We start from the raw sequence: 144,179 nt of genomic DNA, 5'->3' as shown, positions 1-144,179 counted from the left end.
TAGGAAGTTGGTTGGAGCAGGCCTTATAGGCAGGCATCAAGGAAGAAATGGTAAAGAAGCCTGTGTGCCAATAGGCTTGTCCTGGTCCATGTAGTGTCTTTTTAAAATGAATATGAGATCCTGAGGTAAGAGATTAGAAGGCAACAAGAAAACAAATAATTAAATGGCTCCACCTCAAAAAGGAATAGCAATTTGTGGATGAAGAGAGTGCAGAGAAGAAATCAGGGGAGAAACAGAAGATGGCAAGTCAGTAGGATAGAGTGAGATGTGAAAATACAGTCTGAGGTTATCTGAACTGTTCATCCTCAGGGTCCTCAGACTTGCAGTAAAAGGCCGTGTAAATGGAGTCTCATTGTTGTGGTTTTGTTTTTTCCTCCAGAGTCCATATCTTCTATATATACACAAATGTCTTATTGTGGAATAGTTTCAGAACAGAACAAGACAGTTGTAAAAACAGTACAGTTTCCATATGTTACATACCCAGTGTTCTCTGTTACTAACATCTTACATTAGTATGGTATCTTCCATACAATTAATGGACAATTATTGATAGAGTATTATTAACAAAGTCCATATACTCTTAATATTTCCTTAGTTTTTAGTCTCATGTCTTTTCTCTGTTTCAGGATCCCAACCAGGATCCTACATTACACTGAGTTGTCATGTCTCCTTAGGTTCCTGTAGGCTGTGACAGTTTTTCAGACTTTCCACCTTTTTTATAACACTGACAGCTTTGTGGAGTACTGGTCAAGTATTGTGTGGAATGTACCTCAATTGGAATTTATCTGATGTCTTTCTCATAATTGAATTGGCAGCGGTTCTCAACCTGTGGGTCGTGACCATCGGAAAACACATATAGCATATCAGATATTTACATTACGATTCATAACAGTAGCAAAATTACAGTTATGAAGTAGCAACGAAAATAATTTTATGATTGGGGGTCACCACAACATGAGGAGCTGTATTAAAGGGTTGCAGCATTAGGAAGGTCGAGAACCACTGAGATAATGGATTTTAGGGAGGAAGACCACAGATATAATTCTCATCATATTATATCTCATCCTGTATATTTCCTGCCCAAGTTCTAGAATTTGTCATTTCTCCAAGTAGTCTTGGTTCCTTTATTGAAGAATTGTATTAAAAACAAAGATCTGGGCATTAGGTGTGTTCATTTCTGCTTGGAGTGACCTTGCTTTTAGGTTCTCTCAGCTGACAGAGCAAGAAAATACATGTATGTACACTAACCAAGGTATCTATAAATATGTATAACCATATCTATATGTATCCATCTGTATTAAGGTAAACATGAGTTTGTATTAAAGTTTCCAACTCTAATTCATTACAATATGGATCATTCTAGCCTGCTCTATGGTAATCTGTAACCCCCTACTCCAACAGCGAAAAACTGACTCTCACCACCCATCATCCATTTACTTAGTTTTTCAATTCCAGTACATGTATACTGGTTTTAAATTGTTAACCCATGCCGCCATGGAAGACAACATGATCAATTAGTATGTACATTTGTTTTTGTTTTTCCTTTTACAGAATTCACTCATTTCTAAAATTCCTTCAGTCAGCAACTTATTTTTCAACTCTTTAGTGAGATGGTTTCATACATTTCTAGTATAACCAAGTTCTTTTGTCATGGTCTGCATTCCATCCTGGAATGTCCTGACCACCTAAAAGATGTTTTATAACTTGTACATTAAGGTTCACCTTATTTGCTATCACCTTCTATGAGTTTTGACAAACTTATGGTGATGTGTAGCTCCCATCACAGTAGCATACAAAAAAGTTTCAGCATCTTAAAATTATCCTGTGCTTCTCCTAATTAATTCTCGCCCCCTCCCCCCGCCCCCCCCGCCCAAAACCACTGGCAACCACTGATATTTCTACTGTGTCTATAGTTCTGTCTTTTTCAAAATGGTATTATACATTATGTAGTCTTTTCAGAATTACTTCTTTTACTTAGCAATATGCATTTAAGATTCATTTTTTCTTTGCATGGATCAACAGCTTGTTCCTCTTTATTGCTGAATAGTATTTCATTGTATGGAAGTATAGCAGTTAGTTTATCCATTTACCCATTGAAGGACATCTTGGTTGCTTCCGATTTTTGTGTGATTATGAATATACATTTATGTACAGAGGTTTTGTGGACATAGTTTTAAATGAATTGAGTAGATACCTAGGAGCATGGTTTGCTGTTTTTATGGCAAGTTTATGTTTAGCTTTGTAAGAAACTATCAAACTGTTTTCCAATGTGTCTGTGTCATTTTGCTTTGAGACTTCCTATTGCTCTACATCCTTGCCAGCAACTGATATTGTCAGTTTTTTAGATTTTAGCCATTATAATAGGTATGTAGTGGTATTTTATTGTTATTTTCATTTGCATTTTCATTATAACAGATAATGTTGAAAATCATATTATGTTTATTTGCCATCTGCAGATCTTCGGTAGTCCACGATTCTTTTAAACATAGTCTTTCATTAGAAAGAATGGTTGGCTGGATTTGATGTTTTTTAGTTATAGTCATATTTTCACCCTAATTTATCCTAATTGGTATTTTTAGAAAGCTCCAACTCTCTGTCTGGCCTTTAGTTATAATGTATTGGATAACTTCTAATGGCCAAATCTCTTTCTTTAACTGTAAATTTGCCTTAGTTTAAATCTCAGATGGCAATATTTTTCCAAATTCTTAAAGTGAGAAGGAGGCAACTTCATTGTTGTCTCATAAAAGTTCTACACTCAGTATTTTTCTTTGCTCTTTCTTTAAAAATACTAGTGTACTTACCTATAGTCATACTTAAATAGTTTAGAGCTGTTTTTCCAACAAAATCGGTGTGTTTTTTTATTATCCTAATATTTTCTTTTAAGCTTTTGTTTTGTGCAGTGTTTTGCAAACTTTGGTGTGTATCAGAATCTTAGAGAGCCAAAAAAGGTACTCAGTGGTGGAGGCTCATTCAATTAGGATAGGGCCTGGACCTTAGTATTTTTATCAAGATCCCCGGGTATTTTTTATAACAACCAAAGTCTGAGGACCATTTCTTTGGTGTTTGGAGGTGAGGGCCAATCTAACACTGAATAGGAAATACACAATCAACCTACCTATACACTGATAATAGCTTCAGAGGCCAATGTTATCTTGCTACATTCCCAACCTAAAATTTCACTGGGTTTGCATGTAAGATTTTTGTCTAAGGTTAAATTAAACATCCATAGAATATTTTTACAGTACAAGATACTATAAAAATCTGGCTTATTCTGCAGAGTTCACCAAAGAAACATTTTAAAGCTGTCTAGACACTTCATACCTGTTTAAATTAAATCTGTTAAAAGATGTGTCCCAGAATTTGCATTTTAAGAAGTACACTATAACATACAGGGTAGACAATCCATATATCTTTTTATATTGCTAGTTCACTACTCTTCTTTTCAATAAAAATTAAATGGCGGTTATTTTTTTATTTTTTTTTTACAACAAAGCATTAACCTAAATTGAGAAGGCCAGATTTAACAATACAGTATTTTATAATCAGAAAGCAACTATTTCTCAGATATTTTTTTCTTTAAGAATTCAAATCTTCATGTTCTTTGTGTCCTTCTAAGCTATGGCTAATATTCAATATAACTTAAGAGGGCACAGTTCCATTCGGAAGAAAAACTTCATCACATCAAAACATTATTTGCATATTCGTAAGATTCCACCTTCAGGCAGACACATGCCCTCTTTTTCTTGCAAACTAATACATCAACAGAAATATACAAATAAGCATTAAGAAAAATGTGAATGAGGGTATTAAATGAAAATATGTTCACTCACCAGCATACAGTGTAATATCAGGTGGAGAGTATGCTTGCTTGATTGATTAGAAAGTAAATTTTAAAGAGAAATAATTGTGCTCATTATTCATGTAAATATTTAATCATCATTATTACTAACTAGAGGCCCGGTGCACAAAATTCGTGCATGGGAGTGTGTGTCCCTCAGCCCAGCCTGCACCCTCTCCAATCCAGGACTGCTGGCACCCAACCACTTGCCTGCCTGCCTGCCTGATTGCCCCTAATTGCTTCTGCCTGACAGCCTGATCACCCCTAACCACTCCCCTGCCAGCCTGATCGACACCTAACTGCTCCCCTGCCAGCCTGATCAATGCCTAACTGCCCTCCCCTGCAGGCCTGGTCACCCCTAACTGCCCTCCCCTGCAGGCCTGGTCACCCCCAACTGCTCTGCCCTGCAGGCCTGGTCGCCCCCAACTTCCCTCCCTTGCCAGCCTGATCACCCCTAACTGCCCTCCCCTGATGGCCTGATTGCCCTTAACTGCCCTCCCCTGCCGGCCTAGGACCCCTAACTGCCCTCCCCTGCAGGTCTTGTCCCTCCCAACTGCCCTTCCCTGCAGGGCTGGTCCCCCTCCAATTGCCCTCACCTGCAGGCTTGGTCGCCCACAACTGCCCTCCCCTGCTGGCCATCTTGTGTCTTGGAGTGATGGTCAATTTGCATATTACCTCTTTATTATATAGGATAATTGCTAATACTGATGAGAGTACTTCTGAGAAATTGTTTGAATTTGCTAGAAAATATACCAACATGACTTTTTTGAAAATATATATTTAAATTTTACCTGAGGTGCTGTTTTTTTTTAAATCAAAATAACACACAAGGCATGGTTGAAAGCACTTTGCTTTTCAAAGATATCTCCAAATTCAATTGTAATCCAGAAATGAGTATTTTCTCACGAAAATATCAACTGTTTGAGCTTCCTTTGTGAGAAATGAGATTATGCTATTCATTTTACCAGTAATGGTTACCTTTTTTTTTTTTTTTTTTTTTTTTTTTTAAATATATTTTATTGATTTTTTACAGAGAGGAAAGGAGAGAGATAGAGAGTTAGAAACATCGATGAGAGAGAAACATCGATCAGCTGCCTCCTGCACACCTCCTACTGGGGATGTGCCCGCAACCCAGGTACATGCCCTTGACCGGAATCGAACCTGGGACCTTTCAGTCCGCAGGCCGACGCTCTATCCACTGAGCCAAACCGGTTTCGGCAGTAATGGTTACCTTTATGAGATATTATATTTCCTTAAATTTTTGCTGTGAGGATAATTTTATGATCACTACCAGCAAATATAAATTTGTTATCGCTTTAAGAAATTTAAATTACTCCTCTTTATCTTATCTTATTTTTAACATATTTGGATGTATCTAAACTTTGTCCTTAGTAAATCCATATCAGACCATTTCAGTCTTTCCTCCAAGTTAAAAGGAATCTTACACCTTCCACTTAATACTAATCCTAAAAAATAAGACATATGTGAAAACAACTAAATTCTTAAATAGCTGTGATTTGTTCATCACTGAAAATGTCTAAATACTTCTTGACTCCAGTGAAACACTAACTCTTACAGGGGGGCATAAGCACAGCATTTTGAACATCTGGAAGACACAAATCCTATTAGTGATTTCTAAATCACTTTTCTTCCCCTTTGCTATTTTTAGAGGGAGAGGAAGGGAGAGGGACAGAGAAATAGAAACGTTGATGAGAGAGAAACATCACTGATGGGCTGCCTCTTGCCCCCTACTGGGGATCGAGCCTGCAACCCAGGCATGTGCTCTGCCAGGGAACAGAACTGTGACCTCCTGGTTCATGGGTCGATTCTCCACCGCTGAGCCACACCAGCTGGGCTCTAAGTCACCTTTTTAAAACACTTTTTGTGTATAACACATAATTATTATTTTACTGCTTAGGAACAAAAGAAGTCCCCACCACAGATAAACAAAAAGTTGACTTACAGATGTCCTTCATCACCCGCCCCCACTTTATTCACCTTCACCCAGTTCCAGCTCTCTCTCTGCCTCTGACCATCACCACACTGTTGTCTGTGTCCATTGGCTATGCATATATTCTTTGGCTAATCTCTTCACCTTATTTCATCCAGTCTGCCCCCACCTTCCCTCTGACCTCTGTCAGTCTGTTCCATGTATCCATTCCTCTGGTTCTAATTTGTTCATCAGTTTAAAGGCAGTTGTCACCAGGTTGATAACTCGCTCCCTAGCCTCAGAGCACAAATACTGAGTTTATTCTTTACCCAGGTTCCTTATGAAGCAGTGCAGTGGTTTTAAAATTCCATTTCTGACCCATAAAATCTTTGGTGATCCTGTTCCTGCATCCTGCACAAGCTACTTCCCCCATTCATGTGCAGCGGGTACTAGTATTATTCACATCGATGAACTAGATATATTGAAAAGGACTTTAAATTTTCTTCAGTACAAATCTAGAACAGTTCTCTCAAGTTTAAGTTCTCGTATTCATGCTAAGACTTTGATATAACAATATGCAGGCCAAAAGTGAGAAAGTAAACTACATTTAATTAAATTCATATTGTTATTCTCAAATACTGATTCTAAAGGACTTAAATGTACCTGAACTGTAAATTTTTTAAAAAATAAACTACTCAAAAGATATATGAAGAAGAAGATATCCAAAGGTCTCTCGTATTTCAAAAGAAATAAAGTCTTCTAATGAGAGTTATTATTGAAAGTGTGTTAGTGTTTAGTTATTAAACCAAGTCATCACACACCACAGGTCTTTCCTGGACATCCTGCATTTCTCAGAAAGAATCTACTTTTTGTTCAACAAGTTTATTCTTAATCCACAAAAGCAAAATGGCTTCAGCAATGATAAGTAAACCCTTGGACAGCAACACAGATACTTCCCGTGTAACAGTGTTAAATATCCTACAAAGCTATGTCAATACAGGGTTAAAATGTACTTTATTCCTAACATTAAGGAATACTCCTTCATTCCTGTCATTAAGTTTGTTTCTCAATGAAACTTCCAAAAATACAATCTAATAAGGGATGTGATCGAGCTCTATCTCTTCTGATACTTCCTAAATGTAATGATTAGTCAAAAATAAAGATTTCTCAGGAAAGAATGAAGTAAGAGTACATCTAAAATGTTTGTAAATAATCTTTTATTATTTTTCTTTTGGCTTGGAATATTCAAAAGAATATAGCGGTTATATTTAGTTGGAATACTTTTTGATTAAGTGGAAGAATATCATTATCCTGGGGTATAAATAGCTCTAGCTCAGAGCAAACAAAGGCTTCTGGGTGCTATGTAGTGCAGAGCCAATACAGTTATAAATTTCACTTCTAACCAAAGACATCAGGGTTAACAAAATTGTTTAATTTGCTTAGGCAGGATGAACTTTGTGCCTCTGCAAATTATTTCATGAGCTTTATGTTGGATAATGCTCTAGAGACATACTTTTTTTCTCCATTTATACCCAAGAAGGAGTTAGCTTCTAGTTTACTTCAAGTACATAATATATGTGAAAAAGTGCTTGCAAATTAGAGGAATTATTGTAACACAAGTCTGCCTTAAGACATACAGGCTCTCAAGTTAAACAGGAATTACATTCTTTAGCTAACAGATTTATGAAATGTAATGAAATTTTGCTAGTGGGTAGTAAGAATAGACTGCATAGTCTATTTCGATGGAGAATCAGAAAAAGTAAGTAGGAGACAATGTTAAAAAAAGAACAATGAAGTAGAAGTCAGACAACCTCTATGACCTTGAGTACTTGACTTTTCTAAACCTTAGTTTCTTTACCTATAAAGTAATAATTCTAGGCCGTATTATTACAGGATCAAATTATATAATAGGTATAAATGTGTTATCTGCCTTTCGAATTGCTATATTAGTTTAAAATGTTATTATACAAGAGGCAGGGGGCTATCCTACTAAGGCATGCAAAGTAAGATGAAAGGAATATTCTGTGATCTCTAGCATAAGTTCTGTTGATGAACAAAGTCCTTGCTAAACCCAGGTAAATGTTCTGTGAACTGTCTTAAGGAAGGTGTGTAGAACAAAGTTTCTCAACTAAGGTACACAGGAGAATCACTGGATTCTGATAAAAATAGCCAGGATCCTGTCCAGCCTGTATATTTAAAATAACAAAGTTCACAAGTGATTTTTCAGGAGCACCCTTGTTTAAGAATCACTGATTTGGAGCATATGTCAGCAAACTTTTTCTGTAAAAGCCAGATAGCAAATATCTTGGCGTTTGCAGGCACATAAGTTATCTGTCCTATCTTCTTTGTTGTTTTTTTTTTACAACTCTTCAAAAATGTAAAGAATATTTTTAACTTCCCAGCCACACAAAACCACACCAGGGGTGGAATGAGACTAGAGAATGAAAGAGCTCACATCACAGTGTGTAAATTAGTACATGATACATATACTATATGGATGCTCATCTTTTTTATTACTGTGAAATCCTCAACTATAAAGCTTTTTCGTATTTATTATTGTACTAGAGGCCTGATGCATGAAATTCATGCATAGGCCGGGGTGGAGGGAGGCCCTCAGCCCGGGCCTGCACCCTCTCGCAATCCAGGACCTCTTGCTCCTAACCACCCGCCTGCTTGCTTCTAACCGCCCACCTGCTCGCTCCTTACTGCTTGGCTTGCCACTCCTTAGCACTGCTGCAGAGGCAGGAGAGGCTCCCGCCACGCCACTGCACTCGCCAGCCGTGAGCCCAGCTTCTGGCTGAGTGATGCTCCTGCTGTGGGAGCGCACTGACCACCATGGGGCAGCTCCTGCATTGAGTGTCTGCCCCCTGGTGGTCAGTGTGCATCATAGCAACTGGCCGTTCTGGTCATTCCGCAGTAATGGTCACTGGGTTTTTATATATATAGATTCCTGAAACCCAGCACATTTCCTGGCATATCACAGTCACTCAGTAATTGCTAGATGGATGAATTGAAGAGAGAAGATCTCTTAAGAAAGACGAATATTAGAAACTATAGCATTTGTAAAATCTAGCCAATGATAAGAGATGTGATAGTGTCCCAGTTAATTTTATCAGTACAGACAGTAATAAAAAACATACATACCAAAATCCCCCAAAGCTCTACTGGCTTAATATTACTATTTGTTGATATTGATTATGTTAAGCAGATACTAGCAAATAATTCATTTTATTTGTTGTTTGGGAGAAACATAGTTTTAATTTTGTGGTACTTTTTAAAAAAAGGAGACTCATTTCTTGGGTCCAATACTTAAGGAAATTTCTGTGGAGACCATGTTGGGTGGGAATGAGAATAGTGTACTCCTGAAACATTTGCTCTCTAGCATGAGTGATGTACTTAAGGCTCTGGCTTAGTACTGATATACTTAGTTAAGTCTCTAAGTGTGACTAGTCACATGAATACATTGCTTAATTCTGAGCTAGTGAAACTGTGAATATGAACATGGTGGTAAAGTATGACATATTATAGTGGGTTCATAGTCATCTAATTGGCTTCAAATAGGTCTTTTAAAAAATTATTTTTTCCCAGCTTTATTGAGGTATAATTGACAAATTAAAACTACATACATTTACAGAGTAAAACATGGTGTTTTATGTAAAAATTATGAAATGATTACCACAATCAAGCTAATTCACAAAGCCATCACTTTACATAGTTACTGTGTGTGTGTGTGTGTGTGTGTGTGTGGTAAGAACATTAAATATTTCAGTAAATTTCAAGCATAAAGTATAGTTTTTTAACTATAGTCATCATGCTGTACATTAAATCTCCAGAAGTTATTCCCCTGCATTGTTTCACTAACATCTCCCTGTTTCCCCCACCCCTCAGCCCCTGGCAACCATCATTCTACTCTCTGCTTCTTGAGTTCGACTTTTTTAGATTCCACATAGATCTATGATATCATGCAGTATTTGTCTTTCTGTGTCTGGCTTATTTTGCCTATATAATGTCCTCTAGGTTCTTCCATACCATCACAAATGACAGGATTTCATTATTTTTTAAGGCTGAATAATATTCCATTGCATGTATATACAACACTTTCTTTGAATAATGCTACAATGAACCTGGGAGAGCAGATACCTCTTCCTGATACTGATTTCATTTCCGTTGGCTATATACCCAGAAGTGGGATTTCTGGATCAGATAGTAATTCTATTTTTAATTTTGAGGAAACTTTATACTATTTCCATTATGTCTGTACTACTTTACATTCCCACCAACAGCGTACTAGGGTTCCCTTTTCTTCACAGCCTTGCCAACATTTGTTGTTCTTTTTTCTTTTTTTTTGTCTTTTTGCTAGTTGCCATTTTAATGAGTGTCAGGTGATATTTCATCATGGTTTTGATTTGCATTTTCCTGAAGATTAGCAATTTATCATATACCTGTTAGCCTTTTGTATGTTTTATTTTTTTTATTTTTTTTTATTTTTCGCTAAAAGTATTACAAAGGGTATTACATAAGTGTCCTTTCTCCCCCCCACCCTTGTATGTTTTCTTTTAAGAAAGGCCTATTCAGGTTCTTTGTCCATTTTTTTAATCAGGTTACTAGTTTTCTTGCTATTGAGTTGTTTGAGTTCCTTATATATTTTGGACATTAACCCCTTATCAGATGTATGATTTGCAAATATTTTCTCCCATTCTGTAGGTTGTCTTTTCACTCTGTTGATTGCTTCCTTTGTTGTGCAGAAGTTTTTTAACCATTTGTCTATTTTTATTTTTATTTAGTTGCCTGTGCTTTTCGGGTCTTATCCAAAAAAATCATTGCCCAGAAAATAGGTCTGTTTTATGTAGTTATGTCTTCTGGCCTTCTGGTTCTAAAGGTCTGATATCTTACTTTAGATCAATTGAGTGTCTACCTTCTTGATCTGATTTCTCCTTTGACTGCCTTCTCAACTGAGGTATACTGTCTTCCTCAGTAAACCTCTTTAGTAGTTTTATGGCTCACATAACTAGATTTCCCTTTACTCCATCTCACAGAACAACATTTATCTGGGCATATGACTACCACTCTTTAATTCAAGTGAACGTTTCTTTCTGAATTGCTGCAGTAGCCTTCAAACAATCTACTTCCAAGATCAGCTACACCAATCCCTCTCCCCTAATCCCTGTCTCAAATGTGCCCTTAATTTGCTTAATAGTATCAATTTAGCTATTGATAATGATGAACATTACCTGAGCCCTCTGCTCCAGGAAAAGGCTTACGGCCAAAACTATTCAGTCTTCCTCTTCTTAGATAAGACTCATTGATGCCCTCCATGTTTACCTATGAGAAGGCCAGACACTGACCCTTCCTATCTTTGTCTCATAAATGATTAGCTAAACTGTTTGTCCCCAGTGACCAATCTGAACAAAACGCCTGACTTGACCAAACTTTCGTCAGGCTTCTCTCCTTCCCCAGACACCTGAACTTTGCTCCACCCTTGGGCTTTGGAGCAGAACAGTTCCTCCTTAACAGCCTCTCCAGATGATTAGCTGACCCCAAGAAAAGACCTTTCCTCATCAACTGTCTGATCATGCCACCTGCTCATCCCACCCCACCCCCATACCTTATTCCGTATAGCCCTTTTCTCCCTCCCTATAAAAAGAAAATATCTTTTGCATGACCTTTCAGATGTTTGCAGATCTGGTTTGAGCTTTCTCCCTTTTGAAGCAGTCCCCTTCCTCTGATTCAAGTAACACTTTTGAATAAAGTCTTTACTCCAACAAGCTTTTGTACCCCAATGTTGAGTTAGACACTTCCCAAGGAAATTCCATAATGTCATGTGCTTACCCTAATCAGAGCAGTATCCACACGAGGGACCGTTCTTCACTAGAATGTGAGCTTCTCAAAAGCAGTCTCTGTGTCCTGTTTACCTTGCAGCCCGGGCCCCTTGTAGAGTTTTAAGACTTTTACAGGTGCAATTAAGACTTAAGTACTTAATTACTGAATAAAATCAACAAGCAGCTTTCCCCATCCTGTGAAGGTGGAACACTGGTCTGAGAACCTGTTTCTGACCAGTCACTTCCATGGATAAATAAGCTGAGGGTGAGGGAGGAAAAGTCACATTGGAGATTCTTCTTCTACTTCTGCATAAGAGTAACATTCACACCCAGAAGGGCGATTTATATTAGACAAAGGTTTGCCACGCTCCACTGTCCATTATAAAACTATGTGGGAAAGCAATTTTGATTATTGTTGTAGAGGCCATCAGTTCTAGAAAAATATCCCAGAAGAAAATGGGCTTTTTTATTCCTTCTGGCTCAAAATAGTGACTTATATACTTCTGGAGATGGAAGGAATACCAGCTTCAATTTATCAAACACATAAAATGTTAACTGTGCCATTTTATTGAAACTTTATGACATACATTACCAAGATATGATTGATATTACACCAGAAATGCTGCTTCCTCATTCCCCACTCCAGTCAAGAGATCCAACCTAGCCTCAAGGACTCCCGCTGAAAGCCTCCAGGTAGATAATAAAGGAAGCTGGTTCCTGCGTTCAGAAATAGTCCCTGATGTTCAGAAATAGTCCCTGACCTGAGTCAAAATGTCTTTATAATGCCACATTTTGTTTTGTTTCCTTGCTTTTCTCAAGGGTGCTCTATTGTTGTTGATTAGATTCCTTGCTTAAGTTCCTGATCCATTATTTATCTTAATAGATCCCTGACTTTCTAATATGGAAACCAATTGCCTGGGAACCTGTCTGATCTACTTCAGTGCTTCGTGGCAACTTAATCTATCTCCATTCCCATTTTCTGGGCCCTGAGATACTGCCCAACAATTTCTAATCCATCCATGTACTTCCAATCCATCGCTAATCCTAAACCTGATGATGGTTTTGCTCCAGCTCATATTGGCATACCACAGTTACTCTGCTTCTCCTTGCTAAAGAAGGCCTCTCCATGCTCACTATAGCTCTCTAGTGGCTATTTGTCTTGCACTTTTGCATGTTGCTGCCCAAATTTCTAGGAATGTGCCATGTAGTTCAGAAATGAAACGTCTGGAAAACATCTACATGCTTTAATTAATTTTAAATCAAATCAAAGTAATAAATGTACCTAGTTTAAAAAGTCATTGGAGAGTCCAGTAGGGAAGAGAGAAAGGGATAGTTACTCTACAAGGGAGAAAGATGACAATTACTACCTCACCCAGATGATCAAGTTCAACATTTTAAATCACACACATAGATTAAAAGTAAATTATAGGAAGTAGATATGCCATGAAAAGAGTAACTAGAAGACAGCTGGAATGGCTAAATTAATGTCATTTAAATACTATTCCTAGCTGGGCCAGGAAGGAAACCATGATTCCTTTTACTGTTAACTTCTATTTGTATAGAACTAATATTTTTTCTTTTCTTATTTGCTTAATTTTTTATATATTTATCAATGATTGCACCAAAACTTCTCACAAGTTGTCTAAATCTTTTCTCAAAAATGTTCAAATGGATCAACCATTCTATCAATTTAATTTTTCTAATGGAGTTTCTTACAGATCCTTCTGCCATGCTCCAATATACATAGGTTATCTTATATGCCTTCGTTTTTCATCCTGAGATCTCCCTTCAGGAACATCATGGTTATTACTTTCATCTCTCTGTTGAATTGGAAAAACTGTTTTTGGTTTGCCAGATCTTTTTTGGTTTGTTCCCTCATTTTCGTAGAACTCAGTCTTCAGTCACTTCTCAAAAGAAGGAAACAAGCAACTTGCCTGCCTGAAATTTACTTATTATTTCCTGAAACCCGATTAAAACATGGCTTAAGATGGAATGTTAGTTTGGAAGTCATTTCCCTTCAGAAATTTTGAAGGTATGCTTCTACTGACCTTGAACTTCCTCTGTTCCAATGAGAAGTATGGAATAATTTTATTTTGCTGTGTGACCTATTCTTTTCTTTCTAGAACACCATATCCAGTGTACTAAAATTTCAAAATGATATGTGTTAGCATGAGTCTATTTTATCTATTTTCTGGGGCATGTTGTGGGCTCTTTTTTCCTCACTTTCCTAAGGACATAAGGTAAAAATTTAACTTATATAAAAAATCTGGTGAGCAATGCAAGGCACAGAGGAATAAAATACAGTTAGCAAAAATGAAGGGGCTGCTAACCACTGATCTAGAGACATCATCGCTCAGGTAATTCTTGTTTAACTCACGAAAGTGATGTTTAAAACAAATGAATGAATTGTGTATTTTAACAGGCATTCTACCCCAATTATAGTGACTAAAGCAAAAAAAAGGGGGGGGTGGAAGACTGGCATAATGAAGTTTTTATGCATAAGATTGTTAGTTCTGGGTGATTTTAAGAAAAGGTTTCCTCTCATTAAAATATAGCACACATTCTAGATATAATCAATTGTTCTAATGTGAGTCTTTCAGACTCAAAATGCATTTTATTTTTCTCATCGACAAATCGTCACTTTCACCTCAAACACATAAACATATTTTTGTGAGGTATAAATCCTTTGTAAAATCATGTTAAACCTAAAATGAATTGGAATTACGTTTAAGGAAATGTGTTTTGTTATCAAAATCTTATTGGTTGATTTTTTTTCTTTTCTTTTTATTTTTCTTTTCTGAAACTGAAATCAAAGCATTCATCCTAAGATATACTACCAGAAATGCATAAAATATGGTGATTTTTTAGAAGATACACTGTAAAACAGTAAAAATAAAAATATTATGGAACATGGAAGGGGATATGTTAACTTAAAAATGTGGCAAATAGTTTCATTGGATATTTTATTTGTTGAATCTTTCTCATTAAATCTTGCAAAAGAAAGATTAACAAATTATAAGTAGGCAGTAAAATATTTAATGTCAGCTTTTCCAAAGGTTTCTCCTTTCCAATAATTTAAAAAAGAAGTTTTCTTCTTTCCTTCTTATCTTATCTTTCAAGATGAAACCTTGTAGACACACCTACAATAGTCCTACCTTATCCACAGGATATATTAAAAGACCCCCAGTCGATGCTTAATATCACAGATAGTACCAAACCCTATATACACTATGTTTTTCTTATACATACATACCTATAATAAGATTAAATTAGGTACAGTAAGATTAACAATGATAATCAAATAGAACAGTTTTAACAACATACTATAATAAAAGTTATGTGAATGTAGTCTCTCTCTCTCTCTCTCTCTCTCTCAACCGATTTGAAAACTTAAGTGACTAACAGGAGGGGAGCAAATACAGCATGGTAAAAGCATGATTCATGTCCCCAGAAGTACAGAGAAGGAACTCACAAGATTTCATTGTGCTACTCAGAATGGCATACAATTGAAAACTTATGAATTGTTTATTTCTGGAATTTTCCATTTAATATTTTTGGAGTGAGGTTGGACTGCAGCTAACTGAAACTGCAGAAAGCAAAATGGAAGATAATGGGGGACTACTGTGTAGTTAACTATCCTATTCTCAAGTTATTTTATTGTTAGGGGAGAAAATGTTAATTCTTAGAAGCAATAAATCTCAACAGTGTATTGAACTTTACCAGAGGGAAAACACTTCTAAAGATATGGTTCATTAGATCTGTGATGTCAATCATGGAACTTAGATAGACATTTATCTAGAAATTAGATTAAGTGATGCAATGCAAACAAACAAAAAAACTTTAAAGTGAGAAATTTAACATGTCCATGATTGACTTTCATTATCTTTATGTTCCTAGTGAAATCAAAAGCTAACAAATGCTGAATGAACCTTGTAAACTCAATTTTTAAAATAATATACTCTTTGAAAAATAATTTTTGGTGGCAAGATTTAAGATGATCATATTTCTAGATTCTCAAAAGATATTCTTTTAACTTAAATTCTTTATTGTTTAAAGTATTACATGACTCTCCTTTTTCCCCCATTGACCTCTCCCCAGCCGCTCCCAACCCCCAGAACATGCCCTCACCCTCCTACTGTCTGTGTCCATTGGTTATGTTCATATGCATGCATACAAGTCCTTTGGTTGATGTCTTACCCCTTCACCTCCCACCTTCCCTCATAGGTTGGACAGTCTGTTTGATGCTTCTATGTCCCTGGTTCTATTTTTGTTCATCAGTTTATATTGTTCATTATATTCCACAAATGAGTGAGATCATGTGATATTTATCTTTCTCCGACTGGCTTATTTCACTTAGCATAATGCTCTCCAGGTCCATCCATGCTGTTGCAAATGGTAAGAATTCCTTCTTTTTTTTACAGCTGCGTATTATTCCATTTAGCTATTGTAAATTGTGCTGCTATGAACATAGGGTGCACATATCCTATCTGATTGGTGTTTTGGGTTTCTTGGGATATATTCCTAGAAGTGGGATTACTGGGTCAAATGGAAGTTCCATTTTTAATTTTTTGAGGAAACTCCATACTGTTTTACACAGTGGCTGCATCAGTTTGCATTCCCACCAGCAGTGCACAAGGGTTCCTTTTTCTCCACATCCTTGCCAGCACTTGTTGTTTGTTGATTTGTTGATGATAGCCATTCTGACAGGTGTGAGATGGTATCTCATTGTTGTTTTGATTTGCATCTCTCGGATGATTAGTGACTTTGGGCATGTTTGCATATGTCTCTTGGCCTTCCTTATGTCCTCTTTCAAAAAGTGTCTATTTAGGCCCTTGCCCATTTTTTTTTTTTTTATTGCTTAAAGCATTACAAAGGGTATTACATATGTGTCCTTTTTTTCCCCCCGCCCTTGACAATACCCCGGCTTCCCCTACCCCCCAGTGTCTTATGTCCATTGGTTATGCTCATATGCATGCATACAAGCCCTTCAGTTGATCTCTTAACCCCCTCCCTCCTGCCCCCCAACCCTCCCCGGCCTTCCCGCTGCAGTTTGACAATCTGTGTGAGGCAGCTCTGCCTCTGTATCTATTATTGTTCAAAAGTTTATAATGGTCTCTATTATCCATGAATGAGTGAGATCATGTGTTATTTTTCCTTCATTGACTGGCTTATTTCACTTAGCATAATGCTCTCCAGCTCCATCCATGCCGTTGCAAATGGTAAGAGTTCCTTCTTTCTTACAGCAACTTGCCCATTTTTTGATTGGATTATTTATCTTCCTTTTGTTAAGTTGTATGAGTTCCCTATAAATTTTGAAGATTAAACACTTATCAGTGATAACAGTGGCAAATATGTTCTCCCATGCAGTGGGCTTTCTCGTTATTTTGTTGATGGTTTCTTTTGCTGTGCAGAAGCTTTTTATTTTGATGTAGTCTCATTTGTTTATTTTCTCCTTGGTTTCCATTGTCCTAGGAGCTGTATCGGTAAAGACATTGCTATGACATATGTCTGCTATTTTGCTGCCTATGGATTCTTCTATGATTTTTATGGTTTCCAGTCTTACATTTAAATCCTTCATCCATTTTGAGTTTATTTTTGTGTATGGTGTAAGTTGGTGATCTAGTTTTATTTTTTTGCATGTATCTGTCCAATTTTCCCAACACCATTTATTGAAGAGACTGTCTTGACTCCATTGTATGCTCTTGCCTCCTTTGTCAAATATTAATTGAGCATAATGGCTTGGGTCGATTCTGGGTTCTCTGTTCTGTTCAAAAGATATTCTTGAACCCTCTCTTATTCAACCACTTAAAACTGTTAATTTGTTAATTGCATAATAAGGTTACTTGGGTCATATAGAAAGGTTTGCCCAGCCTGTGTGGCTTTATGGTTGAGCATTGACCCATGGACCAAGAGGTCACAGTTCGATTCTTGGTCAGGGCACATGCCCAGGTTTCAGACTCAATCCCCGGTAGGGGGGCGTGCAGCATGCAGCCGATAGATGATTCTCTCTTATCATTGATACTTCTATCTCTTTCTCCCTCTCCCTTTCTCTCTGAAATTAATAACAAATAAAATAAAAAATAATAAGATTTAAGAGAAAGGTGAAAAAAGGAAATTAAGTGGTAACTGCTGCAGAAATTTGGGAAGAAAAAAACAAAATTTGTCAAATATTTGGGAACTGCATTTTAACACTGACCAACTCAAGGAACAGATATGAGACTGGAAGTCCACATGAAAAATATTTATTTGCCAGAATCACTACTGGTAGCAATGTGCGGTTTTGAATTGTGAGAGCGCTTGCCTCATAATATTCAATGTAGATCATTTATTCTCACATATAAAAGTAAAAAAAAAAGTCAAGTTGTCCTGATCTTTTAAATTCAGCATTTTAATCCTGAATTTCCACCAAAAGGTACATGTTGTTCTGAGCAGGATAATCCTAAAACTTAAGAATTTTATTCTATCTAAAAGGAGAGCTCTGGCATTTTTCTTCCTACTTAACCCCCCTTCCGCCAACAGTATACCAATAGTCTGCCTTGACCTGCTGGATGATGAATTGTATGGAACCCAAATGAATTCCATGACACTTTTTTCATGTTAACTTCTAACTTACAGAATCACACTATCATATCAGAGGATTATACCACCAGATATCAAATGTTCACCTGAATAACTCTATTGCAAAGATTGTATTAAAGTATATAGTGGTTTGAATGGCCACATATCCTCAAAGGCCATACCTTGTGAATATAAATTAGTTAAAAAATAAATCTTCAAAGTGCTACCAGTGGTGATCTTTTAAAACTATTTCGAAGCACAAAATTCCTCCAGGTAGTATTGACAATGAAAGTTGCTCTCAACATGGCTATTTCCAAAGTGGTCCATGAAACTTCTTCCCTTCACCAGTGCAGAGCAGAGAGCAGAAGGAGATACTCAAACTTACGGATTCCCACATGGTAGTTTTCCAAACTCTTTGCAGTCTATTTAAGGAGAATAGATGAGTGGCATATGTGCTAAGGCCATATATAACAGACTCATTTCTTCTGCCTTCACAAATAAATGAAATTCATTTTTATATGTAATTCTTTAGTCTGAATCTTTTGCCCCTCAAAATTGTATATATTGCTCTATTTTTTTCTAGTTCATTATGAGATGTTTATTCTGTTTATTATAAGATGTCTAAGGTCCAACTTTTACTCTTGGATAAGAAATCTGTTTTTTTCCATGACATCTCTAGAATCTTTCCTTTCACTTAGAAATCCCTAAAGATATAGGAATATATTTAATAGTAGTATCTTTCAGAGTTATGTCTTTTTATTAATTTTGCTACATACAAGATCTATGTATATCAGTCTTTCTTCAGACCAGAAATTTCCTTCTGTTTGGTCTTTCACTTTATTTTCATTTATTTTTTCTTTCATTTGTTGGCTCTCTCTGTTCTCTGCCTTCTCTTTTTATAATGTTCTCTTTCATAATTTCATTTATTTTTATTTTTTCTATTATAACAGAGTTACCCTAGTGTATCTTACTTATCAAAAAAAGTTTTTCGTCCAGCTGGTATGGCTCAGTGGTTGAGTGTTGACCTATGAAGCAGAAGGTCACAATTCAATTCCCTGTCAGGGCACAAATATACAGAATGTTGGATTGCCCAGGTTGCAGGCTTGATCCCTATGGGGGGGGCATGCAGGAGACATCCAATTGATGACTCTCTCATCATGGATGTTTTTACCTCTCCCTCTCCCTTCCTCTCTGAAATCAATAAAAATATTTTGTATTTCTGTAATTTATTACTTATAACAGTGTTTACAATGCTGCAAAATATTTTTGTTTCATTCTTATCTTTACTTATGTAACTCAGTTCACCTAGTTCCTAGGTAACTCCCTTTTTACCTTAGTCTGTTGTTTCATCTTTTAGTTCCTGATTCATAAAATCTAAATTTCCCTGGATTTGGGGGAATACAGGGAAAAGCTTTTTAAAATGTCCTGTGGTAAATGTTCTTTAAAACTGTGCTGTTCATTTATATCATCAAAGTGATGTTTGAACTTGACACTTCAGAATACTTTCAGAGGCCACATATTGGTTGTGTCTCCCCTACCCCCTACATTTATGAGTTAGAAAAAAAATCTACCTAATCCAGTCTTCTTTTCATTTTCTATCTACTGTTCTTTGATCCATTCATTGCTTTAGATATAAAATGGAGGGCTGGTTTGTGTGAATTGTTTTTGTCTGGCATTCTGTATATTTATATTTAAAGTTTCTTCACTAGTGTGAATCTGCTGGTTAAAAAAAAAAAAAAAAAAAGAAAACCCTGATTTTGCTGCCTGAGTATATTAGTATGACAAACATGGCTTATGCTTGAGTAATAGGAGGCAATTATGAGTTATTCTTGTGACATAGACCTTCCAGATTTATATCTTTTACATATCCAGATATAAACCAACACCCACTTTAAACATCCCAGCCTTCCCACCTCTTCTTTTGGGGTTCATGTTGAGTTAAATAAAGAGATGAAATTTCAAGGATGGTGCAGGGAGAACTGGAGAATGAGGAGTTTGCAATAGTGATGTCCTCCCAGAAAGCATCCTCTCGGCCCCGGGGTGAGGTGGTTGACATGAGAGCCGCATCTTTACAACAGGAAAACACACCATTGGTGGATGGATGTAAATACCCGACTATTTCACACAGAGCCTGACTACAGCATCCTGCACCCTAGTTCTAAGAAATGAAATGTCCTCCTGATGTCTGACATATCCTCGATGAAGACTCCTGGCTTCCATGCTTGAAACATCACATCTCTTTATTTGTATTTTAAAGGTAAGGTAGAGATAGGCTAGAAAAATTACTTGGAAATGCTTTAGAGAGTAACATTATTTAATTAGTAATATTCATATATTATTTAATATTCATTTATTACCTGATTTTTGAATTGTTGCAAAAGACATAGATCTGTCTGTACTAAATATCAGCCCATATATAACACCAAAGCACAAACTGTGAAAAAGAATTGCTAAACCGGGCTGCATTATAATTAAAGTTTTTGCTCTGCAGCAGACACTGTCTAGAAAATAGAAAGACAAGTCACAGACTGGAGAAAATATTTGCAGAAGACATATCTGGTAAAGGACTATTATCCCAAAATTTTTAAAAAAACACACTCTTAAGAAAACAAAGAATCTGGCTAATAATTAGGCCAGTGATGGCAAACCTATGACACGCATGTCAGAGGTGACAGGCGAACTCATTTTTTTGGTTGATTTTTCTTTTTTAAATGGCATTTAAATATATAAAATAAATATCAAAAATATAAGTCTTTGTTTTACTATGGTTGCAAATATCAAAAAATTTCTATATGTGACACGGCACCAGAGTTAAGCTAGGGTTTTTCAAAATGCTGACAAGCCAAGCTCAAAAGGTTCGCCATCACTGAATTAGGCCAAAGACCTTAACAGACACTTCACCAAAGAAAATATACAGATAGCAAATAAGCATGGGAAAATATGTTCCACATGATATATCAACAGGGAAATGCAAATTAAGACGACAGGTTATATATTACATGATCTTATTTATGTAACATTCTTGAAATGACAAAATTATAAAAATAGGAAACAGATTAGCGGTTGCTAGAGTTCAAGGAGAGGGTAGGGGTGGGTGGGAAGTTGCTATGGCTATAAAAGGGCAAAGAGAGGGTTCTTTATAATGATGGAAATGTTCTGCATCTTGACCGTACCATTGCCAATATTCTTATTATGATATTATATTATACTGACCTGCATTTACTAGTACCATGTTACCACTGGGGGAAACGGAGGGGTAAAGGGTACACTAGGTCACTGTATTATTACTTACAACTGCATGTGAATCTACAATTACATCAAAGCAAAGGTTTTATTTTAAAATATTATATTTTTTTAAAAAGAATATTCAAACACTTACCAAGAAACCACAAAAGTGATGAAATGAAAAGATTATGTGACAGAATGGAGAGAGAACAATAGAAGATGGAGAGAGAAGTGAACTTTCCAAAAATAAAGAAATGCTAGTGGGCAGTATTCGTGCTTACATTTATGTAACGTACAGTGAAGTACTTGCTCAGGGGAAATGAGCTGACTCAGACCCACCAGTTGTGACCTACTAAAAGTTTTTGTTCAGAGGGAAGGAATAGAACGTGAATCTCAAATTGATAAGCACTTTTTCTCTAAGGGAGGGTGAACTTGCCTCAATAAACGACCTTTAGCACAAGACCCCATCTCAACCTTCTAGGATTTAACTTAACTGCAATGCCATCCAATTTGCTCAGAGGTAATTTATTTTGCAGTTCTAAACACATAAACTGAAAATTGCTGTGAGTTTGAAATCCTGCTTCTCTCACCTCTTATTGGCTGATACTAAACACCAATAATGAAGCAGAACTTTCTGCAATTATTCTTATAGCTTAATGGACAAATCCATGGCTTTCTCTCCTCTGACCTCTGCTGTTGCCTCTCTACATTTTATTTCATGCCCATCTGCCATTAAATTGCTATAGTCCTAATATAATAATTGTAATATGATAATGATGGCTAATCCTTATTGAGTACTTGCTGATGACAGACACATGCCAGGCACTATTTAAACACTTTACATTTGTCAAACTCATAGAATCTAACAACCCTATGGGTTAGATTTTGATATTACCACCATTCTACAGGCAAACTACAGAGAGGTCAATGAATTCATCCCAGGTGACACCTGTACTACAAATAGTGATGCCAGCAAACAAATCCAAGTGATTTTAACTCTGGAGATCATACTTTTAACCACTGTGCTTTATTGCCTCCCATGAAATTGTACTATACCGTGAAGTATAAGGAAGTCCTCTAAAATGTGATACAAAAACTGTGCAGCTGGGTGGTTTGAGGTCCAGCTAATTACAGGTGGGCGGAAGTGATACACATCACTTCCGGGGATGACCCCTAAAACCGTCCCACTGTGATCTTCCATTCGCTTTCCCCGTCCTTTGGATGAACAGGCAAGACTTCAAGGGCCTTGAAGAGGGCAAAGCCACAAGATAGGAGCCTGAATCCCTGCATTGCTGCTGAGAGAAGAGCTCCCTCAGCAGAAACGTCCTTATTGGACTCTCGCTTGAGTGAGAAATAAACTTTTATTGTTTTATGCCATTTAAATTTGGCATTGTTAATTGTTGGCCAATGTTGAATAAATACAAGATGTTATTGGTAGTATTGCTATCTGAGTTCTCTTATCTTTAGCTCTTTTTCTTTTTCTCATATCAAACAAAGCCCTTAATTCCCCAAGATTTTGTTCTCACCCACCTGCTCAGCAATTGTGTGCTCCAGTGCTTAGTTCCAGATGAAAAAGTCCCAAGTTTCTCTCTTCTCCCATTCCTCTGTCTTGGGCTAAATTTCAGTCCCCTCTGTCTGGATGCTCTCCTCCTAGCCCCTCAGACTAGTCTTGGTCAAAACCTACCTTTTCTAACTCACCTATTTTGATCCTGCCATTACTGCGTCTGTGCACCCAGACTGGGAACAAAATCTGGAATTTATATTTGACTTTCCCTGTCCTCTGTCTCTTTCCTCCCAGTTCAATCAATAATCTTAATATTCTCCAACTACCACTTTACCTTTCCATTTCCATGTGTAGTGCTACCGTTCTTTTCTGGATTGCACAGCCTCTCCTGAACTTTATGATGTCCTCCTAACTGAAATTTGGATTCAGATCTGCTTCACTCCAGTCTCTTTTCCTCATAACCAAAGCTTTAATCAAATCATGCTGAAGTCACCAATGACTATTAACTGCTGTAATAATTTTAAATGTTGTAATTTAATATTCAATGTCATCAAAACAATAATGAAAATAATGTTTCGTTTTATTTCATTCTCCTTTACCCAGTATATACCTTATGCAGTACAACTTTGAATCTCACAGGCCAGGGCCTTTTCATCTCCATGCCAAAATCTTGCTGTTTCCATGTGCACTTCTTGGTTTACCAAATAGTGCCCTTCTGTCAAATTCTATCTCAAATGCCACTTCACCCATGAAGCCTTTTTAGGAAGTACTTTTTTATTATGAAAAAAAAAATAAACGGACCAAACAATGTAATAAACCCCTACATACCCATTAAACAGCTTCAATAATTATCAGTTCATGTCCAGTCTTGTTTCATTTGTACCCCTACCCACTATCCAACTTTTTATCAGGTTCCAAGCTAAACATAATTACCTTCTCCTCTATGTTTTTCTTGCAGCACTAATGTTGCTATGAGCATCTTATAATCACTGGTATACATTTTATAGTCTCTACTAGATTTAAAGTCCCTTGAAGGTAAGGTCTATATGTTGCTGCCCTTGAGCACCTATCCAGCACAACCCAGTGTCCTGAATCTAACAGGGAAAACAAAAGTGTTTAATTTGAATGGAAATATCTAATGCTATTTTAAAAGGAGTTCTATTCCTTAAAGTTAATAGTCATATCTTTTGAAAAAACTATACTAAGCCAACATGTGCATTTTTATTTTTAAATTTTCTGGGAAGGAGATCCATGTGCTTTTGTAGTAATCCAATGCCCTGTTTGGATTATCTCAATAATCACTCAATTCTATGCTGAGCCTTAGCTCAGGGTGACATTGGGTAAATCATGTGGAATTTGCATAGTGAATATATTCTCTTTGCCTATTTTCTTATTAGCAAATTGCATTTTTCCATTCTAGCTCACTAGAGAATTATGAGATTAAATAGGGTAGTCACCTATTGATTGTACAAGTCATAAACCATTCAGAATTTCTTTTTTGCCCTTTCTAGACCTGTTGTCCAATTGTGTGTTTTTATTATTCACTAGCTCTCCCTTCAAAGGATGATGCAAAGAGAGAAAGCAGACATTAAGCTTAAACTATTTAGCAGTAAAAATTTGGCAGGGTGAAAAAATTACACCCATTAATTAAAATGAAGATCATCTGCCATTCATTAATATGAATGATAAAGAATCATCTGTGAAGCATTTTGAATTCTTTAGGGTCTTTAGTTTGTTTGCTTTTGTGTATTTAAGTGTGTGTATTTTTATCAGTGGATATCCTTAATTTCTTCAATTTTGCTATTTCATTGATTCATGAATTTCATTATACCTTAGCAGGACATATAGAATTGAAACATGAACTTCACAAAATCATTCACTATGTTTCCATCATAATTTCTAATGTTGAAAATGAAATTGTGGGTTGTATTTAGTTTCTATTAAGCTTACACATACTTTGGAGTAAAATACTAAGCCCAAAATTAAACCAAAAATGGGATTATATAAAGGATATGCAAAAGGCTGTATCTGAACAACTGTCATTATGCAAGGTTGATGATGTGAGGAAACAAGTCATGTAAGTAACAAGTAAGCCTAGGGAATTACCCAGCAATGTCATTTCAGAATAGTTCTGTAGTTTTCTACTTATGGTACGGTTATACTAGAGGCCCAGTGCACGAATTCATGCACCAGTGGGGTCCCTTGGTCTGGCCTGTGGGATTGGGCCCAAACTGGCTCTCCAACATCCCCTGAGGGGTCCAGGATTTCGAGAAGGCACAGGCCAGGCCAAGGGACCCCATGGGTGTACAATCTGGGCCAAGGAGAGATGCTTGAGGTTGGCCAGCCAGAGAGGTACTGCAAGAGGGCTCAGGGTGTGTCCAGCCCATCTCGCTCAGTCCTGATTGGCCGGACCCCAGCAGCAAGCTAATCTACCCATTGGAGTGTCTGCCCCCCTGATGGTCAGTGCATGTCATAGCAAGCAGTTGAGCAGCCTTAGCATATCATTAGCATATTACACTTTGATTGGTTGAATGGATGAACAGATGACTGGACAGTTAGCATATTAGGCTTTTATTATATAGGATTGGAGTGGGGGAGTGAAAATAGTTATTTACTTTAGTGGTATTGACTGATTTGGAGATATGCAAAAATCTAAGGACACATCTTACAAAGCCAGGCTAGTTTATCATTGATGAAGGATTATAGAGGACTGGAAAATCATTAGCCCAGCCTTCTTTACTTAGGTTGGGCAATGCCTTAAAACTATGCAGAGAAGCCTCAGGACTATACTGAGACATATCAGGAGTTCCCCTCTCTCTCCCCACATAATGAAATGTTGTATATGGTTGCTTATTTTCTATTTATTTTTGGTAAAGAATTATAAATTTACTAGAGGCACGGTGCACAAAATTCGTGCATGGGGGAGGTGGAGGAAAGTCCCTCAGCCTAACCGTGCACCCTCTCCAATCCGGGACCCCTTGAGGGATGTCCAACTGCTGGTTTAGGCAATCCAGGACCACTGGCTCCTAACCACTCATCTGCCTGCCTGCCCAATGCCCCTAACTGCTTCCCTGCCTGCCTGATCACCCCTAACCACCTCTGCCTGCCTGCCTGGTCGCCCCTAATGGCCTCCCATGCCAGCCTGGTTGCCCCCAAGTACATATGGCTGGGGTCCCTCAACCCAGCCTGTGCCCTCTTGCAGTCCAGGAGCCCTTGGGGGATGTGATCAAGCCAGCAGTCAGACATCCTTAGCTCTGCTACGAAGGCGGTAGAGGCTCCTGCCAGTGCTGCTGCGCTTGCCAGCTGTGAGCCCAGCTCAGGGCTTCTGGCTGAGTGGCACTCCCCCTGTGGGAGCGCACTGACCACGAGGGGGCAGCTCCTGCATTGAGTATCTGCCCCCCGGTGATCAGTGTGTATCATAGCAACTGGTTGTTCCACTGTTTGGTCGATTTGCTTATTAGCCTTTTATTATATAGGATTAGAGTCTCTAAAACCAGATGGGTTGAGCCCCAAAATGGTACCAGCTGTTTGTTTGTTTGTTTGTTTGTTTAATTTGTATTTATTGATTTGAGAGAGAGAAACATCAACTGACTGTCTCCCGTACACACTCTGAGTGGGGACTGAACCTGAACACAAAACCTAGGTATGTACCCTGACCCAGAATCTAACCCACAACTGTTTGGTAGACAAGATGGTGCTCCAACAAACTGAGCCACTAGGCCAGAGCAATGTAGTACATTTTAATTTAATATTTACAACAACTATGCAAACAATTCGACCTACTTGTTTTCTGTTTACTTCTATTCTTGAAAGATTTCTAATGTAGTTTTAGTGACCAATTTTCTAGACATTCTTTGCAGCTTATCAGCTTGCAAAACACATAAAATAAAAATTCACAATTAAATTAAGAAACTGACAACTCTGCAATCATAGTAGAGTTAACATCCTTCTCCAAGAAATTGATAGAAAACTTAGAAAACATCAGTGAAGATATAGATCTGAACACAGCCAATTGCCTTGACGTAACTGACATTTATAGAATGCTATACTAGTACATGACAACTGCAGGAATATCCATTATTTTCATGTACACATGTTATGCTCACCAATATAGATCATATGCTGAGCCTTAAAACAAATCTTAATAAATTTTATAAGACTGCAGTCTTGCAAAGTATGTTCTCTTATTGCAATAAAATTAAAAATCATTAAGATATGTTTTTCAAAGACTCAAATATTTGAGATTAACATTGCATGCTCAATTAACCTAGTAAGTAAAAAATAAATTATGATGGAAATTAGAAAATATTTCAAGCTGATTGATAATGAAAATATAACATATCAAAAGTTATGGGATATAGCTAACTTTTTTCTCCAACAGAGCTTGGAGGAAAAGTTACAGTTCTAAACATATATGTTAGAAAATAAGTTATAAAAAATAGTAATTTAAGTTTCTGAGTTAAGAAGCTAGACAAAGAAAAGCAAAGTAATTCAAAATAAGTGGAAAAGAGGAAACAATTAAAAATAAGACCAGAAAGCAATGAAATGTAAAACAAAAAACAAAATGAATTTAGTACGATTATGGCTAGAAAAATCTTAATGACCAAGATATTTAAGAAAATTAAGTTGCTCTCACATTCTAAGCATGACAGGGGAATGACCCTTCCATTTTGTCTATCACTTTCATTCTATCTCATCATATAGTAATGTATTTTCTTTCTTCTATTATGGATGCCCAGAGCAGCAAATGAAAAAAAAAAATGTTTCTCCACTTCTTTTTTCTCTTTCTCCTTATAGTCATCACACATTGAAATCACTGTTTTCTATTCTTAGAGAGATTTCCCTCTAGCATCTCTTCAACTATAGTCTGTGCTCTTCCAACCTTTTCTCTCCACAGCACTCCTACAGTCAAATCAGAGCTTTTAGGAGTTAGTGTTACCTCCTGGTCTGTGTTTTCAAAACTCACTTTTAGGAAAAGAAATTGATAGAGAATTTATAACCTCCCCCTCCCCCCTCCCCCCCAAACATACACGCAGGAACTGCTATAAGAAATAATCTCTTAAAATGCAAACAAATTAATTTCTAATGGTGGAGTTTTAAGGTCTGCAAACAGGTAGAGGAATTAAGATGGGATTTTTTAAGCTAGTAACCTTCCCTCTAACCTTTTCTCTGCTCCTTACAACTATAACACATGATCTCTTTCCCAGGAAAGCTAGTTCTGTTTTCAACAGACTACAAAGTGTAGCTATCTGAGCTGCCCTTAGTCCCATGTAACTTTGATCTCTTTTCTTTCAGAGGTTTATCCTTCTCAAAAAGCCAGAAGGAACTGGCAAAGAGTTGAAAAGAGCTGTGTGGTATGTTTTGTTTTGTTTTTTCTCCCAGACTGAAACAACCTAAGTTGCAAGGACTGGGTGATTTCAGTTTCTCTGGAAAGTACAAAGTGTTGTTTTTCGTGGTTGGAAGTAAACAAAGAACAGTATGCATCATTGGCAATACTTATCGATAGCAATCCTTTCCTATTGCCCAAATTAATGTCATCTTATAGACCTGTCTGTGAGAGGACCTGAAATATAAAAAAAATGGCAGCTCCACAATTTCTCTAAAAAGCAATAGCAGCTAAACAAGGTCCAACCATTGCTGCCTTTGCACTGAGCACACAGAATGTTTCCACTGTCTAGTAAAGAGACATCATTTCAAAGGCTTATAACATGGTGTCCAAAAGTCACAAACCTGCAGCTTTAACTGCAGTTAAAGTCAGTTTAAAGTCGGCACCTCACCTGGCTTGCGGAGCTCAGTGGTTGACCATTTAAACAAGGAGATCACAGTTCGAGGTACATGCCTAGGTTTCACGTTTGATCCCCAGTAGGGGGCGTGCAGGAGGCAGCCAATCAATGATTCTCATCACTGATGTTTCTCTCTCTATGGCATTCTTCAGGAAGGAAAATGTATCATATAAAAACATTCCACATTATTGATTGCAAGACAACTCATAGCTAAAAATTGAAAAGTCAGTGAAAACAAAAAGTGAATAAAGATATACAGTTTCTTGCTTTCCAGAACCTTGAAGATAAATATATTTTGGTGTATTGTTCTATAAATTTTATCATGTATAATAGATTTATGTAGTGATCAAAATTAGGATATAGAATTATTCCATCACTTCAAAGTAATTCTTTTATGCTACCTTACAGTTATACCCTCCCCAAACTCTAACACCTGGCACCATTAAAATTTTGCCATTTTAAAGATATTATATATGTGAAGTCATACCATATGTAACCTTTTAAGATTGACTTTTCAATCAGCATAATGGTTTTGAGATCCATGAAAGTTGCTGTGTGTATCAAGTGTGTTCCTTTTTATTTTTGAGTAGTATTTCATGCTATGGATGTACCACAGTTCATTCATTCACCCATTGGAAGATATCTGGGTAGTTTCAAGTTTTTAGCTACCACAAATAAAGCTGATATGAACATTTAGGTTCAGATTTTTGTATGAATGCATGTTTTTATTTCTCTAGAGTAAATATCCAGAAATTGTATTACTGATTCTATGGTAAGGTTATACTTAACTTTATATATATAAAAAAAAATCCGCCAAAGATTTTAGAGTGAGGTACCAGTTTTTATTTCCATCAGCAAAGTATGAGAGACATAGTTGGTCTGCATCTTGTCAGTACTTGGTATCATCAGTATTTTTTTTAGCCATTCTAATAGGTATATAGTGGAATCTCATTGTGGTGTTAATTTGCATTTTCCTAATAGTCCATGATGTTGAACTACAATGATGTCTTATAGTTAGTGTTTTGCATTTTCACAAATACTTTTTAAGCATCTCAATTAATTCTCTTAAGTATAGTGAGATGCATTTCAATTGATAAAAGGCCGATATTATGTAAATCTGACAAAGACAGTGAAATGTAATTACACTACCACAGAATCAAAACAATTTAAAACTCAAAAGGAATATGGTGACAATTTAGTCAAACTTTGCCATTTTACAGAGAGCTGAGTCCCAGAGAGGCAAAATAACTTCTCACACAGCTGGAATCATACCAAAGAGCACACTTCTCATGCTCGGACCTCGTCTACAGTGTCCAATCGAGTAGGCAACAATTTATGCTTGAATCCTTCAAAGTGACTGGGAATTCACTCACTTTTTGCTCAGTTCTATTAGGTAAGTGTTTCTTGACAGTGAACTGAAATGGCCTAAAAACAAGTAAACAAGTCTGTGTTTTGACATTGAACTGAAAGGCTTACAATAAGTCCTACCAATGGGTCTAGTTTCATGCTCTGAGACTCTCCTGAGGAAGTGTGGCCCTTTTCCCACATGACAGTACTTCAGATGTTTGAAGACGGCCATCGCGCTCTCAGAAACATACACCAGGCTGAACAGTCACATTTTCCTCCAACCCTTCCTTCCTGGAGCCTCTAAAGCCCAACACAGACATTTACACAGAGTCGATGTTCCATTCATTTGTGACACCTCAATGAGTGAACAAACTTAAAAATCTGTATTAGTTTGTTGAACTCTGCTGACATGGTTAGAATCCCATATTTATGATTCTAAATATGACGATCTAGATTTGAGCCCATACTGTGGTTCTACACTAAAAACCTCTGCAGAGGCAGCCTGCCTGTCATCCAGGAGTCAGTCTATCATCCAGCCCCCTTTCCTTCCCCACCTTGTAAGTATATGACGAAAAATGTCAATGCCTGTTGGGTACAGATCAATTTTGTCTACTACATTTCAGTTACTTTTTTTAAAAAAATTCCCCCTTCCCTGAGCAAATGCATACTAGACCAATAGGAGAAAATATCACTGAGTCAAAAAGCAAATCATTGCAGGTTGTGGATTTCCACTTCTCACCCTGATTCACCCTGAAGACCGACACTTGCCCACGTTTGGTGTTTTAGCACCTATTCTCTTTCCCATCATTCCTTAAAGAGGAGGACGATTGTTCTCAGGCCTCATTTGTACTCCCCACCTCCCACCCCCAAAGCCTTCCATTTAAGCCACTCCCATCAGATGATATCATTTAAATTGGAACTGTTAGGTTTCTTAGAATTTCTTCTCCTACTTTGAAAGAGTATTGCTTCTTGCCAGTGTTTATACTACTCTTTTGAGTTGCTATTAAGTTGCTATTTATTGAGTCACTACTGTGAGCCAGGCTCCCTGTTTTGAATGTGTCACTTCCATTAATCAGAACAATCCTCTGAGAAAGATACAGTTATTTCCATTTTACAGATGAGAAGAAGGAGACCCAGGGTAATATAACTACTAAGTGCTGAAAAACAGAATTAAACCCAGGCCTGCCTGATCCCACAAAAACACATAGTTCTTTCCACTATGTCAAGTCACATACGTTTCCTTTCTAGAGAATGAAGCAATATAATATTTAGGGAGCTCAGCTTTCTGTCAGCTCTAACCTTACACTAGAAACTGCAAGAGGGCTTTTCCCTTCCTTGGTCATCATCCAACTCTGAACAGAATTTTAAAAAGCCCGTTCTTTGTCCTGCCTTAGCATTTATTTATTTATTTTTTGCAAGTCTCACCTCATTTGGGGGCTTCAGATTTCTTGACACTATCCTTTAGGGCCCATGTTACCTTCTTATAATTATCCTTGGTATGTGGTTGTTTTCTCCCAAGGTTTCTGTCACTTCCAATTAACCAAGCAATTCCTCCTTGTTGGTCAGAATTAGGTTCCCCAGTTGCTCTGCTGGGACATCAAATCATGAGAAAGGCAAATAAAAAACTTGTCAGATATTTTTCCTTTAGCCCAATGAAACTTTTAAAAGGTGTTCAGCTATTTGAATTTTTTTTTATTGTTGCATTGCTACAGGTATTGACAAATAGTATACTGCAATGCACTGTGGTATCAATAATGAATTCTTTTATGAACAATTGCATGTGCAATGTAAATGTTTGGAACCAAATAAAACACTCTAAATCAGCTTCCCATTATCTATATGCATACCTCTTCATTCTTACACATTCCTGTTTCTCATCCCCCACTCAAATACACCACATGGACAAATATTTACTTCTAATAAACTGATTTATTTGTATACCTCACTTTGAGTGTAATTCCAAAACAGAAAGTGGGAGGAGTAGGGGTGGAGAATATAACCTCTCTGAAGTAAAATATATGTCAGAAAGTCTAGTATTAAGGTCATAAAACAAAGGGTTGTAAATTTTAATTTTTGCTAACTTCGGAGTGAAATTTAATATTTCTTTCGGTTGTGAACAAAAGTAATAGACCACAGTGTTGTTAGAAGTACTGCTTTCTTTTTCACCAATAAAAATCACAGCTATTTTCCAGCCACATTACTATATTGTAGAAATCTCGTGATACAATTGATGTTTACCACTTAAAAACTATATATATTATTAGATCCTCCGATATATTTTATTTGATACATAAAAATAAAGAAGCATACGTGTAACAATTTAAAAAAGGAGCATATGTATAGCACACTTTTGTAGAATACCTTGATTACTGTATTTTAGTATAATTGGTATCATTTATAATCTTATGCATATTTCATGCATTTAAAACATGATAATAAAAAAGGGCTTTCTAGGCTTTATCAGACTGCCAAGGGGATCCATGCCATAAAAAAAGATTAAGAATGTCTATTATGTACTTTGGAATTATGGTTAAGGACATGTAGACTGGTGTCACATTGCTTGAGTTCAAATTTTACTCCGTCACTTGCAGTATGACTTTGGCTAAATTACGGATACTTTTTTGTGCCTCAGAGTCTTCATGTGTAAAATGGAGATATACTTATCTAAAAATCTTGCTGTGAAGATGAAGTAATATTTGTAAAGGGCTTAACACAGTGCCAGACGCATAGTATATTATCTATCTCCACATCCACCCAGATGAGGATTTCATTCAAATCCTATTTACATTTATCCTGTATACACAGTAGATTTATTTTTTTACTGTGTTGTCACTAAAAAGTTTTAAATCATATTATTAAATATTGGCTAGTTTCAAGTTAATATTTGGAAAATGCCTGTGTGATATAAGGAAGAACTGGACAATGAAGATCCATATGCCTTCTATCCAGATTAAAGAGGGGGACAGTTACTTTAAAAAAGGATAAACATAAAACTTATTATCCAAACCGGGACACTTTTGGGAGTGAAAGAATGCAATTACTATACCAGGAAACTAGGCAAACTGGGATTGTTCCAGCTAAAACAACGTGTCTAATTATGCTACTTTACGTTCCTTGTGTGCTTCTTCCTCATTCCATTCCCTTCCTTCTGCAGCTAGAGAAAATCACTAGTTTGATTCTGTGATTATCATTCCTTTGCTTTAATTTATAGATTTGCTTATGTCCCCACCCTTAAGCAGGATATTTTTTATGTTCACAGCAGGTTCTTTGTAGAAGTGGAATCCTACTGCAATATCCTTTTGTTAATTGCTTTGTTGCTTATCATCCTTACATTCATCCATGTCCATAGACTTGCAGTTTTTTCCCCACTGTTGTATTTGTTAGAAAGCAATAGGAAGTTAATAAAGTTTTTGATACTTAAAAGTGACATGGTAACATAACAAAAACCTACAATGTAAGAGTGGCTTTGGAAATGGCAGAGGACGGAAGGTGGAAGGATGTGGAGGAAAGTGGTAGAGAGTTTGAGAGCCTTAAAGAAATTGCAGACGCATGGTAACATTGAAGAGGCTGCAGATGAGGTCTTAACGGATTAGAATAATCTTACTGGAAAATGAAGGGGCATAAAGTGTAGCAAATTTGTCACCTGCAATTATGTGCAAAGTAGAAAATATGCTTAACGAACTGGGTTATCTACCTTAGGAGATTTCCAGCCAGAATGTTAAAGATGTTTTCTTATTTCTTATAGTAAGACATAAGGAGAGATAAGTTAAAGGATGGCCAAAAGGAGCCAGAACTTGTGATATTGGAAGATTCCCGGACTCTCCAGGTGACAGATATAAAATTAGGAAATGGGTCAGAGCAAAGAACAAATCCAGGGCACTATCAGGAAAATATGAAGCTGAGGGTGTCATTGTAAAGCCCTTTAGGACCTAAAAAGATCTAATTCGGTAACTCAGCTATTTTCATTTAGACATAAAGGGTGTGCCTCACCATCTTAATCAAATTACAGGACTTCTAAGAAGTTTAAGGGTGTGGTGCATGACAAGACCAAGGTAGAAAAGGGTTTATAGGGAAGACATTTATGAGTGTTGCTTTAATGATGTGAACTGAAATAAAATTCACAGGAGACCCACAAAGTTTATAAGAGAATTCTATTAGCAGAACATACTTTTTAAGAGACTTTTAAAACAAAATTATATTTAGCAGGCTGTTGGCCAGCCCGGACTGGAAAGGACAGAGAACCAAATGAAAACAGGCTTTGGACATCCATGCTGCTACAGGCAGAGAACTACACAGCTGAAAGCATGGAGAAGCAAGGACGATTCAGTGGGTGGATCCAAGAGACTGGAAAGCAGAGTTAGGAGCCTTGGAGAATCACTCTTAGGCAAATACTGCATGTCTTTAGTTTATAGGTCCTCTTCTTAAGAGGAATTCTATTCAAGGAGCTGCACCTAAGGAAGTACACCTGAAAAGCTTCATCCATATCTGGACTCAATTTCAATTACTAGACTTTTAGCTAATGTTGTAGTGGGATGACTGTTTTGGAGAACTTTGGGAGAGAGTAAGTGTGTTTTGCATATGAGAAGAATATGAATCTTTGAAGGCCAAATTGTAGTAGCCAGCCTCCTGGTATTTGTGCTTTGCTGTTCCCTGCCACACTGTATCAGGGATCACCTGTGGGACTAATAGGATACAGAAGTAATGATATATCAGTTTGAGTGATTTTGACTTCTCTCTCTTGGATCACTTGCTCTGGGGAAAGCCAGGTGCCAAGTTGTAAAGAAACCAGGGAAGTCCTGTGAGTGACTCATCTTGGAACTGGATCTTTTATCACTTTCATTAGACTGCAACCCAGCCAACAGCTTGACTGCAAACTCATAAGACCCTGGGCCAGAACACCTAGCTGAGCCACTCGTGGATTCCTGACTCTCAGAAACTGTGAGGTAAATATTTTTAGTGTTAATGTATTATACAGCAATAGTTAACTAATATAAGTTCACACATTACTTTATGCCTTCTAAGTAAACCTCTTTTTAAAAAATATATTTTAATTGATTTCAGAGAGGAAGGGAGAGGGGGAGAGAGAAAGAAAGATCAATAATGAGAATCATTGATTGGCTGCCTCCTGCACGGCCCTCCCCTCCCCCCCACTCCACTGCCCCCCCCCTCCACCCCACCCCGACACACACACTGGGGATTGAGCCCTGATCAAAATCAAACCTTGGCTCTCAGGTTTATAGGTAGATGCTCAACCACTGAGCCACGTCAGTCAGGTTTAATTAAGTAAGCCTCTTTTAATCTACAATTTTCTCTGTCTTCTTTCCTGCAACCTATTGGTTGAAGTTAACTTGTCCCATGATTTTCTATAGATTGAATTTTACTGATTGTTTAGCCATACTGTTTAACATGTTCTCTATATTTCCTAGTATCGGGTTCAATTTTTTTGGCAAGATTTTTAAATAGGAGATGGTATGTTTTTTCATTAAAAGGCATATAGTTTCGGGGAGGTGGGGGGGTTAGAGAGCAACCAAAGGACTTGCATGCATGAATATTAGCATAACCAATGGACCCAGACACTGGGGCGATGGGGGCTTGCGGGGGTGAGGGTGGGGGGAGTCAATTGGGGAAAAAGGAGACATGTGTAAAACTTTAGACAAAAAAAAAGGCATATACTTTCCTTGTTTGTCATGTTAATGTAAAATGAATAAATCCATTTATTCTCTTTGAATCTCAAAATGGCATTGTATAATTTGTGTAAATTGCAGGAGTTATTACATCAATTAATCAGATAGATGGTATAGTCCTAGATAAAACTATGGTAATATGTAAAACAGGGAAGGTTTAGAGCAGTGGTTCTCAAACTTCCTAATGCCGCGACCCTTTAATACAGTTCCTCATGTTGTGGTGACCCCCAACCATAAAATTATTTTTGTGGCTACTTCATAACTGTAATTTTGCTACTGTTATGAATCATAATGTAAATATCTGATATGCAGGATGTATTTTCATTGTTACAAATTGAACATAATTAAAGCATAGTGATTAATCACAAAAACAATATGTAATTATATATGTGTTTTTCCGATGGTCTTAGGCGACCCCTGTGAAAGGGTCGTTTGACCCCCAAAGGGGTCTCGACCCACATGTTGAGAACCGCTGGTTTAGAGGAAGGCTATGCTACTGAATTATTAAAGGATTACAATATGCTTCTGAAGAACATGTTAGCTTGTCCCAAATTAGGAATATGAGAGTAATAGAGATGTATGTTACGAGGCATAAATTTTTTTTAAAAAAGCTCCTTTAACCATTCTTAAATAAAAGAAAAATTTAAAAAATTGCCCCCTTATAAAATGGTAATTCCAGAAGTGGTAATTGATATATTTTGGTTACTTCCTTTTTTACACTTTATTCCACGCTTAGGATTATTTTTCACATCAAAGCAATCATACTGGTCACAATTTTGCATCCTACTCTTTTAATTTAGAAAATAAACATTTCCATTAGAAAGACTAGTCTACTGGCTTTTTTAAAAAAAAACACACACACACAAAAACTATAGTATATTTCACTAGATATAAATAATAGAATTTGGCCAATCTCTAATTGTTCTTAAATTCTTACCTAATTATTGCTACAACTCACATTTTTGTCCATAGTATTTATTTAAATGGTATTTTTAAGGGGGAGAGATGGACAATATAACAATAAGTTTCCTAATTATGTCTAATTAGGAAAATATACATGGCAGGGGGATTACAAAAGTGCTGTATAAGAAAGCATATAATAATCATATATATTAAGAAGAAGTAGTGGAATTTCTTAGAAGGAGGGGCTCATCAGAAAAACATTTTGCCAAGATTATGGAGCAAGACTTGGGAAAGTGATGTCTTAATGGTTGAAAATGTTCAGGTAAGTGTGGGTGTTCAGGTCGGTCTGGGTGTTGGAGGAGGTAACTTTCTGTTGACGTTCTTAAGAAGTATTTGAGGATAGTTCTCACTCAGGAAGCCCTCATCTCAAAGGCATAATAGTAAGCAAACAAGACTTTTATAAAAGATTGGACTCCTAACGCCCCTGCCCCAATCTACCAAATTTCTTTTTAATCTCAATCATCCACATCTTTTTCCCCTTTCATAATTCTCCTTTCTTTATATCTTTGTCAAAGATTCTCATCTACTTTAAGTAGTGGAAATAGGTTAAACCCTCCTACAAGGCACGTAACCCATACAAAACATTATGGTCTGTAGAATATATTTTTTCTTTTTTTAAATATATTTTATTGATTCTTTACAGAGAGGAAGGGAGAGGGATAGAGAGCCAGAAACACCGATGAGAGAGAAACATCGATCAGCTGCCTCCCGCACAGCACCCACTGGAGATGTGCCCGCAACCAAGGCACATGCCCCCGACCAGAATCGAACCTGGGATCCTTCAGTCCACAGGCCGACGCTTCGTCCACTGAGCCAAACTGGTCAGGGCTGTAGAATATTTTTTAAAACTGGGAAATGCTATCTTAGAACATACAATGTATGCATCCTAATCTTTAAAAAATAGAAATAAGAGCATTAAAGACTATTAACCAAGGGTTATCAACTTGCCATACACCAAGTCAGAAACATAAAAACCCCTAATCTATTAAAAATAATAAGAAAATAACAAATAATGACTGTGATTGATATACTCTAGCAGGAATGGATCCCATCCTGATAATAATTCCAATCTTACTGTCTCATAGGACATGCTTTGTGAACCTCAATGAGGCTGCCAGGTTTAGGACAGTTGTAAGAACCAGTGTCGGAAATGAAAGAGTAAGGCCTCACAAAATGTGTCATCACTGACCGTCTGATAGCCATTTTCCTTCTGCACCTTTTCTTCCTCAAGGATAGCAGCTGCTTCTCACACTCACAGGAGGGGACCCCAATTTGTCTACCACACTCACCATGCGCAGATGCCCTGGGGCTTGCCTATTTACAACTTTGCCCCTCCACAGCATGGCGGGACTCTCAGGGGAGTTCTGGATTTCTCCACAGCAAGAAGTTTCACAAACAATTTTTGCAGCTCCCTGCCCCCAACTGTTTCCAAGGTTAGTACTTAAGATTCCTGACTGTTATGCTATTTCTCCACTCACAGAACATAACCCTAACCAGTGGTCGGCAAACTGCGGCTCGCGAGCCACATGCGGCTCTTTGGCCCCTTGAGTGTGGCTCTTCCTAAGCCTTAGGAGTACCCTAATTAAGTTAATAACAATGTACCTACCTACATAGTTTAAGTTTAAAAAATTTGGCTCTCAAAAGAAATTTCAATCGTTGTACTGTTGATATTTGGCTCCGTTGACTAATGAGTTTGCCGACCACTGCCCTAACCCAACCCCTACACTCATCGGTAGCCCCCTTTCTAGTATAAAGCAACATCCTGTGCATGCGTCTTTTGGATGGCTCAGATCTCTGACTCCCAGGGTCTTTCCACCATTTACTTAAAGCTTGGGTATCATGCTTTCCAAGCAGTTTGATGAGGGTGAAATACAACATCTATAGCCACCTCTGCCTGCCCAACCTCCTTAACTTCTGCAGCTTCCTGGTCTCCCTCAATCCCAGCTGTGTGACAAAACTAGGCCTTCTGTAGATGACACGGCAGGTAGTGGTGACTTAAGCGAAGATCTCCAAGTTGTGAGATTAAACTTCCGGAAGGAAGGTCCTCGGTATATCCGTTTCCAGCCTGCCTCCAATGCTGTCTCATTAGAGCCAAAGGAAAAGACGGGGAGAGTTGATGGGTACAGATTTGGGGGAGAGAAAAAACACACACACAAAATTAAGAGGAATATAGGAGTTTTTACTTCCTTTGAACTGATGATATATATTTAAACTAAAAGGAAACCGTTCATATTGTAACATATGAAACTGGCAGAATGCTCTTCCTGGTTTCTCTGCTGTGGGTAGATTTCTCTGGCTTCAGCTGGTACCTCTGGAGAGTGAGGCAGCTTCTCAGCTCGGATTCCACCGCCCTGAGGAAAGGCAGAGCTGGAGGACCACGCCTGCAGGGAGCGAAGGGGAGAGACACAGGTCTCCTACGATCCGTAAAGTCTGCAAAAAGAGCCAGCGCCAGCCGAAAACCTGAAGGTCAAAAGAGAAAGGCGTGGCTGCGCGGAGGCGATGGCGGCGTGGGCTCAGCCCGAGCACCGCCCCAGGTTCCATCCCTCACTCCTCCGCCGGGTCTGGGGTCGCCTCCCACCCCTTTCACCAACCTGCGCCTCCATCCCCTCCCAGAGGATGCGCTCCTGCCCAAACCACCCGACCCACCTCGGATCCTCGCAGCGCCACAATGGGGAGCCGCCCGCCCACCCACCTACCTGCTCTGCGCCTGCGCCTCCGCCGCCGCCCCGCCCTCTCCCCCCCCCCCCGCCCCCCCGCGCTCTCAAGGTCAGCCCCGCCCCCGCCTCTACCCTAGCGCCTCGGAAGAGGCTGTGGAGGACGTCTTGCGTTTCCTCACCTCTGCGTGGCGTGGGGTCGACGCCGCTCAGGGGAGGGGCGGGACTTCCTGTCCCGCGCGGGCAGAACTTCCGGAAGAGCCGGAAGACCCTCTGCCTCGTAGAGTCGAGAGGTTCCCGGCTGCAGGAGAGGGAGGCGAGGTCCTGGACGGTCGGGGGGACTTCAGGGCCGGTCCCTGAGCTTGGCGTCATGGTGAGTCCTTCTGGGAGGGGAGGGCCCGGAGGTCAGTCCTGGGAAGGGAGCCGGTCGAGTGCCCCGCGGAGGATGGAGCGGGCGGGAGCCATGGGATGAACCGCCGGGCAGGACCCACCTCCCTTGCGGCGCCGGAGCGCCCGGGCCCCCGAGAAAACCCCTTCTGCCCTGCCTCGCCGCGAGTTCTGTCGCGGAGTACGGAGCCGCAGCCCGAGTGGTCGTGGCCCATTCACAGTGTACGGCGCGTGGTCCCAGAGTTGACCTTGCCTGGCTGGTCACCTCCGCCTCTCCTTAGCTGCAGGGCCGTGGCCAGCACTTCACATCTTAGAAATGCCTTGAGCATCGTGTCAGGCGGACACTAGGGATCCCCATGTAGAGGATGAGCGCCTGTCACTTAAAGAAACGGCAAGGTCAGCTCTTACCTTTCCCACGCAGCCCTTTTGGAATTGGAAAACGTGCCAAATAAAAAAAAAAAAATCCGGACTTAGTAAGGAAAGACTGAACTCGAAAGGAATATTGCAAGGGTGTGGGGGAAGGGCCTATTACAGTAGGGAGAATGCCTTGACCATAGGTCTGCAGGAGTTTCAAAAGTTAGGCAAAAGGGGGTTTTCTTTTATAGAGGGGAGGAAACAAGTGAAAAAAACCGGGTGTGCAGAAGTGAGATGAAAGGGTATATGGCCTGATAGTAGATCAGAGATTGTTTTACCCTCAAACCAGCCTACCTGTAAAGGAGTTATGGGGTTGTATACTGTTTCAGTTTGAGGGTGGGCCAAAGTTCAGGGAACTGAGGGAAGGATCTTAACCAGAATTTGGGTAACATTTTATTCCAATTGATCTACAGGGGCAAGCAGTTCAGCTAGTCATTTATGAAGCAAAGAATGTGAATTTGCAGGTTTATGTCTGGCCCTGTCATATGTAAACAAGGGGGTCTTCTGTGAGCTTTACCCAAGTCATTTGGGGACTAGTGGTTCTTTGCAGTAAGTCATTTCCAGAATACAAAGGGGTGGGGTGGGGGTGGGTCAATGTCTTAACCTTCGCTGTTTTCCAAGATCACAGGGGTCCAGTAAAATTCAGCATTGTCAGTTTCTTGACTATATAAAAGATTTCAAATCCTCCTCTGGAAGGGATTCTTTCTTGGAATTTAGTTTCAGTTTGCCATGCCTAAATATTGACATTGTTCAGCTATTGTGTATGATGATTGACTTTTGAATGACTTTTAGAGACTTAACTGAATGTGAAACAAAAGACACTCCAAATAATGTGGTTCCTAGCACACTCTACTATGCTATGACTAGTAACTTCTGACTTTTTTGGGCAGTGTGTGTGTGTTAACCTCAATGAATAATACAGTATTATTTTTTTCTTTAGTATCAATGAAATTAGTGAAAGGGAACAGTCGAACTGGAAGGAGCCAAAGATAATAATTACTCCCCCACCACCACCACCAATTTTACAGAAGGAAGAATCTGAGGTTTAGAAATAGACAACGATTTACCTAAACTAACAGTAGTTGGCATAGTCTGTATTAAAATTCAGATCATTTCTTAAATTTAAGCTCTTTTTGACTCCTTGGTCTTAAAAGTTAATATAGAGTGTAATGAAATCCTTGAATTCATAATAATCACAGAGAAGCTGAACGTGAACTTATTCTCAGTATTCTGTGATGCTAAAAACGGTAGCTTTGTTTTAAGCCAAGGTAAACAAACTCATGCTGTTTCTCAAAATGTAACTTAAGAGAATGTCACCTGGAGAATGTCACCAGCAGCCAGGTAGGTGACTTTCTCCATTCAGGTATTGCTTATATTTCTAAAGTAAGGTACTTAACTCCACTGAAGCTTTCCCAGATATGAAGTTGATAATGTCTGTATGTGTCCTTGTGGTCAGTGCTTGGAATCCTTCATAAGAAAGGATTTAGCCACTGAAGGAAGTTGACAAGGGTTGAATTTATTTAGGATTCAGCTTGGTTGAATTGAAAACTTTTGCAGTGATTGAAATGATATGAAAACGATGCGGTACTTGAATTCAGAAGACCCAGATTCTGCCCATCATTAGTTATATGAATTTGGCAAAATTACCCAACTTAGATAAGAGTTCCATTTTCCTCTTAGATAAGAGAAATGGGTCTTGATAGGAATTAGAACACCTAACTCAATTTATGATTCTTTGACTTCACTCAGGACTTTTTCAGAATAAGTACATGTTTTTTTATTAAATAAGGCTTATTTTATTAAATAAGTATTCCCTCTGCTTCTATCCTCTGATTTTCACGTTTTCCCCCCATGTTGATTTCCCAAGTTTGATTTTTTAAATCATTTTTTAAAAATATATCAGGTAGGTAATACTTGGAATGTTTGTTCGTATGTTTGACAACTATTTTAAATGCTACTCCAAATAGAAAATAAGGCCTTGGGACACCTTGATTTTATTTTTGTTTTAATAGATATAAACTCATTCTCTTCTCTTATTCTCTGATTTATTATGTAGATCAAAATTCAATAAATGCCTGTGCATGTAATAAGCTCCTTTTGTGAGCAGATGACAATAGGATTATATTACAGACAAAAAATTTTTTTGTTTTATGTTGAGAAAATGGATTGTCTGTAGACAGTTTACTAAAGGAATAAAACTATATGTTTTATTGTTTTTGTAACTTACAAACCAACTTTAATCAAATAGACCTTTTCACCATTTAGCCTGGTTTGTGGGAGAAAAGTAGATTAGAACTAACTCCTGGAATTGCAGGTATCTCATGGCTTGTTTTATCTATACAGCATCCTGTGATAACTTTTACTGCTGGAATCCGGCTATGGTCTGTTGGGGTAAAATGGTTGTAAACCTCTGCCTTAAAGTTTAAGCGAAAGTTTTCCTTTTGGGAGGTGATGAGGGTGTTGGAAAGAGAATGTGGTAAATATTATAAGGGAAATACATGTAATGTGCTCAAAGAGTACAGAGGAAAGAATTCAATTCTAACTGTGGAGAGGGGGCAGTGGTAGTCGGTGACTTCAGCTGCATTTTAAAAAGTGGGTTAGGGCACTAGTTCTCAAATTTGAGTTTGTTTAGGATTCACCTATGATGCTTGATAAAAATGCTTATCTAGATCCTGTTATTGGAGGGTGGAGTTTTAGATTCTTATTTTTTTTTTAAATATATTTTATTGATTTTTCCACAGAGAGGAAGGGAGAGAGACAGAGAGCCAGAAACATTGATGAGAGAGAAACATCGATCAGCTGCCTCCTGCACATCCCCCACTGGGAATGTGCCCGCAACCCAGGTACATGCCCTTGACCGTAATCGAACCCGGGACCCTCCAGTCCGCAGGCCGACACTCCATCCACTGAGCCAAACCGGCTTCGGCTAGATTCTTATTTTTAATGAGTTTTATAGTTAAGCCTGAAACTGGTGGTCCTTAAACCACACTTTGAGAGAACTGTACTGTAGACATTAGAGACTTTGATGAAGGTATTAGAGGTTTTTGTGCTTAGTGGTAATCAGACATGTTCATTTGTTGATGTGGTAGATTATTTCAATTGAATTTTGAATGTTGAACTAGCCTCACATACCTGGAATAAATCCCACTTAGTTGTGGTGTATATATTTTTTACATGTTGTTGGATTTGATTTCCTAATATTTTGTTTAGGATTTTTTGCATTTATATTTATGAGAGATGTTGGTCTGTAGTTTTGTTTGTTTTTTTCCTTATTATGTCTTTGTCTAGTTTTGGTATTAGGGTAATGCTGACCTCATAGAATTGGTTAGGAAGTATTCCCTCTGCTTCTATCCTCTGAAAGAGAGTATAGAGAATTGGTATAATTTCTTCCTTAAATGTTCGGTAGAATTCACCAGTGAACCCTTTGGAATCAAATTGATTATTGATTCAATTTGTTTAATAGATAAGAGACCTATTCAGATTGTTTACTTCTTGTGTCATTATTGGCAAATTGTATCTTTCAAGGAATTGGTCCATTTTACCTAGGTTATAAAATTTGTGGGCATAGAGTTATTCCTTTATGAGCCTTTTCATGTCCATGGGCTCTCTGATGTCTCCTTTCATTTCTGATATTAGTAATTTGTGTCTTTCCCTTTTATCTTAGTTACTCTGGCTGTAGGCTTATTGGTTTTATTGATCTTTTTGAAAAACTAGGTTTTGGTTTCATTAATTTTTCTCTATAGGTGTCCTGTTTTCAGTTTCATTGAATTTTGCTCTAATTCATATTACATATTTCTTTTCTTCTGCTTACTTTGGATTTAATTTGCTCTTTTACTAATTCCCTAATGTGGAACCTTAGGTGATTGATTCTAAATGTTTTCTAATATGTGCATTCAATGTTATAAATTTCCCTCTGAGCACTGCTTTTGCTGCATCCCATAAATTTTAAAACTTTTTTTAAAAAATTGTTTTTATTGATTTGAGAGAGAGGAAGGGACAGAGAGAGAAACATCGATCTGCTGCCTCCTGCAAGCCTCCTATTGGGGACCTATTAGGTGTAGCGATTAATAATGGCAGATTTTGTAATCAAAGAAAACATGATAATTTCAAGAGAAACATCAAAAGTGCTTTATTCAAAGTAATGTCTATCGCTAGCTACACATTTCCGCCATCTTTCAGGTAATTTGTGGATACCGTCCCAATAGAACTTTTCTTATTTTGAGGCAAACCATTCACAGACCCCAATTTTCCACTTCTTCGTACGTTTTGAAGTGCTGCTCAGAAAGTGCATGTGCCATCGATCAGAACAAGTGGTAATCTGAAGGAGCAGGGTCTGGTGAATACGGCGGGTGGATTAATACTTCCCAGGCAAGATCTTTTAATGTGTCTTTATCTGGTTTTGAAGTGTGTGATGGTGCATTACCATAAAGCAAAATTACTTTGCCGTGTGTCTTCTGGCACATTCTGGTAGTTTCACAATCAAAGCGTGGTTCAAATTGATTATTTGTTGTCGGTAGTGATCAGTATTAACGGTTTCACCTGGCTTTAGAAGCTCATAAAACACCACACCTTCCTGATCCCACCAAATGCAGAGCATTGTCTTCTTTCTGAAGGGATTTGGCCTTTCGGATGATGTTGATGGTTGACCTGGATCAACTCATGATTTTGTGCATTTGGGATTCTCAAAACAAATCCACTTTTCATAGCCAGTCACAATTCTGCTGGAAGCCGGTCCATCCTTGCTGCTTGACACAGTCGCTGCAGGGAAGAAACGTCTGCACAGCATATGTTTCAAGGGACCTGGCGTATATGGCATACTCTTCTTAATATGTTTGCTCACCTTCTTGGCGCTATGTGTTTTAACCAAGGTCACCTCTCCGAGAAAAGTTGTTTCCCCAGATAGGGATTTTTCCCTGAAGTTAGGGAGGGAATAAAACCCCTTAACTAAATGCCAGGCGGGGAGCAGTCACCCTTTAGCTACATAATCTTTACTCCCTGGAATGGAGATAAGAAACAACGCCCTAACCTTTGGAATAGAAATTGACAGGATTAAAATCAACTGGTATAAATACAGATGTAACAAGACAATAAAACACAGAACTTGGCTGGAGAACCTGGCTCGGCTGCTGATCAACTGAACGCTGTCTCCCTGTCATTCCTTCTTTGCTGACTCCATCGACACCTTTGGGGACCCCTGGACCTGCTGGGGTTGGACCCCAACTTTCTTTCATGCCATTGAAGCAACATTTTACTGATGACTTTTCAGTTTTCCATTTGTCTTTCGTTCAGTTGATGTGAGACCCATTTTCCTTCCTATAAAATCTTTCCCATTGCTTGTCAACGATTGGAAATTGTTTGCTGAGCAATTTTTAATCTTTCTGCAAGTTGTTTTTGAGTTTGACATGCAACTTCATCCAATAATGCTTGTAATTGTTGGTCTTCAAATTTTTCGGTTGACCTGGATGCTCTTTGTCTTTCACATCAAAATCATCACTTTTAAAGCATTTAAACCAGTGTTCACAACTATCTTGAGATGGGGCATATTCACCATAAGCTTCCCAAAGTATAAGATAACTTTTTCTTCAAAATAAAATAATGAATTAAAACTTCCCGCAAATGCTCTTTTTTTGGGCACGAAATTCGACATTATTAAGTGTAAAAATAACTATGATGTTAACACCTTCAGCAAATTTGACATATGAAGTTTTGAAGCTTACTGTCAATACAACAAAATAGCATACATATCAAATTGCATATATATCAACATATGTGTAATTCCATCTATCGAAAAAAACCCACATTTTTAACTGGTACCCCTAGTAGCCTGCAAACCAGTCATGTGCCCTGACCAGGAATCGAACTGACCATCTCCTGGTGACTGGAACAATGTGCAACCAACTGACCCACACTGGTTTTTTTTTTGTTGTTTTGTTCAATATACTTTTAATTTCTCTTGAGATTCCTCTTTGAACCATGGGTTATTTAGAAACATTTGATCTCCACATATTTTGAGATTTCCAGTTATCTTTCTGTTATTGATTTATACTTTAGTTCTATTGTAATCTGAGAACAGACATTCTATGATTTCTTTGAAGTTTGTTAAGGTGTGATTTATGGCCTAGAACAGTGATGGCGAACCTATGACACGCGTGTCAGAGGTGACATGTGAACTCAATTTTTTTGGTTGATTTTTCTTTGTTAAATGGCATTTAAATATATAAAATAAATATCAAAAATATGTGTTTGTTTTACTATGGTTGCAGATATCAAAAAAATTCTATGTGACACGGCACCAGAGTTAAGTTAGGGTTTTTCTTTTTCTTTTTTTTTTTTTTTAATATATTTTATTGATTTTTTTTACAGAGCGGAAGGGAGAGAGATAGAGAGTCAGAAACATCGATGAGAGAGAAACATCGATCAGCTGCCTCCTGCACATCCCCCACTGGGGATGTGCCCGCAACCCAGGTACATGCCCTTGACCGGAATCGAACCCGGGACCTTTCAGTCCCCAGGCCGACGCTCTATCCACTGAGTCAAACCGGTTTCGGCAAGTTAGGGTTTTTCAAAATGCTGACATGCCGAGCTCAAAAGGTTCGCCATCACTGGCCTAGAATGTAGTCTATTTTGGTTAATGGACATGTGTAGCTTGAAGGATGGATTTTGGTCAGGTTTTATCAGTTAATCACATAGTGGCTGAGGTTCAGATTTCTTCTCGATTTTCTAGCTTTTCCTCTGACTTCTCTCCTTTACTACTTTCCAAAAGAGGCTTAGTTCAAATAATAGTAGAGACAGTTCTCTTGGTTAGTTTTTGGTTGATGTAGGTTAATTCCTAAGATCCAGTTTATACTTTGGTTTTTGGTCCACTTTATAAATAATTTGGTTCTTTTATTTGCTCTGAGATAAAAGCTCAAAGCAAAATTAATTGATTTTAGAAAAATCAGAAGATATTCTAAAGTGTTCATTTCCAAGAGAATTTATTATTTTTTTTACTGTTGTGCCATGGTTTTGTCCATGTTACAAAATCAAGAATGAACAAAACTTGCTCCAAAGGAACTTTGAAGAAATAAATTTGTCTCTAAATTGCCAGTTCTGGAAATAAACATTCTCTTGCTTTAAATTGCAATGGTTGTCCCTTTTGTTTCAGCAAACATTTAAAACTCATACTTTTATCTAAAAAGTATTTCTTCAATTATTCATTATTTGTTAAATGCCATCTGTATGTCAGGCATTGTTTGTTTTTTAATTTTTTTAAAAATTTTTAAATAAAGCTAGTCTTTTTGCGGGCGAGGTATTGTTTTTGACAACAGAAATATAACTGTTTATAAAACAGTTCTTTTATGGGGCTATGCTTTATTGGGACAATCTCATGGTAATCACATGAGACATAATATGTTAGTCATGGTTAATGCAACAGAGAGATAAAGCACAGTCATTTAAATAGGGCATTTCGAGAAAGCCTCAAGAATAAGGTGATATTGGAACAAATGTGAAAAAGTGTATATATATGTGTGTGTGTGTATATATATGTATATCCAGCCTATATGCCTATGTTTTATTTAATAAACTGCATTTTTGTATCATATTTTTAGTTTTTTTAAGTTATTACATTTCGTGAGAGAATACAGCTCATTCACTCAGAATATCTTGATGTTACATTCATATCTTTTACTTACATAAAACAGACTTAGTAATTCTATTGTTAAAATAGATTAAATATCTTTCATGTTTTGGCCATGAACAAAAGATTTACAAAAACCTGGAACAGTTTCAGCTTTTTTTTTTTTTTTTTATATTTTATTGATTTGTTTACAGAGAGGAAGGGAGAGAGATAGAGAGCCAGAAACATCGATGAGAGAGAAACATCAATCAGCCGCCTCCTGCACATCTCCCACTGGGGATATGCCCGCAACCCAGGTACATGCCCTTGACCGGGATCGAACCCGGGACCCTTCAGTCCGCAGGCCGACACTCTCTCCACTGAGCCAAACCGGTTTCAGCTCAGTTTCAGCTTTTGATACTTGGATATTGAGACTCAAGATCCTTATGTCTGATTATAATGTTTTATTTAAAAAAAATTTAGATATTATGTAAATCAATCTGCTCATATAAGTGTATCTTTAAAAGTGACTTTGGGAAAAGTACAATAAACATATTGCTTGAACTGGGTAGTACATTAAATATGTGCCTTGAATAAATAGTCTGCTTGAACTAGAACTAGATGACCTCTATAGTTTGACTCAAGATTCTGTGATTTTGAATATGTGGATTTGTGAATATTATTGATGCACATTTAGTTGAATGTACATTGAAGGAACCAAAAAAGAAGGGAATATTCAACTTATATTAAGATCAAGAAGAGTTTCATAAAGGATTGATTGGACTAGGCTTTTAAGGGTAAGTAGAAGTGTGTCATATGGATAAGAAGTTGAATTTTTTCCTCAGTAACAATAATAGCTACATTTACTTAGTGATTAAAATATATCTGCTCTACTTATATTAACTCATTTAAATCTTTATGAGTAGTTAAATCTTGAGGGATTTTTTTAAACCTTTTTTTATCTTCTGGATTTTTAAAAAATTTATTTTAATACAGTTGGCATACAATATTAATTAGTGTCAGGTATATAACATAGTGATTAGTCATTTATATGCCTTACAAAGTGATCACCTCGATAAGTCTAGTACTCATTTGATACCATACATAGTTATTACAATATTATTGACTCTTCTTTAGATTGTACTTTACAACCCTGTGACTGTTTTTGGAATTGAAAATTTGCACATCTTAATTCCTTCCCCTTTTTCACCCATTTCCCTAATCACCCTACCCCCCCCTTCTGGCAACCATAAAATGTTCTCTATATCTGTGAGTTTGTTTCTGTTTTGTTTATTTGTTTGTTTGTTTGTTTGTTTATTTATTTATTTATTTTTAGATTCTACTATATGGTATTTGTCTTTTTTTGTCTGATTTATTTCACTTAACATAATACCTCTAAGTCCATCTATGTTTTAACAGATGGCAAAATTTCATTCTTTTTTATAGCTGAGTAATATTTTATTGTATACTAGAGGCCCGGTGCACAAATTCGTGCATGGGTGGGGTCCCTTGAGGTGGCCTGCATGGATCAGGCCCCAGCTCGCAGCCCTGCAGTCCCACCGCCCCATAGCCCCCCTGACACTCCACCTTGGCTTGGCGAAGCCACCTCACCTGCTTCACCATCCCGCCTGCAGGGTGATTGATTGGGGCTGGGCCCCTCCAACCCTGCTCCCTTAGCGCCTGGGAGCCAGGCAGTGGCCCCGCCCCCCGCCGCATCCACTGGTCGCCGCCTGTGGGGCAATGGGTGGAGCGATTGGGTCCCCGCTCACACCCTCCTTGGCCTGGCACTGCCCGCTCACCTGCTCCACCATCCCACCACAGTCCTGCTCTCGTCGGGGCCTGTTGGGGCCAGCAGTGCCTCCACTGCCACTCGCTGCCAGTGCCATATCGCTGACACCTGCCATGTTCTGTGCCGCCTCCTGGTGGTCATCACAAGTCATAGTGAGTGGCCAAACTCCCAGTTGAACAACTGCCCAAGGGGACAATTTGTATATTAGGCTTTTATTGTGTAGGACCGTGGTCAGCAAACTGCAGCTCTCGAGCCACATGCAGCTTTTTGGCCCCTTGAGTGTGGCTCTTCCTAAGCCTTAGGAGTACCCTAATTAAATTAGTAACAATGTACCTACCTATATAGTTTAAGTTTAAAAAATTTGGCTCTCACTAGAAATTTCAATCGTCGTACTGTTGATATTTGGCTCTATTGACTAACGAGTTTGCCGACCACTGGTATAGGATATGTACTACACCTTCTTTGTGCAGTCATCTATTGATGGACACTTAGGTTGCTTCCATATCTTGGCTATTAAAAATAATGTTGCAGTGAACATAGGGGTACATACGTCTTTTCAAATTATTGTTTTGGATTTCTTTGGGTAAATACCCAAAAGTGGAATTTCTGGATCATATTTTACAGATGTAGGAATAGAGGCACAGTGAGATTAGAATAACTCATCCAAAGTCATACAGCTAGTGGAATTAATTTTAACCCAGACTGTTTGGACACTGTAACTGTACTTTTGTGCCAGTCTTATTATTTATCTTTGGTAAGTTTCAACATATGAAAAAATTGAATTTAAAAAATATTTTTCTGTAGAAATAATATAGTTTCTGATTATTATATTTCTAGATAATCTTTCCCAATCCAGTTAATAACTAATATTACATCTGAAATAGTGTTAGAGAAATTAATTATTACTTATTTCTAAGTACCTGCAGAAAAGTTCATTGGGTGGAACTCAACCAAAATCTAGCCAGGTGGAACCACTCATTATTTTGGATCATGCCATTTATTCTCTTTGAGTAAATATGTCTAAACATATCTCCTTTTCTGTCTGTGAGAGGGCTACTTCTTTAACCTTGTAAGCTTGGTTCAAATGTCACCTCTGAACCAGACATTCCCAGCTCTCCCAGGCAGATCGATCTATCTGTCATCTATCTATCTATTTTAAAAATAGATTTTTATTGATTTCAGAGAGGAAGGGAGAGGGAGGGAGAGAGAGAAACATCAATGATGAGAGATTGGCTGCCTCCTGCATGCTCCCCACTAGAGATTGAACCAGAACCCAGGTGTGGCATATGCGCTGACCAGGAATCAAACCATGACCTCCTGGTTCATAATAGGTTGACACTCAACCACTGAGGCACCTTGGCCGGGCTCCCACATAGATTTAATTACTTCCTTTCTTGGAGTGCTCCCATAACAATGGACTGACCTCTATGATACCACTTATCACATATTATTTGTAGGTGGCAGTGAGGGGTAGTTAACACTTTAATATTTGATAAAACCAGTGCATGATGGAGAGAAATGAGTTGTCTTCTCATCTTGAACTTAAATTGGTTCCCATGCCTAATCATATTATAGCCATATCAGTGGTATCTACATATCAGAAGATAGAATAATTTTTAGATAGGTATTTGTCTAAAAAAGAGTATCAATTGGAGAATAATTTTGTTAGTTGAAAGTTTAGAAAAACAGTTTGAATAGCTAGAATTAAACATATTTATCCAGAACTATTTAGAGGTGGGAATATTTTACACTCTAGAGCAGTGATTTTCAACTGGTGTGCCATAAGAATTTTTAAAACATGCAAAACCTGACTATTTAGTCAGGGAAATTATACCTTTTTTTCAGATTGGCAAAAAATATATAATTTTTGGTGCACCACAGAATTTTTGTAATTAGTTTATGTGTGCCATGAAATGAAAAAGATTGAAAATTGCTGCTCTAGACTTCAGACTCCAGTACTGCCTGAATGAAATGCCTCTCCATGTTACCTTTTGCTCTAAATCACTACTCACCTCTCAGCCTGCTACTAATTTGACTTTAAGTGTGTCATTAAGACAGTAATTGAATGGAACACTTAGTGAATTTGAACACTGATCCACTTGGTAGTTTGTTTTACTGTAAATTAATACAACTCTTGCCTTATCATTGCCAGTCTATCTCATGTAGATTGATTGTACCAGCAAAGCATGTTTTCTGTGTATTCTGAAAAGTTGAGGATGCAGCCAAGGTCCTGTCCTTGAAAAGCCTGTCTGAATCTTGCTAGTTTATTTCCTTGAGTTTCCTTCAGTTTACAACTATTCTGTCTGTAGTTCTAGGATTCTACCAGTCACCCAAACTAAAACATCCTGAAATAAACTTTGAGGCATTCCTCAGTTTTATTCTACAACTATTTTCCTTCATGTTCAGTCACACTCAAAGTTTGATTGATTTTCTTTTGACGGACTTTATCTTTGTTCTTTCCTTTCTAGTTTCAATCACTTCTACCTTAGTCTTAGGTTTTCTCTTCAATTGATCAATGTATTGTTCTAAGTTTCCTTATATGTTACTTGCATTATTTCGTCTTCCTACCCTTACCTGTTTGAAAGTTTTCAAGGTCATCTTTTTAAACACATCCGCTAAATGTGTCCTCTTGGTTTTAAAGACTCAACACTCTGCCTGGCCAGCCTGGAGTAGTGGTTGAGCTTTGATCTATGAACCAAGAGGTCACGGTTCCATTCCTAATCAGGGGACATGCCTGGTTTTTGGGCTGCATTCTGAGTGGGGGGCATGCAGAAGGCAGCCGATCACTGATTCTCTCTCATTGATGTTTCTATCTCTTCTTCTCCGAAATCAATAAAATAAAATAAATTTTAAAAAAGACTGGACAATTTAAAATTCTTTTATCCTATTTCTTTTATTTATTTATTTATTTATTTTAATTTTTTTTTTTTATTGCTTAAAGCATTACAAAGGGTATTACATATGTGTCCTTTTTTTTCCCCACCCTTGACAATTCCCCGGCTTCCCCTACCCCCCAGTGTCTTATGTTCATAGCAGTACAATTCACCATAGCTAAGATCTGGAAACAGCCTAAATGCCCATCAGTAGATGAATGGATTAGAAAACTGTGGTACATCTACATGATGGAGTACTATGCTGCTGTAAGAAAGAAGGAACTCTTACAATTTGCAATGGCATGGATGGAGCTGGAGAGCATTATGCTAAGTGAAATAAGCCAGTCAATGAAGGAAAAATACCACATGATCTCACTTATCCTATTTCTTGTAATTCTTGCCATATACTAAAGTCTGCTTTGGTTGAACTAGACTTTTTGCTGTTCCATGGTTACTGTATGTTCACATTTGTCATTTAGCCTGGAATTCCTTTTGTTTTACTCTGCCATCTATGTGATTTAAATTTCTACCTTCATCTACTCTATAAAACTTTCATATCCAAATTTTTAAATTTCTATAACCCTTTGTTCATTTGAAATTGGGTTGCAATATTGTCGAACTAGACTTTTTGCTGTTCCATGGTTACTGTATGTTCACATTTGTCATTTAGCCTGGAATTCCTTTTGTTTTACTCTGCCATCTATGTGATTTAAATTTCTACCTTCATCTACTCTATAAAACTTTCATATCCAAATTTTTAAATTTCTATAACCCTTTGTTCATTTGAAATTGGGTTGCAGTATTGTCTTAATATATGTATTTATTGTTACCTAGTATGATAATCTTAGATAATCTTAGATTTTCATATTCTGTTAAGACAGATTCTTTTGTAATAATGCCATTCATTCATTCTTTAGCCAATATATAGTAAAGTGCTCTACTATGTGCCTTGACCTATTTTAATTGTCATTGTGCTAAGTAGGAGACTTGACGTGAGCTGGTGAATACACACTACAATATAGAGTTGATGTATTATAGAACCGTACATTTGAAACCTATATGATTTCCCAATAAATTCAATAAAAATAAATAAATATCACATTATACTGGTTTAAAATATGCATGTTATTTCCTCAGCATAAAAAAAAAATTGGATAGTCAATTTGAGTGATGTGAAAGAAAAAATGTCTTTGATGTTAGGTGAATATAAAAGTGGTTTGAACCTTAACCCCATTGGTAGAATTTAAAGTATTAAAATAGCCACAGTAACACCATAGTTGAGGTAAGTTTCAAAGACATTTAAAAAACAGTCCTGTTTAAGAGCCATTTTTACTTTTTTTTTTTTTTTGACAACTCTTTGTACATATTTGTTCTCTTTAAATTGGGCATTGGGATTTTTGCTAATTGATTGATGACAACTCTATATCTAGTAAGTAAAATATCCATTTGTGATGTGAGTTACAAATGGTTTTTTTCTAGTTAATATTTGACATTTTTTATATTGAGTCCTCATGTAGAACTTTGATTTTTTTTTAAATTAATGAACTTCATTTTTAAGAACAGTTTTAGGTTTACAGCAAAATAAATTGGAAAATATAGGGAGTTTCTATATACTCCTGTCCTTACATGTGCAAAACCTTCCCCACTATGGACATCCTACACCACAGTAGTACATTTGTTACAATGAAATTTGATTTTTTTTCAACTTATTTTTTAGACTGATATGTTTTAAAGACTTTATTCTTTATGTTAAAAACAAATGTTTTCCTATAATAATAGTGATAACTATAACAATAACAGCAAATAGTAGTAACCCATTGATTTCTTACTCTGTGCCAGGCACTATTCCTAATCACAGCTTGATTAGATAGGTTGAATTATTAGCTTCATTTTATAGAAAAGGAAACTGGTACAAAATATTTAAATTACCTGTTCAAAATCAAACAACTAATAGATGGTGAATTCTAACCCAGGTGGTTTGGGCCAGAATTCATGCTCTCAAAATATACTATTCTGCTTTTTAAACATATTTTTATGTACTTGTTTGGTAAATTAAGTTTGAGGTCAGAATTCAACCTTATTTTTGGACTGCTAGGATAGAGATGCCACCAAAAGGGAGTATAAAGAATTGATCATCAAGGTGGGAGTAAAGCGATGGATGTGGAAGACCTTGTGTGAAATTGCTGATATTTACGATAAGGAAATATAATTTGTCAAGATGAAGTGATTTTGATGGTAGGTGTTTCAGTGGAATGAAATGAAGCAGAAGTCAGATGTTAACTATGGGGAGGTATGAGAATGTAGTAGAAGCAGTGAGAATAGTCTTTTGAAAAGTGGTTGTGAATCTGAGGAGACAGGAGGACGATAAAGGAAAATAGTTATATTTTTTGGAAAGATAAAAAGACTTGGAGGTGTTGCAGTGCTGATAGCAAGGATTTAAATAGAGAAGAGATTAAAGAAGATGCAGGAAGGAAGCTACTCAGTGGTTGAGGTTCCTGAAAATCAAAGAGAGGATGGGATATGAAGCACAGATGTAGGGATTTGCTTTGTGTAGAAATGCTCTATTTCTGGTGGGTGTGGAAAACATCTAGATTATTAGATACAAGTGATTGTGAGCTTGGTGGCAAGTGAGAGTTCACATTTGATTTTGTGTATTTTCTCTGTGAAATACATGTCCTCTGTGAACTGGAGAGTTACAAGTTTGAGGCAGGTTGGAGGTGTAAAGAGGGGCGGAGGTTTGAATTTTAGCTATCATGGAGAACAGGAGAGGGATTGATGAGACCAAACTAAGGGGTTTTTGGATGCTGTTGAAGGCCCACTCGCTGGAAGTTCGTGATGACAGCATGAATTAAAATTATTTTCTAGTGACTTTCAGGCCAATCTTGACATATCACACTTAATATAATTAATACTCTAATTGTTCACTACCACTGTAGAATAAAAAAATAGGCATACTGCTTTGAAAGCGTGGCAAGCTGGTATTTTATGTGTATTGAACAGTGAATTTGGAGAAGGATAAAATATTACTAATTTTACTTCATTTTGATACCCTTACATAATGGAGAACATTTCTTGGGAATATATTTTGAATGTATATGCTAATTCATTTAACTTTTTTTTACTTGGATGTGAAACTTGGGTAACTCATAGAGGATTGTAAGATGTGATTGCATGTTTTAAGTTTAAACATATGTGGTCTTGAATGCCTAAATGCCAGATTAATACATATTTTAATAGCAACTCCTCTTTCTTAGAGTATCATTGTCAAAGTGGATAGAAAGTTTTCCATTTTGTTCTCAAATCTAACTTCATTTATTGTTAATTTCTTTTTTTTTTTACACAGGGTGTGATAGGTATACAGCTGGTTGTTACCATGGTGATGGCCAGCCTCATGCAGAAGATTATACCTCACTATTCTCTTGCTAGATGGCTACTCTGTAATGGCAGGTAAGTCAAGTATAGGCTGATTGTGAGTAGCACTTTCAAATCTCTGTTTAATTTACCAGACTGATTAACTTCCTAGATAGTTAAATGCTAATTCCTATTTTCTAAAAACATGACAAAGGAAAGTTATGAAAAAAATCTAACTTCCTTATTTTTCTTGAGATATTAGTAGTTTACCTGTTTAACACAGAGGTAATAGGGTCATGGTCAAGAGTTCGGTACCACCAACCCCCCTTCCCTGTCCCTTTTTGTCCTGGCCACTGAAAATACCACATAACTTTTTTAGTTACCTTTTTTAAAGGTTCGTCAACAAAAGAATGAGACTATAAATTGCAGTGCTTAAATATTTCCACATGACCTATTATTAGTGACTCAGTTGAGTGTTTACTATGAGTTAGGCAGTGATGGCGAACCTTTTGAGCTTGACTTGTCAGCATTTTGAAAAACCCTAACTTAACTCTGATGCTGTGTCACATAGAGAAATTTTTTTATATCTGCAACCATAGTAAAACAAAGACTTATATTTTTGATATTTATTTTATATATTTAAATGCCATTTAACAAAGAAAAATCAACCAAAAAAATGAGTTCGCGTGTCATAGGTTCGCCATCACTGGAGTTAGGGGTTCTTTTACCGCAGAGAATTTTGAACTTTAATTTAGTAAGGAGGGGGTGAAGAATTTTGTAGGATTTAATTTTGTCTACTGCACTATAAGCTTACTACTGTCCTCATTCCTTTACAAAGGAGCTAAGTTGCCTTGCTGAAATTTGTACAGTAAAACAATAAAATCAAAAGTAAAGAAGTATAGGAGATATAGGGTGGCAAAATCAGGAAAACTCTGCATGCAGAAATACATGCCAAAATTGTATGTAATTATGAAAGGTGAGTTATAGTTTTGGTACCATGACTATAATTTTACTCCAATAACTCATCTCCAATAAATAACCAAATTCTGTTATTGAGTCTTTTGTTTAGACCTTTAGAAGTTAGGAAACAATGGATAGCTCTTTCTAATGATTTTGTATTCTGCAAGATAAATAATAAGCCTTTAATTCAGGACCATTCTATCAAAAAAAACCCTTAAATTTTCTCCATAGAATTTATTTTCCAGTTTTAATTATTTATATTCTTTCTTTGTATGCTTATACTTTGTCCATATTAGTGTTTAAATATAGAAAATATTATTCAGATTGCTTAAAGTGTGTGTGTAAAGTATGAGATCAGCTATTTGAGAGTGTATATTTTATTAGCAAAATAAATAATGACTGAAGTTTTAGTAAAGTTGAAAGCGTCTATCAGAGCTATTTATAAGTGAAAAAAATCAATCATCTATAACGGGTGGGGAACCTTTTTACTGACAAGGGCCATATGGATATTTATGACATAATTTGCGGGCCATACAAAATTATCAACTTAAAAATTAGCCTGCTCTGTTCGGTCAAACATTTAATCAGTTCACTCCTAATGCCTTGGTAGGGCCAGACCAAATGATTTCAAGGGCCTTATATGGCCTGTGGGACAGACCTTCCCCACCACTAATCTATAACTAGATTACTTGTTTTGCCTTGTGTAATCTTGTTTACTTTTTTTTTTTGCTTAGCAAAAACCCTTTGCCATAGATCATGAAAGAGTAAACATCAGCTGAGCAAATTATTATTAATCTAAATAAACGGAATCTGAATTAATAAAATAGATAAAATACATTGCACATTTCTAGACATTTATGATGAGTCTCCCATGAAACTTCTAGTTCTCTTTTGGCTGTAAAGATCTTAGCAATTTTGTCCCATTTAACTGTATAGACAATTTCCATGTTTGTACATAACTTGCTTTTTTCATTTATTTCTATAAAACATTCACAGGCAAAAACTGAAAGACTTAAAATCTGATTCTCTTCTCTGTTAATATTAGAATAATGTATTTTTAAATCTTCACTTTTTGACAAGTATGTGTCAAATATACACACTAATTTGAGTTCAACCTTTAAAAATAAGTATGAAGTTGATTTTTTTAATATTCTTGATTTACTTTTGTAAACATTAAATTTTAATTAATGCTCTCTCAAATTCCAAATCAGGTTCTAAGGGTACCAATCAAAATTTTCTAGTAATAGTTACTTTTCTTCTATAGTCACATTTCCTCCCTGTTTTGTGTTTTTAAGATCATCTACCTTTCTTTAATGTTAATTCTGAAATTTTTAGGTTATGAAACCAAATTGCTAAATCTTGTTTCCTAACTCTATTGAATAAGATAATTAACTTTACCATTTTGGGATAATTATTGTTTTATCAACCTTTTGTGATAATTTTAGAAACTTAATATTGAGAAAATCTAAAATTCCTTATAGATTGCTTATATAAATATTTATTGATTAGAAATAACAGTTTGCATTTTAAACCATTTGATGCTGCTGAGTTGAAAGAAATACCTGAGGCCATTCTTATTGGCTATAAAATGCTTAAAGGAATTTAAGGGAAGAGGCTCGTGAGGACTTTTAAATTATGAATAGTGTAGGATGGCTTGGGAGTTACCATATTGAGTAGAACTATTTAATAGAACTATTCAGGTGAATAGATGTGTATTAACCTGTGTGTGTATTAACCACATGACTTAATTAATTATGAGTGTGATGGAAGAAGCTTCTTTTCGTTTCTGTATATATCATCTTAATACTTATTTCAGTAGTAAATATCTTTAAATTATAAATAAATGTTTTATTTTTCACCATTATGGCTTCTCTTTTTATATCCTATAAATTAATTTTTGTCCGTGTCTCATCTACCTCTTCCTCTTTTGGAATGGAGGGTTTGAAGTGGCACTTGACTCTATTATTTTGTTTTAATGAGTAATCCTGCCACTTTCCTAAAGAATTAAATACCTTGAAGAAATAAGCAATTTTTGCTTGTAAATTAGCAGCCTGGTAATTTTTAATATGAAAAAATTGACTAGTTTTCTGGCTCTTATTAGGTAAGATTTATATATTGTTGTTAGTGCTGTAGATCTGTAGTTTTTGGAAAACTGCATAGTCTTTAATCTGGTTTGAATTCCATTAGTATTATCTTTGCCATGTTATAAAACTTCATCCTGATAAAAATTTTATTTCTTCTATCTCGTTTGGATTTGTACTCTCTGAGATAGAAGAGATGTATTTGGGGTGTGTTACGACCTCAGAAATCTCAGTGTGTGAATTTAATAAAAGTTTCTCACTTGGCTTTCTCAGAGAGGAGTGAGGGTCAAATGGGGGAGTCAGGGGTTGGGCAGCTATCCAGGTCGATCCTTCACAAAATGGTGTTTTAAGGATTCAGCTATTCTTCAAGCACTGACTTAGGGATTGTAAACTTTTGTCTTGTGGCGCCACTGTCCTCTGCTGCCTTCTAGTCCTCTGTGCCTGTTGGCAAGTCGAGAGAGAAGGAGGGGCTATGGAACTTTCTGGAGATTCTAGGAGCTAAGCTTAGAAGTAGATGTATCATTTTTGCCCATGTTACATAGGCTAGGGCCCTGTGGCTAGTTCAGGCCAAAGTACAAGGGAGTCTGGGAAATATAGTTTTCATTTTTACCTAGAAAGTAAATGCAGGATTGGTGAGTGTCTAGTAGTCCCTCTCCATTTTTACAAATGAGAAAACACATTTTAACTTTAGTCATGTTCACATACTGAAAAATGAAACAGATCAAGGCTTTTTTACCCCAGAAGTCTAACAGGGTGTACTATGGATTTGATTTTTGGATGCCCAACAACTCGAGACCTTGTCCTGGAACTGACTTACTTGAAAAGAGCTTTGAATTTGGTGGAGGTGAACTTTTCTACAACCACTGTGACTTCTGTTGGTAGATTCTAGAGTAATTTAAGATTTTCTTTTTTTCTACCCATTTTCCTAGCTGTACTTGGCTTTTAGAAGATATCCTTCAAGTTATAAGTAGTATATATCCTTTACTTACTGTATTCTTATGGCTTCTCTATGGCTACATAGTCACTTTTAGTCCTAAGCTAATTAAAAGGCACATTGAAGTAGAACTAAAGAAATATCTATTCAAATTATACCTCTCACCATTTGAGGTTAAATTTATTAAATTATAAATATTTTGTATTTTATTCGTTTTTTAAATAGGAAAATATTTTTCTTCCAGAAAGTATTATTCTCCTTTTTTTTATGCCTTTTTATATGACTTATCGGATTTTGTTGAAGGGAATCTTGCTTTAAACAAGAACTTAAGTAGTAAGTTCTCTTCTCCCAATAACGTGTGAACATGAAAATCTCAACTGTAACCTTGAAAAACTCGAAGGAGTCTAATGCTCTCAGATTGCCCTATTTCTCCCTCCCTCCTCCAAAAGAAGAAAACTCCTGGGAAGTTGGTGTTTCTGTACTTTTAGTGTAAACTATTTCCCTAACATAAGGAACACTTGTTTTAACAGTTGCTCAGATCCCCTAAAGATGTTAGTTCTTTATAGTGTCCAGCATACCACTGATTTGTAGCCAAAGTATTCTACTTTCTATTGTAATTAAAGTTCCTTTTTGTTTTGAAGTTTGCTTGGCCCCTCTTTTCATGGAGAGGTAAGTAAGTGATAGGTTACATTCTTTGTACATTTGAATAGTGGGTTTTGCATGAGGAGTAGGGTTTGCTTTTTCTCCTTTATAGCTTCTTTGATGAACCTGCTCTCCATTTTCCTGATTGTTTAGCTCAAACCTATGCATTTTTCTCTACCCCTTTGCCTTCCTAGGCTCTCACTTTGATGTGCTCCTTCCCTTCATATGTCCCTTATCGAAAATGGTGTGGTCAGATTTATACTGATTTTTGTCTTACCCAAAATTGGGTAAGGAGGGTGTAACAACACCTTCCTATTCAAGTTGCTCTAATTATTTCTGCCTGTTCTCTTTTGCATGTTGCCTGACCCACAAATCTGCTAGTTCCCTTTGGTGAGAGAAATCTACTATTCAAATGCACAGTAGGTGGGACCTATGACCTAAGGGAAAGGTTTAAACCTTCAGCTGCTACCCTTATGGAATGCCTGAGTCCTTGCTCTCCTTGCATTAGCTGTCTTAATTAACTTCCAGTTCCAGAATGTCATTGATGTTCTATTAAAATATCCAGTTATTAATAGGAGACTGTATATGTATAACAAACAATATTGTAGCTGCTTGTACTGAAAGGTTTTCTAAGTGTTAAGTGCTATTTATTTTCTCGTAAGTTTTGTTTTTTTTTGTCAAAATTTTGGAGATTTAGAGTGGAGACTCTAATGACCTATGTGTGTACCCTGAAATAGAATTTTGTATGATTATTTATGTATGAAAGCTTTTTAGCTTGCTCTGAGTACTAAGTTTTTCTATATTTGTTCATGTTCAGATTTCCATTCTAAATTTCTCAAATCTTTATTTCTGAAATACTTTTAAGTGGTTTGCTTTAAATGACATTGTTGCTTAAAGTCTTCAAAGGGTATGGATCAATATATTCTATGTTTTCTGATACATATTTTGTTCAGTGTTATTGAACTTCTTTAGTAAGAAAGGTTGTGGTCATATTTTATCTAAGAGTTTTATACCAGAAAATAATTGAAAGAACATTTTAATAATTTTGTGGTGTATAATATTATCTGAGACACTGACCATCTGAACATAAGTGAAAAAAGTAACTGAATAACCAAGGGGATTGTCATAAAATACATACTTAGCTAAAAGGCTAGAGGTTCAGTTTTTTAGGGAGATCCTATTAATGTTTTTAAAAAAATAGATGGAATGCCTCATGAATTTGCCTGTCATCCTTGCACAGGGGCCATGCTAATCTCAGTATCTTTCCAATATGCTGCTGAAATTAACACTTTTTATTTTTTAAAAAAGTTATTTTTTATTGTAAAAACAATACATGTCTATGATGTAGAATGTGATGGATATATTGATATAAAAGGAAAAAGAAGAGGTAATGGACTATATTCTCATCAGCCAAAGATAATCACTGTGAAATTTTGTTATTTTTCTAATTTTTTCCGTTTATAGTTTACCTTCAGGGTACATCATGTCCCTTTTGCCTAATATAGTAGCATAAAGCATTTTTCTCTAATTATATTTTAGTAACATTATTAACTGCTACATAGAATCTAAAGTAATAAACTTTTGTGTCTGTCTTCCAAGCCCCTGTTAGGAAGGCATAGTGCAGCAATAACAAGCATATTGCAAATAATTTAGCTGAGATAGACATACCAACTAACAGTAAAGGAGAAGACTAAAAATTGAACTTGAAGTATAATAGATGGGAACCATATGCTATAGATTAAACTGTGTACGAACTACTAACTATTGGGAAAAAATTATGCAGCTGTACTTCTAGGTTTTAGTTTGAATTCATGATCTCAGACCTTAGATGGCCACTTAGAGGCCTGGCAGTCTCTGTATGCTCTACTTCATAGACAGTTTTTCAACCCGAAAGCCTTTCTCCTGAAACATGCTTGTCTGCCTCAGCCTCACACTAACCTCTTAAAACCAAAGTCAGTTGCTCTCATCTTCACAGCACCAAACCTACAAACCTAGTTACACATGCAACCCTTCTTTTCTTTAATGGTATATATTTTAATTTTTGTCTATGAAGGAAGTATTTGTCTGTCATGCCTCAGTTCCTGCACTTGTACTCTGTACCCCATTTCTTCTAACCTTCACCCAGACTTTGCTTCTCTGTCAGTTGCTTTATTGTCTCTATAAACTTTACTGTCTCACTTCCTTATTAACTGTTTAGCTTCTACCATGTTTTATTTTCTCCTTAAGCTATCTTATTAATTCCTATGGATTTAAAAACCACAATTATGTAATGACATCAAAGTGTCTCTGAGTTGTAGACTGTAATATACAGTTACCCTCTTGATATTTTCACTTGATATGTCATAGGTACTTAAAAATTCAGCATACTTAAATTCTTTATTTCTTCCTGCTCTACTCCATTTCAGAAAATGTACCACCATCTTTCTCAAATTGGAAATGGTAGACATCATCCTTCATTCCTTTTTTTCACTCCCTGTCTTTAGTCCATCAGCAAGATCTGTTGATTTGGTATCCAAAATATATCTCTCTGCTCTTCTAGCCTCCCTCTAATTCACAGAGCAGTAAAAGAGATCTTAAAATGCAAATCAAGTCTTTCCTCCTGCCTTGAGACCACTACTTTAGCATAAAATCTAAACTCCATACCATGACCCGGGGGTTTTGCATGATCTTCTTTTCAGCCTCCTTCATGTGTTTCTCCTTGCACATGGTTCTACTGCCTTCTTGGTCTTTTGGTTACTGCAGTGTTCTCTCATGCTTTTGTGCTTTTGGGCATGCTGTTTTTCTGCCTGGAATGCTCTCCCCCTCTGTTGTTCTTATCCTTAGCTTTCTGGGTAAATGTCATTTCAAGAGTTTCTTCTAACCTAATACTTAAGCCTTACGTCTCTCATTCACACCACTTGTTTGGTTCTTTTGCATGGTACCCACTTTATGATTTTTTTGGTCACATTTTTTAAATAAATATTGATTTCAGAGAGGAAGGGATAGAAACATCAATGAAGAGAATCATTGATTGGCTATCTCCTGCATGACCCCTGCTAGGTAGGGATCGAGCCCACAACCTAGGCATGGGCCCTGACCAGAATCGAACCATGACCTCCTGGTTCATAGGTGGATGCTCCAACCACCGAGCCATACCGGCCAGGCTGTCATATTTTTTATTGGTTAAATTCTGCCTCAACTGGAATATAAGTATCAGCAAAGCATGGACTTAGGCTTTATTGTGTGTGGTTATACTCCATTACCTAGCAGAGTACTTGACCATAATTGTTGAATGAATGAATGAATGAATGAATAGAAGAGTAACAGACTAGAAGGAGCCCTAAGAGCACCCAGCAGAGCATCCTTAAATTCCAATTTTGAACAGTAATTATTCCTAATGAAGATGACCTGAGTTGTCAAGTAAGAAGTATAAAATAAATGGAATCCAGTTTAGAAATAAGAGTAAACAAACGAGTATATTTAAAAAGAAAATGGGTCCTAGAAAATGTAAGGGTCTTAAAATATTTTATTATAGGATTTTAAATGTAACCCAACTTTTCTTATATTAAGAGCTAAGCAATTAAATTTAGTCTCTAAATTGAATTATTGCTTAAGTGTTTTTTTAAATGTTATATACTCAGTTCTCATCATTTGTGTATTTTCTATTTGTGATTTGCTTACTTATTAAAGTTTATTTGTAAAATATATTCATTGAAGCACCACAAAATCCATAGCTGTGACACTTTGGAGGTAGTTCACAGACATGCAGAGGGGAAAATTTTGAATGGCCCTGTGCCCATTTTCCCAGCAATTGAGGCCTTATTGTTTCCCCTCTCATTATAAACAGATGTCCTTTTTGTGGTCTATTTAGTGCCACCTTTTTCATTTTTGCTTTTTGTTGATGACTTCACTATTAAAAATGGCTTCCAAGTATAGTACTGAAATGCCATTTAGTGTTCCTAAGCAGAAGAAAGCTATGATGTGTGCTATAGAGAAAATTTGCTGCAAATATTCATAGAACTCAGGAAAATACAATACTTACGATTACAGTTATTAGGTAAGCTTTGTTGAGGCATGAGTTATAGCTCTGTTGACTGGGCTGTGAACTTAATGTTAATGAATTAATATACAGTAGGTTCTCGGGTTACGTTGGAGATACATTCCTACCCACCTACATAAGCACCTACGCCACTCACATGGAGCACATACACAGCAGTAATGAAGTGAAACAGTAAAAAAACTTTAAAAGAAAGATAACAATTCCTGACCTCTACTTGTGGTTAATAAGTAATAAAAAACATAAAGCACATATGTACATACGTAGAAATGGTGGAACTTTTTTTTTTATAAATAAATGGGAGATGGCGACATAACCACGAAACGACGTAGGTCGAGTCCGTCGTAACCCGAGGACTGTCTGTATATAAAGTACCTTTAAACATAAACACACATATAACAAGATTATGTATTGATTGGTTGATGAAAATATTACTGACCAGAGGCTCTCAGGTACAGTGTTTGTGGCAACTTTATGAGAATCAATTGTAAGTTAAAATTCTGGACTTCAGTAAGTGCCTCCTAACCCATGTTAATTATAGTTTAGGGACTTTTTGGTTAGAATATATGTTATATTTTAAAATCTTTAAATTTAAGAGGAGAACTGAATTCATTTTGGTTCAGTGATCCTTTTGGGGCACTTAACAACCAGTAACTGTACATAAAATCTTCACTCCAAGAATTTTTCAGTCAGTGGGATATTCCATTTTAACCCATAACAAAGACACCTCCTGTTACTAAGGAAATTCCAAGGGCTTTTTAAAAATTTTTCATTGATCTTCAGAGAAAGAGAAAAATATGGATGTGAGAGCGAAACATTGATCAGCTGCCTCCTGCATTGTCCTCACTGGGGACCAAGACTCTAAACCCTTCGGTGCACAGAGGATGCCCAACTTTCTGAACCACAATTGCCCCAAGGGCTTTTGAGGCTGTGTGCCAAGAACTGGGGACAGTAATCAGATATATTCTTTATTTTATCACAGGGAGACTGCCTTATAAAAGGTAAAAGTGGAGTTTGCCAGATAGGTGCATAGGTTTTTAAAAGCAGAATCAGGAATGCCAAAACACCAGGAATGAAACACTTTGTGAAATACAATGTCATTTAGTCTAGGTAGATTGTCATGTTCAAAAGGGGAATTTTTGAAGGTGGATCCAGTAAAGTAGCTGGTAGCGAAATGCTATGGAACAGAAGGTCACAAAACCTAAACATATTTGGGCTTTATGTGTTTTAATTTCAATGGAAAATTTCCAACATATACAAAGAGTAAACAGAATAACATAATGACTATATAATGAATATCATGAACTCCTATGTACTCATCACAATTAATAGCTGGTTGTCAGTTTGTTTCATCTCTTCTGCCCTCCAAACATATTATTTGTAGCAAATATTACTTCATTCATAGATATTTCAGTGTACATCTCTAAAATACATGAGCTTTTTAAAAATTACTATTATCGCGTTATTACAGCTAAAAATTTCTAACATCAAATTTCCAGTCATTATTCACATTGTCAGTTCTGCAGTGTTTTTAAAAACAGCAAATCAATTGCTAATATTTTTTAATTGGCATATTTCACTTTAAAATTCTAGATTTTTTTTGTAATTGAAAAATAGCAAGCTCTAGCAAAACTGTTTCTCTTTTATGACAATAGGACCTTGGTTAGAGTCCTTGCCTAGCTGTCTTACTGCTTCACCCTGTGAAGTCTTATAAAGGATTTACACAGGCATATTTCTTGATAAGATTTGCATTACGGAAAAATAACTAAAGGTGGGATCAGAATGTACTTAGGAGAGTGTCCAGAGGGAAGGCATAGGGCAGACAGGAAGACAACCATCTTGATGGGATCCACAATGTGTGTGATCACTACCAGCTGGGCCTTCTGGTTCTCCACCAGTGTGGTACAGTGTTAATCCCCGCCTGAAGGACAAGTGGCTTCTTGGTGGGAACATCCCCTTTGCCGGCAGCTTTCTTTTCAGCCCTTGCCAACAGTCTCCGCTTCTTCTCCTGCTATGTCTCTGGTCTGTACTTATGGGCCAGGTTTAGCAGTTGAGTAGCTGTTTGGTGGTCCTGGGCCTGAGTGAACTGGTTAATGGCAGGAAGCACTTTTAGTCACTTCCAGAGAATAGCCTTTTGTCCCTGCAGCCAAATGTATTGGAGCCATTTGACAATCAGTTGTGATCCCTTTGGGGCTGGCACCACCTTCCTCCCCTTAGCCTTTTTCTTTTAGGATCTTGGATCTTGGGTGGCAGGCGGAGAGAGAAAGGAGTATAAAGGGTTTTTAAAATAACAACAATTTACTCTAATTTCCATACACATAAAATTTGATAATTCTCCAACTACATTAAAGGAAGGAAAGCAAAGCAAAGACTACTTGTATTTTGGGGAACACTCAAGGGACTCTCTTTTTATCAGTTCCTTTTGTGTAAATGAAGGGGTGGGTGGAGAAGTTTAATGTGCTGCTGCAGCTTGCCTGCAGTTTTCTGCATTTACTTTTAATAGTAAGCCTTTATCATCTTAATATATGTTAATACATTGTTAGTTGTAAGAAATATACCAACAAACAACACTTCAGGGTCTGGCATCTATCTAGTAAGTGCTTGGCGTTTGCTGGATTTGTATCTAAATAAATCCTTTTAAGTATCTATTAGTATCAGATTAGAGATTTCACCTGAATTTCCCCAGCAGTGTCTCCACAAATAGGAAATTCAATAAATATTTATAGAACAAATGAATAATTTTGGTGATTTTAATTGCTTTATTTAAAAGGATTCCTCTTTTTCTTAGTTTAAGATGGTATCAACATCCTACAGAAGAAGAATTAAGAATACTTGCAGGGAAGCAGCAAAAAGGGAAAAGCAAAAAAGATAGGTAAGTTATATTGTTGAATTTGTAAAGTGTTAAATATTTGACACAGTTTATCTAAGTACATTTTTGTACTTTGGTTAAAGTAACATTTACTAATTACACCATAAACAGTTGACAAGTTTGAGCTCAAAATCCATGATCTAAAATAATATTGACTCACCCTCTAAGAAAACCCCTTTTGTGATCATCTAATATATAAGCACAAAAATGATTATTTTACTTAAGCATAGTCAGCTATATTCTTCTCTGTGTTTCAGTAATGAAAACAAATAGCCATCATATTAAAATTCAGTGTGGGATTGATGGGGAAGACCCATAATCCATGTCTTTATAAGTCATTTAAAGATACCAGTTAGTTTGGATTCCTTCCCCCCTTTTGTTACCACTCATTATGATGATATTGGGCAAATTCATGTGCTTTTGACTTCTGTTTCCTCATTTTTTACATCAAAGGGGTAGACAAAATAACTTTTTAGGTGCCATTCAGCTGCTGAATATTATTTTGATGTTTAAAGTTTATAAAGAAAACGCTTAACCTGAACATTACTGAATGGACCACAGCAGCCTCATCTGTGAAATGGAAGGACCAAACTAATTTTGAAGGATCCTTTCAGCTTTAAAATTTTATGTCTCTATTTAAATAGCATTCTCAAAGAAAGTGTTTGTTAATTAGCCTTTCTGAATGGGCCTTAGTTTTAGATTCCTCAGTTGGGGATGGGGAGGACTTCTTACGACTTGAAACTGTTATTCTAATGTTATAAAATGTCAGTGAGAACGAACTGTCACCAAATTTAAAAATTATTTTTTATTGTTTTAAATATATCTTTATTGATTTTAGAGAGAGAGAGGAAGGGAGAGGGATAGAGAAAGATACATTGATTGGCTGCCTCCTGCATGTCCCCCACCAGGGATTGAGCCCACAACCCCGGGCATGTGCACTAACCAGGAATCAAATTGGGGACCTTTTGGTTCATAGGTCGATAGTCAACCACTGAGCACACCAGCCAGGCTAAAAATTCTGTAAACATTAATGATTATTTTGCTTGTAATTGGAAATTTGAAAAAAATGTCTTTTCTGATCTCACTACTATTCTCTTTTTCACTTATAATTACAAACCTTGAAGCTCATTAGATTAAGTGTAACCCTCCTTCTCTGAATTTCAATAGTTATTTTTTAAAAAAATATTCCTGCTTAATATTATAATTGCCAAAGAATTTTTAAACAGTTTAACTTAATCTACACAATCCTGAATATATGTTACTATTTTAATTTATATTTTACCTATGAGTAAGTTGTTGATCAGAGAGGTTAAATGAGTTGAGCAAGTTCCCATAATCCTACTAAGAGTCAGGATTTTAATCCAGGTTTTTTTAGTTTCTGCATTTCTTTTTTTTTTAATTCTTTATTGTTGAAAGTATTACATATGTCCCCTTTCACCCCATTGTCATCTCCCAGCCTGCCCCCATTCCACCTCTACCTATTCATAGCTACCATGTCCAACATTTGTAAAGTTTAGTTATGTAATATAGTATTTGTTTTACAAACATTTAATTCTTATTGTATGCTTTATAATCAATAATTTTATTATTTTTACAGTAGTTATTGTATGTTGAAATGCTTTACATTTACAAAAAAGTACACTAGCCATAACCGGTTTGGCTCAGTGGATAGAGCGTCGGCCTGCGGACTGAAAGGTCCCGGGTTTGATTCCAGTCAAGGGCATGTACCTGGGTTGCGGGCACATCCCCAGTAGGGGGTGTGCAGGAGGCAGTTGATCGATGTTTCTCTCTCATCGATGTTTCTAACTCTCTATCCCTCTCCCTTCCTCTCTGTAAAAAATCAATAAAATATATTTTTAAAAAAGTACACTAAATGACATTTTGTTCCTGGCAGCAATAATTATTTGACTTACTGACATGAATTAATATTTTTACTGAGATTTTCCTAGTTTATACTTATTTGAGAATAAATGCAAAATTGTTTCTTAGTATTGTAATTAGTGTTACTGAAACTTAGTTTATTATTTTTAATATATATCTTTAAAAATTAAATTTGTGTGCACCTGAAGATTTCTGTGGTTTCTTCCTTTTGTGATTCTTAGTAAAAGCATCTGAGTTGGCCTTTCATGTTTCTCATGCACATAAGTCTTAATATATTTCTTTTGCTCTGACATGTTTATAGCTACAGATCTGCTTATATGTATGTGTGTGTATACATGTTTAATTACAATGAGAAATGCATTTTGTCTTCACTTGCTTTTCCTTTGTCCCTAAAAAAGATGTTAGGTTGTCTTTAAATCTCCAGGAGACTGTAGGAGAAATGGGGTGAAATGCTAAACTAGCAATTAAGATTTTATTTCCATCACTAATCTGTCTTTTCCTGACAATCTGTATTCACATAATAATTTACATTCATAGTTTATAGTCCCCCTTTTAAAAACTTCTTTTGAGTACCTTACCTCCATTTTGATGAGTTATTAAAAGTTCTTCTTTTTCACTGAAATTTCAAACTGCATTTGTAATTGGTTTGATACAAAACTTGGATAACAATGTAGGTAACTTGTTTTCTTATTTCACTTGTCTGATTTTTATAGGAAATATAATGGTCACATTGAAAGTAAACCATTAACCATTCCAAAGGATATTGACCTCCATCTAGAAACAAAATCAGTTACAGAAGTGGATACCTTTGGTAAGGGATATCTTGGGCAGAGTATTCTGTAAATCTCAGTTTTATATTATGCTAGTAAAAGTACCTTTATCTGTTGTGGCTAGACTTTTTGTATGTTTTTCTAATCACTAAGTTAATTATTCAGAATATGAAATCTTTCTCAGAACTTAGAAGCTCAAAATGACTTCATTTGAATTGAATTTCTCTTTTCACCTAACTTATATAGTAAGCATTATTTTTTCCCATTTTTTAGCAGAAGCTGACTTATACAAGTTTGTTACACATTTTTTGTTCATGCTGAGATCAGTGTTCATTATTTCGAATTCTAAACTTTTTGCCATCTATCCTAGTCTGTTTCTTATAATGTGGCTTGCAAAAATGCATTTGTAGCCCTTGCCAATTTGGCTCAGTGGATACAGCGTTGGCCTGCGGACTAAAGGGTCCCACGTTCATTCTGGCTGAGGGCACATGCCTGGGTTGCGGGCTCGATCCCCAGTGTGGGGCGTGCAGGAGGCAACCAATTCTCTCTCATCATTGATGTTTCTATCTCTCTCCCTCTCTCCCTCTCTGAAATCAATAAAAAAATATATTAAATACATTTGTACATTTATATTGAATTACCTATATTTGCAGTAATTCAACTTTATGCTCACATTTAGTAGAAAAGAAAGTGATTTTAGAATAATAAACTGGATTAGGAATAGAACATTTTACTTCTTCAAGATTTACTTTTTACCCATTGGGTATCTCTGAATAAGTCATTCAGTTTTTTCCTGTGTATGTCAAGTGTTTACCCTACATAATAAAAGCCTAATACGCAAATTGTTTAACCGGGAATTCGACCTCTTGCTATGACATGAGCTGACCACCAGGGGGCGGCACGGAACGTGGCAGGTGTCGGTGACGTGGCAGGTGTCGGTGATGTGGCGCTGGCAGGGGGCGGCAGTGGAGGCATTGCTGGCCCCAGTGGGCCCCAACTAGAGCAGGACCAGGGCGGGATGGTGGAGCAGATGAGGGGGCAGCACCAGGCCAACGCGGGGTGCCAGTCAGGCTGCATGATCTGGGGCCCAATCCCCACAGGCCACCCCGAGAGACCCCACCCATGCACAAATTCGTGCATCTGGTCTCTAGTCTACACTAATAAAAGAGAAACATGGTAATTGGCGTACGACCGCTACCCTTCCCATTGGCTAATCAGTGTATCCTTATGCAAATTAACTGTCAGCCAAGATGGCGGCCGGCAGCCATGCACTGAAGTGAGCAGGGAGGCTTGCTTCCTCCAGGGACTGCAGACTCCAACGTTCCCCGCCTCACTTGCCGGCCTCTCAGCTGCAACTCTAAGCAACTATTACTATGTTGCAAATAAGAAGCTAAACAAAACCCGCTTTCAGTCAGCCCCAGACTGCAACATTGTATCCATGTTTTCAGCAGCGAGGCCTCAGAGCTAAAGCTGGCCCAGAATAAAAAAAAAGAAAAGAAAACAAGAAGCAGTTGGGAGCTTTTAGTCAACTGCCAGCGGGAAAACAGCCCTCAGCCCCTCAGCCAGCCTGGCCAGGCACCCCAGTGGGGACCCCCACTCTGATCCAGGACACCCTTCAGGGCAAACCAGCTGGCCCCCACCCATGCACCAGGCCGCTATCCTATATAGTAAAAGGGTAATATGCCTCCCGGCACCGGGATCAGCAGAGCAGCGAGGCTCCCGGCACCGGGATCAGCGTGACGGGGCAGCACCCAAACCTCCTGATCAGCCCTGCTCTGTGCCTGATAGGGGGGAGCTCCCCAATCCCCCGATCGCCCTGCGGCTCTGTGTGTGACAGGGTGCAGCGCACCAACCCCCTGATCGGCCCTGCTCTGTGTGTGACAGGGTGCGGCGCCCCAACCCCCCGCCCCCACAGGCCCTGCTCTGTGTGTGACAGGGTAGAACCATAACCTCTCCATCGGCCCTGCCCTGAGTGTGACAGTGGTGGCGCCCCAACCCCCTGATCGGCCCTGTTCTGTGGGTAATAGAGGGTGGCGCCCCAATCCCCCTCCACGGGCCTTGCTCTGTGTGTGACAGGGTAGAGCCATAACCTCCCCATTGGCCCTGCCCTGAGTGTGACAGGGTGCAGCGCCCCAACCCCTTGATCCGCCCTGCTCTGTGTGTGACAGGGGGCGGTGTCCCAGCTCCCCTATCGGCCCTACTCTGTGAGTGACAGAGGGGAGCTCCTCAACCCCCTGATGGGCCCTGCTCTGTGAGTGACAGGGGGCAGCGCCCCAACCCCCTGATCGGCCCTGCTCTGTGCGTGACAGGGGGTGGCGCTGCAACCTCCCCATTGACCCTGCCTTGAGTGTAACGGGGCGGTGCCCCAACCCCCCAATCAGTCTATCCTGAGCGTGACTGAGGGTGGCATTGCAACCTCCCGATCCGCCCTGCTCTGTGCATGACGGGGCAGCGCCCCAACTCCCCAATCGGCCCTGCTCTGAGCCTGACCAGGGGCTGCACCTAGGGATTGGGCCTGCCCTCTGCCACCCGGGAGCAGGCCTAAGCCAGCAGGTCGTTATCTCCCGCTGGGGGACCCCCCCTCCCCCCCCCAGTGCACAGATTTTTGTGCACCGGGCCTCTAGTAATTATATAATAACCATAGTGATAATAAATTTAAAATGAAAATATTTCAGTCCTAGAAGAGAAAGTCATCTAATGTGATATTCAGAACACTGGTTTTCAAACCTGACTGTACCTCAGAATCACTTGAGCAGCTCTTTAAAAATAAAGAATTCTCATATCTACTGTTGGAGATGCAGTAAATATAAAGTGGATCCTGGGAATTTGTATTTTTTAAAAATGTTCAAAGTGGTTCTGATTTTTGAGTAGGTTTGAGAAGTAGTGCTTTATATTACGTGAGGAGTTAAAATAATGTGTTTGGGTTTTTTTTTAAATATACTTTTTATTGATTTCAGAGAGGAAGGGAGACGGAGAAAGAGAAAAATGAATGATGAGAATGAATCATTGATCTGCTGCCTTCTGTACACCCCCTACTGGGGATCGAGCCTGCAACCCAGGCATGTGCTCTGACCAGGAATTAAACTGTGACCTCCTGGTTCATTGGTCAGTGCTCAACCACTGAGCAATACCAGCTGGGCAACCTGTGTTTTAAAAAATAATAATTTTGGTAGTGTTGAATAAAAGTATCATTAAGTAATAATTAGGCCCTGCTTCTTGTGTTAAATCTTGCCATCCCAGAAAAACCTTCAAATTCATGTAGCATCTATGAAATTTAGAATTATTTTGTGATTTAAAGTGGCTTCAATATATTTGAAAGTTGATTCTACATCTACAAAGATTTTATGTCTATATGTGGAAAGGGTGTCCTAGGACCCAAAAATGTCAATGAGAAATAATTTAAGTCAATTGTCTAGTAGCATTAAAACTGGTTATGTCATCCTTTTTTCTTTTATACTGTTTTTCATGCATAATTTAAAACATTTAAAAGCACTTTGGCTTCTTTTATTAATTGTCACATTAGTTTTACTATCCTGTGTGTACCCTTACTTATATAAAATGTTCACACACATGTATAAATGCAAGAATATATATGCATATCTCGGTTTCTAGTATAGACTTCATCACTTTTACCAATAACTAACATTTATCAAATAACTATCAGCTAATTAGCTTTAATAACAGCTTAAAATTCCATATTTATCAGCCATTGTTATAAGTGCTTTACCTGTATTAACTCATCTTCACATTCTGTGAGGTACATAACTAACCAAAGTTTAAAAAACAACAACCATCATTAGATAGAGGTTTAATAACTTGGCCAGGATTACGCACTGAATGTGGCAGAAGCAGTCAGCGAGAACTAGGCTATTAATGAACTTAAAAATTGAAATTAGGGTAATGTGGCTTCAGCACACAGATTAATCAATGGTTTGTTTACTTGTACAGTTTCGAGAACTAATTGCAAATATTACTAGTTTAACAACTGGCCACAAAATATCAAGAGCATTTCACTTCATCAAAATAACGGGAGATGTTTTATTTATGTTTATATTAATGTATTTATTTGTGAATGCATGTTTGTGTGTGTAGGTAAAAAGTAGAGTTTTTTACCTGAACTTGAGGTACTCAGGAGCTTAATGGAAATTACTGGACTTGATAAACTCTTAAATTTTCTCTCTATTTCAGTATCATATGAAAAGGTGAGGTATATAATTATATTATTGATACAAAAAGAAGAATATAATACTTGGATTAAATATATAGCAAAGAATATGTATAATTTGTACTTTTGCTGAATGCATATCTTATTGATGCCTGAATATCTTAAAAGTATCTCTCAATTAGTATTATATATTCATTGTAAGTTCCTCTTAAGGAGCATAAGAACATTTGAATGTCACTTGGCTGTTTGCTGTTAAGTTCCCTGGAGGTAACCTTATGTGCGTGTGGGCAGGCATGGAGAATTAGAAGACTTCAGTTGTTGTTAATAAAAATTAACAACAGATAACTGTCTATCTGTTTCATCCATTTCCCTGTCCTTCTTCCAGAAAGTAATTCAGAAGGCTTCACTGGGTGATTTTAGAGAGGGAAAGAGAGTAGGAATCCTGCAACCACTTTAGGGTAAATTTTTTCTACTGATGTTCAGAAGCTAGACATCACACCAAAAAAACCTAAAGCAATTAAAGTAACTTGAACCAAATAAAAAATTTACTCAATCATAAAAGGATTTGGAATTTTTGCTATTACCTCACAGAGATGATGTAAGTTTGGTTAGTTTGTCTTTGATATTTTAAGTAAGTCTTACTTTGAGTGCTATTTTTAAAATACTTTTTCTATAAAAGTGTGATTTTAAAATAGCCTCAGACATTACATTTTATCGCTAAAAATTTTCCAAAGCAATGTAGGTCGTTTTATTATGTGCCAGTGAGAACATACAAACTAATGTATATGTATGTGATTTACTTCCACATTTTTAGGAGGCCTTCTATAAAATGATGTTGATATTTTGGACTATATATCCTCTGGCAGAAGTAAACCAGAATATCTGAAATGAAAAGGAAGAGGGAATGATAAATACTTTCAGAGAATGCTAATTTTAATGTAAACCCTTAAGAATGGAATAGTTTTGCCCTAACCGGTTTGGCTCAGTGGATAGAGCGTCGGCCTGCAGACTGAAGGGGGTCCCAGGTTCCATTCTGGTCAAGGGCATGTACCTTGGTTGTGGGCACATCTCCAGTAGGGGGTGTGCAGGAGACAGCTGATCAATGTTTCTCTCTCATTGATGTTTATAACTCTATCCCTCTCCCTTCCTCTCTGTAAAAAAATCAATAAAATATATTTTTTTAAAAAAAGAATGGAATAGTTTGTTGAAACGGTGTGGTTTTATGGAAAATTTATAGGCATTTCATCAGCTTTTCTTACAGGAGCAGATAACTTATTAAAAAGTAGATTAATTTATTATTTTAACCTGCAGTAACTCAAAATTACTAATCCTTCATTAATGCAATTAATAACTGTAACATAAAGTTTAGCATTCCTCACAGAAATTAATATAAGTAAAGCTGTAGTAGTCTATATTAGATTGTATTCTAAAGCAGTGATTTTCAAATAGTGTGCTGCAAGAATTTTTAAAACATGCCATACTTATTTAGTCTGGGGCACTGACCTCTTTTCCCTTAGATTGTCAAATTAAAAAGTAACAACAGCCAATGACAATAGCCATCCTATGTGAATGAACCAAAAATATATATATATATTTTTTGTCAGTTGAGCAAAAATATATTTTTTTGGTATGCTGCAGAATTTTAGTAATTAGTTTATATGTGCCATGAGATGAAAAAGGTTGAAAATCGCTGTTCTAAAGTATAGATTAGATTCTTTATAAAGAAGTTTGATTTATAACTTCTGTAAAATATAGCTAATCAGCTAAGAAAATACCAACTCATTTTGCAATCATATATTTTTAACAATTTAAATAATTTTTGGTAATCAGTTCAGGTTTATTTTAATTATTTCATTTATGTGGTATTAAAATTTAGTTTTGGATACCAACATTCTTGGTCTCTTTCCTGTATTTTTAGATTCTCATATTTGTAATCCTTACATTGCAAAACACCAAATAGAATAAAGTCTAGTATGTTTATAGTTAATTATAGATAAACCCTTCTAAGCTGTTTATGAAAGTTTAAGTAAAATTTTTTTAACCTTTATTTTTCAGCGTTGCATTACTTTCCAGAGTATCAGTGGCTGGTGGATTTCACAGTGGCTGCTACAGTTGTGTATCTAGTAACTGAAGTCTACTACACTTTTATGAAGCCCACACAGGAAATGAATATCAGCTTAGTTTGGTGCCTGCTTGTTTTGTCTTTTGCAATGTATCCTTCAAAACATCATTAATATCAACTTACGAATTTGTTTTCCTTTTGTAGCTAACACCATTAGATCTCATCTCTTATTTGAAAAAGAATTTAGATCATTAGAGAAGTTTTCTTTGTTGAAATCCTCTTTATTTAATTGACAAAATTTCAAAGTAGAGGTAAATGTTTAGAAATGAAATTCAAGGAAAGATGCCAGTTGCCTGCCTTTCCGTTCTTGAGTCTCATGTCGAGCCACCTTTACCTCTTTTAGGATTTCTTCCATAAGTTTAAATGTTAAGTGATAATGGTATTTCTTTAATTTTAGATATTATTGCACCTTTCTCCTTTTTTTCCTTTCCTTCTGTTTCCAGAAAGTAAACAGACTTTTTTTTGTTTTTTTTGTTAAATCAGTAGCGGTTTTAGTTACACCTATGAAAATATTTATAGCTAAGCATTATATTACCTCCTAGACTGGTTGTCTAAGACTGGTTTTCTTATATGTGTGTTTATGTTTTCGTTTTTATATATTTTGTAATTTTCTGGGAGATTTTCTCAACCTTCCCAGTGCTATAGTTGAGTTTTTGATTTCTGCTGTAATTTTTAATTTTCAAGAGCTTTTTTTTTATTTCTCCTCCTCCCAGTTTATAGAATCCTATTTGTTTTATGATTACATTGTCTTGTGTCTATTTGAGATACTGATAGATTTTGTAAAGATTTTCTTTATGCCAAGTATCTTTTCCCTCTAAGTTGTTCTTGTTTGGTTTGGTTGCTGTCTTTCATGTTAAAACAGTGGTTCTCAACCTGTGGGTCTCGACCCCTTTGGGGGTCGAACGACCCTTTCATGGGGGTCGCCTAAGACCGTCGGAAAACACATATATAATTACATATTGTTTTTGTGATTAATCACTATGCTTTAATTATGTTTAATTTGTAACAATGAAAATACATCCTGCATATCAGATACTTACATTACGATTCATAACAGTAGCAAAATTATAGTTATGAAGTAGCAACGAAAATAATTTTATGGTTGGGGGTCACCACAACATGAGGAACTGTATTAAAGGGTCGCGGCATTAGGAAGGTTGAGAACCACCGTGTTAAAGACTTCTTAGAGAGATCTGGTGACATTTGCCTGTTTAAGTGTGAGGCACTAAAAGACTGAATGGAAGCTCTGAGCACATGTGAAGCAATTTGTTGAATCATCTGGATTGGCCGGAGATCCTCACCAAAGCATAAATCTCCAGACTTCTTTCAGGCAAGGAAATCTTAACTGGTTACATTTTTGAAAGTAACTACGTTTAGTAGCGCTTTTTTCCTAATACCACCACCAACACACATTCATTCACACTTTTACCCCGATCTGATCGCTTCCTCATCCTTTCTGGGAGTTCTGCTGTAAAATCAGAGTGCATCTTGGCTTTCTGATTAAGTTTCCTCATTCTGTCTCATCATTTACCACTTATCTGCCAGCTTTCTAGATTCCAAAATTTTACTGCTTTGTTTCGTTCATTCACTGTATTGATGTATTTAAAAACAGAAACATTCTTTTACCATCACTTTGGTGTCGATTGGGGAGAGGACAAAAGTAAGCAGATATGATTAGTCTGCTATTTTTATCCATAGCTTTATATTGTCTCTTTGGTGAGATTCTCTGTTTTCTGGGGGCGGGAGGTTTGGGTTTTTTTAGAAACTCGTTAGTCAGATGTTTGATTTCTTTGAATGATTCTTTAATTTTCTTACCTCCCCTTTTATTTTATATTATATTTTTTGTTTTTCTCTTAATTTTCTCTTTTAATCCTTCTGTTGAAATTTTTGTGTCAGCTCTTACTTTTTAAATTATTGGTACCTTTTTCTTTGAATGTTCCATTTCCATAGCACTCATGTGTCATGGATGTGTAATATCTTTTTACTTCTAAGGATATTAATATATTTTACATTTAATTTGAGCCTTGCATTGTTTGTTTTTAGTCCCCCCCTCTCTTTTTTTTTTTTTTTAAATATATTTTATTGATTTTCCACAGAGAGGAAGGGAGAGAGATATAGAGTTAGAAACATCGATGAGAGAGAAACATCGACCAGCTGCCTCCTGCACATCTCCTACTGGGGATGTGCCCGCAACCCAGGTACATGCCCTTGACCGGAATCAAACCTGGGACCTTTCAGTCTGCAGGCCGACGCTCTATCCACTGAGCCAAACCGGTTTTGGCTCCCCCCTCTCTGTTTGAATCACATTTATGTTAAAGACTAGAGGCCTGGTGCACGAAAATCGCGCACGGGTGTGGGAGGGTCCCTCAGCTCAGTCTGCACCCTCTTGCAATCCAGGACCCCTTGGGGGATATCTAAACTGGTAATCAGACATCCCTCTCACAATCTGGGACTGCTATCTCCTAACCGCTTGCCTGCCTGCCTGCCTGCCTGCCTGATCACCCCTAACCACTCGCCTGCCTGCCTGATCTTCCCTAACCACTCTGCCTGATTGCTCCTAACTGCTCGCCTGCCTGCCTGATGGCCCCTAACCACCTCTGCCTGCCTGCCTGCCTGCCTGCCTGATTGCCCCTAATCACTCGCCTGTCTGCCTGATCGCCCCTAACCGCCTCTGCCTTGGCCCCCATCGCTGCAGCTTCATCTGGAAGTCATTCAGCTGTCCGGTCTAATTAGCATATTACGCTTTTATTATTATAGATTGTTCTCAAATGGCTCATGATCTTTGAGTATCTGTTTATATTCAAGAGGGTAGTATGAAAATATTGGAAGTTTTTTGTAAGTGGTGGGAGCTTATTGATTGGTGGGACTTTTATTGGATCAGTTGGAGACCTGGTAGCACTCTTTTTTCTCAACAGTTTTTTTCTTTATTGGTTTGAGGGCGGGGGAGGGGGGGTAGAGATTGATTTGTTTTTTCACTTTCATTCATCAGTTGACTCTTGTATGTGCCCTGACCAGGGATCAAACCAGCAACCTTGGCTCTAACCAGCTAAACTACCCAGCCAGGGCCTGGCAGCATTCTTGGGAGGAACTGCTAAATATCAGTGTCTGCAGGTTGTTGAGCATATCATTTTCTCCAGAAAAGATTTGTGCATTTTCTCATCTTTGGGGGAATGTCTGACAGCCAGTGTTGTAGGAGCTGATTGGGGAAGAAGACTTAGAGCAGGGGTCCTCAAACTTTTTAAACAGGGGGCCAGTTCGCTGTCCCTCAGACCATTGGAGGGACTATAGTTTTAAAAAAAACTGTGAACAAATTCCTATGCACATTGCACATATCTTATTTTGAAGTAAAAAAACAAAACTGGAACAAATACATATTTGTATTTGCATGTGGCCTGTGGGCCGTAATTTGAGGACCCCTGACATAGAGACTCAGAATTCAGTGTGCAGGCAGTAATCTAAATGTGAGTCTGTGTACTACCCTCCCTTGTTTTCAGCTCTTCATTGTAACCCCAAGTTCTGTCTAATACTCCCAAGCCCAATCTTTTCTGGTTTAACATTAGTTATTCCGGATTGTGCCAGAGTTGGGGAAGGGCCATCATCTAAACCAGTGGTCGGCAAACTCATTAGTCAACAGAGCCAAATATCAACAGTACTTCTTCAAAATAGACTCGCCCAGGCCGAAAACCGATTTCTGCGCATGGGCCACGAAGTTTCAATCGCACTGTACGTGCGTCCGCACGTGGTATTTTGTGGAAGAGCCACACTCAAGGGGCCAAAGAGCCGCATGTGGCTCGAGAGCCGCAGTTTGCCAACCACGGATCTAAACTATATGACTAGGCAAGAGAAAAGATCTGGGAAGTCCAATTCAGCCAATCATTCTGTTTTCATTCATTCTGCTACCCTGCCTTCAGAGGTACCTGCTGTCTCCAATTCCTGATTTCCCAGATATATAATTGAATGAATTGTCTTTTTACTAGGTTCCTCCTTATTGTAGATCCAGCATAGCAAAGAAAGCTGAAACCTAAAAAAGTTTTTGTCTATATACTTAGTGTCTTCTAAATTTTGTTGAAATCTCTTTTCTCTTGTCACCTTTTTTCCAATTCTTTGCTTTTGGGGATTTTTACTCTCCTTCCTATATGGTTCATTTAGTTAGAATTTGGGAATAAGCAGTGTAAATGTATGTCTTACATCTTTTATATTCAACGAGAGACTGTTAACCTGATTTTAAAGCTGTAAGTGGATTTTATTTAAATTATATGATATGATTTGACATTCAACACCACTGTTCTATTTCTCTTTTGACTCTTTTGGATTGATTTAGATATAATTTAGAACAAAAGAGCCAGAGCAAAGCCTTAAGAGTCAACATCTTCACAAGTATATATTGTTTTGGGTAGAAATACTGATTAAGTTGTTGTCAGTTGTGCTAATTTCAAGAGCAAGTTAAAAGTGGAGCATTTAAAATATTACTATTTAATTCTATAGTATTATATATGTGAAAATACCATTTAGTCGGATGATGTTTACATAGAAATGCATATTCTTGATACTTCCTTTTATTTAATGTATATACAGCCCTTAATACCTACTTACCAAGAAATTAGAAAAATATACTTAATTGGTTACTCCAGTTATTGTTTATGGGAATAAATTTCATCTTTCATTTCACTCAGTAATGCCTAATGTGAGAGCAAAGGTCCCACACAATCTTCAGTACTGAACTGGCTCTGCTTAGTTTTAAGTAGTGCACTTGTGAAAGCCACCAAACAATAGCATCCCTGCCAGAATCTAGTAGCTGCCTGTCTCTCCATCCCAGAGAAGACAGAAAAGGCTGAAGGGCTTTAGAATCCAGGCTATTTTCTGCTAACTTTGACCCTACACAAAGGGGATAGGGAAGTAGGAAAGTAGAATCATGTCTATGCTTGGGTATGTGATTTTTCTTCGAACTTGTACCATGTGAGAGAATGACCTGTGTCTTCCATGGCATGCAGGAAATCAGAATCAAATGCCAGATATCCAGATTAACACCGAAGAGGAGTCTGTTTATAGCCTATCTTTCATCTTAGTTATACCATATCTGGTAAGCCTTTCATAGCCCATGAACACAGTCTAGCTGCAGTGACCCCTGTCTAGCTCCTCTTTACTTTCTTGTAGTACGTGCCTACTTATTAGTCAAACACATGTCTCCATTGATTACGTAGGACAATAGCTCCACTTAATTGCAGTTACAGATACATATTAGACATATATAACTTAAATAATTGGCTCACTTAAAAGTGATGGAGAAAATATTTTTATTTCCATGGTTATCCAGGCCCCCCCCCCCATTTGTTGTATTTGACATACTTATATATGACAACAATTAAAATTTTTACAAAACCTTGAAATCTCTAAAATTATGAGAATGACTTTTTTAAAGGTATAACCCTAAAATCTTGAACCTTGGAACATGAAACAGAGCACCTATTGTCATCAGTTCTGCTTTTTGCTTCAACTGAGTTGTACATGCATCTTAGCTGTCACACTGCTTCCAGTCTTCTAAATCCAAACAAATATTCCCCTACCTATTTGTAATTCTAACCATCTATTTGACCAAGTCTTTGTGTTCCAATTCCATTTATGCCAAGTTACGTGGTGTGGGAAGGTAAAGAAAGCCTTACAGTGAGGATGGAGCATTGTAATAATTATCTTTTTAGGAAGATGGCCCATGAAGTCTTAGACATTGGAGGAATGCTGCTGATATTATAATGTGAATCATATTTTTTATTTATAAATAAAGGAAAAATAAAAAGGTAAAAGTGGTTTTTGAAGAAAACAGATTTTGTGGAAGTAAAACTTCTAAAAATTAAAATACTCTACAATCAGTTTTTTAAAAGAACTTTCTCTTATGAATAAGCTGTATCACAGAGTAATATTGAATCAATTACGTGAATTTGAGTGAGAAGAAAGCTATTCTACAAAGTGATAAAGCTTCTCAGTAGTCCTATTATATTTGGTTAAAGGACTGGATCATTAGTCACATTTCCACAGCGCTAGTATTTTACAATGTGGATGGTTTAATGTACAAAGCCCTATTATATATGTTTTTAAGGGTGTGTTTTAAAATTTTAATTTCTCTTGGTTTCCAGACATTTATACAAAGCAAAAAGTTGTGAATGATTTAAAATGAAATAAATTCTAAGGTTATCTGTGTTAAATATGCAATTTTGTGTGTAGATTTGTAAACTAAAGGTCTGTAATTTAAATGTTCTATTTGTTTGCTGTAGGAAATAGACGACAGCAAACTTAAGTCACTTTTTCTAAATTCCTTAAAATATTCTAAATTACTGTATTCTTACTTTACAAAAATAGTCTGTCTTAGATTAAAAAGAAAAACACACTAAACCCCGAAGTGAACTGCGTAAGATAGCAAGGTCTCTAGTGAGAAAGAAGCAGAGTCAAAGCTATTGAATCTGAGCCAAGGTTCTTGTCTTGAAAATTTGTATATAGCATGTTGTGTCAAAGCTTTGTTTCTTTTATAAACTTTTAGAGATCTATGACATTAATGCTGCCAAATTAATTCACCTTCTAGATCAGAAACCTAGCATTATATAGGGAACTTACTTGGGAGATAGGGCTATATTTCTGTTTATTAGTTTATAATTGAGTATGACTTTTTATTTTAGCTTGTAAATTATCATTTTCCTTCAGAATCTGAACGTTGAAGAATAACTTTTGTTGTTGTGCTTTATTTTAATCCAGGAGATTAGATAATAGGTTTTTTGTTTGCTTGCTTGTTTGCTTCCTTGCTTCCTTTTATTTTTAAAGAAAGCCTGTGTATTGTCCTTTTTAAAATCTTTAGCTATTATTTCCTTCCATAGTCGGGCCAGGTTGAGGCTGGCTGGCTATAAGCTTCTTGAGGGATGAGTTTTACATATGCATAGTACTTTTTAGTTTATCCATGAGAGAATTTTAGGTTTTTCTTTTTAACTAGTTTTCTTTTTAACTAAAATATACTAATTAAACCTTTATCTCAAAATATGAAGAAATATTTCAGTTAAAAATTATCCAAGTTGGTTGTTTTGTTTCATTTTTTAACATTGGAAGACAGTTTAAAGGATTTTACTTGCCAGGTCATAGGATCAATGTACTTATTGTTAGTTTTCAGTGTATACACTATAGCAGATTCTTGGTATAGTTTCTAGGTTTCTTTGCAGTGAGAATGCATAGTATGTTTTTTTGGGTATTTTAGTTGCCTTTTCTTATGGAAAAATAGATGTGGGAGGTTTAACCATTTGAATGGGAAAACAGTGTTTTTTTATTGTTAGGTAGTAAAAACAAGATTTTTTTTTAACAGTGCAGAAAACTTTTAATTTACATGAAAGTTTACATGAAAGTTTAGTTACATAACTTAGTTGAATTGAAACAATAAGATAATATAAATTTTGAGAAACTTCTGTAAATTTCTGTGTTTATTCCTTAGACTATCTGTTTGATTTGTCTATTGGCAACAAAATATTTTTTAGAATATGATCTTGCTTGATTCTTTTCCTTCTCAAAAAAGCATTGATAAAATATCTTGAATAATTTCAAAATATTAAAGTACAGAAGACTTTTTTTTTTAAATCCTCGAGGATGTTTTTCCATTGATTTTTTAGAGAGGGGAAGACACAGGGAAAAACAGAGAGAAATATTGATGTGAGAGAAACACATCGATTGGTTGCCTCCTGCATGTGCCCCTACCAGGGCCTGGGCCTGGGAGGAGCCTGCAACCAAGGTACGTGCCTATGACCGGAATCGAAGCCAGGGACCTTTGGTTTGCAGGCTGAAGCTCTATCCACTGAGCCAAACCAGCTAGGGCAGAAGACATTTTCTTAATACAAGAATTGGGTCTTTACAGCAATGTGAACACAAATTAAGTTAAAACATATTAGTAGCTTTGTAAGTATATTTTATTTGTTATCCTAGATTTGAGAGAAATTTGCCATTTTAGAAATAAAGTTAAGCCTTTTGATCATTTGAAAGCTCTTATTTCCACCTTGAAGATAAATATATTTAAAATACTTCCTACTGAGTAATCTTTTTAACTATCCATGGTTTCTTTTCCATTGTAGTTTTTGTATTTGCATGTAGAAATTATGACCAAATTCCAATTGCAAAAAAAGTTGATATTAAATTAGAACTTTAAAAATATCATACATATAGCAGAAAAAAATTTATCTTACCCCTAACATTCTATTTACTTTAAGGATTGAGATTTTATAATATAAAGCAAGATAAGTTAGCACTTAAGTAGGCAGTACATTCAACTAGGGCTGAAGGGTTATTAATAAGGGGGTAAATTAGCCAAAACCGGTTTGGCTCAGTGGATAGAGCGTCGGCCTGCAGACTGAAAGGTCCCAGGTTTGATTCCGGTCAAGGGCATGTACCTGGGTTGCGGGCACATCCCCGGTGGGGGGTGTGCAGGAGGCAGCTGATAGATGTTTCTCTCTCATCGATGTTTCTAACTCTCTATCCCTCTCCCTACCTCTCTGTAAAAAATCAATAAAATATATTTTAAAAAAATAAGGGGGTAAATTATTAAATAAAAAGAAAATAACTTTGTATATGTAATTTTGAATATCTATAATAATAAAAGCATAATATGCTAATTAGACCAGACAGCCGAATGACGTTCCGGATAAAGCCGGGGCTGCGAGGGCCGAGGCAAGCCACTGTGTCTGTGAGGGCTGAGCCCCTTGCATGAATTTTGTGCATCGGGCCTCTAGTTTACTAATATAATATCCTTTATGAAAGTCTACAGAATGATCTATGAAAATAATAGAGGGATAAAGATGGGGGGAGGTTACTCATAGTGAAGGTGCTTGCCCATTATTCCCACTAAGACAAAAATAGATAAATGCCATGATTTTACCTAGTAAATGTTTTTTATTATACATTATCTGTAAATATAGAAGGCTTATTTTGGTATATTATCCAATATTATTTACATGATCAGGTTGTATTTATGTATAAAATGGAAAAATAAGTCTAATTTACTTGGTAATTGTGGACAATTTATGAAGAAACATTCAAAGGAAATAAGTCTTAGAGAAATTTTATTTTGAAATCCATTTCTATAGTATTTCAGATGTAGTTTATTTTTCTGTGTGAATAACTTACTGCTAATAAGCATATTTATAGTATGAGAGCAGAACAAGATTTTGTTTTCTTATTTCAGAACAATTTGTTATAATTAGAAAAATTTGATAGATAAATAGCTCAACAAGAACTTTGCCGCTATCTTAGCTAATGCAGGATGTCTTTACAAGTGATCTCAAACTAAAGTTAACCACAGTTGTCTGTGAGTAACTCCAGACGTGATACCACAGTAGTTATTTCTCCCATCTCTTAAATTGAAAGCCAGATTATATATATAAAAGCCAAAGCGACTGAACGACCGTTTGACCCGTCGCTAAGATGTGCACTGACCACGAGGGCCAGATGCTCAATGCAGGAGCTGCCCCCTGGTGGTCAGTGCACTCCCACAGGGGGAGTGCCGCTCAGCCAGCTTACTAAGCAGCGGAGGCGGCAGGCACAGCGGGCCGGAATGAGCTGAGTGGCACGGGCTCCTCTCTGGCTGCCTGCTGCTTTGTGCACTACTACATCCCCTGAGGGGTCCCGGATTGTGAGAGGGCACAGGCCAGGCTGAGGGACCCTAGCGGTGCACGAATCCGTGCACCAGGCCTCTAGTATCCTAATATATGTAATGCTAACAAAAGTATTTTTTTCTTTTTAGGAGGTTTTTGTTTATTCTACTACCATGTACTACTTTTGGGGCTTACATATAAATGGAGTAAAATACATGTCGCTCTAAAAGTTTGGTGGAACAAGAAGTTTTGTTTTGAGTTGAAACATGATGACGATTCTATAACATAGAATCCCAAAACGTACTTCAATTGGTTTAACAAACCTTTGCTTAACTTCTCAGCTAGGAATGAGCTGTTACACATTAGGGTTGTTGCTGGAAAATACTCAAGAATTTTTTCCTTTGGAGGGAGATTATAACTCTCAGAAAGGCTGCCTGTTTACTTCTCTATAAATTAGGTTAAATATTTGTTCTATTCTGTTCTGGGTATTTGTTCTATTCTGTTCAGGTTTTTCCCAGTGAAGGATTAGATTGTGTTGAAAACTTGTTTTTTATGATGATAGTGTTTCACAAGCATAGAAAACAGTTCTAACAGGTGGTTAATATTAATCATCATTAACATTTCACTATATTTTAATTCATAGGATGTGGAAATAATCTCAGTGTATGAGATTAAAAAGATTAGTAAGAACATACAAATGTACTTTATACATTGTGAAGTTGTATGAACTTCAAGTTCTATTAAACTCCAGGATATAATGTACTTATTTCCAAAGTGGGGGTAGGGTTACACTGTAGATCAAACTTTTTAAAATATAGATTGGATTTTCTGAAATGTTAACTTTTATCAAATAATATGTATCTATGGTTCATACAGACAAAAAGTACTAAAAGTATTGTATTAAAAACCAAGAGTCCCCCTCCCTACCCCTACTCTGGAAAAAAGGGCCAGGAGCAAGCCTGAGGACCCTTCAGTCTGAGGTCCATGCCCTTGAGGGGAATTGAACCCAGGACCCTTTAGTCTGGGGGCTGACGCTCTATCCACTGATCCAAACTGGCTAGGGCATTACTTTACAATTTTTGCTGAAATCAGTATTCAGTGATTATTATACCTATATAAATATATGTGTGAGCATTATATTTTACACAGAGTCACTTATAATTTCTATTAGTTTCATTTTTTTTTAACCCAAATGGAGATACTCTTCTTAGAGACCTCAGTTCTCTGACTTGTAGCTGGGCTGCTTGCTCTTCAGGCCTACTGTACAACTGTCATCCTGGGACTTTTTTTGTTGTCATTGTAGGAATTTCCTTTACCTTTCTCCCAAGTTCAGTCTTCAGTATCCAGGATTCAGTGTTTTTCTCTATCCTGGTTTGTTCAAATGTTTTGGTGGCGCTTTCTGTCAAAGTGTGCATGTGAGGTAACTAACTAGTTTTAGACTTCTCAGTTTTGAAAGTGCCTAAATACTCTCATTTATCCATTGGTAAGTCTAAGTTGTTAATATTTTTCTTCATAATTTTGAAGATATTGTTCCATTGTCCTCTACCTCAAAAGTGGCTCTTAAAAAATATGTCATGATATTTAATCTTTTGTGTATGCCTTGTTTTTTATTGTTTTTCTTCTCAGGAAGTTTTTACTTTTATTTGGTTTCTGAAGGTTCATGTAGTTTATAGGGAATTTTTTTTTTCATCCTTTATGCTGGGCTTTTGGTAGGCTCTTTTAATTTGGAAATTTTGAGTTTGGATATTATTTTTTATTATATCTGATAATTTTTTTCCTTCTATAATCTCCCCCACCCATTTCTCTCTCTCTCTCTTTTGTTAGGCAGATAGTTTACCTCCTGGACTGATCTTCTCAATTAGTACCCTTTCTGCTTGATGGAACTTTTCCTCAACTTTATCTTTCAAATCTAGTTTTAAAAATTTTGCCTGTCCCATTTTTAATTTTTCTGAGCTTTTAAAAAAATATCTAACCATTCTTTTTCCATAGCGTCTTGCTCATATTTCAAAGATGAATTTATCTTTGCTTAGCTTTATGAAACATAGATGTAGCCCATATAGATTATATATATATATATGACATACATTCTTCTGCCTTTATCATCTCTCTTATCTCCTAAGTTATTTTCCCCCTGGACTTTTCTCTTTGTTGTTTTATATAAAATGCTATGCTGTGATACAGGGGTTGGTAAACTATGGCTTGCTGTATGTGAGCTGCATCCTGTTTTTTTATAGCTCTGGAGCTGAGAATGGATTTAAAAATTTTAAAGGGTTGTTTTGAAAAATTAAAAACAGAAGACTATGCTACATACAGAGACTGTATGTGACCCACAAAGCCTAAAATATTGACTATATGGTCCTTTACAGAAGAAGTTTTCTATCCCCTGCTCTAATGTCTGGGGATTCTTGGCTTTCCTTTCATATTTAAGCAGTTTAGAAACTCTGTGCAAATAGGGTTTGGTTAGCTTCACTGAAGAATGACTTGGTGATGCTGAAGCTAATGTCTGTAGAGGAGAGTAATCTCCTGCCTGGAGTGTACAAGCCTGTGTGCATGTTTCAAAGGTGAATGTGCCTTTGAGTATGTTGACTTTTACTTAATTTTTCTGTTTTGAGTACAGTTGCCGCAATCTAAACTGCTGTACCTCGGATTCAGTTTCTTCTGGGGCTAATCTTAGACTTCTGCTGGAGCCAGAGTGGAGTTTGTTACCTGGCTGCACAGGAAAGTAATGGAAAGTTGGGAGTCCAATTTCTACTTATATAGAGGTCAACTCCTACATGTGTTTTCATTTTGTACCCACACTGCTCAGTTTTGTAGAATCTTGTACCGCCTAGATAACATTTTCAAAAGATTTAAACACAGTTAAGAATTGTATCCATAGTAAAAATTAATTTAGCTTTTTTGTCCTTGTGTACATTCCCATATTTTTGATATTTGAAGTTTGGTGTTTTATTCAGTTATATCAAAAACAAGTTAATGCTGAAAACTAGAAAGGCATCTTTAATTTTCAGAACAGCCCCCTGAGGTGGTGGATATATTAGTTGTATTTTACAAATGAAGAAACTGAAAACAAAGGAAAGTAAATTAACTTCACTCAGAGGATCACATAGTAAGAGTAGAACCAAGATTCAGCCAGGCAGTCTAGATCGAATGCTTTCTTTCTTTTAAATACACTTTTAGTATTGATTTCAGAGAGGAAGGGAGAGCGGAGATAGAAACATCAATGATGAGAGAGAATCATTGATCGGCTGCCTCCTGCACGCCCCACACTGGGGTCAACCAGTGTGGGATGTGCAACCCAGACATGTGCCCTGACCAGGAATCGAATTTGACCCAGTTAGTAGGTCTACACTCAACCACTTAGCCACACCAGCTGGGCAAGGGAATGCTTTCTTTATAACTCTGTCACACTACAATATGATGTACTTGGCAAGTAAATTATAGTAGTAAGTGCTTTGAGTTTAGAAGAGGAAAACAATGGTCTGGGCTGGAGAGGTAAAAGTAAGCTTCATGACGGATGTAATTATAGAGCAAGCATGTCAAACTCGCAGCCCGTCCCACTATGAATATTTTTGCAGCCCAGCCAATATAACGGTAAGAAACATTTTAATAAAATTTTGTAACAATTTTTACAATATCCTGTTATACATAATAATTAATAACAAACTACAACATTCGCTAATGACTGAGTACTATAATCATGTTGCATTCATTTCCCTTATGGGCCTTACGCGCAGGCGCACCATTTCTCTCCACTAATACTAGCAGCGAATATTTTAGCAGCCGATTGCCATGTCATTAGCCTTAGACTGACTTGTTTGGTGTGTGCAACAGGAAATACTTCGCTTTCAGAGAACAAGAAAAATAGATTTATTTGTGTTATGCCTATTAATTTGTGCAGTTATTCAGTGTCTGGTAAGTTAATATTCAAGAAAAAATATTAATTTTTATTAAAATGTTCTATTTTATGTTAACGATTACTCATTTATTTCAGCCCTTTGTTTTCAGCATGTCTCTATTGAAGTATACCTATGTTTCTTTGAAAATTGAAGCTTTTGTTTTTTTGCAGCCCACATAAACTTAAACCTTGTTTATTTGGCCCGTGTTGGCTTTTGAGTTCGACATGCTTGATGTAGAGCTTCAGCCTTATTAGGTAGGTAGAAAGGAAGAGGGTAATTCTGATGACAAGTTATGACCAAAGATTTATATAGCTGTTACATTTAGGAGATGGTAAATACACCATTTGGGTTGAGGTGGAGGTTTATGGACTAATGAATGAAAGCTTGAACATATGGGCATAGCCAAGTGATAGTATTAATAGAATATTGTATATGTATTTTACATTGTGGTTTATGGGAAGGTTCTGTTCTAACATGAGACTCAATAAATTCTTGATTGTAAGATTTACCCAATATTCAATATGAATTGAGGATGCAGGGATTATAAGATTTTAGGTGTTTGTGGTGTAGGATTATATTAGATTAAAGTATTAATGACATAAGGAAGATTATGCTTCAGGAATAAAGCTGCATCTGGTTTTGTAGATGTTTTTTTCTTTTAGTGTTGACATCATTCATTCATTCATTCATTCATGTTAACCCTCACCTGAGAATAGTTTTCCATTGATATTTAGAGAAAGTAGAAAGGAGGAAGGGAAGGGGGTGGAGAAGGAGAGAGAGAGAAAAAAATATTGATGTGAGGGAGACACATCAGTTGGTTGCCTCCTGCATGCTCCCAGACCAGGGCCAGGTATGGAACCTGCAACCCAGGAATCAAACCTAAGAACCTTCGGTGCACAGGCTGTTGCTCTAACCATGGCCAGGGCGGTGTTGACAAATTTTGTAATTCATTTCTATGGTAACAAAGCTTGGTAGTGGGTATAATCTTTGAGAAATTTCATTTTGGTTGTTTGATAGCAGTTTTGGCTAAAGAAGTTATTTTGCTGTTTAGTGTAACTAAATAAATGGGAAATTTTTCACTTATAGATTCCAGTATCCATTTTCAGTAAAATATAAAGCAGTTTTTTCCCAACCTGTACTTGGAGCCTTCAGGCATTGAAAAAGATCATAGCCAGATCTCAAAAGTGGTTCAGTTGTGGTTCTGGAGTTTTTATATTTTGTTTTTTAGTTTCTTTTTCCTTAGCCTCCCAGTTTGTAAGTTCTTCATTATAATGCCAAGAAAGAGATGGATCTGTTGTGTTTGATTCTACTAGTAAAAGGATCCACCAGTTTTATTTCTTTTATTTTTAAGTTTTGGAGAAGAAATAAGTTAGGAACATGGGATTTAGAATATCCTAAAGGGAAAAGTTTGAGCATCTGTATTTTAGATTCTTATTATCACTCTTCTTACCAATATTTATGTTTCATAAATTCTATCTTGAATGTTGAAAGTTAGATGAAGTTTCTTTTAAGACTTGTAAAATAGATTCTTTACATCATTATAACAAAAGCCATTTGCAAGGGGAAAAGTTTCAGTAGTATTTTATTTAAAACTCATTGTTTTTTCTTTGTTATTTGCTTTCTTTTTTTTTTTTTTCTTAAATATATTTTATTGATTTTTTGCAGAGAGGAAGGGAGAGAGATAGAGAGTTAGAAACATCGATGAGAGAGAAACATCGACCAGCTGCCTCCTGCACATCTCTTACTGGGGATGTGCCCGCAACCCAGGTACATGCCCTTGACCGGAATCGAACCTGGGACCTTTCAGTCCGCAGGCCGACACTCTATCCACTGAGCCAAACCCGTTTCGGCTTTGTTATTTGCTTTCATATTTTTCACATTTAACCTGGCTTCAACTTTCACAGAAATGATTAATATCACTTATTAATCATAAAATCAGATTATACTTTTAAAATTGTTTAATTTTTAAAATAATTGTGTAATAGACTCATATGTTTCACCTATGAAGAGAAGTTAGAAAGTTTAAGCAGAGAAATCTTAACTTTGTAGTTTTTCTTTCTTACTAACTGTTAAAATATAAATTATAATGTAAATTTAAAATACAATGTGTTTATCACCTTGGTTAACCAAAAAACTATTTCAAAAGCTTAGATTATGCAAGATATTTTAGATTAATGCTTTGCAACCTTTTTTTCTGCCTACACACACACTTGGCTTCTGTCATTATAATCCATATATTTTCACTAGGTTAATGGGTTGAGTTTGCACCAATGGTGGAGCAGGTCCTGCTTTATCTCTCTTACCTGGAGACTGTTGAGTACTGTCAGAGAGTCCTGTTTGGATATTTAGTCTTCATAATTTTTTTTCCTTGGAAATGCTTTAGTACTTTAACCAACTATAGACTACCAGTGTTTGTCTTTGATGTGAGAGCAAAAATGCAGAAACTCTGAAATGAATTATATTCTCATAGAAAAAAAGAAAAAATAGTGGTAGTGTGAATGCAATGATTAAGTTGTGGAAGGTTTAAAAAATTCTCATTGTAGCTTAAAATGACATGGAAAGTAAATGTACTTTGTTAAACCCCCATTAATCGTTCTAATTGAAATTGATACTCTATTAATTTGACAATTCTACTTAAGCTTAATATTACAGAATACTGCATTGATGCAGTATGCTTTTATTGCTTATAAATTATTTAGTAGCTTTTAGCCAAAATTGGAAGAAGACTCACAAATATGTTTAGGGAAAACGTATACTATGCAGATTAGCTTTTTAACTTTAGTAGAGTTTTAGATTTCTGTATTGTTCTATATCCAGAGTACTGCAGAGTTAAACTGAGCAAGATAACCTTGTGTTAAGCTGCTGAATATTCGGTGGCAGTAATAATTATAAATCAATGATATTTGTTTGTTTATTTTATTTCTTATACTAAAGAAGTAATTTATTCAAAATACTGGAAAAAAAAAAATATATATATATATATATATATATATATATATATATATATATTCACGCAATAGGCCTTTCTTCCGGCACCTGGGACCCAGGCATTTGGTCCGGCTGCAGTGGAGAAGCCAAGCCTTCAGGCTAGGCTTCTCCCCTCTGGCCTCAGCAAGGCTTGGCTTCTCCCCTCCGTTCAGTCTTCAGTCTTCAGTCTTCACTCTGACTGGAGCCTTCAGTCTTGGCTCCATGCCTGTATATGCAAATTAACCGCCATCTTTGTTGGGTTAATTTGCATAGTTGCTCTGATTGGCTGGTGGGCATAGCAGAGTGACACCAATTTGCATGTTTCTCTTTTATTAATGTAGACTAGAGGCCCGGTGCACAAAAATTTGTGCACTCGGGGGGGAAGAGGGGGTCCCTCAGCCCGGCCTGTGCCCTCTCGCAGTCTGGGACCCCTCAGGAGATAATGACCTGCTGGCTTAGGCCTGCTCCTGAGTGGCAGAGGGCAAGCCCAATCCCTAGGTGCAGCCCCTGGTCAGGCTCAGAGCAAGGCTGATTGGGGAGTTGGGGCGCCGCCCCCTGTCATGCACAGAGCAGGGCAGATTGGGAGGTTGCGATGCCACCCTCAGTCACGCTCAGGGTAGGGCTGATTGGGGGGTTGGGGCACCGCCCCCTGTCACACTCAAGGCAGGTTCAATGGGGAGGTTGCGGCGCCACCCCCTGTGATGCACAGAGCAGGGCCCATCAGGGGGTTGGGGCACTGCCCCCTGTCACTCACAGAGCAGGGCCAGTCAGGGGGTTGGGGCACTGCCCCTCCCCTCATCACGCACAGAGCAGGGCCCATCAGGGGGTTGGGGAGCTCCCCCCTGTCACGCACAGAGTAGGGCCGATAGGGGAGTTAGGGCACCGCCCCCTGTCACCCACAGAGCAGGGCCAATCAGGGGGTTGGGGCGCCACCATTGTCACACTCAGGGCAGGGCCGATGGGGAGGTTATGGATCTACCCCGTCACACACAGAGCAGGGCCCGTGGTGGGGGGGGGGGTTGGGGCACCACCCCCTGTCACACACAGAGCCGCAGGGCGATCAGGGGGTTTGGGCGCTGCCCCCTGTCATGCTGATCTGGTGCCAGGAGGCCTCGTGGCTCCGCTGATCCCGGTGCTGGGAGGCATATTACCCTTTTACTATATAGGACAGAGGCCTGGGGGCCGGCTGGTTTGCCCTGAAGGGTGTCCTGGATCAGGGTGGGGGTCCCCACTGGGGTGCCTGGCCAACCTGGATGAGGGGATGATGGCTGTTTGCAGCTGGTCACACACCCTTCAGGGTGGGGGTCCCCACTGGGGTGCCTGGCCAGTCTGGGTGAGGGGCTGAGGACTGCTTTCAGGCTAGGGGTTTTGACTGAAGCTCCCAACCACTCCTTTTTTTCTTTTTTTTTTTTTCTTCTGGGCCAGCTTTAGCTCTGGCTCTAGCTCTGAGGCTTCCGCTGCTGGTTTGTTTGCCGTTCTATAATCGAAACAATGTATAACTTCAGCTCTGAGATCCCAGTCTGCTATATTTGTTAGAATGTTTCAAACTGCCAGCTCAGAGTCCGGCAAGTCAGGCGGGGAACGTTGGAGTCTGCAGTCACAGGAGCAAGCAAGCCTCATGTTCGCTTCCAGCTGCCTGGCTGCCGGCCGCCATCTTGGCTGACAGTTAATTTGCATAAGGATACGCTGATTAGCCAATCGGAAGGGTAGCGGTCGTACGCCAATTACCATTTTTCTCTTTTATTAGTGTAGATATCCTGAGTTATGGTTAAGTATATAAGAAAACATTTAGAATGAAAGTAATATATCTGGTAAATGTCTTCAGAAGATGAATGCTGAAGCTCTAAAGTGTGTTTTTGGTTATATGTGTCCTAAAAGCATTTTCATTCATAGCAAATATGAAAACATGCAGAGGTCTTTTTAATCAAAAAGTTTAGAGGTTATATCTAGCTTTTCATTATCTGTTTTTGTCTTGTCTTAGAGGCAAATGAGGTACTTTATAAAATGTAGCATTATAAGTAATATTATAGTAGTCTTTAAAGAGACAGATTTAAAAGTTGAAACCACTTCCTAGTACAGCAGTTTTTAGATAGTACCTCCAACTTACATGTAGACTGTATTTCAAAATGCTTGAAATAAATAAAATCTTTTTTTTTTTTTTTTTTTTTTTTTTTTTTAGCGAAATAATGCTGTAAATGATCCTGGGCAGGGGGCAGGGTGAGCAAGTTCATTTGGTCTATATTGTAGCATACAAGACCATATTGTTTTCAGGGAACATAATGTTACTGCTAATAAGTAATTATGTATCAAATTTGAGAAAGTATTTATCTTAGATCATGGTATTTGAAAAAAGCAGAGAGATTTGTGTGATAGGAAGCTTAGCTAGAGTGGAATTAACTGAGGTGAGAACAGGGAAAGGCAGGTAAAGGGATGATACTCACTGAAAAATGAGGTACTTGACTAATGGTTAATGAAGATACTTCTCATCACATACTGATCTGAGTTGCCCCAGTAATAGGTGGGCAAAGATGAGCTATTCCTGTACTTTTTATTTTTTGTTGTTGACATTTTAAAGGGGGAACTATCCATCAAAGCCTTAGCCTTTATAAAACCCAGAAGTCCTTTAAATTTAAAACCATGAGTGGAAAATAGCTTAAATTTTTGTTATTACCAACAGATCTCAGACTAAAACTGTTTCTATATTGTTTTCTTCTTTGAGTACATTGTCCCAGGGAAACAGTGCTGTTTTTGATATTATTCTTCAAAAGATCTATTTGCCATTAAAGCATACAATTAGTAATATTTCAACTTACCTAAACTGAACAGTGTAAAACATTATTTCTATGGCAAAATTTATTCACTGATTGGTTGAATATCTATTGTGTGCCAGGCAACTCTTCCTGGTGCTCTAAATGTAACAGTGAGTAAGAGACAAGAATCCTTGATATTATGGAGTGTGAATTCTCATAGTGATTTATTTCCATTTTTAAGTTTGATGTGAAAGATGCCAGAAAGTCATCTACTTAAATACCTTCAAATCTTCTCATTTAGGGTAGGTGCTGTAGCTAGAAGCAGCCTTGATTCTAGATTTATATCCAGTATCCTAGGTAGTATTTAATAATAGAGCATGGGAATAACTGTATCCACCGTTTTATAAATAGGGCTGTTGTTAAGGGACAACTTCCCCCTCACCGACCCCCCCTTTTTTTTAAAGAATAGTGTATTGATGTTTAGAGAGAGGAAGGGAGAGAAGGGAAACATTGATGTGAGAGCGCAACAGCGTTCCGCTGCCTCCTGCACTGCTCTGACTGGGAATCGAACAGCAACCATTTGATGCACAGGACAATGCCCCCACCAACTGAGCCATACCTGCCAGGTCAGGACAGCTTCCTTTTAAGGAGTAAGGACAAAAGTCCTTATCCTTGCCCAGCCATTCCTAAATAAGGATTCTTCAATCTGTTTGAGCTGTTTACTTCTGTCATGGCAGCTCTCTTTATAAAAGATTGCCTGTGACTGCTAAACTATCACATTACTTGCATGGTGCATACACTTTCATAGAGGCAGTATAATAAACTAGAGGTCTAGTGTACGAAATTGTGTACATAGGGTTCCTAGGCCTAGCCTGCGATCAGGGCCATCTACTGCCCACTCGCCAGTCCCCAGTCCCACCCCGCTGCCACCCCAGTTCGCTGTGGTTCAATTGTAGCATGGCTCCAGTTTCCCCAGAGCCTGGGAGCCAGGGGGAGGGACCAAGAAGTCGGCAGTTCCTCCCGCTTACCAGTCCCACCCCACCCCACTGCCACTCACCTTGGTTCGCAGTAGTTCCCCGTTCGCCATGCTGCAATCGAAGCCTGCGGGGGCGGGGGGGGGGGCGGTGAGAGGTGGTCAGTGCACCTCATGGCGACTGGTCGAGTGGTCGTTTCGGTCGTTATGCTTATGGTCACTGGCCTTTTATTATATAGGATTGGTAAGTGAATAGACTGCATCCAGATGGCCTAGAAATCCCAACCACCTCTAAACTAGCTGTGTGTTCAAGGGCCAGTTACTTAATGTGTTTGTGACAGGTTGTTTTTTTAAAATCTTTATTGTTCAGATTATTATAGTTGTTCCTCTTTTTCCCCCCATAGCTCCCCTCCACCCGGTTCCCACTCCACCCCCTGCCCTTACCGCCCCCCCCCCCACACACACACACTGTCCTCATCCATAGGTGTACAATTTTTGTCCAGTCTCTTCCCGCAACCTCCACACCCCTTTCCCCCCAAGAATTGTCAGTCCACTCCCTTTCTATGTCCCTGATTCGATTCTATTCACCAGTTTATTCTGTTCATCAGATTTTTTATTCACTTGATTTTTAGATTCACTTGTTGATAGATACGTATTTGTTGTCACTTTGTTGTTCATAATTTTTATCTTTACCTTTTTCTTCTTCCTCTTCTTCTTAAAGAATACCCTTCAGCATTTCATATAATACTGTTTTGGCAGTGATGAACTCCTTTAGCTTTTTCTTATCTGTGAACCTCTTTATCTGACCTTCAATTTTAAATGATAGCTTTGCTGGGTAGAGTAATCTTGGTTGTAGGTTCTTGCTATTCATCACTTTGAATATTTCTTACCACTCCCTTCTGGTCTGCATAGTTTCTGTTGAGAAATCAGCTGACAGTCGTATGGGTACTCCCTTGTAGGTAACTAACTGTTTTTCTCTTGCTGCTTTTAATATTTTCTCTTTGTCTTTTGCCCTTGGCATTTTAATTATGATGTGTCTTGGTATGGTCCTCTTCGGATTCCTCTTGTTTGGGGTTCTCTGAGCTTCCTGGACTTGTAAGTCTATTTGTTTCACCTGGTAGGGGAAGTTTTCTGTCATTATTTCTTCAAATAGGTTTTCAATATCTTGCTCTCTCTCATCTTATGGCACCCCTATAATTCGGATGTTGGTATGCTTTAAGTTGTCCTAGAGGCTCCTTACAATATCTTCATATTTTCGTATTCTTTTTTCCTTTTGCTTTTCCGGTTGGGTGTTTTTGCTTCTTCGTATTTCAAATCTTTAACTTGATTCTTGGGATCCTCTAGTCTGCTGTTGGAGCTCTGTATATTATTCTTTATTTCAGTCAGTGTATGCTTAATTTCTAATTGGTCCTTTTTCATATCCTTGAGGGTCTCACTATATTTCTCAGAGGTTCCTAGAAGATTCTTGAGTAACCTTATAACCATGGTTTTGACCTCTATATCCAGTCGTTTGCTTTCCTCCATTTCTTTCATTTGTGACCTGTTTCTTTGTCTCTGCATTTTGGCTGCTTCCCTGTGTTGATAGAGTGACTTTGTGTGCTAGGTGTCCTATAGGGCCCAGTGGCTCAGCCTCCCTAATTACCTGAGGTGGACACTCTTGGTGCACCCCTTTGTGGGCTGTGTGCACAGTCTTGTTGTAGTTAAACCTTGATTGTAGTTGGTATCACTGGGAGGAATTGACCTCCAGGCCAGTTGGCTGTGAGGACCAGTTGTTCTACAATGGGAGAACTTCTGTGCTAGAGACACCCTTATGGAGCAGGACTTGCTTCAGTGGGCTTTGGCGCTCACTGAGTCTGCCCAGGTTTTTAGTCAGAGAAAGGCCAGGCCATTCATATGCAAAAGCCTCTGCACACAGCTTGGGTGGGGTTGTAAATTGGGTGGGGCGGGGTCTCAGGGAATCACCAGTGCAGAGCAAACCACAATGGCTGCCAGTCTGCTCTGCCTTGGAGAGGTCCCGGGGTCTGTGTTCTCCAGCCCTGTGCAGGAACAATGACTGCTGCAAGCACCTCTGCAAGAAAGCCTCCCTCACGTTACTGCCCAATGCCAGACAGTCCAGTTTCTCTCAGTATGAGTCTGGGTCCCCAAATTCTCGCCCGGTACTGGAGTTCAGAGCAGTCGGGAGCTTGTTTCTCCCTCCCAATTGAAAAAGACAACAGCGTACCCAACTGCCAGCCCCTTTCGCCTGCCTCCTTACCTCCGCACTTCCACACCTCTGCACCTCCTACTGGACTCTGCGCTTTTCTCTTTCCTTCTAGTTGTAGAATTTCCACTCAGCCAGCCTTTCTGTGGTTCTGAATGATATTCGTTTTGTCTTTTAGTTGTAGTTTTAATGTGGTTGTGCATGGCAGCAAGTTCAAGTGTTTACCTATGCTGCCATCTTGGTGGTCTCGACAGATTTTTTTTTTTAAATCTATAAAAGTAGTAATAGCTGGCTAATGTGGGGATGAAATGAGTTAATTGGTAATGCCTAGCACTTAGCAAGTACTACATGACTGTTGTCATCATTTTCCATGCTCGACATACAGTGGTATCTAAAAAATGCTTTCTATATTTTTTTTGCCAAGCATCTTATTTGGTTTGGTGGGTTTATGCCTTCAAGGAGAACAATTTGTTATAATAGAAATCTGGGTTCTAGTTTGGATCACCCATTAATCTGATCTTGACCAGTTAGTGAGAGGGAGTTCATATAAAATGAAAATGTTTTAATATTTTTAATTGAACCTTTAACTGTTTTTGAGTATTCAACTGGAATTTGTTTTTTTTTAATGATACTGTGAAATGGTGAACCAGATACTTAGTTTTTGTATCACAGCTTACCAACAGGTATTAGAAATTCTTAGATTTTGAGTTATTGGATGATTTACAGTTGATTCCTATGACTTGTGTTTGTGTATTCAATCTAAATCTAAACTGTTTAATAAATGTGCCCAATTAAAGATAGTTCCCTAATATAACCTCTACCTTGGCTTTTCATGTCACTGAGAACCTATGTCATAAAATTACTATACTAATCTCCTAGTAAAATTTGAATCAGACTGACTAGAAAGACATTCTCTTCCTAATTGCAACTTAATCTGTGTATGTGCATTTAAATGTTACGGATTTCACTTAGATTTGCTTCATTTCTTTATGTCCTATATCTTAGAAGACTGTTCAAATTTTCATTGTATTTTTTTTTTCATTTCCATCCAAAGAGCACCTCGTAGATAAGCATGTTGTAGAATCAAAATAAATGTAGTCAAATTTTATTGGAATTCAAGTTCTGTAAAGATGGTTGTGTCTGACTCCCACAAAGTTATTTGTAGTTTTTCCTGAACTTTTCCTTCTGCAGCAAAGTTCTATTTTCATTAACTACACACTATTTTAAAGTAAAAGATGGTGGTGAAAGATCAGTCTGTGTTACCTTTGGATTTTTTTTCTTCGTGAAAGCAATGGCAGTCTTGATTGTAACAGAAAATTATCTGGAATTTGGACTCGAAACAGGTAATTCATACAACTTTAAAAATCAGTTTTGCTTTATCTAGTGTTACTATTTTTTACTTCAATATTCAAGTAAGTTTTACATCAGATAAGTTTTTAAAATTAGGTTAGAGGTGCATATTTTGCAATGTTCTAAATAACCTTTATTGTTATTAAGTAATATCTTCCTTCCTCTTTAGTTTTAGCTAAGTTTTTGTTACCTTTCTTCAGACATGCACTCTTTCCCCACTTTTTCCTTATAATTAAATGAGTTTCTGTAATGCTAAAGTTTACTCACATAAACACAGATGCAAATCTTAATGCAAATTTTATGCACACTCATGGAATGTACAAATATCAAAAGGATGTTTTCAAAGACTGTTCCTGCTAGTAACCAAATTTTATTGCATTATGGCATGATAATTAGCACATGAAAGAGCTAAACTAGTCACTTCAAAGTGTAAGATGCTCTGTTTTCTAGCATTTTATTTCCAAAGAAAGATTCTGTATTTTACTTCAGTGGTAAGAATAATATTTTTCCCCTACAGGATTTACAAATTTTTCAAACAGTGCGATGCAGTTTCTTGAAAAGCAAGGTTTAGAATCTCAGTAAGTTCTTTTTTTTTTTTTTTTTTTAATTAAGCATCACTTAAATTTTTTCATTTTTAGTAGAATAGATTTATTATGAGTGGTTCTTTGTTTGTAACCAGTGAAAGAGTTTTAAGTAGGACTGTCACTATTAGAAATACTCTTTTAATTTTTACATTTGTATAAAATTAGTATCTTTCACAGAATTTTTACATGTCACATATCAAATTCTATGTTGAATATGTAGGTTGGATTGTTCAAATGTAGCTAAAGAGATGCCTGATTTCGTTTATAGTTCACTAAGTTCTATGGATATTTGGATAAGTGCAGTCCTTTTGTAAAAGTTACTCTTTGTGTATTACTATTCCTGTGTTTTTTAAATGATTGATTAGAAGAAAGAAAAATTCCTAGAAAGGTAACTGTAAAAATTTATCAGATTTTTTAAAATTTTATTTTTAGGGGTCCTGTTTCAAAACTTACTTTCAAATTTTTCCTGGCTATTTTCTGTTCACTCATTGGGGCTTTTTTGACATTTCCTGGATTACGGCTGGCTCAAATGCATCTGGATGCCCTGAATTTGGCAACAGAAAAAATTACACAGTAAGCGGAAAATGTACATAAGCACATGCAGATAAATATATGTTTTCCATCTTATTGAAGGTATATTATTGTAATGAAATCATACATTTTTATATTGAAAATTAATTTGATGTCACACTACTTCCTCTTTCTACTTTAAGCAAGTTTTTTTTTTATTCACTTCCAAATTTTAAGTCCTGGGTTTAAAAAATATAACATCAATTGCTAAATTGTTTTACCTGTTAGAATGGAAATGTCATTATTTATGTTAACTTTTTATCGCAGGACAATTTTTGATATTGTAATTTCTACAACTGAACTGAGGATCTATGGAATATTTTCTTTGAATTGTATGTAAACAGTGTTATTTAATTTAAAAAAAACATTTACATAAAGTAAAATATGTATACATAAGAGGTGTTTGTACAACACGTTAGAAGGATGCATTGTTTTATTTTTGGGATTGTTAGTAGTGTACACTGTTAAATATCATAGACTACTTTTAACTATCAAATTTTATTTTAGTTCTCAAAATGGAGAAATCATATTTGAAAGCCTATATATAGTTCAAAACCCATTTACTATATTCTTTGTGGTTATCGTATATATTTTTTTTGTTGATGCAGATACCTTAGCTGACAGGTTTATAGATCCAGCTCGTATCCACATCCAAATTCCCTCCTCATCTTTTTGTTTTGCAATAGAAGCCTGAGTTGAGAATAGTCTTTTTAGATATATGTATTTATAGTCGTTAAGTTTCTGAATGATCATTTCTTAACATTTCTGCTCTTTAAAAACCCATACTTTAATGATGCTGATTCTGTAGTGTTTTTATATCAATATCTCTTACCTATGTCATTTCCTTTATTTTAATTTTGACAGTCTTTTTTTTTTTCTTACCTCCATTTTTTTAGATATGTGTATGTGTTCACTTACTCTCACCTACCAATGCACACTGCTTCATCCCACTTTTTCCTCCTCTTTTTTACTCAGTATGTTCTTGGCTACATCCTGCCTTTCTCCCACCATTCCATTTATCTAATGGCTTCTTTTAAAACAAAACCTGGTTCTCCTCCCTTCTCTACACACACACTTTAGGCCACTAACCCCAGTGTTATGATTTAAATAAGCTGAAAGGGTGGGTGGAGGGGAGTCCTTCACCAGCTACTGAAACCGCTGTGGGCTGCTCCTTAATACTAGAGTGTTCCCTAGCAACACTGCATACCTAATACTGCTGCTTTCTTCCCCACACCCGAAGGTTTACCCAGCCTGTGAGATGAGAGAATCACTTTATTAAAACATTAAAAACATTTAGTGGTGTTTTGGGGTGGGGCGGAGGCACATTTTAGTTTCCTTTTAAAATGTGGCTTCTTTTTAAGATTTTTCACTTTAGTGATTTGGAGTCTTATTTTCAGTTTATTGTAGCCCCACATTGTGTTATAGCACTCTGCCTGATACACGGGTGTGGGCAAGCCCATTTTGTTGAGAGAGTAGCATGACTGGCACAAAGAACAACGTCCTCCTCACCCCCATGGCCAGGCACTAGTACTCATTTTAGTGCCAGAGCTTGGAACCAGAGTTCCACCTTTCCCTGTCAGGTGTTCATGGTTCCCAGCTCTGTGTGTGTGTGTGTGTGTGTGTGTGTGTGTGTGTGTGTGTTAAACCTTCCAGTGTAGCCCTTACTGTGGTTGATAATGAAAGTAGTACATGGCAATAAAATAATCTGAAGGATTTCTCTTTTTTTCTAAAATAAGAAAAATCCTTACTAGTCATCTATCTCTGTGGGGTACACGTTTGGGACAACACTTAATGAAGGTATAGCTCATACCTGAAACCTTTTGCTGTATTAAAGTATATTGTCTTGTTAGGAGTAATATAAATTTATTTGATTAGTAAAGGATAGGGAAATTTATTTCATGTATTTTTATAATATCCAAGAAGAAAACTTATAAATTATTTATGATTTTAATAACATAATTAGAACAATATACGTGATCATTATATATTGAAAGCTTCCTGAGTTGTTGCAATAGGTTCCATCTACTGTATGCCTTCTAGTATTATGGATCTTGCTAGTCCCTATATCTTACTTGTAAATAATGAGGCATGTTGTTTTAGCTACACTGAAAAGTATCAGAAGATGACTGCATACTGAAAAATCTTTGAATTCATTGATTATGTAAAGTTAGAGAATCATTTAAGTACCTGTGTATTAAATCAGGGAGATAGGAGGGGTTTTTAATGCTACAATAGAAGTGAACAGATTTAGATTTTAATGCTAGATCTGCCCTTGACATAATAATTGCTATGAGCAAGTCCTTTAACTTTCATGGATCTAAGTGTTCTTATCTGAAAAATTAAGACAGTGAAATAATTTTGCAAGGGTTCAAATCAGTGTTAAATGATAATGATAAATATTAAATAATGGTGATAGTAGCACCTTAAAAATATAGAATCCTATAAATAAGTTTTTGCCTTCGTTATGTAAGTCCCAAGTTTCTGTAGTTTATTAGTTTATTTTGTTTCTGGATTTTTATGTTTATTTCTTGCATACTTTCAGAACATTGCTTCATATCAACTTCTTGGCACCTTTACTTATGGTTCTGCTCTGGGTAAAACCAATCACCAAAGACTACATTATGAACCCACCATTGGGTAAAGAAAGTGTCCCTTTGTAAGTATGGGTGTTTGAGGGCTAATTTTTGTTTCATTATATAATAAAAAAATGTATACTGTATTAAAAATTTTAAGTAGAATATTAGGACACTTTTTAAAACAATAGAAATGCTAAAAGTGTGTTGTAAAAGTGAAGCTTCAAGTCCTCATTTTACTTTTTGTGATCTTTATTAATAAATGTGGATGATTATTACCCTGCATTAACATTATTTTGAATACTTACAAGTTTTTCTGCTTTTTCAGTTATTGTCCAGTTGTTATCTGATATTTTTCTATTGTCATTGTGCCTATTTTAAAGATACTTTGTACAATTCTTTTATTGTTTTGATTGTGAAAATTATGGAGGAAAAAATAAGTATAAATGGAAATTCACATATAAAGCCCCCATAGTAGTTATAACATTTTCCATATTTGCTTCACCCTTTTTTTGTTTTGTTTTATGTAGTTTTTCAAGTATATTAGAGGCATAACATTTTTACTCCTACGTACTTTAGTGTGTACCTCTAAAAAATAAGGACATTTTCCTGCATATCAGTATCATCATCGCACTGATCAAAATTTTAAATAATGCCTTGACATTATTATCTAATATTATCTCTCCACTTAGACAGCCATATTTTAACAGAAGATGGTAAGGAAACATAGAAATAATTTACTAAAAGACATTAATAAATGTACTTGATATGTTAACTCATTAGCCTTGTGAAATGATGTTAGAGTAATAGAAAGGTTCATACAGAGCTGGTTTAAACCCCAGTTCTGATCTTCACTAAAACTGTCACTTGAGGGAGATTATTTAACTTCCCTGAGCCTCTGTTTCCCCATCTGGAAAATGAAGATAATAGTATCCACCTCACAAAGCTATCATTGGAATTAAATGAAAGAACACATGTAATGCAACCAGCTGGAAATAAGTGCTTAATAAATATTCCCTTCAGTGCTTTACCTCATCAAAATTAAAATAGAAAATTTTGACTAGTCATTGACTCCACAGTGTGCATTTTATGTTATGTATACTTTTAGATCCCGGTACAGATTTGTCTTAGATTATATAATCAGTGATGACCATAACTTTTTTTATTTTTTTTTTTATTTTTAAAGAGAGAGAGAAATGTTAATGTGAGAGAGAAACATTGATCAGTTGCCTCCTGTCTGCATCCCGACCTGGGATTGAACCCCCAAACTAGGTATGTGCCCTGACCAGGAATCGAACCTGAAACCTTTTGTTATATGGGACGATATTCCAATCAACAGAGCCCCCCAGCCAGGGCCATAACATTTATTAAAAGTTAATCTTATTGAATTAGGGAAGTACCAATAAAAGAATGTTTTTCCCCCACACAATTAAGCCTTAATGGTAAATTTAACTTCACAGATTCACTAAGTATTTAAAAGTGAGTCTCTCTCTCCTCTCCTCCTCTTTTTCTTTCCTCTAGCATGCCCGAAACTTTCCCCTTCAAGTTGCTTATGTCTTTCTTTCTCTTAAACTCAAGGGCCCTTCTTTTGTCTCTGAAGAAATATTTTAATATTGCTATTCATCCTTTCTTTATAATAGAAGTGTCAACCAAATTCACGATTGACAATGACAGATTGAAACACACAAGTGCGATTGGCACCAGTGAGAGTTTTATACGTATGGTGCATGCGAGAGTCAACTTAGCCTTTTATATATAAAGAATAAACTTGGTGCCGAAACCGGTTTGGCTCAGTGGATAGAGCGTCAGCCTGCGGACTGAAAGGTCCCAGGTTCGATTCCGGTCAAGGGCATGTACCTGGGTTGCGGACACATCCCCAGTGGGAGATGTGCAGGAGGCAGCTGATCGATGTTTCTCTCTCATCGATGTTTCTAACTCTCTATCCCTCTCCCTTCCTCTCTGTAAGAAATCAATAAAATATATTTAAAAAAAAAAAAAAAAAGAATAAACTTGGTTAATTAGACCTGCTTTCTGATTTAGCTAGACCTTTTCCAGCCCAGTGAAGCACCCCAACTGCTCTTTCAGATAATTGTCAGCAACACAGCAGTAAGTATCAACACAAAGCACATTATTATTGTAGATCACGCAGGGAGAACAAAGGGTAAAATATTTAACTGTAGCAGTGTTTGACTATACTCTGCGCAGTGAGAAAACCTGAAGTCATTTTTAAGGTCCATCATTTCTTACTTTTCAATCAGTCAACTTTCTAAACTTTCTATATCTCCGTTTTCCGGCTAATGAAAAGAAAATAGGATTCTATTGAGCCTCCTATCTACCTACTCCAGGACTTCTGTGAGGATCAAATGAGATGAGGCACGTGAAAACACTTCACAAACATTTGGTTAAAGTGTAAAATGTTTGCACCTGGCTATAAAACAAGTTGTGTTCCCGGGCTGAAGAAACTCCAAGGAGGCTATTTGCTAGGAGGAGGAAGCTGGGTGTTGCTACGTGACATCATTACCCAGTGCCCGCAGCCACCCTTTCTGGGCTGGGCTGGGCTGTGGGCCGCATTTTGCGCCATGGGGTCTTGGCAGCGTGGGCTGCAATTTGGTGGGCTGTCACTCCGGGGTGGTGGCAGGGCCTATGTTCCACTTAAGGGAAGCCAAATACTGCTTTGTTGGCGCCAGGTCCACGGTGCCATTTCTTTGTAAATGGCCAGTGCGCCTCATGGCAGCTCCTGCGTTGAGTGTCTGCCCCCAGGTGGTCAATTCATGTCATAGCGACCGGTCAAATGGTTGGAGGGACACTTAGCATATTAACCTTTTGTATATATAGATTATTATATTCTCTGATTTTATATTTGCCTTAGTTTAATTAGGAAAATAGGAACCCAGCATTCATGATATATCCATCATACACCAGTTATTATGCTAGGTGTTGATAATTTACATATTTTATGTCATTCTTACAGTAATTCTGTGTGTGATTGCTATTCTCATCTCATTTTATAAATGAAGTAATGGACTCAGAAATTAAATAAGGCTAAGGTTTATTCAGTCAGATTTGGTATATATAAAGCACTTAGCACTTACCAACATTCATTTCCCACTTTCACCCTAACTAAACTTAGTGCATATTAGTAGCAAATACTATGCTTAAAGGAAATGGAGATAAATGATTTTGCCTTGTTTATATATTAAATTATAAAAAAATTTTGTTTTATATGAAGACCTAGTATTGCCTTCCTATATTTTTGTTTTCTTTGTTCCATCCCCATTTCTGATCCATTTCATAAGTAATTCAAAGGTCTTTATTTGTAGTCAGAAGCAAAAACGGTTATAATGCAGTTTCAACCCAGAAATGTATTTAAATCCATCCATCTGTTCTGATTTAGCATCAAAAAAATAAAATGTGGTCATTTGTGTGTGCTCATGACCTCATAAGAAGAAAACCAAAAGTGAACATAGAACATATACAGTGAAACCTAGAATGACTTCAGGAATTTGGAGAAATGTCTTCTGCCTGTTCTTTACTTATGTATTTTATCCCAGCTCAGACTTCTTCTTGAGATACCCCATTAGATCAACTTCCCAAATCTTTATGAGGTTAGTTAAATAATCTGAGTTAGAAGTACTATTTAATGACTGTTATTATAAATCCTGAAGTCATAAACTGAGCAAATATTTTTTTGATTAACTGCTTTATTCTATTCCCTTCATTTCCATTACCCGTCACCCTCAAAGTCTGTGTAATAGCTGTCTTCAGGATGCTATCAGTCAAGCCCCCTTGTTGCGCAGCTCCCGAGAGCACAATGTTGTCTATAGGCCCCTTGGAAAGATGCAGGGCTGTGGATGGCCTTGCATCTTCTAGCCACAATACAGGACGGAGAGAAGTAGGTTTACAATTGTGAGTACACAAAACAGAGTCTATTCTTGTTCTATTTATTAAATACTGTATTGTTTTCCACATGAACAACTGTAGACCTACTTTTCCCCCATGCAGTAGATGGGTCATTGACTTAATAGTTCCACAGTCTCCAGTGCTTTCCTGCTTTCTTTTTCCTGGTCTCCAGTTGAAGAGCACCCAACTCCTTTCATTTCACAGTCAACTTTTTTCCATGGAGAAGGATTGATAGAGAAAAGGATCCCAAGTACTACTGTACTTTCTTTCTTTTAGATATCTTTCCTACTTTACTTTCGTGAACCATTCATCTATCTGGTTCTGTTATACCAGTGAAAGTACTGTATTATATAGGCAAGTCTGTGGCAGAGTGGGATACTTTTGCTTTATATCTTCAACTGTAGCTAAGTGTAGGTTTCTAACTATAGGTTATGGTGAACATTAGCACATAACTAACGTGCTAGCATAATAAGATCTTTGAAGCACCATGTCAACTTTTTGATCTGTAGAATGACAGAAGCTACATTCGATACTCTGCGACTCTGGGTAATAATCCTGCTGTGTGCTTTACGGCTGGCCATGATGCGTAGTCACCTGCAAGCTTACTTAAACTTAGCCCAGAAGTGTGTGGATCAGATGAAGAAAGAAGCAGGCCGAATAAGTACAGTGGAGCTACAGAAAATGGTAAGTTTTATACTGTAGTTAAAATGAAAAATAACAAATACTGTGTTGTAAGAAAAAAATAATTTGGTTTCTTTTAATAGATTGTAATTTTATTTTATAGTATATTTATTGTAAATAAACGGGATGATTTTATACAGACATCAAGAGACTTTGATCTGATTTTGGTGTTAAAAGAAAGGGTCTTTTAAAAAAAATATTGTTATTGTTGAGAATACTACAGATGTCCCTCCTTTTTTTTTTCTCCCCCTTGCTCTTCACCACCCAGTTCACGCCCTGCCCCAGGCCTTTACCATCCTGTTGTCTGTGTTCATGGGCAATACATATATGCATATAAATTCTTTGGTTAATCTAGTCCCACTGCCAACCCCCCTTCCCTCTGTGCTTCGTCAGTCTCTTCCATGTAAAAAAGGGTCTTAATTCCTCTTTCTGCCTTAAGTGCTTTAAGCACCTTACAGTAGTGTGGTGTAAAGCTGTGGTATGTCTACTATTGCTAAGTTGAGATCCTCTAATTGATTGGAAAGACATTACAATATATTGTCAAGCCTTTATGAATTAAAGGGTAGGAAATATTAATTTTAGTGACTACATATATTTTATTTTAACATTATTCCAAAAATTGACCATGAAACGTAAATATTTAACTTAATGGGGATTCCAGAGGAGGCTCAAGCATTGTAGAGGACTGGACATCTAGCCTGGTCATGTCTTTTTTTTTTTTTTAGATTTTGTGTTAGAGCCCTTTTTTTTTTACTTCAGGAGTGTTTACCAACATTCAGCATTTTTCTGTTTGTCCTTTATATCTTTTCATACTCTATAATTATTTGACCTTAAACAAATATATTCATATAGGATGGGGAGTTGATGCTTTTATTTATGAGGGGGTTTTGTTCATGGATGACTCTGCCTATTACTATTATTTAGTTTGATATTTTTTTAGGTGTCTGTCTTTAGAGATTGCTTATTTTGTTTTGTATTTGAAATATAAGTGAATATATACTATTTGAATTTTTGTGGTTATTTTCTTCAATTTATATTAATCGCGTAATAACTTTTTAAAGGAAACTATTTTAATATTTTCACATTTGAAGAAACTTATCTTCAAACTGAGCCTTTCTGAAGTCAGTTTGGGGACATTTATAATGAGGTACAAAACTTATTACCATTTAGTTTCATTTCCATGAAAGGATTTCTTATCTCTTAAACAGTTCAGTTTGACAGTTACTTGAAAGTTTAAATCACTCATAACATGTCAGCCATATTAGACACTGAAGAATGTTGTTGGTTGTAGGTGGCTCGGGTCTTTTATTACCTCTGTGTCATTGCACTGCAGTACGTGGCGCCTCTGGTGATGCTGCTTCACACAACTCTGCTTTTAAAAACACTAGGTAGGTGTGCCCTGGCAACTGGGAACATGTTGTACTTTCCACCTGTGGTTAATAATGCTTCTTGTTACCTACAAGGAAATATGCATCTTAAAATTGTTCCTCTCTTGAAAAGTTTGAATAGGAAACATGGAAAACTTTTAGAAGTTGATTTCTCATGTTGAAAACTCAAGCCCATATGGTTTTATGTTGTGCTTTACTTATAAAAATTGATTACCAAAGGTTAGTTCCCAGATTTATTGAATAACTTGAGTGATCACTGTTGATCTTATTTTATGTTATAAAAGAACTTTTTAAGGTTTTGTTAGTGCCTAATATTTAAATTATTCCAAGATACTTATAAACTTATATGAATTAGAGAATCCTTTTGTGAGTTCTACTTTATATATAGCTTAAGTTGAAGAGTAGAGATTTCTCCATGGGAGAACAGTTATCCTATAAGTCTGTTAACTAAGGTATCATGTCCCTGTGTGTTGTTATTCAGGAAGTATCTATTATTGTGTTGATCGTTTTTCTTGGTGCCAGTGGGAGGAGGGGTTAAGAAACTAAAAGAACTAAAAGTATTATTTGAGTGGGCTTAGTAGGTACTGTAGAGCTGATGATAGTTGGAAATGTCCTTTAGGAATCTATGGAACATAAAGGAGTAGCTCAATTGTAAATGATGTGATTCATACCCTATCCAACATTGGAGAGTATATGATGAAAAAATTTCTGGAAGCTATTAATAGTCTTTCACACTAAAATCACAGATAGTTTCTGAGAAAGAAATTTATTCTGATATTCTAGAGGAAGAAAAGATTTCTAAGAAGTTATTGAGTCTGTCACTTCAGTAGAGATAGTTGATTCAGATATTACATAAGGAAAAATTTTTTATTATTTTAGAAGATTTTAGTGTAGCTATCAAAAGTAAATTATACTTGTAGCTTTTATATATACTTTTACGGATGAGGCCAGATTACAGGCTGATCAAGTTGAATGAATATTTTACTAGGTATGTTGAAAGATTATTATTTTACTTTATATTTAACATAAAATAATTTATTTTGCCACAAAATTCTTGTTTTAATTTCAAATATAAATTAAACAGTTTATTATTTTTAAAAAGAAGCTTTGGAATTAGTTATTCTTCAAGTTTTATTTGTGTCTTGAATTTTCTAGGTCATCATTCCTGGGGCATTTATCCAGAATCCATCTCTACCTTGCCAGTGGATAATAGTCTACCATCCAATTCTGTTTACTCTGAGTTACCATCTGCTGATGGGAAGGTGAAGGTAACTGTTACACAGATAACAGTGGCACTGAGCAGCTTAAAAAACATTTTCACTCCTCTGCTCTTTCGAGGACTTCTGTCTTTTCTAACCTGGTGGATTGCTGCGTGTCTCTTTTCTACAAGCCTTTTTGGGCTTTTCTATCACCAGTATCTCACTGTGGCATGAATCTCAGTTAACAAAAAAGGATATCCAAGTCACACTTGGGATTCAAATATTTGTGCCCTTGAAGGGCTGACAAAAAAAAACAGAAGAAAGCAAATACAAAGGAAAAAAGAAACATATCAGAGTTTGAAATGCTTCCTCTGTATTCTCAGGGTGAATTAATGATGTTATATGTAAAATTACTGAATAGATTAAGTGCTATACTGTGGCATTGGACATGTTAACTCCTTGTATTAACTGATGTGAGAGAGGGCTATCTGCAAGGGTAATACTTCTGATTGCCTTGGTTTACAGAAACCTCTGAAACAGTCTTTGAAACTTTTCTTATGACTCCAGTTATCGGTTGCTCTCAGTGGTATTAAGGTACTGTTAATATTCATGTGGCTGCCTGCAGAACACTCTTCAAACTGAGCCATGTTTTAGAGGAGGTTAAGGAGCTAAAGTTGTTTCTGTTGGTAATATATTAGTCACTCTTCAAAGGACAATAATGAAAAAATCCAACAGAAAGGAAGAAATAGCTACTGTATATTACAGTAAAGAAAGCTGCATAGTAATTTTAAATTCAGTGGAGATGTACATGCTTACTATCTGCAAGTACTGCTGCTTGAAAGTAGCATGAGTATTGTTTTAAATGTATTCTGTCCAACTTGAGGGATCTTTAAAAATGACTGGCTTTATGAACATTCGCAATCTTGCTGTTAGGTTTGGAACTCCCATATTTTATTTTATTTTATGATCCTAAATATTTCTTTTTAATAATATAAAAATATTTATCAATATTGATCAGACTTTTAAAAAATTACTTTGTAATCCTGCTGACTACCTGTATGTATTGTATATATTATATATTAAATATATAATATATTGAGATTATAAAAGATGAAAATATTGGATCCTTATAATATTTTAAGTTGCTGAATGTATGTTAAAACATTGAATGAGATGTCTTTGTGTCTAGAAATTTTCTTTCTTTTTGGAATGAGATTAAAATCCATTTTGAGAATTTATTAGAGCAAGCAATTTATTTGTGTTGCCTGTGTGAGAATAGTCATATTTTATACTTAGTTGATTTCTCCCAAATGAAAATTGTTTTCTGTCATTTTCAAAAAATCAGAATCCTTTCCACTCTAAACATATCTATAGATATCATTTAAATCCATGTTAAATAGGACTTGTTTTACATTTGTGGTGTCCAGAATTAGAAATGTTAAATTTCTATTTTATAGTTCAGAAATTGAGGTGATTTAATTGAAAAATGTAAACAAAATGAAAAATAAAAGTAAAATTCTTTTTCATGCTTTTTACATCTAAAACCCAAATGAAGGGTTACAGTTATAAAGGAAATGAATATAAAATAAACAGGTTTGTTTTTTCTAACAAATAGTAGAATTTATAAATAAATATTCTTTCATGTAACTGTCTTTAGAGGCTGTATATTGTGTTCAATGCTGTTGTTACTATTGAAAGCAATTTTGAAACTTCTTTTGGAATTACTTTCAAGGCTTGTGATTCACTTTGATTTAAATAATCTCAGTACAGCAAATTCCTGCATTTTGGTTTAGATTAAATGTTTTGCAAATAGTTGATATTTTAAAAGACTGAATAATAGTGTGTAAATTGGACAAAACTCTTTGGTTGAAAATGAAGTGTGGCTATAGCCCCGTGGTTGGCAAACTGCGGCTCGCGAGCCAGATGCAGCTCTTTGGCCCCTTGAGTGTGGCTCTTCCTAAGCCTTACGAGTACCCTAATTAAGTTAATAACAATGTACCTACCTATATAGTTTTAAGTTTAAAAAATTAGGCTCTCAAAAGAAATTTCAATCGTTGTACTGTTGATATTTGGCTCTGTTGACTAATGAGTTTGCCGACCACTGCATAGCCTAATAATACTTCATGTGTATTTCCAAAGAGGCATTCCATACATATTTTGAGATATATTAGCATCACTAAAATTGATTACAGCAAAGTATAACACTTACTTTGTATGTAAAAGTTTTTCCATATTGAACTTGAAAAGACTCTCACCTGATATGACCATTTAATTAAAGAACTACATTTTAGTCCTGGTTGTGTGGCTCAGTTGGTTGAGCATCATCCTGTGCACCAAAAGGGAACCAGATCATTTCCTGGTCAGGGCACATGCCCAGGTTTTGGGCTCGATCCCCAGTAGGGAGCATGCAGGAGGCAGCCAGTGGATTTTCTCCTTCACATCAATGTTGTTCTTTCCTTCTTCCTTTCCCTCTCTCTCTCAAATCAGTTTTTAAAAATTTTTTAAATTATTATTTTGAGTTTCAAAGGTTGTACAATGGATTTATGGGGGGGAGGGAGGCAGAGAATTCATTGTTGGGTAGAATAACATGTATTTCTAAAAGTACTATTGATTTACTCTTTTTAAATTTGAATTTTCCAAAGTACACTGATTTTACACAAGCTGAACATTAACTAATTGATTTGGTTTAGTTTTTTTAACCTTTCAAAGCAAAGAGAAATGATGGTTGTAACTACTAACTGGTTTATTTATGCATGTTGTCTTTATGCTAAGAATTATATTCTTTAAGTATAAAAGGGTTTGTACTTTATGTAGACCAAATAATATTTTTTAATTGAGATATAATTGACATATAACATTGTATTTGTTTTAGGTATACAATATAATGATTTGATTTATTGTATGTATTGCAAAATGATTCTAAATATTTTAATAGCCTAAATTACAATTTAGTAGAATTATTTTATTTTTTTATGTCAGGCTCTAATCAATATACTATGCTTCAGTGGAGAGTTACTTTTATTATATATTTTTCCAAATTAACTAGGAAATCCTGATAATCTCATTTTGTATGATTTGTGGAATTTTATTTGATATTTGTTCATTTCTCCTCCCATCCCTGCCCATTGCACTTTAAAAATCAGAGCTTTATTCTCCCTCCTACCCTTGTCTGAAATGAAAAGCATATAATTTTATCCTAATATCTATATACAAATTGATTTATCTTTGATATTTTCCCCAGAATTCCAATTGTGTATAAATGACCAGTGCATCCAAGTAGAATGGGTTCATTGTCTTATTATTTATGATATAAATATCATTGATACAATACTGACATTTCTTTTTGAGTTATGATTCAGAAAAGATATTCATCTATTAATGGAATTGATAGGTCCAGGAAGCAATAACTAGAATTCATTATGAAATCTATAATTGGAAATTCACTGGTTAGATTTTATTCTTTCTAATGAAAGATTAAATTCTCAGTACTACAAAGTATAGGGTCTCAACATTCTCTGAATTCATACATACTTTCTGAGCCATCTCATAATTGAAAATGGTCTATCATGGTCTATGGCTCTATTCAGCAAAATAAAACCAAGTGATTTTTTAATGTGGATCATCTTGTGTCTTCACAGAGCTTTAAGTGGCTTAAAGAATCAGACTTAAACACACTTATGATCTTAGAGTTTGAACCCAGTGTCTCAAGTAGTCACACAGTCTCATGTTTTAACTCCCATGCAGCTCATGTCTATACCTTGGGTTTATAACTGAGCTGATTATATGCCATGAATACCCTGACATGGACACTAAGGATCGTCAAAACGCTAATGTCAATCTTTCTCTTCTTTAAAGTGGTAAACATTTTTACGTATTTTTTGTTTTCTTTATGAGAAAAAACAGATATAGCTTGTGCATATGCTTGTTTTCTCTTACTAAGGTACTCCTTTTAGCTACAAACTGTTCATTTCTTTAATGGGTCAAATAATTTGTATTTTTCTATTCCATTTGTTTGTTTGTTTGTTTTTCCTTCTACATGCTTATTCCTCTCCTTTCTCCCATTTGGCAAAATGCTTGATTTTCTAAAATAGCGTAATTTTGAAGACAGAATTAAGATTCAAGAAACATCTCATCCCATTAGATACTTTTTTTTCACTTATTAAGTATTCAACCCATGCTAATTAAATAGAACTGAACTATCATTATTGCCTCAGTTTTACCATGTTAGATAAAATAAATAGTTTACATTAAAAGTGAGGCTAGATATTTCTAAGTTGGCAATCAGTTTCTCTTTATGTTGGCATGAGAAAAATAGAGTAGCTACTTTTGGCTTCAGGAATGGTTATAGATTATGTTAGAAGACATTCATTTATTTTTAATCGGGAAAAGACTTCACAAACAGAATTTTCTCTAGGAATATTTTTGTTTGTACTCATTTTATTTGTTCAATAAATATTTTAGTGCCTATACTGTTCCAAAGACTGCCCTCGATACAACTATGAACAAAATATCAAAATCCCTGCCCTCCAAGAGCCAAAAATCTAGTGGGGGAATGCAGATAATAAACAAAAATAAATATGAGTCAAATATAGGATGTTAGATAGTGGTAAGATCTCATGAGTGGAAGGTGATGGGAATGAGGGAAGAGGGAATATAAAGTTGCATGGCAGGGATAAAGTTAAAATTTTAAATAGAGCACTGAAGGAACACCTCACTCAGAAGGTGATTTCTGAAGGAAATGAGGGTCATCATACTGTTCTTCTCTTATATCACTATTAGAGGCCTGGTGCACGAAATTCCCTCAGTCCGGCCTGCGCCCTCTCACAGTCCAGGAGCCCTCGGGGGATGTCTGACTGACGTGGAGGCGGGAGAGGCTCCCACCACTGCCATTGCACTCGCCAGCACATGAGCCCAGCTTCTGGTTGAGTGGCACTTCCCCTGTGGGAGCACACTGACCACCAGGGAGCAGCTCCTGTGTTGAGCGCCTGGCCCCTGGTGGTCAGTGCACATCATAGCGACCAGTCGTTATGCAGTGTGATCAATTTGCATATTAGCCTCTTATTATATAGGATAGTTCTTGATCAATAAAACACCCTGATTGCTAGTTGTGAGGTCACTAAAGGGATTTTTAAAAATGTGGACAGCCCTGCCTTAACCGGTTTGGCTTAGTGGATAGAGTATCAGCCTGCAGACTCAAGGGTCCCAGGTTTGATTCTGGTCAAGGGCATGTACCTTGATTGCGGGCACATACCCAGTAGGGAGTGTGCAGGAGACAGCTGATGGATGTTTCTCTCTTATCAATGTTTCTAACTTCCTATCCCTCTCCCTTCCTCTCTGTAAAAAAATCAATAAAATATATATTTTTTAAAAATACGGACAGCTCTAGCCAGTTTGGCTCAATGGATAGAGCGTCAGCCTGCGGACTGAAAGGTCCCAGGTTCGATTCTGGTCAGTGGCATATGCCCGAGTTGTGGGCTCGATCCCCAGGAGGAGGAGGTGTGCAGGAGGCAGCCAATCAATGATGCTCATCATTGATGTTTCTATCTCTCTCTCCCTCTCCCTTCATCTATGAAATCAACAATATATATATTATTCATCCCTCCTTCATTTCCTCTCCCTCCCTTCCACTCTCTCTAAAAATCAATGGAAAAAATATTCTCAGGTGAGGATTAACTGCTGCTCATCAAAATATATATATATTAAAAATATGGACAATAATATATATTTCCCTATTCAGTTGGTTTATTGTAAAGGAAGGATTATAGCCATTGAATTAAATGCCGTTTTTTTTGCTAATAAGTAGTAAACTATACAACAAATATTATCTCACAAGCCCACTTTTATATTTTCTCTGTCAAGTGCATTTTAAATTATTTGGACATGTTTACGTTTTGTTTATTTCAGTAGAACCTTTAAAGACTCATAGGGTTTCAAAAGAGTTGATATGATGTGTCCACTTGGCAGAAAAATTTCACTCACTGCTCTTTAATCTGCCGGTAATCTGTTACACAAAGGTAATTACACAAAGGATAACATGGTTGAGAACAAATTATGATAACATTTTTTTTATGGCACAGTTTGAGTATATTAAGTACCCATTGTTGAATTATTAACAACGAGTGATATGTATTTAGATAGTGCTCTACAAAAGATAGCTTTAACATCTGTTTTGTTTATTTGGAATGCATTTTTCTTTATGTGATTCTACAATAAAACAATTTATACTTATGCATAGAAAATTCTAAAAGAGTAAACAAATGAAACCATGTTATATTTCAAATAAGTAGCAATGATAAGATAGGAATTACTATAATTGTGTTCGTGTATATATTTGCATATTCTTTCATTTCTATTTTTAACAGTTTCTCAGCATGAAATATAATTTTTTGACATATTTAAATGTTTATTATTATAGTAGGTAGTCCACATACCTGTTTTGGATAAGTGGCTTATATCACTTCTGTTAACTGGATAGTGTGTTGAAACCAAATATCAACATCTGAAAAAAAAAACAAAAACTGGATTATAGAAAAATTTTATTGAAAATTTTTAATTAAACATTTTTTTTAATTTAGTAATAAAATTTAAAAAGCAACATTGCAACAATAGGGAAAGCAGAGTCATTTCAACAGTTGGCACTGGAATAATATGTTATCTACATCTTTTTTTTTTTTACTGGACATTTATTGTTGCTATCAATTGGTATATATATATTATATCAAGGAATCCCCACAAAGTATTTTTCTTTTTATTGAATTTATTGAGGAGACACTGGTTAACAAAATTGTACAGGTTTCTGGTGCACAATTCCACCACACATCATCCATACACTTATTATGTGTTACCCACCCCAAGTGAAGTCTCTCTGCATCACCACTTATTCCCCCTAGAGTCTAGACTAGACCCTCTTCCACCTTCCCCCAGCCCCCTCACTCTGGCAGTCATCACTCTGTTGTCATATCCATGAGTTGGCTTTTTTTTGTTGTTGTTTTTTTACTCATTCCCTCCAACCCCCCAGCCCTTCAACCCCCCTGCCCCAGCAATCCCTACATCATACTATACACAAAAATTAATTCAAAGGGGAGCATATACCTCATTGCAAAAGCTAAATCCATAAAGTTTTTAGAACAAGTCATAAGAGAATATTGAGTAATTCTAGGGATTGACAAAGGTTTCTTAGGATACAAGCAATGACAATAAAACTTATTTTAATAATAAAATATTTCATAAAAATAAAAACTCATCACCCTGGCAGGGTTTGCTCAGTGGTTAGAGCATCGGACCTTGGACTGAATGGTCTGATTCGTTCATGTCAGGGGCACATACCTAGTATCTCGGTTGCAGGCTTGATTCCTGATCCCGGTCAGGGTGCCAGAATGCTTGCTGGAGGCAACCAATCAATATGTCATATCTCTCTCACATTGATGTTTCTCTCTCCTCTCCATCCCTCCTTCATTTCCTCTCCCTCCTTTCCACTCTCTCTAAAAACCAATGGAAAAAATATTCTCAGGTGAGGATTAACTTCTCATAAAAAAAAAACAAATCCTGTTAAGCAAATAAGATATCATAGCTTGAGATAAAATATTTGCAGAACATGAGACAAAAGACTTGTTCTGGATATATAAAGAACTCCCCAAAAAGATTAAAGAATGAGGAAAAAATTTAAACAGACAGTTGACTAAAAAAGCACCATAAAAGGTGCTCAACCTGTAGCAGTTTTAATACATGATCCTTGTTACAGTTTTCTTTTTTGTACAAGTTCATGGAGGTTCTTAGGACACTGGGTTTTTATCTCAGGTTGCTTTAAAGACTAATTTTTTCATCCTGAGGAAAGAAGTAGAAATGCAGTTGCAAAGCATCATTGGGTTTTACACTAATTTTTTGACAGTTCTTTCTGCAGAAGTATGTGTTGAAAGAAAAGGGTGCTGGATGGTTACATAAAATGTTAAATAACAGCACTAACTGTATTAAGCATAAAAAGCTTTCAATTTACATGATCATACATTAAATTTGATTATTTATATATATATATATATATACATACATATATATATATACTATCTAATAGAGGGAATATGCTAATTGACCCCCCACACTGTTGCAAAGATGGCTGTGCCCACAGCCAATAAGGAGGGAATATGCTAATTGACTGTCAAGCCCTCAAAGATGTCCGGCAGGGGAGGGCAGTTGTGGGCAATCAGGCCAGCAGTTGGGGATGACCAGGACTGCAGGAGAGGGCAGTTGGGGGTAATCGGGCTGGCAGGGGAGCAGTTAGGCGTCAATCAGGCTAGCAGGGGAGTGGTTAGGGGGTGATTAGGTTGGCAGGCAAGTGAGCGGTTGGAAGCCAGCAGTCCTGGATCGGGCCTAAACTGGCAGTTGGACATCCCCTGAGGGGTCCCAGATTGGAGTGCAGGCTGGGCTGAGGGACACCACCCCACCCCACCCCCACCCCCCAGTGCACGAATTTCATGCACCGGGCCTCTAATAAATATATACACACATGTGTATATATACATATATATTTGCCTCTTTAAAGTATTGATTACTAGAGGCCCAGTGCACGAAATTTGTGCAAGCATAGGCCTTCGCAGCCCCGGCTGCTGCCACCCTCTGTGGGGTGATCAATCGCGGAGCCTCCCCCCCACACACACATTGATCACCCCGGCTGCCTTGTGGCCCCGCTCCCCTGCCCACTGGTTGTTCCACTTAGCATATTAGCTCTTTATTAACGAGGATTACAGAGGATGCTTCAGAATATAAAGGTTCTTGGCAGAAGTAGTAGATTTCAGTTTTAGCATTTTAAGTAGAAGAGTGCTTTCTGGTCTTGTCATTCCAGTTTAGAATTTAGAAGTACCATGTTTGTAGTTATTCAGCTGTATTTGTTGACTTGTAAAGCAATTTCAAGAAAATTCTTTTGTATGTTATTAAATGGAACTTTTCCCAAAACTCATTAACAGTATTCATTTTTTCCTCCAATTTTTTTTTTCTGTTTCATTTTGGATAGTTTTTATGCTATGTCTTGAAGTTCACTAATTTGTTTTTAGAATGCCTAATCTGGTACTCAGTTTATCTAGTATACTTTCATCTCAGTATACTGTGCTTCCTGTTCAATATCTGAAAACTTGTTATATTTTTAATCTCTAGTAGTTCAATTTGAGTCTTTTACATTTTCTCCATGTCTCTCCTTAACACGTTTATATTTTACTTTCTTAAACATACAAAATACACTTATAATAGTTGATACATTGTTTTGTCTTCTGATTATCAGTCATATTTTCCTGCTGTTTTACATTCCTGAAAAATTTTTGTACGCTGGGCACTGAAGTTTGGCTTGTTGGGTACTGGATCTTTGTATTTCTTTAAATATTCCTGAGCCTCATAATACAGTTAAGTGACTAGGAAGCCTAGGAGACAGTTTTATTCTTTGAGGCTTGCTTTGAAGATAATAGCAACCTTTAATTGAGTGTTAGTTTTTACCCTCTACTGAAGAAATACCTTTCTGAGTACTCACTCCACCTATGCCCCATGTATTGATAAGTTTTCTCATTTTGGCTGGTACCTCCCCACCGTTGTTTGATTTCCAAGGGTTATTCTACCTATTCCTTTCTGGTGGTTCTTTCCCCAACATTGGGTAATCTTTTCTGATGCATCTAATGATAGAATTCTGCCAATATCTAGAGCTCTCTCTCGGCATCTCTTCTTTCTGATACAGTGGGGCCTTGACTTACGAGTGTCCCGACTAACAAGTTTTTTGAGATACCAGCTGTCTCTCGGCCGATTTTTTTCATTGAGTTGATGGAGTAATTTGAGTTAACGAGCTCCTTAATGAGCTCCTTAACGAGCTCGGTCTCGGAACGAATTAAACTCGGAAGTCAAGGCCCCACTGTACTCCTCTCTCTTCACTGGATTCTGCATTCAGGGAGGCCACTGGGATCAGTTTAAGTTCTCTGTTCTATGGCTTGTATATATTTCAATCTGTAAGATGGGCAATCAGTAGGTCACCACATAATTTTCCTTCTTTCAGGGGTCACTGTTCTGTGCTTCCTGTTCAATATCTGAAAACTTGTTTCACGTATTTTGTTCAGTATTTTAGTCCTATAAGATGGAAGAGTACATTTGGTCCCTATTAACTTCCCCTTCACTGGAAGTGGAAGGCCCCAGCTTCTGGTTTTAATTTCTTACTAGAGTCTTTGGTTCCTCACCAAGAGTCTATTCCAGCAGTTCTCAACCTGTGGGTCATGACCCCTTTGGGGGTCAAACGACCCTTTCACAGGGGTCGCCTAAGACCATCAGAAAACACATACATAATTACATATTGTTTTTGGGGTTAATCACTATGCTTTAATTATGTTCAATTTGTAACAATGAAATTGGGGGTCAAAACAACATGAACTGTATTAAAGGGCCGCGGTATTAGGAAGGTTGAGAACCACTGGTCTACTCAGAGGCAGGCTTCCATTCACTTATTATTTTAAAAGATGTGTCACTGAACATCATTAATCAGGGAAATGTTAATTAAGACCACAGTGAAATACCACTATATACCCACCAGAATGGCTAAAAGTAAAAACTCAGACACCACAATGTTGACAAGGCAACTAGAACTCTCAATCAAAGTTGGTGAGTTCCACTTTGTGGTACAGCCACATTGGAAATGATAAAATCACTTTATAAAAAGTTCCAGTAGTTTCTTATAAAACTAAAAATACACTTAGCCATGAACACATGTTTATTCAAATGAAATAAAAATGCATTCTCAAAAAGACTTAAACTGTTAAGTTTATAGCAACTTTATTCATAATAGCCCCAGACTGGAAAGAGTACAGTATGGAACGGGGGGCGGGGGGGGCAGGGGGGGGGGAGAGTAGCTAAGCTTACAGTGGAGAAACCTGACAAACATCACCTCAGTCAAGTGATCAAGATTAACCTCAGCAGTAAGTTATGTTAATATTAGTATATGATGAGAATGCCACTTTCCCTCAGTGGTTCTCTACCCAAACCTTTAGCATCAGCCTAATCATGAGAGAAACGTCAGAAAAATAGCAGTTGAGAGACATCTCATAAAATACCTGGTATTACTTCTCAGAACTTTTAAGAATATAAAAAAAGGGGAGAGGGCAATTCTGAGAAATAGCCTGGAGGAGACTAAGGAGACATAATGATTCGTAATGTGTCCCTAGTGTGATCCAGAAAGAGAAAAGGGACCTTAGGTAAAAACTAAGGAAATCTTAACAAAGTATTGGTTTATTATTTGTGATAAAGGTGCCATACTAATGTAAGATGTTGACAGGAGCAACTGGTTATGGGGTATATAGAGCTCTGAACTATGCAATTTTTCTGTAAATTTAAAGCTATTCTAAAAGACAGTTTATTTTAAAAATACATGTGAAGTTTATCTACAGGTTATTAAGGTTATGTAAATACTAGCCTCCAGGAATGCTCAGTGAGTTAGAACAGAGCTGAATATAATGGAGTATTTGCTCTTCTGTAGCAAGATGAGAATAGGACATATTTTCATGAAGCTAAATTGATAGAATGGAAAGGATTGTTCTTTATTCTAAGGTTGTTTGTGGAGTGTGACTTTAAAATATATTTTGCTTTGAAATTATGCTAATAGTAGATTTTGTCTACTACTATACTACAATAAAATGTTGTTTATTGGGTCCTGAAATAAAAAAATCTGAGAGCCACATAGCCCCTACCAACTCAATTCCCTAAAGCTCTTTTCAGAAATGTGCTCCTCCTGCTGGGTAGAGACAAAAGACTTGCTTCATGGTGTTGCTCTTAAATCTACCTCAACATATTTTAAAAAGTCTAGATGGGTTCCTGATACTTTCTGGCATCCTTGAGCAAAGGAAATAAAAGCACAACAACCAAGTAAAATAAAAGCAAAAATGTCCCAGTCTCATCTGGCATCCAGTGGTAAAAGGAAATGCTGGGACCTTCCAAAGTTCTGAACCCAAGAAAAGAACCCATCAATTTTTTCTTGTCAATGAGGAAAACCAAAGACCCTGGAGAGTAAGGCGGCCCCTCAGGGCAATGGGTTCAGAAGGTGAAATTGGTAGGAATCTGTTCGTAATGGAACCCAAAATGATTCATCATGGGTTTTTGTTTTAGGGTGGAGTGAGCTGGGGTGTTTTCTTCCTAGATTACAAGAGTTGGAAGTTCCACTGACTAACCTTTAGAGCAGCAGTTCTCAACCTGTGGGTCACGACCCCTTTGGCGGTCGAACGACCCTTTCACAGGGGTCGCCTAAGACCATCCTGCATATCAGATATTTACATTACGATTCATAACAGTAGCAACATTACAGTTATGAAGTAGCAACGAAAATAATTTTATGGTTGGGTCACAACATGAGGAACTGTATTTAAAGTGCCAGAAGGTTGAGAACCACTGCTTTAGAGGTTATGGGAAGTATTTTAAACCTCCATCAACTCCTACAACTGCTATTGCCTTGTGTGGTAACAGTTAATTAACAAAGGAAGGCAAAGTTTCCAGTGTTCTCATCGATGGTCATAGCTCTATAAACTAAGTGTATGTTTTACTGATGTGTATCCTTCATTCAAATGTGCATCAGTTTTCCCAGCAAACGTTTAGTAGTTACTCTTTACCACTATGACATATGCTATGCATTTAAATGTGAACAAGAGAGTTTTGCGCTAAAGTGGCTCAACTAGTTGAGAGACACGGCTGCCTTACAGTGTGGTAAATGCTTTGTTCAGGATTAATGCAAATTTGCTTTTTAGAGAAAACTTTATAAAGGGCAAAAGCTGCCTTAAAAGTTGGAGTTTGTAAAGCTGAATGTGTGAATGTTAAGAAAGCAAGCTATTAGACGTTATCAGTACTCTTAATGTTACGAGTCATGAAGGAGGAACTTCAGACTTAGCAGTTGGAGTACTATTGAAAGGAAAAGATATAGTCTGGAATCATAGATATGGGGATAGCAGTATGAAACACTATTTGAACCACTGTTTTAGAAGTCTGGGGATCTGGATTATAAACATGAACTTTCTTTGAGCAAGGTTACTCATTCATAAGATGAAGGGAAAAAAAATAGATGGTCTATCTCAGTCTCTCCTAAAACTCTTGTTTATCTTTGTCGTTGCTAATGAAACAAAGCAAAAAAACACTAAGTGTATAGAACATACATTTATCCAGAAACAAAGCTGGAGGAGCCTAGAGATGGGGTTCAGAGGAAGTTCTGTCCTGCAGAGAGGCAGTCTCAACAGCAGAGTCCACAGTCAGCCCAAGGCAAACTCTGTGATGGTCTCAGAAGATAATTATTTGCTACAAGGCAAAATGAAAGGTATAGCAGTTGTTTGCTTTGATCTCTTCCAATTAACATTTTCTGCAGAATTTGCAGTTGCTTAAGATGGCTGATTCAAACTAATACTTCCCTTTGGTTGGAAGGCATTGGAGTTGCTGGGAATGCAACTAAGGGGAAGCTGAATTACAGGCATGCCATTCCGTGTTGTGAGGTATGTTGATGTGTATTTCTGTCACGTATAGGACTGGCTTCTAGAATATACCTAACTCCTGCTGTGGACTCATCCAGCATCATGTCATGAGAAGCTGGGCCAGAGATGTGTCACCTAATAAAAATATGTTATTTTTCTGGATTTTGTGAGATCTCTGCGTTTTCAATGTTGTAATAATTATGATTTGATGTGGCTTTTAAGTTACTAATTAGTTTTACCCTAATTTTATATGCATAATTACATTTTTTTAAAAAGGGGTCACTTAATTGTTTATATTTCAGGATCCATAAAACCTGAATGTGCCCATGTTTAATTCATCTAATGGGACTTTAACTCTGTCTCCCGTCTGCTTCAATAATCAATTAGTTAACAGACAAGCAATAATAAATTTGTCCATCTGGCTGCTGGTATATAGAAGTACAAGAAGGTACCATTTTTATTTTACATTTAGACATACAGATCTTTACAAAGTAACTGCCTGGTTGAAGTAATGTTTTCACCTGCCTGAGTCTCAGTTATATGTAACCAGTTATTCCAATATTCTGTCTTACTGCCATCTAGTTCATTTTTTGTTTAGTGCTGAGAGGATGACAAAGGCACAGGAATAGTTCTGGAGATGAGGATACATTGTCACCCAAGAGGTACGTAGGCCAGAAGGAGGCTGAGAACTTAGAAAGCCTTGCCCAGCCACATTCTGTTTTATCATCAGCATGACAGTTACAGAAGCTGTGGACAAAGGAACCTTCCTCACTAGTAAACCTCTAAAAATAGCTCCCAGTAGCCCTAGAAGGTGGGCTGGTTTTTAGGAAGCTGCCTCCAGAACCGCATAGCGAGAGGATACCTAAAGAAACAATTCTGTAAGCCTCCCAAGGGGTTTAGAGCTTTCCTAGGCTTGGTTTTTTTCTTGGATGAGTGGGAAAACGGTTAAAAGATTTGGCATGTGGAAGAAGCTGATTAGACGGATTAAGCCCCAATGTGAGATTAGGTTTAGGTGGGGGAGTGAGTTAGAGGCTATTTTGTAGGTAAGAATATGTAAGTGAAAGGACCTAGGGAAGGTAAGACACATTGATTCAAATCCCAGCTGTACTACTTAATGCGGCCCAGTTTCCTCTGCTGTGTGGTGAGGATAACAGAACCTTCCAGATAGGGTTGTCATGAAAATAAACTTGGGATGATCAATGACTGACACATAGAAGATCAGGGCTTCATAATCTGGAGTACACGAATGACCTTGAGAAGGGAGAGTGCTCAGCAAACTCACAATGTCATGCAAATGTTTCGTGTAAATATTTTTAGGAAGTGGTTCATAATTTTCACAGAGATCTATAACTAAAAATAGATTAAGAATCATTGTAGTAGGAGCTCATTTATGTTTGAGAGTGAATTGCTAAGGGACAGGTCTGAAATTCTCTAGAAATAGAATAATCATCAAAAAGTAAGGGCTGGGACACAAGACAGAGAGGTTTTAGTGGGAAAAAGCAAATCAAGTTGACATTGATTAAACCAAGTAAGTATATATTTGTAGTGAGTTTTCAGTACTATTCACACATTTTTGTAAATATATTTGTTTTGCAATGAAAAGAATATAAGATTTTCTTTTTATGCCATGATAACACTTGGAGTGCGGGTGAATTTCCCGCCAAAATATAAGATGGCTCTGTCTTTTGGTTTTGTTCCATCCACCAAAAGGGTGGATTACAAACAAATATTTGGTAATACGCAGTTACAATCGGCCCGAGTTTACACGTTTCCCGCACTCCACCGCAAATCTATATGAACCGAGTTAAAGACGGCTCCTGCGGAGTATGCGCAATTCACGCGAGCCGACTTAACTCGTTTCCCGCACTCAAGTGATAATATGACTGACAATTTCAATGGAAGTAATTAAAATAGCATTGGGGTAGGAGTTTAAAAATTAAGGACAAGGTACAAATTGGCAATTACAAAATAGTCATGGGGCGTAACGTATAGCATAGGGAATCCTATATAATAAAAGCCTAATATGCTAAGTGTCCAACCGTTCGACCAGTTGCTATGATGTGCACTGACCACCAGGGGGCAGATGCTTTGAAGGGTAGGTTAGTTTGTTGCTGGGGTCCAGCTGACAAGGACTGGGCAAGATGGGCCGGACATGCCCTGGAGCCCTCCTGTGGTCCCTCTCCGGCCTCGATCGTGCACTGGTGGGATCCTTTGGCCTAGCCTGCACCCTCTCTCAATCCGGGACCCCTTGGGGGATGTTGTTTAGCTGGTTTTGGCCCAGTCCCCACAGGCCAGACCAAGGGACCCCACTGGTGCATGAATTCATGCACTGGGCCTCTAGTATCTACCTATATATATAAAAGCCAAGTGACCATAACGACCAGTTGCTATGACACACACTGCGGCAGCCAACTGGCCTGATCGGGGCCCCATTAGCTCCCCGCAACCTCCTGTGACCCCTCCCCACCACCGGCCCGGTCCAATGGGTCCCCATCGGGGTGGGCCAGCTGGACACCCCCCACCCCCATGCATGAATTCATGCACTGGGCCTCTAGTAAATAATATTGTGATAACTGTATATGGTGCCATGTGAGTACTAGAAATACCAGGGGGAACATTTTGTAAAGTATATGATTGTCTAATCACTATTTCGTACATCTGAAACCAATACAAAATAATATTGAAAGTAAACTATTTGGCCCTGACCCGTTTGGCTCAGTGGATAGAGTGTCAGCCTGCGGACTGAAGGGTTCCAGGTTCAATTCCAGTCAAGGGCATGTACCTTGGTTGTGGGCACATCCCCAGTGGGGGGTGTGCAGGTGGCAGCTGATAGATGTTTCTAACTCTCTATCCCTCTCCCTTCCTCTCTGTAAAAATCAATAAAATATATTTTTTTTTAAAAAAGAAAATAAACTATTTGGAGGGAAAAAATTAAGGCCCAGCCTGTGTGGCTCAGTTGGTTGAGCATTTTCCCATGGAGGTCGCCAGTTCAATTCCCAGTCAGGGCAGGAAGCAGCCAATCAATGTTTCTCATCTATCACTCCCTCTCCCTTCCTCTTTCTGAAGTCAGTAAAAACATTTTTTAAAAAATTAAAGACATAGTCCTGGCCCTATACCTGAAAAATTATGTGAATTTGGCAAGTCATTTGCCTCAATTTCCCCAAGTGTAAAATAGTAGTGTTAAACCACATCTTAACAACGACGTTTCAGAAGTTGGCTAAGTGAAAATAAGTTCAGTTTGCAGGAGGGAACTATTTAAAGTCAAGGTGTTAATAGCATTTTTTTCTTTCAAAATTTACTCTTTACACATTTTAACAATAATTAAATGAGTAAATTTATTTTAACTATTTATTGAGGAGTTTAAACTATTGGTATCCATACTTTTAAAGTCCTTTGGTATTGATGGTTGACATCATCAATGTTCACTTTATTTGCATGTCTAGTGGTTTTTAGACAGCTGTATCATACTAGTGATTATCCTATCAGCAAAGTCCAAAATCCCCCTGCCCCCCCCCCTCTCGCTCTCCCCCCACAGACACACATACTCGTACACACCTATCACCTAGCTAATCATCATTACACTTTAGCATAAAAGATCACCTTCTCTGGGGACCTTGCTCAGTCTCTACAGTTAAACAGCTTCTGTTGCACTTACAATTACTTGTTCAACTCTTGTTTTCCCTGTTAGACTCTAAGCACCAGGGGGCAAGAACTGAGTTTTTCCTACTATATCCCTAGAACTTAACTCTTTTACAGCAAGTCCTTAAAGAATTAATAACATTATCATTACTTATTTTGAAGCTATCTTAAATTTACAACTAAATTTTAAGTACAGTGCAAAGGACTTCTTAAAAACTTTACTCAACTATGCTTGCAAAATGCCCCTTAACTCCCTAATACTTCAGTGTGTTCTTACCAAACAAGGACATCCTCCTGTGTAATCACAATACATCTGTCAGAATCAGATATTTGACACTGATACATGACTTCCATCTAAGCTGTGGGACCACAGTTGAGTTTTCCAGTTGTCCCAGTGATGGCCTTTACTGTAATCCCGTGCAGAATCATGTCTATTGCATCCTTTCAGTTGGAAGTAGCTCCTTAATTTGTTCTTGGCTTTCATGGCATTAACCATTTTAAAGACTTTTAGGCCATTTTTTTTTAAGGATGACCCTCAGACCCTCAGTTTGGATTTTTCTGATGGTTCCTTATGAGTACATTCAGGTTATTTACCACAGAAGTGACAACTATTTTTCTCATTGTATCCTATCACCTGACACATAATTAATTACTGATGATGGTCACTTTAATCCCTTGACTAAGGTGGTGTCTGCCACTATAAAAGTGTTCTTCATCCTTTTGTAATAACCTTTTTTTGGAGAGGTGCCTTGAAATTGTAAATATCTTGGTTCACACCAAACTTACAATTTATTAATTTAAATCATGTGAAATCATGTTTAGTAAATGGGTCATTTTTGTTACTTTTATTATTTTGATACTCAAATTGTCCCACATTTTGCCATTGGAAGTTTCCTCAATGACCTTTTGACATATCCTCATCATTCCTTGAACACTTCTTTACTTTCTGGCACAGTAAGACATCTCAGACTTCATCTTGCACTTTACCTAATCTGGGATGTGCCATTTCTCTAAGAAACCTGGTTTCTTTTAGTGGAGAATGGTATGTTAAAACTTTGAGCTGAGCATTCAGGTGTGTTTATTGCTTTTGGACTGTCATTGTTCCCAGACCCTCAGTGGGCAGTGGACAGAGCTCTGAGATATGTGAGTGTGCAAGCTCACACATGAAAACACACATACATTTGCAGTTACTTTGGTTTCATACCCAGCAATATATATTGACAACCATGGGGGTGGTCCCTCCCCGGGAATGGAGGCTTTTCCCAGCCCACCTAATGCCTTGAAGGACTGCATTGCTCAGAAAGAGGAAGGTATCGAGGATTACTTTTTCAATGTTTGAATGAAAACTAGCCAGATGTTAGTGACTTTTTTTCTCAATTTCTTCCAACCTCTTGGTGCGTTTCATCTCTTTTTGCAGACTAATCTGCATTTCTCTGGGTATATGATAGGGACAGTTCTCTTCATTGGAAGAAGTTTATAAAAGAATCAGTTCATGCTAGTAATTAACATTGAAGCAGCACACACACAGAGCAGTGTTACCACCTGTCTGTTCTACATCAAGTTGGCCTTGTCAAATCAGTGGTTTCTTTTTTGATCAACGAAAGGTGACATGCTTTTTGGCTGGGTAAATGTTCCCTGTTGATCTATTTTGGGTTCTGAGTCCTAAAGCAAATACTTTGTAAAGGGAGTTTCTTTGTCATTGAAATGTGCCTTAAATTAATTGAAGTATGTAAGCCATAAATACAAAGCTGTCTGAAGCAGCTGGGTTATCGATATTTAAATTAAGGGCCCAGTGCCATGTATGAAACATATGTTATCGACTTTTCAGTTGTCTGTCTTAACAGGAATGGAAGATTTTCTGGTTTAACAACTTAGCTTCTAGTTAAGAATAAGGGCTAACTCGGCAGGCTCATGCCGAGCTTCTAGTTAAGAATAAGGGCTAACTCGGCAGGCTCATGCCGAGAGAGGAACTGAGGGCTTCTCACCTGCGCTTGTGCTGAAGGGCTGTGATGCTCTCCTCTGATTGGACGAGGACGCGCCACATTTGCTCAGGGCCACAGGCTGTTGGAACAGCTTCGTCTCCTTCACCATTGGTGTGTTTCAGCACAGTGGAAAGAAGCCACATCCTTCAACTAGAGGAATGTTTCTTTCCCACTGTGGCTTAGTTCGTTTGGCCTGCTAGAACATCGTAGACTGGAATACTTATATATAAACAGCAGACATTTATTTATTGTGGCCCTGGAGGCTGGCAGTCCAAGATCAGGGTGCCGGCATGGTCATATTCTGGTGAGGATGCCTTTCTGGGTTGCAGACTATCATTCTCTGGTATCTTCACATGGCAGAGAGAGGGTGTGAGAGCTCTGGGGTCTCTGATAAGGGAACTAATCCCATTCATGAAGTCTCCATCTTCATCATCTAATAACCGCCCATTCATACCATCACATTGGGGGTTAGGATTTCAACATGAATTGACCGTGGGAGGGATGCAAATATTCAGTGTGTTGCACACTGGACTCAAAACAATAGCAGCTTGCTTGTGTTTTGCCCTTATAATCTGAGTTCTTGTTTAGAAGAGAAAAAAAATCAAGTTACATCAACTACACAGATATAGGAAGGGAAATAAAGTGTACCCACATGCTATGTTTGATAAGAATTATCACCTTAGACTTGAAAGTAACCTTGAGTGTGTGAACAGTGGGATGCACCTGTTGTTTTGGGTAGAAACTGTAGCAGAGATATTTCCTGCTTCCCAAATATATAGGTGCTCCCCACACTTCCCAGCTGTCGAAGTTAGGCAGGGCCATGTGACTAGCTCTATCAACCAATGTGAGCTAGTGATGTGAGCAAAAGAGATGTGAGCACCACAGCCTCGAATTTGTAAGGATATGTTCACTATGCACGCTTTCAAATGAACTAAATTTGAGTTGTGTTGAAACTGGGCATAGAATGTTTCCAAGATAATTTCCAACTGTCCCAGGCAATAGAAGACATAATTGCACTAGCCTAGTGAGGCCCCTTCATTTAGAAAATAAGTGTGGTTTTATTTGGTTTGGTTGTGAATGAGTTTGAACCAGGGTTGATAAGATCCATTAGCTAGAAGGACCTAATCTGGATGAGATTGTTTCGATAATTTAAAGACAAAAGCAAACTAGAAAATGGTATCAATGTGACAATGTTTTAGCACCGTTCGGGTAGTAGTTTAAACCATAGGAAACTTACTTTAACTCAAAAAGAATCTCAGACACTATAAAGTGCACAATTCGTTTCCTTTGCCATCCCTTTTACTTTCCCTGACAACATGGTACATGTTATTTCAAGGGCATTCCCAGCAACTGCATTCGCCACCTCCTCTGCACCTACAGAATGGCTTCTTTCAGTTCATTTAGGATCCTGGGCTGCTGTAACACACACGTACACACACCCTTCAGGGTGTCTTATCTCAAATCAATTTTTTTTTTCATGTGAGAACTTTTTTTTAGAGCTCTGATTACTTGGTGCTGTTGAAAAATGAAAACTTTGTACATTGTGTCCTTATGACCATTTCTTTATTCTTTTTTTTTTTTGCACTTGGTGAACAACAAAAACAAAGAGAAAAAAACCACAACAATTTCACACCTAAAATTGAAGGAGTTGATTACTGTCATTTTGACGATGTGCCTTTTACACATTTGCAGTGGTTAAGAAAGACTTTATGCTTTGGAGTATGAGCACTTTAAAGTGATTCAAAATTATTGAAGAGCTACACATTTTATAAAGTGCTTCAATTTGTTACTGACTAGAGCAGCAGTAGAACGATTCAGCAGAGCTTTTAGTACTATGCACAACCTGCAAATGCTCTCATAATCTTCCCAGGTATTGCTCCTTTCCACGTGGGGGCCCTGAACGCTCCTACCCAGAGACACGCCCTGGCTAACAGCAGAGCGGCTATTCTGAGACCTGTATGCCACAAACAGTACTCACACATGGGTGTAATTGTGGCAATGCTGCCAACTTCAAAGATGCCTTCTGTTGTTAGGGGGCTTTGGTAGAATTAAAAACGATTGATCTAAAAAACTGATGACAATTGATCGCTTAATTTGTTATATGGATGGGTGTGGGCTTATGGGGAGTGGAAAGCACGTGTAAAGGCGTTCAATGTGGCTTAGATACCTTATGAGAAATGAGAAAATGACCTTTTAGTCCCTTTGAGGCACACAAGGGACTACTGTTTAAAAAGTTGATGCTTTTCCCCTAGCCGGTTTGGCTCAGTGGATTGAGCATTGGCCTGTGGACTGAAGGGTCGCAGGTTCTATTCCATTCAAGGCCACATGGCCTGGGTTTCGGGCTCAATCCCCAGTACGGGGTGTGCAGGAAGCAGGTGATCAATGAGTCTCTCATCATTGATGTTTCTGTCTCTCCCTCTCCCTTCCTCTTTGAAGTCAATAAAAATATATTTTTCTAAAAATAGATAAAAAGTTGATGCTTTTGAGAGAGGTTGGAACATTGTAAAAACAGGGTTAATGCTCTTTTTCTGCTTTGCCATTAGCTAGCATTATTTTGCTGGACTTTGATTTGCATGTTTTAGAGCAACAGTGAGCCCTGCTATGTAAAACAGGAAAAATATGGCATCGCCTTTGAAATCTGAAATGACCAGGTGATTTAGACATTGACTTCTGATGTGGGATTCCAATAAAGCACATGTATGATTCTGCCTTTTAAAATGAGCATGCACTGCCGAGATGCATCCTGAGGAGCACATGGCTTTAACTGGCACAACACTTTATTTAGCACTAGGGTTGTAGACCTCAGCTAGCTTTTTAGGGAGAATCAATCCTAAATCAGAACAAAGCTAAACCCATATGTCAGTTCAAAGGCATGGCCAATTCGGGGAGGGAGCAGGGTGTTTAGCAGATCTCTAGTATGTGAGTAGCTGGCAACATTAAGAGTGTCTGGAAAACCTTGGTCTGTGTGGTTACCTCACACAGGTGATTCTTGCCAGAGCTGAGGTGAGTCTACATTTCCAAGACTTGTGTTACCAGTGTGCTTTTTATCACCAGGTTGTTGATCATTCATTCTATTAAGAGCATGAGGTAGCATTTTAGAAGCTGACTTAACATGTTGGAAATAATTTTTTTTAAAACAACATATTCCAGTTTTCATGCATAAGACATTTAGAATTTGCATTGGAATTTATTAATATAAAATTTGAGTGCCCATCACCGCCAAATTTAAAGGCATTTAGAATTTCTCCCTATCATGCTCTCTTGGTGGAATTTCCAGGGAACACCTGTAAGTACCTCTTTTTTTTTTTTTTTTTTAAATATATTTTATTGATTTTTTACAGAGAGGAAGGGAGAGAGATAGAGAGTCAGAAACATCGATGAGAGAGAAACATTGACCAGCTGCCTCCTGCACATCTCCCACTGGGGATGCGCCCGCAACCCAGATACATGCCCTTGACCGGAATCGAACCCGGGACCCTTCAGTCCGCAGGCCGACGCTCTATCCACTGAGCCAAACCGGTTTCGGCTGTAAGTACCTCTTTTATAAGACTGAGTTCTGACACGATCCAAAAGTTCAGGGTCACCATATGGTAAGACAGCCCAGTTTATCATACTTCCTCAAGGACAACTGTGGAAAGATTATATGTCATTTTAAAATCAGAAATTTCTAGGAACATAAATCTATTTTCCCCTCTCTCTGCTTTCCGTCTCTTTTCTCCTTAAATGAACTAATCCAAGTAAAGAACTTTAGAGTGCTTGACTACTTGATTACTTTATCATTTGTTTAATTATTTCCTTCCCTTCTTTCCTTGCTTACATTCTTTCTCCAAATTGTCCTGTATATCCTTGTCTTTTTTGATATGCTGCTTTCTCTTATCAGGATTTGACTTGCTCTGAAGGGTGCCCCCAAGCAACACTGCTTCAAGTGTGTGTACCAACCACCCTGAGTGCTCTCTATTGAGGAATTTCACCCAGATTTGTTTAGTTCTGCCTGATCCACTTTATGGTTTAATTTATTAGAGTCCAAGCACCTGGGTATTTGTAAACAGAATAGTAAGATATCCAGGCATTCTGTTTTCGTTAAGAACATCTAAGAGTTACAAGCTGAAATTGCCCAAACAATCAGGAATGACAGATATCTGTCCTTATTTCCAAAGGAGACAACCAATATAAGTAAGGGACATTTACGTATTGAATTGGTTTATATTTTAATTTAGCTCCAAGGCCAAGCAGATAATGTATGAAACTCTTAAACTTTGCCTCAAGAATGTTGGTTTTACCATGGACACAGACAATAGCATGGGGAAGAGCTGGGATGAGGCTGGGGTTGGGTGGAAGGGGGCAGAAAGGGAGAAAATGGGAGACATCTGTAATATTGTCAACAATCTATAATAATGAAAGCATAATGTGCTAATTAGTCCAGACAGCCGAACGACCTTCCAGATGAAGGCGGGGCTGTGAGGGCAGAGCATCGGGCCTCTAGTAAAAAAAATATTGTGGTTTTATATACCAAGATGGTTTTGTCTAAATGTCCATTCAGTAACTTTATAGAGTTGATCTAAGAAAGTCTGATCTGCCTTCAGTGCCTTTACAGAATTCAAAAGTAGTGTAATTATTACTTTTGAATTCTATAAATTAGGCATTTATTTTAAAATCAAGTATATTGACTGAATGCAAACCTTTTATAAGCTGGATATTATTTTGGCTTAAACCTTTATGCCATATAAAGCTTTCTCTTCTCATTTCTACCCATCAAAATCCTATCACTCATTTTCTACTTGATGTTGCAACCATTCTGACTTAGAGCAATCATTCCCTCCTTTGAATGCCTGCATTGAACTTGCTCAAGTGACCCCATATGACATTTATCACATGCTGCAGAGTCTTCCTAATACATCTACTCTCCCAGACCTGAGTCTCAAGTTCAGAACTTTGTCTGGACACATGGTTCATTCAGCATCTACTTGATCTGTGTATCAATTGACCACAATGTGTAAGAGCTGTGCTGGGCACTGGAGATGCTGTGGTGAAAGACAGACATGACCACAGCCCCTGGAGAGTTGATCAATCAAGTAAATGGATGAATTAGGGCCAAAGATTGTGTATCATTTGCAATACCAAGTGTAATAGTGTGACTGTTGTGAGTGTACTGAAGGTACTTTTGAGGAAGGATCTAAGATTATTTGTTGGTAAGCAAACTTACATCTAGTAATGGAATGCCAACTGTTGGTGTGTATGCTTTTGCTACAAGTAGGATTTTCTCGTTTCTTCAAACAGCTATTGAAAAGATAGCTGGGGTATAAATAAATTTCCATAAATCCAACATTGTCTTTTCTATGCTTTTAACACTAACGTAGGGTCCCCTAAACATAAACATTTTATATTTATTTCACACTATTGAGGCACAAGTTTGAAAAGAGTTATCTTTTGTTCAAATCATTAAAGACTATGTCTTAGAACTTACATTCTTTTCAGTCTATACTGTGAATTAAACGGGTTCGTGATTAAGCAGAAACTGCCAATAAAAAGCAATAAATCAGGTGTAGCATGAAATAAGTATAAGCAATTTAAAAAGGCTCAAAATTTTTTAAAAACATAGCTTCTGGTTCAATATGGCAGTCTGACCTTCCAAAAACATTAAAAAATATATTTTAAACATCGTTAAAGGTATACAACAAAGAACATAAGAAGAGTAAGAGTGAAAGAGAAATTTTGAAAAAGTCTGGAAGTTGAAAAATGTATGGAGGAGTGGCAACTGATGAACCAGGGGGAAAGCAGTCACTACCCAGAATATATGCAGAGGTGACTAACCTATGGAACCTTGGAGTCTCAGAATTCTGCAGTACCAGGTGTGAAAGAGGATGCAAGAAAAATGTGTGACTAAAAACAGGTATATAATTGTGTATGAAATGATCAACACCCTGCTACAGTGTGTAGAGTAAAGGCATTTTACCATTTTCCAGACAAATATAATGAAGGACCTTCTCTAGAGAAATTGCCAACATTGGTTCGGAGAAGCTGGTGCAGGCATTGGCACCCCAGAACAAAGATCTCTACATTATGGCAAGCATGTGGTCTTCAGTAAAATGGCCAGCTACCCAACCACACTTTGATAGTTGGACTGTCAGTAAATAAGACCCTACCTGTGTTCAAAGAGCTACCAGTCAGCCAATTTACTAATACTATTTCCTAGTTATAAACAGAAACCAAGTACCTCTAATTACTTGACAAAAGCCACCAACATGAATGTGAAAGGCCAAGAAAAGCTATCATAAAGAGCAATGAACAGGGGGTTCAGTAACACGCGGAGGGAAACATAATTCAGGAACACCACCACCAAAATCCTTAAAAATTCTAATTCATACCACAAAAAGATTAGAAAACAATGCATCTATAAAATAAGAATAGGCTGCTATAAAAACAAATAGGATGCTATGAAAAAATTTATAGGTCAACTACGTTTTCTTGGTATTTTAAAATGTGATTATCAGACTACAAAATCAATTGAATGGTTGAACAATAAATTTAAGCAAATTTCAAAGAAAGTAAAACAAATAGGGAAAATAAATGGAAATACATCGGAAAAGCAAAGAAGAAGGAATCTTGGGGGCCAAATCTCAACTAATAGGAATTTCAGAAACAAAAGGCAGCTGAAGAGAGGAACTACAGTCGAAGGACATGAATAATTAGAAAGTATACATTGAATGAATAAATGAAGACCTACATTAGATATCTTATTTAAAATTACAGATCACTGCCCTAGCTGGTTTAGATCAGTGGATAGAGCATCGGCCTGCAGACTGAAGGGTTCTGGGTTCCATTCCAGTCAAGGGCACATGCCCAGGTCGGGCTCCATCCCTAGTAGGGAGCATAGCCAATGAATGATTCTCATCCTTAATGTTTCTATTTCTCTTTCCCTCTCCCTCTCTGAAATAAATCAATCAATGAATAAATAACTGCCTAGCTAAGATTTGGAAACAGCCTAAGTGCACATCAGCAGATGAGTGGATTAAAAAATTGTGGTACATCTACACAATGGAATGCTACGCTGCAGTAAAAAGGGAGTTCTTACCATTTGCAACAGCATGGATGGAACTGGAGAGCATTATGCTAAGTGAAATAAGCCAATCAGAGAAAGATAAATATCACATGATCTCACTCATTTATGGAATATAATGAACAACATAAACTGATGAACAAAAATAGATCCAGAGACAGAGAAACATCAATCAGACCATCAAACCTCAGAGGGAAGGTAGGGGAGGGTAAGGGGGAGAGATCAACCAAAAGACTTGTATGCATGCATATAAGCCTAACCAATGGACACAGACAACAGGGGGGTGAAGGCATGAGTGTGTGTGTGTGGGGGGGGGGGGGGGGGGGGGGGGGGGGGCTAATGGAGGAATAAGGACACACATGTAACACCTTAATCAATAAAGAAATTTTAAAAAATAAAGTTAAATAAAGAAAGAACTGCCACTTCTCCCATGGTTCCAAAGTCAAACAGACATTGAGTACTCTATGAAATACATAAATGAAAAATATTCATTTATTAATTCACTAATTCTCAGCCATGCACCAGGTGTGCTGATAGGAAGAAGATGAAAACATACCAGTGTTCTAACTGTGAATAAAAAATCAGGCAAATATGGTACCCAAATTTGGTTTTGACCTGTCCTATGTGAATGCTGGCTATGCTAAGAATTAAGACAATGGTGTCTGGAATTCTGAATGTGCCTCTGTTAAGTCCACTTGTAATCTGTTAACATTTAACAATTAAATGGTTGTAGACTAGTGCAGCATAACAATGCCAAAAATCCTGTCAATGAATGCAAGAGGGCCTTAAGCAGCTTATTGAAATAAAAAAGGTAAAGTTTCAAAAATGGTATTCAGTCTTTATTCAGTGATGAGAAGAAAAATGCAGTGCTTTAATTGCAGACATGATTTCCTAAAGCTTTCCAAGTTTTCCTTGGAGATTTTCAGGGCCAGGGATTGACTATCCTTGTTCCTGCTTGGATAGAGAAGGGCTTGATAGAAGTGCTATGTCTGCTGGCACAATTTAATCACTTAATACCTTGTTCCAATTGAAAACATAACCCAGCTCCATTCAGATGATGGAGCACCTACACTTGCTCTGTCTATGGCTTGTACACTCACTGATATTTCCAAGGGAAGTCTTGAGATTGTCAAAATGGAAATTAATTTCACCAACTTGGGGCCTTAAATGATAATTAAAAAATTCATTGTTGTAATCTGCTAATGATTGCTGAAAATGTTGCCCAGACTAAATAAACTCAGTGTCAGCCTGGAAGAATGGGCCTACGTGGGGACTGGGATTGAAACTAGAGGTGGGACTGTGGGTAGAGTAGGGAGAAAACAGAAAAGATTCTTACTAGAGAAAAAGACAACTTCAAGGACACTATCAGAGAGCATATTCTCCACATAGTTCTTGATTTTTTATAATAGCTGAAATGAACAGTCTTCCAAAGAAAGTTATAAAATTATCAAAGGTAGTAATTCACCAATTTCAATAGCTGGAGGAAAATGTTAACTCTTTTTAGGGGCATGAAAATATTATAGGTAACACCATTCCTGAGATCTTCATTTCCTACACTAAATGAAATTCTATTGAAGAAGTTCACATAGCATTGAGTGCCTTTAAATACTTTAAGAACCAACTGTTTCATCCATGCAAGGGAATGTAAATATCATGATTGTTGGGGTTGTGTTTTTGTTTATGAATGAATGCATCCAGTATAGGTCAATTGTTCTTACACTTTTAAAAATCATGAATCTCATTGGAAATCTAGTGAAAGCTAAGACCTCATTTATACAAAAGTAGATATATGCATAAAGATACACAATTCTTTAAATCGTTCCTGTATATTCACAGACCCTTATTTAGACTGTAAGGAATGATAGATCAGGTTAGGAATTCCTCCTAGATAGTTAAGATATAGAATATTACATAGTTAAAATATGGCATAGATGAATTGTATAAAATAGTAAGGAAATGTTTTTATTTTAATACTGTATTATTTTATGTAACTGCAAAATACATTGAAGTAAATATTTCCTAAAACTACAATTTTTTGAACTGTATATGACTTAGACCAGTCTTCAAAATTAACAAAGCTGACACCCAGAGAAAAGACTTAATCTAGTTCACCAGCTAGTTTATAGCACAGAAATATTCTATGCATATACAAATGTGTACTAAACTTTTGACTGCTATATGAAAAGTGTAGATTTAAAGGAGAAATTTAACTTTTAAAAGGGTACCATTGTGCCCTAGCTGGTTTGGCTCAGTGGATAGAGCATTGGCCTGTGGACTGAAGGGTCCCAGGTTCGATTCCAGTCAAGAGCACATACCCGGGTTGCGAACTCAATCTGATCCCCAGTGTGGGGTGTGCAGGAGGCAGCTGATCAATGATTCTCTCGCATCATTGATGTTTCTCTCTCTCCCTCTCCCTTCCTCTCTGAAATCAAAATATATAATTTTTTTAAAAGGGTACCATTGCTTTTCAATAACATGTATTCTGACCTCTAACCCAACCTATTAAGCCATTAGTATGCAGCAAAAGGAGGAATTAAATTCAGAAATGCTTATAACAATATATTTATTAAATCAGGAAACCTCATTAGGGTAAATATTCTTAATATCTATACATTTTTAAATGTCACCCATTTCTAACTCAATTGTATACAAATACAGTATATTCTTTTCAAAGAATTTTGGAAGCAATTAATTTTCATGAAGCTTTAAATTCAAGAAGAAATTTCAGGGAAGATTATTTGAAAATAGAAACACTTTGAATTGTTAAATTGCTCAATTTGTTAAAAACCCAATGGTCTCAGTTCATGAATCAGATACAAACAAGCAGAACGAATAGGAAATAAATTAGGTGCTATTAGGAAGGATTTTAACACTGCGATTGTGTCCTGGCTGTGAACAAGAACCTTCCCTTCGGTGAAGCACCGCCCGCCTGGGGAGGGAGCGGCCCTGGCTCAGCCTCTGCCTCTGCTGGCCGGGCACTTGGTCTGTGGCTCACCCTGGGGAAGCCCAGACGTGGGTTTTCAGCTTGTCCTGTCGAGGCATTGCTGCCTCCTCTGGAACTGCTGTTCTGAGACACCAGGAGCAAGTCTGAGACAAGAACCCTCCCCCCTTCTGCGCCCACCTCTTCCCTTCGCAGCTCTGAGCAGGGAGTGTCCTTTGGACCTTAAGCCCCTCCCTGCAGACGGGTTCTCCAGGGGGTTCCTGCCGGGTGACTGCTTCCAGCTGAGGAGGCTGTCGGCCCCGGAGACGGCTGGAGCCCGCTCAGGGCAGCACAGGGGCGACCCCCGGCCTTTCTCCGAGCATCCTGCCGCTCCGGGCCCGGGGCTGGGCTCGGCTCGGTGTAGACTCCTCTCCCCTCCACGCCCGGCAGGGCCCCCAGTCCGGGTGGTGGGAGTGTGGCTCTGAGCGCAGCTCCCTTCCTGGGAACTTGGGTCCGCGTGGCCGCAGGGCGGGAAGGCTCAGGACCCAGTGCCCGAGGGAAGCGTCCTGGAAGTTCTGCCAACTTTGCTTCTGTCGGTTTCTGGACCGGGGCTGGCTATTCAGCTCTCTCCCGAGGGGCAGGGAGGACAAAATTGCCCCCCAGATCGCCCAGCCGGGAGGGGCCAGCTCGGTGGGAAGGGGAAGAGGCGCGGGGGTCCGCCACCCTCGCCCTGGGCCCTGGGCCCGGCCTTCCCCGCCCGCGCTCGCGAGGGGACGAGGGAAATGGGTGAGAAGGGGCGCCCCGAGTTGAGCATTCTTGCTTCTTCTAAAGGACATTGTTAGAGGTCTATTTTTTTGTTTTGTCTTACTTTTTAAAAAATGTATACTTTTCCCGTCCTGCTGGGGAACATGTACCTAATTTTATTTACCCCCTGACCCCCACCCCAAACATCCTCTTTGCTCTTTTTCTGCCCCGCTAAGCCGCAAGGTGAACGCCTGTGTTAGCCGCTGTCCCGACTGGCCTCCGGGGACCGAGTGCCCTCCCCGGCCCGACACTGCTGACCCCGGAGCCCTGAGATTCCAGGAGTGGGGTCCCCCCACCTCTGGGAGTTACTTCTGTGCTTCCCTCCCACCGCGGGGGGAGTCAGCGCCACTAGCGAGGGCGCCACGGCAGCGAGGAGCCTGGGGGAGGCTGGGCCAGCCCCGCCAAGTCCTCATCCGGTCTCAGAAGAAAGAACTTTTTAGGGATCCTAGTCCATTTTCTCCATCGGAGCTTTGCACTTCACTTCTGTTATGAATTTCCAAAAGGAAAGCAGGCGATGGGGGAGGGACCATTGAGAGAGAGAGAGAGAGAGAGAGAGAGAGAGAGAGGAGGAACGAACAGAAGACACTTGGATTATATATCTATTTTATGTAAAGAAATGATACATATGTAACTTTAGATTTCCCTCCGAATTACAGTTCTGAGGCTATAGAAAACCCATTTTCAACACCCCCTCTCTCAGAGCGGCCTTGATTGCTTAAAATGCTTCTAATTGTGTGGCACGCATTACTGGAGACGAAGGACGCATGACAAGCAGCCTTCATTCTTTCGCAGATTAAGAGAATGTCTGTGGGTGAATATCCTTCCGCTCAGGAAAAAGACTAAACAACTAATAAACTGCCCGCAGCGTCCCCAAGGAGTCTGTGCGAGAAGGGATTCGCGTCCTGACCGGCGCACAGTCAGGCACACAGACAGCATTTTACAGAAAACGCCGCCGATGGCCCAGCGCCAAGGTTCTTCCTCTCAGGTTGGGCGTGGGACAAAGAGTAAACCTTTTTTCCCCCCCCAAATCACTTAGCCTTCCTTCTCTTACTTGGCATTTGTAAAAGTTTTCAGCAAACCTCTCTGAAACCCACCCTTCAGCCACTCCCTCCCCTTCCAGCCCTCGCCCCCGGCTCCGCGCGGCCCAGGCGGCTGCGAGCCAAGGCCACGGCCACGCAGACTCGCGCGTCTCGGCGCCTCGGGAAGGCCCGCCGCCGGCAGGGACCGGGGCGAGGAGTTCTTGGGCCACTGAGAAGTGTGACCCCAACGCGAGGTGCTGAAGGCGAGGTCCCCGGACAGGGCCGGGCTTTCGAAGGTGCTCTCCGGACACCGGTGGGGAGGGCGGCTCGGGAGGACAGAGGTGGAAGCCGAACCACGAGGGCCGACTGCACACATCCGACCTGGAGACACGCACCTGGCCACACCGCAGTCTGACTTCCCGTGTCACCCTGAGCAAGCACATACACAAAGTTAGGACTGAAGCCACAAGAAACGTCCAGGGGGAAATGTCCCCGCATGTGCCAACTCTAGAGGCACCGGGTTTTCCTTGCCATTCCTTATGGAAAGGAACCCCCAGAAGGCGTGGGGAAGCCCCTCAGGGCATCTTACATTGCGTCACAGCAGAGTCCAGGGCGAGGCCCGAACAACCCAGGGTGAGGGCGCGTGTGGGTCCTTCGAAGGGAAGCCCGCCCGGGCCCCCCGCCTGGAGGGTGTGGCGTGGGCAGCGTCCGCGCCTGCAGCGGGTCGCCCGCACCTTGCCCGCTGAGCCCGTGCACAACGTTCCCCTTTATGCACCACAGTGAGAACACTTCCATGTGGGATTAGCCTAACGCTGTTGCTTCATGCAAGGCCCGCTGCTATCGACCTGCACGGTTTACAGCGGCCCTCAGAAGGAGTTTATTAGCCCCAGGAAGAAAGGGCTGGGAAGGAAGAAATTCTCCACGGTGGCATTCCAAACTGGTTCCTGCAGCGGGCGGGCGCCTCATCCCTGGCCTGGGGTGGGTCTCCACATAACTCCCGGCTGCCTCCGGACGGTCCCCAGGTGTGCAGCTGCCCCTCTGCTGGTCCCTGACAGGCGGGAGGTGCGACGCGGAGGGAGACTTCACAGATTGGGGCCACTGGGACCTCTAAAGGGTCAGGAAAATCCCTCCTATTTAGGGGGTGCCTTTGGGAGGCAGCTTAAAAACTGAGAGGCAACATCCAAACTCCTCCAAAAAACGCTAGCCCTGGTGATTCAAACCGAATCCATTGGCTGGCAAAGAAGCAATTGCCCGGAAACGAATTTGGCATTCAAATAAGGTCAGGTAAAGCCCCAGCCCCCGGCCACAATTTGGACCCCAGAAGGGCCCTACCCGTGCGCACCCCTGTAAGAAAGAGACAGGAAAAGGAAGGGGGAGACAGGGCAGAAAGGGGAGAGGGGAGAGCGCAAGAGAAAAAGAAAGGGAGATATTTAGCAAGTTAAGAGGTTAAATATTTGAACAGATTTGTAAATGTATAGACAGCCCTTGTTATTTGGAATGTGTAATAATGCCTTTTGTAGTGCCGCCGGCTGGGAGACGCTCCCCACACCTTCCTCCTGGGAAATCAACTGGAAATCTCATGAGCTCTCAACACAAAAACAGGGGCTACTGTTCTTTGGGGAAAAGGGGATTCTCCCTCTATCCTGTCTTAAAGAAAAGAAAAGAAAAAGAAATGGGCGGGGGGGGGGGGAGAGAATGAAGGGAAAGCAGAATAGAATAAAGTGTTTTATTTTTCTTAGGTATGATTTTTCAGGTACATCCCAGAAAGCATTCTTCAGGCGGAAGTAATTTCAAAGTAATGTTTAAGCTGATGACACACTCTCTCTCTCAGTTACCTATTGTGCATCCATTATTTCTTTGAACCCAACTCTCTCTCTCTCTCTCTCTCTCTCTCTCTCTCTCTCTCTCTCTCTCGTGTGTGTGTGTGTGTGTGTGTGTGTGTTCACGCGTGCGCCTATGTGTGTCTGGATGTGTTGAGGAAACCTGGGTTCACTAAGGGTGCTCCCGTGGCTGAGCTCGGTGGGTTTCTTTACGTTTCTCTCGCGTTGATGTTTTCTGGAAAACTGCACGGAGCGCTGTGGATGGCGTCTGCCTTCTGCTTGTGCCCGTGGGCGGAGGACACAGGCGGTGGGTGTGTCCTGCCCACAGTCGCGCGTGTGCGGATACACGCATTCTCTGGTGTGCGCCTCAAATGGAGCCATTTTTTTTTTGCCCGTGTCTGCTTCCTGCATATATTAGTATTATGCAAATACAATCATTCAGCTTGAGAATTTTTTGGAGGGGGTGGGGATGAACCATTTAAATTCTCATATATTGTCTCAGCTGTCTTGCCACAGCGTGTGAATTCATTTGGATGCCTTTTCTGGGGCGTGTGTGTGTGTGTGTGTGTGTGTAGTGGTGCTGCTGGTGGTGTGCTGGTCAGTGGCTGTGCGCCTCGGGATGTGGGAGAGTGTGTACAGCCTGTGAGCACCATGTGAGTGTGT

At 37.7% G+C, this 144,179-nt stretch overlaps 1 protein-coding gene, 1 long non-coding RNA gene and 1 other non-coding gene across 5 annotated transcripts; 1 reads left to right on the top strand and 2 right to left on the bottom strand.

Moving 5' to 3' along the window:
- Window positions 1–38,809: 38,809 nt before the first annotated feature.
- Window positions 38,810–39,332, bottom strand: LOC139008113 (uncharacterized). Its single transcript, XR_011471098.1, has 2 exons — window positions 39,298–39,332; window positions 38,810–39,111 (listed from the first exon to the last, which is right to left on the bottom strand). It is a non-coding gene; the product is annotated as an uncharacterized lncRNA (long non-coding RNA).
- A 206-nt stretch (window positions 39,333–39,538) lies between these two features.
- Window positions 39,539–111,163, top strand: TMEM161B (transmembrane protein 161B). Of its 3 annotated transcripts, none has more exons than XM_070412301.1 (12): window positions 39,539–39,678; window positions 55,709–55,812; window positions 67,158–67,241; window positions 69,833–69,930; window positions 76,110–76,266; window positions 99,762–99,913; window positions 100,438–100,498; window positions 100,937–101,077; window positions 103,617–103,730; window positions 108,057–108,231; window positions 109,562–109,616; window positions 110,772–111,163. In XM_070412301.1, exons 1-12 carry the CDS (start codon window positions 39,676–39,678, stop codon window positions 111,047–111,049), a joined length of 1,422 nt encoding a protein of 473 aa, XP_070268402.1. In that variant the 5' UTR covers window positions 39,539–39,675; the 3' UTR covers window positions 111,050–111,163. The 3 variants fall into 3 exon arrangements, with proteins under 3 accessions (XP_070268402.1, XP_070268401.1, XP_070268403.1); XM_070412300.1 differs by having other exon boundaries at window positions 109,520–109,616; XM_070412302.1 differs by lacking the exons at window positions 39,539–39,678; window positions 55,709–55,812; window positions 67,158–67,241; window positions 69,833–69,930 and having other exon boundaries at window positions 76,178–76,266; window positions 99,800–99,913; window positions 109,520–109,616.
- Window positions 61,529–61,630, bottom strand: LOC139009612 (U6 spliceosomal RNA). Its single transcript, XR_011471345.1, has one exon. It is a non-coding gene; the product is annotated as a U6 spliceosomal RNA (small nuclear RNA).
- Window positions 111,164–144,179: the final 33,016 nt, after the last annotated feature.

The sequence above is a fragment of the Myotis yumanensis genome, unplaced genomic scaffold, assembly GCF_028538775.1.
Source record: "Myotis yumanensis isolate MYYU_CA2020_CCGP unplaced genomic scaffold, mMyoYum1.0.hap1 SCAF_4, whole genome shotgun sequence".
Lineage (NCBI taxonomy): Eukaryota > Metazoa > Chordata > Mammalia > Chiroptera > Vespertilionidae > Myotis > Myotis yumanensis.
The sequence above is the reverse complement of the archived record's forward strand: the minus strand, read 5'-3'. Positions and strand labels throughout refer to the sequence as shown.

Bases quoted from the DNA above. Each gene is read 5' to 3' on its own strand.
- TMEM161B (XM_070412300.1), top strand. The intron at 67,242-69,832 runs GTAAGTTATATT...TGATTTTTATAG, and splicing joins GGGAAAAGCAAAAAAGATAG to GAAATATAATGGTCACATTG. The intron at 109,617-110,771 runs GTAGGTGTGCCC...TGAATTTTCTAG, and splicing joins TCTGCTTTTAAAAACACTAG to GTCATCATTCCTGGGGCATT.